This window comes from Corvus hawaiiensis, chromosome 14 (assembly GCF_020740725.1).
Source record: "Corvus hawaiiensis isolate bCorHaw1 chromosome 14, bCorHaw1.pri.cur, whole genome shotgun sequence".
Taxonomy (NCBI): Eukaryota; Metazoa; Chordata; class Aves; order Passeriformes; family Corvidae; genus Corvus; species Corvus hawaiiensis.
In genome coordinates, this window is record NC_063226.1 from 17501 (window position 1) to 128546 (window position 111046).

Consider the following 111046-nt stretch of genomic DNA (forward strand, 5'->3'; position numbering starts at 1 on the left):
GGCGGGAAGGGGCGGGGGGTACCCTGAGGGGAGCCGCAATGGCGGGAAGGGGTGCCGTGAGGCGGCGGGGGCTGCCCTGAGGGGACCCGCGGGCTGCAAGGGGTGGGGGGGTACCCTGAGGGGAGCCGCAATGGCGGGAAGGGGTGCCGTGAGGCGGCGGGGGCTGCCCTGAGGGGACCCGCGGGCTGCAAGGGGTGGGGGGGTACCCTGAGGGGAGCCGCAATGGCGGGAAGGGGTGCCGTGAGGCGGCGGGGGCTGCCCTGAGGGGACCCGCGGGCGGCAAGGGGTGGGGGTACCCTGAGGGGAGCCGCAAAGGCGGGAAGGGGTGCCGTGAGGCGGTGGGGGCTGCCCTGAGGGGACCCGCGGGCGGCACGGGGCGGGGGATACCTTGAGGGGACCCACAATGGCGGGAGGGGGGAGCGGCGGGCGGCGGGGAGGTGCGGTGGGGCGGTTTGAGGCGGCGGAGCGGTGCGGGACCGGCGGGGGGGGGCGGGTGGCGGCTCACGGGGGGCTGGCGGGTGGCTGCAGGCGGCGGCGGGTGGCTGTAGGCGGCGGCGGGTGCCGGACCGGTGGGCTCCGGGTGGCGGCAGGTGCAGGAGCGGCGCGGGACTGACGGGGGAGTGGTGCCGGGGGCGGGAAGCGCTGTGAGGGGAGAGGGGCGGGGCTGGGGGCGGAGCGAGGGGCGGGGCTACATTACGCGCGCGCGCGCGAGGGAAGGGGCGGAGCGTCATGACGCGCGCGACGGGGGCGGTGCCGGGGGCGGAGCGTCGTGACGCGCGCGACGGGGGGCGGTGCCGGGGGCGGAGCGGCGTGACGCGCGCGACGGGGGCGGGTCCCGGGGGCGGAGCGGCGTGACGCGCGCGACGGGGGCGGTCCCGGGGGCGGAGCGGCGTGACGCGCGCGACGGGGGCGGTCCCGGGGGCGGAGCGTCGTGACGCGCGAGGCGGGGGCGGTCCCGGGGGCGGAGCGTCGTGACGCGCGAGGCGGGGGGCGGTCCCGGGGGCGGAGCGGCGTGACGCGCGAGGCGGGGGGCCGTCCCGGGGGCGGTGCGGCGTGACGCGCGAGGCGGGGGGCGGTCCCGGGGGCGGAGCGGCGTGACGCGCGAGGCGGGGGGCGGTCCCGGGGGCGGAGCGCCGTGACGCGCGCGGCGGGGGCGGTCCCGGGGGCGGAGCGGCGTGACGCGCGAGGCGGGGGGCGGTCCCGGGGGCGGTGCGGCGTGACGCGCGAGGCGGGGGGCGGTCCCGGGGGCGGAGCGTCGTGACGCGCGAGGCGGGGGCGGTCCCGGGGGCGGTGCGGCGTGACGCGCGCGGCGGGGGGCGGTCCCGGGGCGGAGCGGCGTGACGCGCGCGGCGGGGGCGGTGACCGGGGCCGGGACCGTGTGACGCAAGCCAGGGGGGCGGTGACCGGGTGCGGGGGGGCGTGACACGGGCCGGGGGGGCGTGACGCATGTGTGTGGGGTGGGAGCCTGTGATGAATGGGGGGTAGAGCTTAGGATGAGTGAAAGGTGTGGGTGGTGTGTGTGCGCACCGAAAAATTAGCTAATTAACTAATTATCCAATTATCTAATTCAATTAATGCTCCAGCTGGGATATATTAGATTTGACAAGGAAGTTCAACTCATTTCCTTGACAGAGAATAGTCAAAAACAGCAGTGAGCAATGGCTACAAGAGCCTACAAGAAAGATGAGGAGAGACAAAGATGAGTAAGAGTGGAGTGACAGTGACCCACAAAGACCGTGCTGTACCCGGGCCCGTGCGTGGTCCTGGCACTTTTCCTGCATTCTGATTTTCTGTTCAGAAGTCACTATGTGGCCAAATCTCTGGGTCTGGCTAAACGGTGTTTAGTGCAGAACTGATGTGATGGTCACTCGGAATCGCCCAGAGCAGAAGCCAACTTGCAACTCTGGTGAAACTCAAGTGACACCAGCTGAGGCACACGCTCCAGATAACACACTGTGGGTGTGCCAGGGTCAGGGGCAAATGGTCAGGGCTTACCTTCTCCTAGTTTGAGGCCTGGTTTGGCAGCAACACAACATTCCAGTGCAGGATCAGTGCCAAAGGGAAGGGCTGCACAGATGCCCTGAGCCCCAGTCTCGGCATCAGCAGCAGTGGGTGGGTGGACCTCACCTACTTCCAGATTCAAATCCCTTTGTTTGTCACTCCTGCTAGTTTCTAGGCTCTGAAAGCTCATTTCAGCTGTTGAGTGACAGCACTAGCTGGTCCATGGATTTAAGGAAGCAGACAGTCTTTGGGAATGTGTGTTGCCATTTGAGACTTGTCCAACAAAAGGGGCACAGGAGGAGGACAGGTGTTAGGGACCGAGTCCGGAGAGCTGGCCGCATAAACGACACGTACACCGATACGATTAAGCATCCTTCTCCCTTTATTGTTCAACTATGCCGACTTATATCTACTTTTGCAAAGATTCATGCCCAGTCCCTCTAGATGGCCTCTAATCATAGGGGGAGCCAGGCAGCTGTATACCTTGCCAAGGACTCTCAGGGCTGCCTGCAGTCAGGGGCCTGTTCAGGGGCTTTTCCTCAGCAACCCTGGTTTGTCCAATCTTTCCAGGGGTATCATATGCCCTTGTTCCATAAGGAATCCCTCTACAGACAGGGAGTTATCACCGGCCCCGTGCTCATGGGCTGCAGGGGACACCTGCACTGAGGAGGAAATGGAAACGGGAAAGAGGGAAATGCAACCGGATGGGACGCACCTCTGGCACCACACCTCCTCTTGTTCCTGCTGTCCTGGAAAGCCCCAAGTAAATCCAGTGCCTCAGACCTTGCATCCCTGAATGCCAGGAGAGCTGGTGTTTTACCCAGATCCCAGTGCCCTGCACGGCTGCGCTGACACGAGCGCAGGCCGATCGCTCCGCCCAGCACCATCCCTCATTTTCCTCCCACGGCTCCCCAAGCGGCCCCAAACCACCCCAGCGTGTCTGTGCCGGGGCCAGGGCCTGCCCCGAGCCCGACCAGAGGCTGTCACCCAGCCCTGCACCAGCTCCCACCCCCGGGTGAGCTGGGAATGCACTGAGAGCTCGGCTCCCCGGGCTCCCCAGCACCCAAACCGGTCCTCGGACACACAGAAATGCCCAACCTGCCCCTCTGGGCACAGCCAAACACCACAATTCCATCATCCCCAAGGAACTCTGGCACTTGCCTCTTCACCTCTGCCCATTTCCAGTAGCCGGGGCTAGGACCGGCCTGTCAGAAAGAGCATTCCCTAGGCAGTTCATCCCAGCCCAGAGGAGAAGAGGAGCCTGTCCCTGACCCACACCATGGGCAGGACAAGGGGGGCCCTAGCTGGCTTTGCCTACTCCCAACACCAAAGCTCTTGGTCCCAAAGATGGGGCGAGTTCAGTGGTTTTTCCTGTCCTGAAAGAGAGCAGAAAAGGGAAGTTAATCCCACTGTGGAATCCAAGACTCCTGCATTTCCTATTTCTGCTCTGATTGCTCACCGTGCAGTTTTATCCATGGGGAAAAAAAAGGAGAATGACACCATATCAAATAAAAAGTTGATTAATCCATGTAGGGGCTGTGGAGAGAAGGATACAAAGGAACTTTTCCATGATTTTGGGGCTTGAAGAGGGAGTGAATTTCCCTCAAAGATGGGAAGGGCCTGAGGATGATAAAGCAAAGGAGCAGCTTCATCTCTCCCTGGCAGAGAGCTCTGGGCTCCATTATGGATACAAATCAATCCCAGCAGGATTTCAAAGGGTTTCTTTAGGATGTCAGGTCCCTCTTTATCAGATCCCTGCTGGGATTCAGGGCCTGCCTGGTCACGGGGTGCTTTGATAAGGGCTGGATTTAAATCCCAGATCTGAGAGCAGACATGAAAGTTCCCTGGGTTTCTAAGGGTTGAAAAGCTCGAGCTGGATTCGCTGCAGAGCTGAAAAGTCAGGATAAGAGAGAGCAAGGAGTGGCCAGCAGGCTCAGGCTCCTGATCACGCCCCTGGGATCCATGGCATCCATAGGATCCGTGGCCTCTGGCACGCTGCTCCAGCACCCTGCAGGGTGACTGACAGCCGGGCAGGGGAAGGAGCCACCAGCAGCTCTGCGATGTGCACCATCATTCACCTTGCACGTGGCCTAAACAGCCACCAAGCACTGATGGACTGACTGAGCCAAAAATATTGGAGAGATCTCAGTTTGCACTCCAAATTCCCTGCAGCCTGTTCCCTTCCTGATCCACCCCTTGAAGCAGCAAGAGTGGAATTCCTTCCGTGGTTGCTCTTTCCCTCCTGTTTTCCACTCAACAAGAAAAAGCAGTCACTTGAACAGGAGTAAAAGCCCCAAACCCACAAAAAAGCACACATTCTCAGCATCACTAATCCCTGCCAAATTGCCAGGAACCTTCCAAAACTACATCCAAGCTTGGAAACAGGGAGCCAGTTGTTTGTTTAAGCAGCTATTGATCCAGTCTCTTCCAGCTAATTAAACTATTCACTATTTAAACTCATTAAACTGCTCATCCTGCTCCTGGCAGCCAGAGGCAAAGAAGAAATCGTGTCTAGATTAAATGGTGATGGTGAATGTGCCCATCCCAGTCCTTGGAGAGTTTGGAATTGCATCCCTGTTCCTCTGCTCTCTTTTCCTTCCTTTTTCCTGCACTGATTCCCACCCGGATTCCTCAGCTCCAGCTCTCTGAGCAGCCTCACGGGGAGCATTTCATCCCCTTGGAGCCAACTCCATTTGTTGCATCCTTCATGCCTCAACCACTCCTAAAAGCAGGGAAGTGCTGATGGGCAGTGCAGCTGCTTCCACTCGGGAATGTTTCCAGTGGAACAGGGAGGGAATTCTGAGAAGCTTCCACCCACTGCACGTTATTGCTGGATAAAAGGTGAGGCAGCAAAGGATCAACAAAGGGAGATTTCAGCAAGACAAAGTCCAGACAGAGAGGCTGCAAGTGTTGCTGGGGCTGCTAAGCTGGGAAAACTGCAAGGTCAGGCTGTGGGAACATGGATTATACTGAGGTCTGGAACCGGTGTTGGGAAGAGAGGGAGAAGGAGAAGGAGGAGAAGGAGAAGGAGAAGGAGAAGGAGAAGGAGAAGGAGAAGGAGAAGGAGAAGGAGAAGGAGAAGGAGAAGGAGAAGGAGGAGAAAGGGCCCAAAGTAACTGCACAGCGAATTTCCTTACCATGAGCCAGGCTCATTCCCTGAGCTGACCAATATCTCTGAGCTCCCCTTCATGGCACAGCCCTGCCAGTAAAGAACAGAAGTTCCTGCTGCTCCCACTGGAATTCTGTAGCATGCCTGGCATTCCATACGTTCTGCTGCCTGAGAATTCCTGCAGCCGTCCTTGGGAAGAGCAGTTCACTGCCACAGGAGGAACAAGAGGAAAGCAGTTGCCACTCTCGGGTTCTGTGCTCTGTAAAAAGTAAAACCAGATCAAGATCAAAGCTCCATAAAGCTGGAACCATCTCCAACCTCGGGACAGCCCTTCTGTGGGAAAAGCATGGATGGGCAATTAGGAAGGAGATCATCATGCACATGGGCAAGGGGGGGGGAATTAAATTCTGTTGCTTTCTGATTGAGGCCTGCTTCAATTTGCAGCCTTTATAATATCAGTTTAATGGGACTTTTTGTGCTTTAAAGAGGTTTTTATTAGCTGGGGGTTGTCCCTGCCTGGACTGAGGCACAGCACAATGAGTCTCCTGCCTCCTGAAGCCGTGTCGTTATCCCAGCATCTGAAATTAAAAACCAGCACTCTGGGAAACCTCTCTACTCTGAGGAGAAGTGTGAGGAGTGCTTGGGTCTGTGGAGAGCCTGGAACAGCTCTGAGAGACACCAAACATCCTGTGGATCCCAATGAACAGCAAAACATTCCAGCAGCTCCTTCCAACACCGCCCTTGTAGGGAACTCTGTCACCCCAGTGGGTATTTGTGGGAGTAAGGAAGAAATCCCACTGATGACCTCAGTGTGATCACCTCTGGTTCGTCTGGGGATAAATCTCCTTTATCCTTCTGGGAGAATAAAGGAATCCACTGCTGCCTTAATCCCCTGCTCCTCGGAGTCTGGATTTCCAGAATCCATCTCCTGGCCCAGCATGGGAAGGGTTGTCCAGCGCTGGAACAGCTGCCCAGGGCAGTGGTGGAGTCACCAACCCTGGAAGTGCTCATAAAATACATGGATATGGCACTTGAGTGTTCATAAAATACATGGGGAAATACATGGGGAAATATAGGGATAAATACAGGGGGAAATACGTGGATAAATATATGGATAAATGTATATGGATAAACATAGATGGATAATCCATGGATAAACATATGGATAAATATAGGGATAAATATGTATGGATAAATACAGACCTTGCCTCCCTGAACACCAGGAGAGCCGGTGTTTTACCCAGATCCCAGTGCCCTGCACGGCTGCGCTGACACGAGCGCAGGCCGATCGCTCCGCCCAGCACCATCCCTCATTTTCCTCCCACGGCTCCCCAAGCGGCCCCAAACCACCCCAGCGTGTCTGTGCCGGGGCCAGGGCCTGCCCCGAGCCCGACCAGAGGCTGTCACCCAGCCCTGCACCAGCTCCCACCCCCGGGTGAGCTGGGAATGCACTGAGAGCTCGGCTCCCCGGGCTCCCCAGCACCCAAACCGGTCCTCGGGACACACAGAAATGCCCAACCTGCCCCTCTGGGCACAGCCAAACACCACAATTCCATCATCCCCAAGGAACTCTGGCACTTGCCTCTTCACCTCTGCCCATTTCCAGTAGCCGGGGCTAGGACCGGCCTGTCAGAAAGAGCATTCCCTAGGCAGTTCATCCCAGCCCAGAGGAGAAGAGGAGCCTGTCCCTGACCCACACCATGGGCAGGACAAGGGGGGCCCTAGCTGGCTTTGCCTACTCCAACACCAAAGCTCTTGGTCCCAAAGATGGGGCGAGTTCAGTGGTTTTTCCTGTCCTGAAAAGAGAGCAGAAAAGGGAAGTTAATCCCACTGTGGAATCCAAGACTCCTGTATTTCCTATTTCTGCTCTGATTGCTCACCGTGCAGTTTCATCCATGGGAAAAAAAAGGAGAATGACACCATATCAAATAAAAAGTGCCCTTTTCCAGCATTTTTATTCCAGGCCTTAAAAGGATGCTCATTTCTCTTCTAGCATTGTTTCCCTCATTTTAGGAGAACCGTTTTCATCCCAGACCCCACTCTCGTCAGTTGTTCGATCCTCTGGCACTGGATTTGGACAAAGGAAGGGACGCACCCGGATCGCAGGAAATCACTGAGAGAAAACCCTTCCAAAACCTGACAGAGAAAAACAACAGGACATGCAGGAAGACACATCCCTCATTTGCACGTCCGGAGTGCTTTTCTAAAGACTTCTCTGCATCTGGATGCTCTTTGCTCTTGGCTTTCTTCACAAGAATGCATTTGCTGCTAAACACGTCTCAGACCCTTACTTGATCGGGATAAGGTGGGATGGAGATGAAGACTCACACAGGGAATAGCCAGGGAGATGCAGGGCCTGGGAACATCAAGGACAGAGAAGAGATGGAACAGGGATTGTTTTTCTTGTTTAGAGCCAGAAGTGCTGTGAGCTTGGAGAACACATGGCACCGCAGGGATCCAGGGCAGGAGCGGGATAACTCCGGGATAAGGGGAATCTGCTCCCACTCCAGGGCTGTGCCAGTGAAGGAGGGGAATTTTTTAGTGCCTTCATTGCACACAAAAAACAAACCCAGCACCTCCGAGCTGGACTTCCGTGAGCTGCAACACAAAGCGGCCCCTGGCCTTTGGGGGAACACAACCTCCCCGAGTCACGGAGCCAGGGGATGACACTTGGGAATGATCCTTGCTGCCTGCAGGCAAATCAGATGAGGGAGCCACAGGAACTCTGGGGTTTCCTGCTCTTCCTGCAACGCCATCGGTCCAGACCAGGAGACCTTTCCTGGAACAGATCTTCCCTGTAAAGGGAGCTGCACCAAAGCTCAAGCCCTCATTTAGAGACCCTTGGAAAAGCAAAGGTGAGAGGGGATTACCTGGAGCCCCAGGGGACCGAGGTGAAGGCGATGAAGAAGCACACAGCAAAGTGCTTCCACTGCTTCTCACTCCAGCAAGGGGAACATCCCTGGAATTTCATGTCCAGCGTCTCTCCCAAACCCCACAGGTGAACCCACACGTACTCCAGGACTGATCTCCTTCAAACTTCCAGCAGCACAGACCCACCGGGAGGAACTGCAATCCAAGGACACACATCAGCAACCGTCTTCCCGCTTGCCGCTCTCTCCACATTTTCCCTTTCCAGTGGGATGCAGGTGCCACCCCCCGGAGGCAGGAGAACTGCCTTGCAATCCGCTACAAAACCTGCCTGGAAAGCCCAGGATGCCCGGAGCCAGCAGCCGTTTCTCATGGAGTGCCTGCTGACAGGCATTTGAAGCCTGCTGTGCCTCACAGCTGCTTTTCTGCCAAGGGCATTCCCATCTTTTCTTTTTTAGCCCAAATAAAGGTTTGCAAAGCTGAGTTTTGTGAGAAGTGCTTCATATTTGGATTATTCTTAACTTGGAGTTTCCCTCGGCACCAAAATCAGGGGGTAAACCCAACATGGCCTCAAAGGGCCATAAGATCCCAGATATCCAATCCCCGGTTCCCTCAGGATTGGTTCATTAAAGCTTTTCAGGGGTAATTTGGCAAACTTCAGGGTTTGCTGATTTCACCATCAAAGCCACATGAAACCTGTGCAAAAGGAACTTAACTAAAGCTGGCTAAAAGTGGTCCCTGCTGATGACTCATTAAAACACCCCCTTAAAAAGGAGCTAGGATTGATTCCATACTCACAAACCCCCCTTGCCACGATCGGCGCTCTCTGCCCGCCAAGGACACGGCACCGGGCAGGGACATTTCTCCCACTCCCCGGCACAGACCTCCTCCTGCCACATCCAGGGAACCGCAGCCGCTCAGGGAACACCAACTTTGTCCTGGGCTGGGAACAGGACAGGGACAAGGAACACTTTGAAGTCATTCCCACCTCGGTGCTGTCCAGACCTGGCAGAAAGCGCTTCCCCCACCTCTCCTGGAATTCTCTTCCCCGGCCCTTCCAGCTTCGGAAGGCTTCTGGGGGAGCCTCAACTTTCGGTGCAGCTCAGAAGCTGCACGCGCCTAAAGCATCCCCACGGGAACACGAAGCTTCCCTCGGGCATTTCGTTTCTTTATCCCAAATATTCTCCCCACTCAGCCACAATCTAGAAAGAACAAAAGGGAAAAGAAGGAAGACCAATTAATTCTGACGTAAGGAGTCTTGACTATCCCGACACACTGCCACGTGAAAAAACATCCCTGCCCCTCTAACAAATCCCTCTGATACTGGCTCCATTCGGGATCAATTATTTAAACGCTGTATTAAGGAGCGTAAGGACACAACGCATGGAATTCTCAACAACGGCTCAGCTCGGCTACTCCAAGCACTTTCCCACCCGGGGAGCTGAGCTGTCCCAGATTTAAATGCCACGTTTGATCCAAATCCGATAGAAATCTGATCTTGTTTGGCTACTGAGCTTTCCCAAAAGCTGTGCAGTCAAGCCTGGAAATCCTCACTGAAGCTTTGCCATGTCACATTGGGATTTACCCTTGGGAAAACCCCACTCTGAGCACTTGGGTTTCAAAAGGTTGCACCCGATGTTACAGACACAGAATTCCTGTGGGGTTTGGCATTTCCTGCACCTCCAAACATGTGAAAAGAATGAAGTGCAGAGTCCCAAGGCTCCATTATTGCCGTTCTCCTCACATCCCTCTCCTCAGCTGCACGTGGCTTTGTGCCTCCTCTGAAGGGCTGGAAAGGAATTTGGGAACCCCCCCCTCAGCTCCTTCGGTTTTCAGCCTTTTCTCTGAGGCGGCCCAAAAGGCAAACAGGAAAAAAACCCCCAGAAGTGCACAAAATCCCAGCCCCTCCCAAGATGCAGCTCCTCACACCAAACCTTGGGAGAATCCCTGGTGCTTCCAACACCGCTGCAATCCCACCTGGAGCTGAGCTTACAGGGTGCTCTGCCTAATCCACATGCAAGCCTGGATAGCCCAAAGCCTGCAAGAAAAGAGGAGGCAAAGTGAAGGGGAGAGGGGAAAAAACGGAGTTTTGGGTTTTCCCCGTGTTTGCAACAGGATTGAAGGGCAGGACGGAGAGGTTTTGTGGAAAAGAAGTACCAAAGGCTGCTTCATTGCCAGCAATTAGCGCTGCTCAGGTTGAATCCAAGAGGACAAATGCACCGGGATCAAACAGGAGCGGCCGACAGGATGGGTTATGACACAGATCTGTGAAGCTGGAGCCTTCTTTCTTCTCCCAGGCTCTCCCAGAAATTCTCCATGGCCGGACGTGCTCCCGCTCTCCCCGCTGGGGAGGATGGACTTGGATAGCCCGGCTGACTGGTGAGCCTAAAACAAGAAAGTGATGCAGTGATCCAAGTGTTTTTCCAAGGAAATGACATATTCTCTGGACCTGGCATAACCCATATCCCATGGCCTTCTCCAGGAAGGGTCCCAGCTGGATATGGTCTCCCAGAAAGGATTCCATAGGGGCTCACCTTTTGCCTGGAGCTCGGCTGAAGTCCTCAGCAATGCCAGGGAATGTGGCCATTGGAGGCTTTGGGCAGGATTTGGCTCATTTGCCTTTTTAGGCTTTGCTTCCTTCTCTCAGCCTTCCCACTGGATTGTGGTCTCCGAGGAATACGTAAAATCCCATTGGATTCCTGCTCTTTTGGACATTTTTTTGTACCGTTCCTGTACAAAACGAGGCCCCCTGTTCGATGCTTTTCCCCACCGTTCCCTGGCAGTTTTATCTGCCACTGCATTCCCTGCGTTGCTTGGGCTCTTCCCAGGTCTCTGAGCTCCTTCACAAGGCAGGAGATCGATTTGGCCCAGGAACTAAACCCTCCCAAGGAATTGTCTGATGCCATCTCCACATTTGACAGCTGATCCTTGTGCTCAAAGGATCCCTCTTTCTTCCCTTCAGCCAATTCCAAGGCTCATGCCCCCAGCTGGGATCAGTCCCCAGTCTGATCCCAGCAGTCTTCCCTGCCAGGATCCTGCTCAGGAATCCATGGGCTACGAATGTAAGAATTAATTCTTCCCACCCCTGCCCACTTCTAATTCCAAAGGATTTGGTGTCTGCCTTACCCCGCTGGAGCCTGCTTCCAACTCTGTTCTTGCTGCTTCTGCTGCTTTCCATTTCCCAGGAATTCCACCAATGGAGCGACAGCGTTTTCCACCTCCTCCAGGATTCCCTCTGTTGCGTTTGGGTGCTGGAAGGATATCAAAACTTTATTCCTAATGCTGGGCTCTGCATATGGCCGAGAAAATCCCGGCCTCCACACAGACCCAGATTCCAAACTTTTTGATACATTTCAGCAAACCGAGAAATTCACCTTCCCTGCTCCTTCTTAAGGGCATCCTTCTCTTCCCTTACCCGGCGTGCTCTCTCCCACTGGGGGTGGGTTTTCCCCTTCCCGTGCTAATTAGTCCCTACTTCTAGGAGGTTTAGGTACCTTTCTTCCCTGCGAGGGATTTCTTAACACAGCTACCGAGGCTTTGGGAGCCTTCTTTTTCTCCTACTTTCTGCAAAAACACCCTGTGATCCACAAATGCCACAATCCAGACGCCCAACTTCAACAAGACATCCTTTTTACCTAAAAACACTCACTCTCAACTCTTAGATCTTTGGAAGTTTTACCCCCGCAAAATTCCCCTATCTTTCCACCACTGAATTCCTCAGTCCTGCTTCCAAGGATTTCTTGAATACCACGGGGCTTTTCTCAGCATTTACCCCCACGACCTTCCCTACGTGCCCACTGCTCATCACTTCGTTTTTCCCTCAATGTGTTCGTTCTCCACCCCAGAGAGTTTGTCAAGTGTTGCCTCCAAAATGTTCCCCATCTGTCCACTACTCAGTTCCCCATTTTGCCTCCAAAATATTCCTTCTCTCCCCTCCAGATTGCATCCACTTTTACCCCCAACATTTTACTTCCTCTACAATATTGATCAAACCTTTTCCATCCCAAAAATGTGCACTCTCTCCCTTAAACAGCACCTCAGCTTTTCCCTCAAAAACGCCCCAGAGAGAAACTCAGATTCAGCCCCCAAACTCCCATTTTCCTGCACAAACAGTTCTTGTGGCCCCTCTCAATTCCCCCAGGCTTTCAGCTAAAGGAAGAACTGGAAGCCTATTCCCTCATCTCCGCCCCTGTTTTGCTTTCCTGCAAAACCTTGCGATCCCACACTTCCTCCAAGAGATCTGCTGGGAGTACTGCAAGGTTTGCTCTGTCAAGAGCACATGGGGGGTTTACAGCACTTGTTCCTCTGCATCTTTATCCTTTCATCAAGTTTCCCCTGGAACGGTGTTGTGGGAGAAGCTTGGAATTACCAGAAATGGATCAGGTTCACATTTTTGCCCCACCAGTTTTTATCTGGTTTGAAATTCCTGGAATTACCCTCAAATTTGCCCTAGAACACTGCTGTGAAAGGATCAATCAGAAGAACAGCCTGAAAGCAGAAAACCACCTCCAGCAGCAGCCGGAATGATCCCATTTCTGTTCTTACCTGGTCCTGCCAGAGCTCCCAACAGCCATTCCCATTCCGAAACAAGAGCTGTGGAAGACATTCCTGCTGTCCGTGAGGGTGAGGTGGCAGTTCTGGATGTTCTTTGCTGTGGAACCAGACAACAAACAGAGTGTAAATGATCTTGGTGTGGCCCCTTCCAAGCCAAACCACCCCGTGATTCCATGCGTGGATCAGCACCTGTCCCAACTCCATTCCAGAAACCTCCTCCCATTAACCCAGAACTTTCCTTTTGCTGCTCAATATCAGGGATTTGCTGCCGAGTGCCCCGGGCAGGGGACGCCTCAGCCTTCCCTGGGACCGCAGCATTCCCTGCGCTGCCTCAGCACTCCCTGCGCTGCTGTTCCACGCCGATCCCGTGGTCCAGCGCCTGTGCGGGCTGCAGTGCCGGGCTCTCCCCACAAGGCGGCAGCACCGGGAGCGAGCAGCCCCGGCCGGTCCCGCTGGCTCGGGGCAGCTGCGCCTTGAACCCGCCCTGAGCCGGCGGGGCCGTGAACACAGCGGGCACAAACCCCACCGGTGCCCTTTATTTCACCCTCAGAGGCACAGGATCGCAGCATTTCCTGGGCTGGAAGGGACCTGCAGGGAGCATCGAGTCCAAATCCTGGCCCTGCACCCCAAGAATCCCACCCTGTGCCCGAGAGCCTTGTCCAGACCCAAACTCTTCCCCCAAGATCCTGAAAACACAGAGGGGATGGAAGAAGGATGACCATGGAGGATTTCTTAGATAGATCTCCTTGTACGATCGTTATATAATATTATTAGATAGTCCAGGAACCCATGCCTGTGCCGGGACACCCATCCCTGGGCCGGAATACCGATCCCCCGCGGCCCCCACCGTCCGCTCGGGGCTGTCCCCGTTCCCCGCTCACCTCCGAGCCCGGAGCACCCGCGCCGGTGCCCCCGGCCCGGCCGCGCTGCTCCCCGGGCTCCCCGCCATTGTCGCTCCTGGCGAAGAAGGGCGGAAGTCACCGGGACCGCACCAATGTGGCGACTGGGTCAGTGGCTATTCGACCTTCTCAAGATGGCGGCCGGAAGGACCCCGCTCCGTCTATTTGGCTGCCTGAATGCTCCCGCCTGCCCCAGGCGCCGCTGACCCCACAGGCGGTGTCCGCATAGCGGGAAACGCCTCAGAAAATTGCGTGCAAGCGCTGGGCTGGCGTCGGCGTCGGCGCCGCGTTCAGGCAGCCGAATAGACGCAGCTGTGGGGGCCTTCCCTGCCGCCATATTGAGAAGGTCAGAAAACAGCGTACACGGCCGCCATCTTTAGTGTGGCGGTGACGCGACTTCCGCCCTTCGCCGCCATCTTGGGTGCTGGCAGAAGCCACTTCCGGTCGAGCCGCCATCTTTAGTGTGGTACACTTAAGGGCCCCCGCCGCTCCTCACAAGGGCGTCTATTCGGCTGCCTGAATCCGGCCCGGACTCCGACGCCGGCCCCGCGCTTTCCGCGCGATTTTCCGCGGTGCTTCCCGGCGCGAGGACACGGCTGCTGGGGTCAGCGGCACCGGAGGCGGGCGACTGCTCCGCGACCGGCGGCAGGCATCGGCAGGGACACCTCTCAAAGGGGCCTAGTGCGTCCGCCATCTTGAGTGTGGCGGAAGTGTAAACCACCCTCTACAAGGTCCTGGCAGGTTCTAATAAAAACGTCACTTAACGCCGTCCCGAGAGCGCGGAACTGCGCCTTCCTTTCCGAGCCGCCTCCTTGAGAGCGACACGCGGGCGGCTCCATTCCGACCGTGCCCGCCCGGTGCCCCCCGCCCGGGTCGCGCTGCGACCGCGCCTCTGCTGCCCGGCAAAACCGGCCCCGCCCCCCGCGCTGTCATTCCTCGCCCCGCACGGCGCCCACTCCTTTCCCCACTCATGGGGCCCCACTCATGCACGGCCGTGTCCCTCGGCGCTCCGAACCGTCCTTCGCCCCTCCCCTCCGCTGACAGACCCAGCCCCGCTCGCTCCCGCTCCTTGCCCTTGCCACGCTCAGCAGCCACCGAGGCCGCCCGCCCTCTCGGCTCAGCCGGCACCGGGCGGCAGCAGCGCCGGGGCGCCGTGTCGGGGGCGGCAGTGCCGCGCTCTCGCCACCAGGCGGCAGCAGCGCCGCCCAGCTCAGCCCGGGGGCAGGGACAGAGCAGAGGGAAAAGCCGCCTCTGGGCGCTCTGCAGCTCCTGCAGCCCGAGCGTCTCGGCTCCTGGGGCCAGGCACTTGCTTCTTTCCTTCCTACAGAAAAACGCCGGCTCGTTATTCGCAAAACTTGCTGATCTCTATTCCCAGCTTCTTATATTCCTGTATGCGACAGAGTAGAGAGAGAGGGCTGGCGCATTTCAAAATGAATTTACATCTAAATCAGTAGCATTTGCCTAGAGATGTAAAAATGAAGAACTTAACAGGTTTTAGTATTCTGCACACATCCCTCGCTGGGAGGAATGGAAAAAAGTTAAAAAACAAATTAAATGTAAAAAGTAGAAAGTTAGAAACAAAGTTACAATGGCAGAAATTTAGAAACAAACAAAGAGGTAAAATACAAGAAACGAACAAATTTCTAAAGGTAGAAAGTTAAAAACAAACCAAGTTAGAAACAAAAAAAAAATTAGAAACAAAATCAGAAAGGTAGAAATTTAGAAACAAAGTCAGAAAGGCAAGTGTTGAGCCTTTGACAGGGTACCACCCTTCCTTCTCGGACCAGGGTGAAAGAGCAGAGGAGGCTGCTGTTCTGCTAAGTTCTTTATTTCACGGTCTCACAGCTGTCTTGAAGGCAGAGTTCGAATGGGGTTACATGATAAAGCCAAGCAGCAGCAGCAGGCAAAACCAGCTTCTTCTATATGCTCCATACACTGTATTTTTTCTTACAGAAGTGTGGATTCTATTTGTTAATTGACCAGTAAGATTAACACACCATTCTAGTTTTCTTTTTCTTAACCCATCCTGGTCTAATTCTAACAGCTGTAAGCCTCACACAAGTGTTACATCTGTATTACACAGATTTGCACATACAGTTCCTATCAGCTCTTACTGTTTATGTGAACACTCCATCTAAAAAATGTGAACAGTGTAATTCTATCTAGATTTTGTCTAAAGTAAAGAATTCTGTGAAAAGGTAACACTGCTGCAGCGAGAGCTGTGTTTAAGATCTCTGCTACAGCTTTTTCATGTTTAAGGCACTTAGCATCTATTTCTACTAAAAGTTAAAAATCTGTATTTCTATTTCATTTTGGTGTGGCTTCATGGATGTCAGCTTGTCCAAAGGTGTTAATTCAAACCTAGTGCTTTGGCTTCCCTCTGGGCCTGAGGGAACTTCTCTAACAAGAAGGTTAGAAACAAAGTTAGAAAGGTAAAAGTTAGAAAGTAAAAAACAAATTTAGAAAGGCACAAAGTTAGAAGTGTAGAGTGTTAGAAACAAACAAAGTTAGAAAGGTAAAAATGGGGAGAAAAACAAAGGTATAAAGTTTCAAAGTTACAAACAAAGGCAGAAAGTTAGAAACAAATAAAGGTAGAAAGTTAGAAAGGTAGCAACAAAAACGGTAGGAATGTAGAAAGGTAGAAACAAGCAAAAGTAGAGAGTTAAAAATGTAGAAAGTCAGAAAAGTAGAAACAAAGTCAGAGATGTAGAAAGTTAGAAACTACCAAAGGTAAAAATGAACAAAGGTAAAGAGAGAGAAAACTTAGAAAAGTGGTACAAAATCATAAAAGTAGAAATGAAAAAGGTAGAAAGGCAGAAGTTCAGAATGGTAGAAATGAACAAATGTAGAAAGGTAGAAAGGTAGAAACGTAGAAATGAACAAAGGTAGAAATGTAGAAAGTTAGAAATGAAGAAAGATGGAAAGATAGAAAGTTCAAATGGTAGAAACAAACAAACATGTCAAGTTAGAAATTTAGAAAGGTAGAAAGCAACAAAGGTAGAAAGATAGAAAGGTAGCGACTCAGAACCAAACAAAGGTAGAAAGTTAAAAAGGTAGAAATGAACAAAGGGAGGAAGTTGGAGAGGCAGAAAGTGCAGAGGCTGGCAGCAGCCATTCCAGCCTTAACGAGAGCCCTGAGTGGGAGAGCAACTTGTTCCATTGATCTTCACTTTGCTAAGGGCCTTCTGCTCTCTTGGGAAAGATGCAGAGCAGGCAAATGACTACAGGTAGAAGCACCAGGTGTGACTGTTCTTCCTTCACCTTCCAGAAAGCCAGGGGGTTTCATGTCTGTGGCCTAGAAGGGGCAGAAAGTCTGCCCTGACAAGTGTGTGGGCATGGATCTGTTCTGTCTTTCCCTGTGCCCATTCCCAAAACTCTCTTAAAACTTTCCCAAAATAGAAACACAGAAATACTGGGGCTTGTGTAATAAAGAGAGATCCTGCCTGAAGAAACAGTGGTCTCTGTTTGTTTTTTTCCAAGCTGCTACAGAAACAAACAAAGGTAGAAAGGTAAAAATGAACAAAGGAAGGAAGGTGAAAAAGGTAGTTCAAAATCTGTTTATGGCCCCATGGAAAAGAAACTTGCTTTGAGCTGAAAACCTAAGGAGGCTTTAGGCCCCTCCCTGCAGGCACAAATTCCCTCTCTCTGCTTCTTCTTTTTCTGGGGCTGCATTTTGGAGCAGCCCAAGCTCAGGGATCAATCAGGGAATAAAGAGGATTTTTTCCCTTCACCTCTGCTTCCCCAATCTCCTGTGGCCAGGGACATTTAACAGCCCCAATTTAAAGAGCTCTGGCCTGCAGACAGCAGGAAAAAGCTGCTTTTTCCTCTGCTGATCCGCAGATGTGTTTTCAGTCCCTGCTAGGCGACTCCCTAATTCCAGCCCTGTAACAAAAGGCCCATTTTAAACCCAATATTCCTATTTCAGGCACAGCCTGGGGGATTTTTGCTGAGTTTGAAGTTCCTGGAAGCCTTTGGCACTTTGCTTTCAGTGATCCTGGATCCAGCCCAGCAAGAGCTGCCCCAGATCTGGGGCAAGGTGGAAAAAAGGGAGCAGATTAAGATCCTAATCTTGATTCCATCATGGATTTTTTCACCAGTCCTGGTGAATCACTTTCACTTTTATTACTCCTCCTGTCCCATTCTCCATCTGGGAGATAAGATCTTCTTCCCTGGGCTTTTTTTTAAATTTAAGGTAGATTGCACTGACACCTTCTGAGGGAGGATGGATTGACAGCTGAATGGATTTTAGTAGAGGAAACAGCTTTAAAAAGCCAGAAAAAATCTGTTTATGGCCCCATGAAAAAGAAAGTTGCTTTGAGCTGAAAACCTAAGGAGGCTTTAGGCTCTGTACAGTCCTGAATTAATGCGAGTTTCTGTTCTATTCCTAATTTTCAAAGCTTTTGCTTTTAAAGACAAAGTCCATATTAATGTTTTGTTCCAGCCATTACCTGGCCTCGAAATCTGGGACCTCAGCCGTGCTGTTCCCTAATCCCAGGGATTACCCAGCCCTTCTTTCCCTTGTATCCTAAATACCGCACAAAAAAAGGGCCGAAGGGCTCATTTCAATTTTCTCTGCAGTGGTTTTATCTCAAAACTTCCTTGAGTGTTTCTCCATTTCTCTTTGAATCCGGGGGCGAGGGGAGCAGCTCCTTTGGAGCTGTGATTTTCCCAGATTTCCCAGGCTTTACAGGAAGGGGAGGAACCCAAGGTTGTTTCCCTCAGTCAGGAATTTTGCTGTGGGAATTCAGCTGCTCTCCAGGCAGTTCTTCTGTCAAACCATTAATCAGCTCGGAAAAGTTGATTAATCCACGTAGGGGCTGTGGAGAGAAGGATACAAAGGAACTTTTCCATGATTTTGGGGCTTGAAGAGGGAGTGAATTTCCCTCGAAGCTGGGAAGGGCCTGAGTGGGAGCAGGTTGGGAAGTAAATGTCCAAAAGGGGAAAGATGGATTTGGTTCACATCTATTGTTGGGAATAAAGTCTCAAGCTCAGTAAAAGAACAACTAGTAAATAAAGAGGCAAAGACAGCACAACAATCTAACTCTGTATCGACCCCAATTCAAGACATGTACGTGAAACTCAACAATTTCATCCCCATCTCTGGTCTACCCTGAATTTCAGTGAATATCGATATAGTTTATAAATACTGCCTTTGCCTGCTACTCAGTCTTTCCCTGTCCATCCAGCGAGCAGATTACTCCATCCTTTGCTCCCGACTGCAGCTCTCCTGCCCAAATGCTGGTTCTCACAGACACTAACTAAGCAGAAAAGTACTACAATTGTTCACTTTTAAAGTAAAATTCTTATTACATCTGGCTAAATGATCAAAATAAATAAAAGTATTGATGGTCATGGGGGCAAAGCTTTTTTGGAAGAGAAAATATCCATTTTGGTAGCACAGATCCCATTTTGACAGTAATGCACTCTTTTGGGTTTGGGAATCTTGCACGTCTAAGACAGCTGAAAATTGGTATTTTGGAAGCTGATACTTGAAATTGGGCCATTTTGATATTTTTGGAACTTAATATTCTGATATTTTGAAATGGAATTATTTTGGTATTTTGGAACCTGGTATTCTGGTATTTTGAAACTAGGTTACTTTGCTATTTTGAAACTTGGTTTTCTGGTATTATAAAACTGGACTACTTCGGTAATTTGGGATTTGGTATTCTACTATTTTGAAAATGAGTTACTTTGGTATTTCTGAACTTTGTATATTGAAACTAGGGTACTTTTGTGTTTTCGAACTTGGTTTTCTGGTATTTGGTATTTTGAAACTGGGATTTTGAAACCTGGTTTTCTGGTATTTTTTAACTTGGTTTTCTATTATTTTGGAACTAGGTTATTCTGGTATCTTGGAATCTGATTTTTTTTTTTTTTGGTAGGCTGTTTTTTTGGTATTTCTGTAGGCAGGGGGAGGGTGGTATTTTGTGACATGGGCTTTCAGTTTAGTATTTTTGTAACCTGGGGGGTTGGTATTTTTGTAACCTGTGCTCGGCAGGGACCTGTGGCATCCTAGTCCAGGCTCTTGGCTTCATTTGCCTTCTTCCAGTGCAATTATCCTCTCATGGGAACTGTTAAATCCCAGACTGCACAATGAGACACGCTTCTCAAAACAGAAGTAAATTCCAGCTATGGAAAATATCACTGCCACATTTAGAAGCACTTCAGCAAAGACCTCGGAAAAAGCAAAGGTGACGTGTGATTACCTGGGGCCCCAGGAAACCGAGGTAAGGGTGGGGAACAAACACATAGCAAACAGCTTCCACTGCTTCTTGCTCCAGCCACTACTGCAAGTGCAGCTTCCCTGGAATTTCATGTCCAGTATGTGTCTTCCAAGCTCAACAGGTGAACAAACAGGTACTCCAGGATTTACTTCGTTGGTACTTCAGGCAGCACAGACCCTCCATGAGGAACTGGAATCCAAGGGCAGGTCTAAAACTGGTCCTTCCTCCCACTTGCTGCTCCACACTTTCTCCTTCTGGTAGGATGCAGGTGCCTTGCAGAGGCAAGAACACTGCCTTTCAATTCAATAGAAAACCTGCCTGAAAAAACCAGGACACCGGGAGCCAGCAGCAATTCCTTAGTGTTTCTGTTCAACGCTGTTCTCCTGCTGCCTTTCTTCACGGGGCCTTTTCTGCCAAGGTCATTCCTGTATGGCTTTATCTTGACAAATGTTTCAGAAGGTTGAGTTTCTTGAGAACCATTTCATCCTGACTTTGTCAGTGCCACGCTTGCCATGATCCTTTGGACGCCCTAACTCCGCAACCAATTCAGGGAACACCAACTTAGCCCTGGGCCGGGAAATAAAAGACAACAAACATTTTTAAATCATCCCTGCCTTGAGGGTGTTCAGGCCTGAGAGAAAGCCCTTCCCATCACCCTCTTGGCCTCTTCCCAGTCCGTGTAACTCTGGAAATGTGCATCCAAACCCGAGTTAGACGGATCGGGGTGTGTTCTGCACACCAAAGACCACAGCCCAAAGCACCGGGAGCCTGAAGATGCTCTGGATTACAATTCACAGCCTCGGTGAACCCTGCAGAGTAAAGCCAAGCGGTTTCTCCTTCTCTGAGGGAGGAAAACGCATGACAGCGAGGACTGTCCCAGCTGACCCGGCCCTCGTGGGCAGCTGCGTCACTGAAAGGATAATCCATTGGGTCTCGCTCTGCTGTTGTAAAATACTACAAACTCCGTGGCTCTGGGATTCAAAAGCTACTTTTAGGTCAGCAAAAAAGCCTCTGGCTGGGACAATTCACTGAATTCACTGGCAGATCCCAAAATCTGTTTCCAAGTGCATAAAAATCTACACCTACAAAAAGCTGCCAAGCACAGTGGAGTTAAAGGTGCTTTGAGCACGGGTTCCTTGAACTGCAGGAAAATGATCCCAAGTCTGGCTTTGGGGTGCTCCCCCCTGCACTCTGCATTCTCCACACCAGCTATCCTGACTGGGAAGGCCAGGGGTTTTGGAGCCCCTCTGGGAACCCCCAGCCCCTCTGCCAGTGAGCAGTGGTGCTGTCAGTGCCTGCAGCCCTCATCTCAATTTGTGTCAGTGGGTGGTTCTTGATGCGGCACTTGGGGACATGGGTAAGGGGTGGCCCTGGCAGTGCTAGGGACCTGATGGTCTCAAAGGGCTTTTCCAGCCTCAGGGATTCTATGGGACACCCACTGACTGACCCAGCTGCACAGACAGGCACGGGAAGCTGTTACACACAGATTATATTGCCAGGAGCCAGAGCACTTCAGGACATCCTTGAGAGAGTGCAGAGAGCAGGAAAAAAGTACACAGTTATGCCACTTATCCTGCTCTGTGGTTTGCAAGTGGAGCATGAACACCATTTTGTTCTGATCTTGATAGCTCCAAGGAAAATAACTACTGAGCTGCCAGTGAAGATGCCGCTTTCCTGATATTCCTGGCCCAGAACCATGGCCCAGCAGGTTTCTGTGGCAATCTGAATTATTTGTGCAGTTCAGAAGCTGCACATCCCTAAACCAATCCCTTGGGAGCGTGAAGCTTTCCCCCAGGCATTTTGTACTTCAGTGTGTACTTTCAGCACACTGGGACAGTTTAAATCAGAATGAGGTCACTTGGTGACAGCACAGCATTAGATCAGAGATATCAAGAGACTCACCGGACAGAATTCACTATGGACTGTCCATTCCCACTGTTCCAGCTGCAGTGTCCTCATTTCTTACAGGTCTGTTTCAAGGACTCCTCTCAGAAAATGGATCGCTGGTCCCAGTAGCAAATCCCCGAGGGCATTTTTACTCCCTGAAAACCGCAGGAATGACCAAGGATAGGTTCTATCATAGGAAACGCAGAGGACTGAGATGATTAGACAGCTTTCCCTGTGAGGACTTCAGTTTCTACCTGCCATCCCTGAGCAGCTCTGCCTTGGTCCCACCTGCCTGCTCTGAAATGCCTCCGTGGGGTTTAACTCCAGCTCTTTGGATCTGCCCATCTCCACTGCTCTGACAGGCAGCACCGACAGCACAGCAGGGGAACACCTGAACAGGTACAGCCAGGGGCACACCAAGGCCATCAGGTCCTGCAGCACAGCTTCTTGGTGCTTCAGGGCTTCTGGTTTTTGATACAGATTCACTGGAATTTAACATCGTAAAAATCATCTGGCAAGTGATACACAGAACTCCTTTAACATAAGCACTTTAGTATAAAGTATAGATTAATAAAAGTTGGGTGTTGGCTGCTATGCTTGACCGCAACTGCTTCTGCAAGACAAGAAGCCTAGCCCTGGAAGGGGCTACGATGATAATGGAATAGGAGATGCTATGCCTAATGCTAACTGCTCTTGGAAAAAAAAAAAAACCACCCGAGTGGACTAGGATGATAAGGGAATGGAATGTGAGCTAATGGGTTTGGCTAACCACTTGTCTGCAAAACAAGGGCCTAACCCTAACAGGCTAAGCAATAAGGAGGAAGATGTGTGCTAACTGCCATTTTAATGACAAATAGAAGAACTGCCACAAAAGGGTAGAAAAATGTAATAAGAGAATAGGAATATAATCAAAACACAGTTATAAATGAAGTGTAGCTAATATAGCAACAAAGTGTGTAATAGTAGAATTAAGTGTGTATTAGCAAAATAGATGTGGTAAATGTATTAAGAATAGCGTGAATAGATGTGGTAAATGTATTAAGAATAATGTGCTGTGTTTGTAACCCTAAGCTAAGGAAACCGCAAGTCATGTAAGCCCCTTAGGGCTGTAACTTTAGATAAATGACCAAAACAAGGGCGGATGATGAACTTGCAAGCATACAAAAAACCTCTGCAAGATGACCACGGTGGACACACACATGGAAGTGTTAACCTCTGTGTGCTCCCAGCCGGGCCACTAAAGGTGTGCTTTACTTTACAGTACCTTGCTGTGGAGTAGATTCCTTTGAATCACAAGACAACATTAACTCAGAAATTCCAGTGCATCACTGCACCACTGGGATTCCAGCTACTGTAGAAGCTGTGAGAAGCAGTGAACAAACCAGGATCTTACAAGTAAATCAGGTGCCAATCTGTTCAGCCAACAGTAGCTGCAAGAAAGGTACTGAGCCAGCACCTCAACAAAACTACATTAAAAGAAATGCCAACACCTTGAGAATCACTTCAGTTTTGAATTCCTAAAGCAAAACCAAAAGCAACTTTCAGATGCTTGGCAAAAGTCCATCCCATTTTAACCAATTTCTGGGACTTGTTCCCAGACTCTTGATGTTCATTTCCCAGCTCACACGTGGCTGCCAGCATTAGAGCTGGTTCTAGACACAGACACATGAGGCTGCTGCGACTTGTCATTTCGGCAGTTCCTGGGAACGTCATTACGACCCACATCTCCCACCTGCTCAGCACGGAGTACATGCAGCACTCACAGAGCTGCTAGGAACTGAAATTCTCCCTGCTCCCCCTGTCCGGGAAACCCTGCCTCTAGCTCCGGCCCGCCCCAGCTCTCACCTCCTGGGAAAGAGGAGCTGCATCCTTGCTGTGTACTCCCGTCTCTGCACAGCTACTGCCCTTATGGGGAGCAGGGGGATGGCAAAGGCAGCTCTAGTAACTATTATTTTCTGACCATTTTGAGTCTTGATGGATTTCCCCGGGCCGGGGGTGGGGTGTGGCCAGGAGCACGGTCTGGCACCGCGCAGCGTCGCGGGGTCCTCGTCAGGCGCGGCGCGGCACGACCAGAACAGAGACGTCCCCGCCGCTGCCTGCCACCGCACGCGCAGCTCCTGCCCGGCGCTGCTGACCCTGCCGCTTGTGTCCCTACACCGGGAAACGCCACGGAAAATCGCGCTGAAAGCGCCGGGTCAGCGTCGAAATAGGCGTCGGCTTCAGGCCACCGAAAAAACGCCTTTCTGAGAAGTGGAGTCCTTCTGAGCACCCTGTTTGGTCCTTACACCCAAAGGTGCGTGTGCATGATGCCACCATCTTTAGAAAGACAAAATCAGCGCGCTGAGCTGCCGTCTTTTGTGTGGTACGGCAAAAGGGTCCCGCTCCTCAGAAAAGCGTTTGTTCTGTTGCCTGAACCCAACCCCGACTCCGGCGCCGACTCTGCTCTCGGACCATCCGCGTCCCCACACGGCAAAGCGCCGCGCAGGATCGTGCTGCAAGCGCGGAGTCGGGGTTGGGGTCGGGCTCAGGCAGGGGGGGACGACGCCTTTGTGAGGAGACAGCTCCTGCCAATGGGCCATTTTGTCCTTCCCCAAAGCGCATGCGTGACCAACCCCCATCTTGGGAAGGATGGCGTCACCCGTGCCAAAGCCGTGGGTTTGAGTGTGGCATAGCCTCACCGAGTGGCTGCAGTACGTCGTTCTTATCATCAGGTGGCAGCAGCGATTTAAATACCAGCCACAATCTCAGGCTGTGTTAAACTGAGAGAGAAAAAAACTCTAAATACACTAAGCTATTTCTATTGCCTCCATAAATACCATCTTTTCTTCCATTTCCAAGCCCTTTATTGTTCAATTTATATACACAAAAGTTGTATTTCCATTTTTAAACCCTGTATGTTCATATTAAGAATTTCTTATCCTCCAAGATCCTGCATATAATACAGTAGATATGGGGTTGTATTTTGAAATAAATTTTAATAAAAACATAGTAATTTTTTATATATATAAAGATGAGAAAAGCTATAGTTATAATATTTGCTGCACAAACACACCCTCTGAACTTCCAAGCATTTTTGGGCTGTAACCTTCCTTTTTTTGGGAGGACACCACCTAATCCCTCTGAAACCCTACTCTCCTTCTCCTCCACTGCATTTTCACTCTCCGAGTGACAATGGGATACCCGAAATGACATCACTACTTTGCATACTCCAATTCCCTCCCTTTTTGCTCGACCCCAAAGAAGGCAAAAAATAATCAAACCAGCGCAGACAGCAGTATGTGGCTTTAATAATGCTATTTACATGCGTGCATCCCCCCTCCAAAACGGGCATCTTCTAGAAAAATAAAGGGAGGGCAGTCCCCCAAATGATTGAAGTCCCTCCCCAGCTCCTGTCTTGCAGGCTGGCAATTGTCCCACAGCAAAGGGGCAGTGTGTCCGAGGATGGTGCCTTGTCTACCGCTCAGGGTCTTCTCTGCCTCGTTCCTCCCCTGTCCCCGCATGGCGTCCGACACTCCAAGGGCAGCCAGAGTCCTAGTTGCTGGCAGCTTTGGTCTGGGAGAAATCCTTCCTAACCCTAACCCGCAACCCTAACCCTACCCTAATGCCTAACCCTAACGCAAGCAAACCCTAACCTGGAAACTCCTGAAAAACCCTAAAAATGCCCTAAAAATCCCTTAAAAACCAAAAAAAACCTGAAAAGGCCCAAAAAACCCCCCAGAATATTGCTTAAAAACCCTAAAAACACCTTAAAAATACCCTAACCCTAAAAAGGCCTAAAAATACCCTGAAGGAGGCCTAAAGACACCCTAAAGAACCCTAAAAATACCCACAACTCCTTAAAAAGCCATGAAAATATCTTAAAAAGCCCTAAAGATTCCCTGAAATACCCTAAAAATTCTGTTAAAAGCCCTAGTCCCAAAAAATCCCTAAAAATACCCTTAAAATCCTGAGAAAAACCTTAAAAGTACCCTAAGAAATCCTAAATATTCATTTTAAAGCCCTAAAAATACCATAAAAATCCCAAAGAAGGCCTGAAGACACCCTAAAAATTCCCTAAAAAACTCTAAAAGTACTCTAGTCCTGAAAAAGCCCTGAAGAAAACCTAAAAATCTCCTAAATATACCTTAAATAGTCCTAGAAAAGTCCTAATTTTAAATAGTCCTAAAAAAGCCTTAAAGATACCCAAAAGAGCCCCCCAAAAATTCTAAATAGTCCTGAAGAAGCCCTAAAAAGGCCCTAGAAAAATTCTGAATAGTAGTAAAAAAGCCCTAAAAGTATGCTAAAGAATCAAAAAATGCCCTGAAAAAGTCCTAAAAATACCCTAAAAAATTCAAGAAAGGCCTAAAACCCCCTGAAATATCCTTAAAAAGTCCTGAAAAAAAAGTAAAAAACCCTAAAAACCCCTAAAAAAACTGCTCCGCTCCAATCTCTACCTGTTGCTCTCTAGTCCACAGATCTCATCCCTATCTTTTTGCAGTGGGTCTTGTTTCCCTCTGAGGGTTCCGGCATGGTCCAGGTGTTAGGTGTTAGGGTTGCTGTGTTGTGCTGCTCCTGCCAGGAAAAGAGTGTTGTTAGGGGTGCTGTTTAAGGTTAGGGTTAGGGGTGGAGGGAGGGCTGGTGCACCTGTACCCTAACTTGTATCCCAACTTGTATCTTATACCCCTTATCTCCACTGTGTTCTCTGTCTCGCAAAGTAGCGCGAAGCGGGACCGGCGCAAAGTGGCGCGACACAGGGCGGCATGAGTTGGGGTCGGTGCAAAGTGGTGCGAGTCAGAGGTGGGGCGGAGGGAGGTGTGCGGTCCCCAGTGGGCTCCCCCAGGATATTATGATACCTGCTTGGGATATTTTGACAGAACCAAACATATGTCATTCTAGAATCAGCCTGGAGTAAAGGACGTGAGCAAATCTGGAAGTGCGGTTGTGTTCTTTAAGGTGTATTTCTTGAACACCTACAGCTTCATATGAATTTTACCCAGGTTTCTAAAATACTTCAGGATTCAGTGACTCATGGTCAAAAAGATTTTCTCCTAGCTGTGAAATTAAAAAAAAAAAAAAAAAAAAAAAAAATTAAAACGATGATTTTGAACTTAAACCAATTCGTAATCTAGAAGTTTGTACGGACTAGCTGTCAGGTCTCAGAAAATACTCCCTAGTATTTGCATTTTTCGGGGTTGTTGAAAGAGAAGATGAACACCCTGCTGTCTTTTCCTGCCCTTGTGTAGTGAAGTAGTCTAATATTTTACAATAAAATTTACTGGCTTGTGGTTTATGATCCATAAATGGTATTTGTTACGATTTTATGATGCTATTTACAGGTCCGTGTCCTGAGTGTAGTTCCAGCCCTCCCTCCCTTGGCCAGCTGCCCTGTGGAACCAGGTCCCTGTGCTGTGTGGCTGTGCAAGGCATCTGAAGCATCTGTTTTTGAACAAAAAGAGTGATAATTGTGTGTTGAAACTTAGTACTGGTTCCCTGTGCTGTTCAGTATTTCACACTGTTTATTTTGAACAACAGCATTCTGATCATTTCTGATTCAAAGGATATGTATTTTGGGCCTTAATTCTTTTTTAATGGTGTGTTATCTCAGGGGAGCTGTGGAGGGCTGGGTAAGTCTGTTGACTAGAGTGTGGATAATATTTGCACAGCCTCTGTGTTTTCAGTGCTCGGTCAGTGACAACTGAAGTAAATAACAAAAGCTGAGGAAATGCAAAAATACTGCCATCATTGTGCACTTTTTAGTTTAGGGACCAAATTGAAATGTGCAGTGACATGAAGAAAGCTAAGCCCAACTGGAGCTAAACATCCTTTAATTAACCTTTGCAGGATGGAGGTGTTCTGAAAAGGGAGCCTCTCAGTTAAAAATTATTCAAGAAGGTCTTGGAGCATGGCAAGCCAGAAATGCCTGAAGGGTTCATAGAAACTGTAAACACCTGTTAAAGGCACAAGTATATGAATCTTTTTGGTTTAGACTAAAAATGGCTGGTTAACAAACATCTTGAAGAGTCAGCCACCCACATTCTTCCTCCAGAGAATCACAGATTCCTAGCTCCCAGGCTCTGAGATGTAATTACAGTATGAGGAGGTTTGGGAGAGCTGAAAAGTCACCATAGCAACCTCCTGGCAAAAATCTTCGCTCATCCAATGTAAAGCAAAATTTCTTTTTATCTGAATGGCCCTAGTAAGCCTGAATGTGTTCTGTCTCTGCTTCTCTTCATTTCATTGTACTCCTCAATCACAGTCTTTTCCTGCTCTGAGTCCTAAGGGTCATCTTCTAAATCTTCCCGTGAAAGTTCTGACTAGAAATGGATGCAGGATGCTGGCTATTCGAGCAGGCTCTGCTTCTGCGTTAAAGAAGAGATGCCCTCTCGTGGCGTTACAGACCCTTTGCAATCATCTCCAGTGAAGCTGATAAACAGCTTGTGCTGAATAGTTACAAGCACTGAAGTAAACTGAAAAACATGGAAACAGATAAAAGAAGATGAAGGAAATGGAAATCATTGAAAATTCCTGTGCAGTCCCTGTTCAGAAGAAAGGCTCTCCACGTAAGAGTTGATGTGAATGATAGAAGCTGTGCAGCTTCTGCTGAGACGCAGTGCATGCCAAGCAATTTCCATGGATGTGAGCTGCCTGTAATAGAAGGAGACCGAGACCTGCTGGTTGAGGCTGGTGGATGGCAGGAGGGTGCTTGGCTGTGGCTACTTGTTTGTGAGAGGGTCTGTGCTGGTGCACAGGGAGAAGGCACAGGGAGAGGAGCTCCTGAGATATAAAGCAGTTTGGCTAAGGGGTGCTCTCAGTTTTTTGAGGAAAAACTTGACGTCTGGGATGTTTAATGGGGGTAACCAAGAGGAGGTGTGAGGAATAAGGTGATGATGGATGAGTAGGTTATGTAGGAAAGCAGAAGTGAGGGACACTTCTATTCTAGTCTGGAGACTAGAGTGCCTGGAGGAGCAGGGTGCAGTGTTCAGCAGCCTTGGGAGGTCCAGGCTTTCTCCGGTTCCTCTTACATCCCTCTCAGATCCAGTAAGGGAAATGAACTACTGGGAGCTGCTCCCAAAACATTTAAGATCACACTCCTGCAGGAGACAGCCACCAGTCCTCCAGGGCCCATTTTGTCCCTCTGGAGCTAACTCACAAAATTCAGGAGTTGATGTCTGGCTGGCCAAAGTGACAGGCACACAGGGCTGTCCTTTTTTCAGGGGCCACTCTCTCTGAGACCTCACTCATGAAGTCTTTCTCAGCATCAAGCAATAGTTAGTGTTTTTTGAACTTGGCAATGACTAATTAATATCTTGCAGGAGGGAAGAAAGATACCGGTGTTGGTCTTTACACTATAGTGTTACATACTATAAACAGAGGCTAGACAGCTGTTGTGGGGAATTTACAACTAGTGTTCTTTAGCGCGGTCACTTTTGAAACAGAAATGAGAGGAACTCTTCAGTTGTTTCTTTCTAATTTGTGTTTTACAGTGCTCCATATTCTGGACTTTGCTCTGGACAAAACCTGCGTGACCCTGTGACGTACCATAGGCTGAGAGTGTAATGATTTGTTTCTTAAATATTATTGCAAAAGTCAACAAATCGTTTCTGGAGTAATAAAAGGGAAGGTTGGGAGCAGAGATTTGTTATCACAGCAGATTTTCCAGGACCTAAGAAATGTGGTTTCAGAACAGAAATAACTTGCTCTTCATTTCCTGACCGACTGAAAACATCACAACGTCCCATCTGATTTTCTCTTCGTATCTCCTTCACCGGTCTTTTGGCATCTGACAGAAGAAGCAGTGTGGAGCAAAAATCTGCCTGAATTTCTGTGCTACACAGGGAGGTGAGTTTTTGAGCAGAGCCTTTAAATAATGATGGTGTTTTTAGAAGAAAGTATGTAAATATATAGGAAGTCCTATTTAGGTACCACAGACTGGGAGCATAATGTTTTATTCCTTAAATGTTACTGCAAAAGTCAACAAAAAATTGCTGGAGTAATAACAGAAAAAGCTGGGAAAAGAGATTTGTTGTCACAGCAGTAAATGGAAAACTGGATGGTATTTCCTAACATTGTAAGTTTTGTAAAGTGCAATTTTTAAAGGAAATGGAGATAGTTGTTACTAGCTCAGAGATTTTTATAATTTTCTAATGTTCATTTTACATGTCTGAACACAAAGGGACAAATTCCATTTTGCCAGTGGGCAGGGTGCTGTAACCCTTTGTGGGGAGCCCCAGGCAAGGGCTGTGTCTGATGTGAAGACAGGTGACTCTGCTGAATGGAGTTTGACCGTCTTAGACCAGCTGGGGATCTAGTTCATCCCCCACAGTCATTTTATGTAGCTCACTAATAGGTGAAGATTTAGCCCAGTGTGGTCCTAAACCAAGATTAAGTCCTTCCTTTGGTGCCTGGTGAAGTGAGTAGAGGAAGCAGAGCAGCACAGGGGAGCTGCAGGGCGCAGGGAGCGAGTCTGGGGCTCTCGGACATCGAGGCTGCCTGTCCACTTCATTGCTCTGGTTTAACTGTAGTCATTTTGGAAGCAACTTTAGTCAAACTGAAGCACAAAACAATAAAATCCTTCCAGTTTAGACCAGAGTATTCGGATTGTAAGTGTTCAGTGTATGCTTATACCCTGGAATTAGCCCTTTCTCAATTATAAGCATGTTCCCAGGGCTCAATTACACTCATGAAAATTTGCTCGTAGACAGAGCCCAGGGGTGAGAACAAATACTTTTATTGGCCATGCTGTCCATGAGCAGCTTTGTGTCCCGTGTCTCCCTATGCCCTTTGCCCTGTCTGCTGCTGTGTGGTTTACCGTCTCACCAGAGTCTGTAGTATATAACAGTGGGTCAGCACACCCAGCTCAGAGGCACTTGGCAGGGCTTTCTCGTCTCCTTTTCCCTATGTTTTTAGGAACTTCACCACTTTGTCAAAGCAGATTGGAAGTTGTTAACAGGTTTGCAGAGTTGTGACAGATGAACAAAACACATACAGTGTCATTGTATAAACTTCATCTCTTTTAGAAACCAGCAGAATCCAGAGGGTTTGTGTAGCTGTGACCTTTACAGAGATGACTGATCTAGTGACTCAGACCAGTCACAGAGAGCAAGGACTTCTGGGCTCCTGTGCTGTCAATGCCATTCCAGCAGATTACAGGAGCAGTTTGAATTTCTCAGCCAAGTGAGTGGGAAGGGGGTGCTCACCAAAATCTCTTTTTCAGAACATGCCTAGAAAATGAAGAGGTTCTTCTGTGGCCCTGAACAGCACTCTGCTGACAAGGTTCTTTGCATCTTGATGGCTGTTGCTCATCTTTTTCTCCTGACAGGTACAGTAATCCCACTCAGGATTAATCACATGGATGCCAGCAGGCTCTGGGCATTCCCCAGCCCAGAGAGTGTCTGATGGTGTCCTGGTGTGTGCACACATAGTTTATCCCTACAGGAGCCCACTTTCCTCATGTTATGCCCCAGAGCAGCAGTTGTTCTTGTTCTGGACCATTCCCTTCAGCCGATACTGGCGTCCCTGAAGCATGCTGGCCAGAGACCTACAAGTCTGGACGTGATGCTTACCCTCTTGTGGGATGCTGATTCAGTCTGGGCTGCAGATGAGCCAGTACAAATGAGAAAATACATCAAGGAGTGAAATGTCAGGTTTTGGTTTTGTCCACGTTTGGAGGTGAAAAGGATCATAGTTTTGTCATTATTCACTTCTTTCCCTCCTGGGTGTCTTCCTGCATTTCTATATGGGTTTTTTTTAGTTTAACTTTGGTCACTGTAAAACAAGAGCTGTGCAATTGCTCCATGGTGTCCTGGGACAAGCACCAAGCTACTGACCAAGTTCTGCAGTAATAATTCAGGCCCCGAGTCAAGCACAGTAAGCTGTGCATCATGAATGCACTCAGCATCCTTTCACTCCACCATAAATCCCAGCAAAACAATAACTTGTTCTATGCCGGGTTTTGTATTTCTTTCTTTGACTTCTCCTCAAGAACAATGCAGGGCACAGAGATAATTCATGCTTCTAAAATGCACCCTGTAGGACTGGGGTCACTTCCAGCACACAGGGAAGTGAGGAAAAACTCAAGCTCTTTCCAAAGAAAGCCTTCATAATAAAAAGACTGAATTAACGTCTAGCTCCTGCCAAATCTATCAACTTTCTCTCAGCTTTGGATGAGAAAATTGGACACCCCCAAACTGATACTGGACCATGTGGACCCTAGAGCTGAACTATGTGTTGACTCCTATTTAACATGTCTTAAAGACTTTCTTTTCTTTGGCAGAGTTAAACTTGTCTTTTTACTGGTAGTGCGGGTGGTCTCAAATTTCAAAAGCAGAAGAAATGAGAAATAGAATAAACTTTAAATTTTTTAAATCATAATGCAGGGAGGTACTCAAGTGAGGACATAGGGCAGCTTCTTCTTTGGCAACAACACTTTATCTCCCTTCTTTATGATCTGTCCCAATGCTGTTTGCTTACAGAAACGCGCTATCTGCATGGAGAACGCCTGGATTTACTGGGAAGGAATGACAAATATGTGTCCCTGGTCAACTTCAGTATCCCTCAGCTCTGTCAGTTCACGGTGTGCATTGACCTCAAACGGAGTGCCAACGTCAGCTCGTGGGCAGTGTTTTCCTATGACATTGACACCACCTCCACAGATGTAAATGACCTAGAACTTGGGCTCTCTGGAGAAAACAAGCACTTGAGACTTTACCTTTTTGGCACCAGACGAGATATTGAGATTGACCTGGCCCTTTTTGGGTGGTACACTGTGTGCTGCTTGTGGGACAGCAGGAGGCAGCTGCTGCAGGTCTACTGCAGCGGTGACCTCGTGCACAGCGAGGCCGTTGGCAGCACGGAGTGCCTGAAGCCCAACGGCAGCCTTGTGCTGGGCCATCTGCACAAGAGGAGGGGTGGCTTTATTGGAAGGGTCAGCAACAGCTTCATTGGCAGCTTGTACTACTTCCAGCTGTGGGACCGTGTGCTGGGCCAGCAGGAGCTGCTGGACTGCGCCATGGGCAATGCTGTCAGCTGGAAGGAGGCATTCTGGAACTTCAGCACCATCCACCCTGTAGGGGACCATCACCTGCGCTGCGGTGAGTCTGAGTTGCTTCATCTTCCCGACGCTTGCAAGTTCCTGGGGATCACACACAGAGATGGGAATCCTCCACTGCTTGGGATTGTCTCATGGCCCCCGGGTCACTGCTGCTATGATTGATACTAGGGGTGGGCAGAGCTGTGGCCATGCTTGTGACATTGCCTGTTCTCCCCACACAGGCTCCTCTTTACAGGGATACAGAGGTTGTGGATGAGGGAAAGCTGACAGGGGCAGGCTCCACCACTGAAATCCTCTGGAGGTGGCATCTTTTGGGTGAACCTTCTAGTGGCTTATCCTTCTGCTGGGGCACCAACCCGCTGCTGAGCTGGCCTGGCATTGAGTGAGGTAGACTGGACTCAGATGTTTTCTTCTAAAATGTTTAAAAATATTTAATGCCATTACTTAGATGATAGACTCATAGAATCACAGAATGATTTGGGTTGCAAGGGACCTTAAAGATCATCCAGTTCTACCCGCTCCTGCCATGGGCAGGGACACCTTCCACTAGACCAGCTTGCTCCAAGCTGTGTCCAACCTGGCCTTGATCACTTCTGGGGATGGGGCATCCACAAGTTCTCTGGGCAACCTGGAATGATAGTAATCACTTTTCTGCAAGGCTTCTGTCTGTTGTGTGCCTCAGATGGATGTTACTTCCTTGACAAGCAGTCTTATCAGTGTTTTGGGTTATCTTATCATTCAGCCCTGATATCTCTATGTACTACATGGTATTTAAATTACGCAGAGAACCAAGATTGACTAATTGACTGATTGACTGACTGATTTATGTAAAACTAATGACACATTTAGGTGCTCCACAATAACAGTGAATGTTTCTCTGCTAGTTGTCTGTAAGCTGATGGCTTCACAGGGAAAGCAGAGTCACAGCATGAAGTAATTGGTCATTTCTGGTGTCCCCTTTGAGAATCCAAAGAGCATGCCAAGAGATGGCATATCTCCATCACGTGCAGCACCCACTGACTTCACCTCAGTTCCCACTACACTTCCCCATCTCCTGCTCCAGGTTTTACCAAATCTGGGCCCAAGGCAATGAGATCATCACAAAATTTCTGACTGCCAATGAAACCTGTGCTCAGAGGGATTCCCCCTCCCCGGTGGCACCCTCCCTTGCTCTGCACCAAAGGACACAAGCACTAATAACAATTGCTGTAAATTACAACCTTCCCATCTGTCTCCTGGCTGCCTGCCGCACTGCCTCTATCCAAGCACCCCTCCTCCTGCACTACCTGCTGCCAGAGGTATTTCCCCACTTGTGTCCCTGGCTGGGAGGACATGATCTGATGAGGAGGGAGGAGGGTCGGTTTCCCTTTTCCAATTAACCTTTGCCCTTGGGCCCATTTGATCTGTGAGAAAAGTGTGTGCTTGGCTTGGCAAGAAGTCGAAAGAAGCTTAGTCATGTTTGAGGATGAAAATCTTAGCACCTCTGATCAAAGCCTTCACTCGGTGTTCCTGGACTTTAATTTTTCAAACAGAAATAACCTGGATGAATTGGAGCATATTTTTAGTGAGGCAAAGCATGTTAGAGAGAGGCTTTCAGTGGTCAAAGCATTCTTTCCTTGTAAAGCAGTCCCCACAAACCAGGTGATTTCTTCTAGTTAGGATTCTCCAGAGCAGCCTGAATTGGACATTCAGTCAGTAAAACGTTGGCCCAAATATTCAGAAGATATCAGCAAGGAGAGACAGCAGCACGTCTCACAAGCGAGGAACTACACTGACAGGCACCAAGGCTACCCTTGCCTACGGAACCACTGGATCGACTTTATGATCCACACTGGGAGGAGGGTTACTGGAGTCTGACATCTTCCCAAGAGCAATAACTAAGATGACTGTTGTGAAATTACAGAGATGTTCTTAGAATTTAATCATGTTTGAGGATCTGTCATGTGTCAGATCTTAGCAAGACCTTAGCAAGTACCGCTTTAAATCTACTCTTCAATTAACTGGATTTCATGAGCCAGCAGTAGCACAGAGCCAGACTGATGGTACATGAGGTGGGGATAACAGTGAGCAGTGTAAACACGTATTGACATTTGTGTCCCATCTGTCAGGCAGGGGAAGCTGCACCTGGCTGTGGTTCATGTGGATTGTCCATATGAGATCATGCATGTTCCATCTGTGTGAGAAAATCTGAAGCGGGCATGTAAGAAGTTGTGCCAAAGCATTGCTGTGGAATGAAGTGCCGTGGGGAAGTGCCATGTCAATGCAAATGTCCCATCTCAAATTGTTGCTTATGCCCTGTAACAATTTCTAGCTGCAAGGCTTGCCTCTTGCGTTTGTAGGTGTTGTTTGTAGATGTTTTAAGTTAATGTTGCTTGGTTCTCTTTGACAGTAGACAGGTTATGCAATTGTGCTGGGAAGTTAGGCAGCCTGCTTTGTTTTGGAAATCTTACGTTGCTTTTGGAAAGCCAGGGCTCATTTAGGCAAAGTGAGGGAAACTTCTCATACGAATGTAGCCAGAAGCAGCCTCAAAAAGGTGTGTTGGCATTTTAGAAGTGCTGTAATTATTGTAGTGATTGCATTGGTTTTGCTTGATGTAGCAGGAGTAAAATTATTGTTCTGCCTTCACTTTTTTCCCAGAGATCTTGAAGATGATCCTTTGCTTTTGCAGCTCAGCTGGGCCTTTACTGAAAGTGTGGAAGTAAAAGTGTGTGTTCTCATCCTTTCACTGACAGTCTTCATGTCTTCCTCCCCCTACCACACCCACACACTGCTTTCTGGTTTTTTTCTTAATTTTAAATACTCTGGGAGAGGGATGAATATTCAATATCTGAACACGACTGCTGATAATATAGAAATGTATTTATTGCAGTTCTCTTATTGGCTAGTCTCATTTTTTCTGCTCATCTGTTGGAAACCGTACATATTTACAGGATGCCAAATAAACCATTTATTAAATTACTAAATTGAAATCCTCGAGTAGGACTTTAAAAAGTCAGTGGTACAGTACTCTCGTAGCTTCAGACCTCATCTGTCATCACGGCTTAGTCCTCTTTTTGCGAGCAGGACTACATACATGTTAATTAAAGCAAATGAGGTTACAGGATGAAGATCGCCAGTCCCACACCTGCCTGCTGGTAATGTTCCTTGACATGTGAGAATAAACAGATTTTTTTTTTCTTCTGGTGATAACGAGAGAGAAGGAAATAAATTAATATCTGTGAAGTTGTAACCATGCTTTAATTTGTCAGGAGATGGAAATAGAATTCCGAGTGACATCCCTGATCAGAATGGATTTGGGCTTTGTTTGGCAATTTCTCTGTTGGTTTTTTTTCCCTAGCAGATTTTTCTGATCCATCCTGCCTGACGCAGGGTAATATCATACATCACCCCCGAGGAAATTCTTTTCAAAAAATTACACTGATAACAACAGGAACAGAGTGGAGCCTGTAATTGTTCTGTGCAGTGATTGATAGATTCAATCCTACATGGAGAGGATCTGCAGCACTGGAACATGCAGGGAGACAAGTTAAACCCCAGGTGTTCTAATAGTCTGGAATGTGGCTTGATGGATCATATCCTAATCTTGTGTCTATATTTCTGTAGGAAAGAAAAAAATATTTATTCCGGTGATAGGACATACCTGGCCCTTCTGCATTCTCATCTCACTCCCTCTATGGCAGCAGTTCTTAAAAAGGCTCATAAAGAGACACTAATTTTCTGTCAGTTTGAAACCAGGGACTCATTATCTGCAGCATCCCACTGGGGCTCACAGAACCATCTCTGCAGCTTCGCACCACAGGAAGGCATACAGGTTTTCACTACAAGTTTAAGCTGTGGAATGGAAGTCTGTGGAGATGCTAGAATTTCTGCACTGCCAGGGCCCAGGACCTTTGTATCCTCACTGCAGTATATTGTGAGGATGGGGGAGGGCTTGGTGCGCACAGGTGCTGGAGGAAAAACCGCAACCCCTTAGTTCTGGATCCTTCTGTTTTCTTTTGAGGAGTCAGTTTCCTTTGTCTCTTTAATTTATTAGATACTTCTGGCTTCTTGTTTTCTGTGTATTCCTGAGTCTGTCAAACAGCATTAGTGTTGGTAGGAGCTCTGTGGATGGAACATCCAGGTCTGTCGTGCAGCTCAATGAGCTAAGGCCTGCGGATCTTTTTCCAAATAAAGAGTCAGCAAACACCCGTCATGCCAGGTCATGTTTCTGACCTACTGCAGGCAATGGGTTTGAAATGGCGATGTGGCAGCTTGCTCCTGGACTTGCCAGTGTTTTGGTGGAAGAGTAAAGCAGACTGGATTAGTTCTCTGATTTCCAAAGTGTACTGCTATCTCAGACACAAAAGGCCTGAGTAAAGAGGAGAGATATCCAAATGGAAATCTAAGATTCATTAAGCATGGGAAAAGCAGGCTTGCTGTTTTTACAGCTTTCCGTGCATCCCAGGAACAACAGGGACTGTACTCTATCAAAGCAGGTTCTGGACAGTTTGATCTTTGGAACAGCTGGTCCATCTTCCTTGCTCCCCATCCTACTCCCGCCAGGTGTGTGGGAGCCTCCTGGCTCAGCTCTCCATCAGCCCTGAGCACTCTGCCTCTGCTGAGGAGTCACAACCATTTCCTAGATCATGAGGTAACACCAAAACAACTCCGAGGAATATTCAGAGGCTGGAGGTCTGAGCTGAAGACTGGAGGTTCTGAGCTTAGTCTGCAAGAGCCAAACCTGGAGAGACAGCTCAGAGCTGGATTTTGGTCGCTTTGTTGTCCACTTGCTCCAGTCTGACTCTGTGCTGAGTTCACAGCCTGTGGCTTAGTGCAAAAGGGAAAATCAGTTCTTTGTATAGGAAGTAGGAGCTTAGGTACTGTAGCATGCCTGCTCAGAAGGGGCTTTTGACTTCAGCTGTCCTTTGAACTTCACAAGACAATTTGAAGTAATTTAGGATAGAAATAGGAGACTTCGAGTTGTTAACAGCCCCTGTTTCTGTTATTGCCATGGATTTGAGTGAGTCAGAGATGGATTGTTGTGCTGTAAGCATGGGTGAGTCTCCTTACCTTGAACTACAGTAGAGAAAACAATGTTTTATGTATGAAGCATGGTCTTATCCTGCTTCTTTCTGGCCACACTCCTTATTCATAGACATTTGGCTTTGTATTCATATGTTGAATTTATTTCTCTTAGTCGGAGCTGGAATGTCAAGTCTCTGACAGTCATGTCAGAGTGTGAAGTAAAAAACGCCAATTACCAGCCTCGAAAGGAAATGGTGCTTCAGGGGCAAAGTGTTGTGATCCTGCTTTTCTTTGAGCACCCAGACCTGTAATGTTACAGGGTGATTCAGTTCACTGCAATTTTCTGTTGTACATGTGTGCGGAAAAATTCACACCACCAGAGGTTTATGTCCAAAAAGGAGACAGAGGAGTCCTGTAACTTTATTCAAATAGAGGGAGAGGCCATGGGGCATTTCCTCTGGGGTCTCTCAAATTGTTGGAGGATGCAACCTCCTTTTAATACTGTTTTCCTGGCCACATCATCCTCTCTCTTTCCCCACTGGCCGAGGTACTTGAGAGGTACAGACTTCCCGAATCACCTACTACATGACCCCCCTAATATGCGACACACCCACTCCCTGCTTTTGTATCTCTGTTCTTCTTTAAATTCAGGAATTTTACATGGCTTTGATTACGCAACACTCCTTGTCAATTAGTACCATTCCTCTGAATTTTATGGTTCCTCTCTGTTACTGTCTTATCTTTCAACCTCCGGTTTTATCTACAAGCAGGATCACACAGTCTATTTGTAAAGACACACTCATTCCTTTCACACATGACAAACATCATCCATTTTCTCCCTGTCTGCCTGGTGATGTGGCAGATTGCATGTGAAATGCAAAAGTCATATCTGCTTTGACAAGGTGATTCACTTTGAGGAAAATTAGCTATGAATGAATGCCTGGAATTCTTTACTTTGAAAACAACAGGCAGGATGGTCAACATTTAAAATGGGAATCTTTATGCCAGAGACCATGAATATCAATGTTCCTCTCACAGGCATTACAAATGCCTTTTCCCGAAGGCTGGCCCAACTTACACAGGCAAGAAGGGAACATGGGTAACTGTCCTCCAACACAAGAAATGAAAAAGGATAAAGGTGCATAAGCTCTGATTTTCCCTGTGATCTAAATTCCATTTTCTCTCTTGTTATGTTGTGTTTACCTCTCTATAAAGAAGAAAACCCTGTGTGGTTGTATTTTCCCCTTTGCCTTCACCCTGCTGAGGTCTGTGGAACCACGGCAGCTCCTTGTAATGATGACCTTTGCAGAAGGACTCAAACCTTTCTCTCACCTGAACTGTGCTCTTCCTCGCACTTTTGCCAGTGTGGATTCTCAGGCCTTTTATGGTTCTTTCCAGCAGATTTCAGTGAAGCATCCTCAACAAGGGCCTCCACGCTGCCCCCGGTACCTCCAGCCAGTACCAATGGTACCGTTCCACGTAAGTGCTCAGGGGGCCATTTTAAATGTTGTCATGATCGTCAATGACACTGACTGACACTGTAGATGTGACAATTTAAGACTTAGTCACATGTTTAAACCTTTGCTGCTTAGCAAGGTGACCTGTGTCAGCAGATCCTCCTGTCTCTGCCTGTGCATTCTCAGCAGGCAGTAAAGGCCAAGACAGTGCACCCCAGCTACGAACCACAACTTGGTTGTTAAGGTGTGATAATGTGACCGTGTGTTTGGGCTCTTGAGGTCTTTAATAAAATTCCTATCAATGCAGCAGTAACATAGACTTGGACACTGCAGTCTGGGGTTTCCCAAAGAGCCTCAGTGCCATGGGAATGGGAACACAACTATGGTTCTACAGGGGAGTGAGCAGATGGGGAGCAGGCACCTTCTGTGCAAGCTGCAGGATATATCTCACCTCTATCCTCTCCTTACAGTCAGATTCTTTAATGTTCACATGAACTTTTCTCTTCTCTACAAAATGGAGAGAGCTCCTGATTGCTATGATGCAAGGAGGCTTCTTGAACACTGGGTGAGTAGCTTGCTTTTCTCATTCTCATGTGTTTCTAGCAAGTATCACATGAAGACAGCTGGTAGGATCACAGAATAGTTTGGATTGGAATAGAAAGGGTTGGAAGGGACCTCTATAGGTCATCTAGTCCCATGCCCAATGTGCAGAATGCAAACTGCTGGGACAACACAGAAATGAGCATCCATGTAACAATTGTGGTGTTTCAGAGTCATGTTATCCAATATATAACAGGACAAAATGAAATTCTGAAGGAAGGGAAAAGTGTTAAAATTTTGCAAAAATTCTTGGCCACTTTCATTGGCATTTAGAATTCTGATGACAATTCTAAATTTACAAGCAGGTCTAGGAAAAGTATTGATAAATAGTCTTAAAAAAAATGTTACTGTTTTTTTCCAGTTTAATATCATGTTTACTGGAGAAGGATTTGTTGTGACAAACTTTAAAGTGAGGTAAGGTTCTGGCTGTGTGGTGGTGTCACCTTGGCCCTCTGTCCTTTGCACAGTCAGGTTCCAGATACCCATTTCACAACTGACCAGTCTGGGGGGTCACAGAGGAGAACGAGGCCTACAGACCCCTGGAGGCTGGCTAGGATCACACTGGCTCTTGTGTGGTATTGTCTAATGAAAGAATGTAATAGTTTGAAAACGCTGCTAGGAACAATGGTTTCTTGAACCAGATTCCCCTATTTCATTCCTTTTAGCCCACTCCACCTGTATTCATATTCAAACTGTGAGCAGCAGAGAGGGATATTTTAGCAATTTGTAAACATGTCACTAACACAGACAGTTTTGTCATTTTACATCTATTTCGACTTCCTAATTTCTTCTCTGACTTCCACGGGTACTTCTTGTTTCATAGATGACGACAGAGTAACATGTTGCACTGTTCACATGGGATGAATCCAATTCATAAAACATTAAGGGAAGGTTCTTCCCATTTTGGAAGAAACATTTTTTGTGAGAATGCATATGAATTATAGCACTTGGTCCTGGTAACTTCTGTAGATATATCTATGCTGAATTCAAGATGACTTCTAAGTTGTAACATCTGTGGTCACGAGATTTTTTTTTTAGGTGATAGCAGAATGGGGCATGTTACAGTTATATGCTACTGTGAAATAATTGTTCTGTTCTCTTTTGTTTTCAGGGATAATTATCCACATCACAGTGCCTATAAGAGGACTCACGTATGTAGTTTGTTATTTTCTGATACCTCTTACAGATAGGTATATTTTCTTACCTCTTATAAAGAGGATATAGTAGTTGAAGGGTCTAAATGTTGATGCTATTGTGTTTTGTTGAAATTACTTAATTATCCTGATGAACCTCTGGCAGTACTGTGAAACAAGGGCTCCTCCCAGGTGTCAGGTCCCAGTAACACTTAAAGCAACAGGCTCTGTTTTAATGAGCACACTGAGTTTCTGCTGATTGTTTTCCTTAAAAACCAAATTGTGCCTGTTGATTCTAACCAGTTTCTAACTTTCTGTGTCCTTCCATGCGAACTGAAGGGGAAGGTAAAGCAGATGTCACGAAGGTAAGACCCAGGGTTATGAACTGGGTTTCCATGCTTTGTACTGATTTCATTTTTAGAGGGAGGAGGAATTGTATCCCTCCATGGCTCTTTGAGTTTCAGAGTGACCGGAAAAGCGCACATGGAGGTCAGAACCACAGGAATACTTGACCTGGGGAAACATGTTTGGGCATCCAAGGTTCCCCTCTCATACCTCAGATCTTGGTGCTTCCATGGCAAGCTGTGAGGTTTGCGCTGCCCTGTAAGAGCTGGCCCTGAGCAGGGTCCTTCACTGGGGCCAGAACCGTGAGTGGACAGTGCCCAAGAAGGATACCAGGATGAATCCTGCGCCTCTTCTGTAAATCTAATTCTGAAATCCTAATCGCCTTCTGACCCCAGGCCAGGAGGAAGAGGAGCTGAATTCCCATCACCTCCAAAGGGCCGTGAATGGTTTAGAAAGACCATGATGAGTGGTGGACAACTGTGTGAATTGAAAAAGCTTGAAATATCCCAGCCCTAAGGAACTCTCACTCATTAACCCTCAGTTAATTTAGAGGCCCATGAGGCATCTGCCCAAGGCTTCTTGCATATTTCTGCCATGTCTGAAGCCACTCAAAGAGACATAAAGTCTTTCCAAACCTTCCAGAGTCAGCAAGGGTAATTACTTAGAGCAATAGCTGTTCTGAGGAGAAGAAGTGGAATCCACCAGAGATACTGAAAGTGGTTAGTTAAATCCCAGTTTTCCAGGGAGCCGTGGAGTCACAGGGTGCTCAAGCACATCGCTATTTTATGACTGGCTCTCTCCAAACTTTAAATGTTGAAAAACCCTTACTTGTGACAGGGATGTTCCTTTGCCAAGATAATGTCATTAAGAAACCTTTAGAGTCATTTACCATGAAACTATAGAGATATTCTTGTACCTGTATTCCCAATATTTTCTACTTTAGAAAGCATTTCCAGAGATAAGGTGCTAGTGTACATTAGAAGTGGCATCCGGTGATGTTCACCATAGGACTGCACTTATGGTGAGCAAAATACATACATTATCCAATTCAGTGTAATTATCTGGGCTACTCCTTAATTTTGTAGCCATTTATATTTGTGAAATGCTACTAATATGGCAGTCTTGTTTGTGTATTCTATTTGTAGCTATGTCTGTAAGGCCATTGTAAAGACCACATTCCTGGAAACACAAGAAGTCTTGAGTCTCAAGATCAAAGAGTTGTTGAATGACTCTTACAAAGAGGGACCATTTTCCCTGTATGTGAAACCTGAAGATGTGGCTGTGAAGTCCATAGGTAAAAATTTACTGAAACCTCACTGCAAATCAACATGCTTTGCAATTCTGTCTCTAAGTGCTTTTTATCAAATTTATATTCTGTGGAGAGGTTAGGCTAGAAAACATCCTTACAAGTGACCAGACTGACTTCACGTGATGTACAATCTGTAGAGCATCATGCAATGACAGCGATATCAAAAATTTGGGTTCCAGGCAAATGGAGACATGAATCCTGGTGCCCACGCTGGTCTGAGCACCTTTGCAACGAAGGCAAAGTAAAGCTGATGCAGCTACAAATCCAGGAGCTCCTGCTGGTAGCCAGTACCCCGGGGGAACTGAAACAAAACATCCCCTGCCAGCATTTTCCTAATGCCTGTGCATATTGGATCGATCCTCAGATGGCAAATAAGTATTTTGTTAGTTTGGTTACTGTCTCTGTTCTTCCCTAAAATACAGGAGTAAGCCAGAGATAAGAGCTAATAGATCATCCCTGGGATTCAAAACCACATTTTGCAGCAATAACTTACAAAATATCAGTTTCAGATGATAAAACAACAAGCCTGGAGGAAAGACATTGATGGGTTAATGAGGGGCAACGTGAAGCACTTTCTGATAGATTAGAGAAGCCTGGAGGGTGTGCTGTCATTGAATCTGGTTTGTGATGCTGGAAACCCTCTACCTGAGAACTGGCCTTATCAAACAAAAGAGAAAAAAATGTAGAAGAAGAGATGAAATATTTAAACAAAATGTTTCCTTACAGACAGTAAACCTGTAAAATGCTCCTGTCCAGTCTGCAAATTAGAACTCATTCCCATCAGGAAACCAGGTCCACAGAACAGATGGGTGCTTGGGTGTTGGGGGAGTGGGCGGGGGGGTCTTCTTTTTGACTATTGAGTCTTTTTAAAGAACTTTTATTTATTTCCTCCTCAGCACTAATGGGTTGTCCAGAAAGCTTTTCCCACACGCGGTACAAGGGAAATTATTCCTGGCCTCTAACAAGTCCAGCCTCCAAGACAGAGGTCAGCTGCAGGAAAAACCCTCTGCAGTCTGCTCAGAGGAGCTGGTGAGTGACAAGACATCTTGTTCTGGTTCTTCCATGGAAAACAGGAGGGAGCAGCAGGTTTTGTGATGGCAAATCAGATGGCAGTCTGCCACGGCACACAGCAGTGCCATGCCAAGGAAGATGCAAAGAAATTTGGGGCTAATCCTTCATGGGCTGCAGGAAAAGGGTGTGGCATCATTCCCATCACCTGCAGGGAGAACCTGCTGGCACTGCAGGGACCTGACTTTCTGCTTGGGCAGGAAGGGAAAACCTTGCCCTGTTGCATTTTGTGCCTTCTCTCAATTGCTCCTGCCCTCGAATACCTCAAGGTGCATTTCACATGGCTCTGGCATCTGGGTTCTGCCCCCACTCTGCTGGGTGAGTGGTAAGTCAGATCTGACTTGAAAATCCATTTAAAGTTGGGTTAATAAATTACCTTCTTAGCTACCTGAGTGGGAAATATGAGGAACATCATTATTATATATTTTTTCTTGTAACAATGTATATTCTTTTCATTTTTCAGTGAAATTAGTATTGAACTTGAGCAAGCTTTTTGGAAAAAACCAAACATGACTAAATGCAAATTACTGGAAAAACTTCCAAATAATACTCTAGGCCTCCAAAATATCAAGATAACAGAAGGTAAGGCACCAGATACTTCAGTGACACAGTGAATCACAGTAAAAATAGTTGCAGTTAGATAATGCTCACGTTGGACATCTGAAGAAGCGTTAAGGTTGTTTTTGTGCATCCTGTTCATCTGGTCATCTTGAAGGTTTTTTATTGCTGATGAATTTTGAAGGTGCTTCCAAGTTCTCTATCAAATCATCTATTCTCAAAACCTACACTTAGATTTATAATTAAGTAAGTATATGTGAATAATGTGGCAGGTTTTGCCTGTCTATACACTCTGTTACCACATCAAAGCAATTCACAGTATCTCATAGAAAGAAGCACAAATCAGTGTCTGGAGTAGAAAATTTGTGCTGTAATTCATGTAAGTTATGAGATGACCTCTACCACCTGTTTATACTTTTTTAAGCTATGCCAAACAGTGTAAGTAGTTTGAATGGTGAACAAACCAAATACCAGAGGGCTTATCCTCATCCTCAGGAGTGTATCAAATAATAGATCATGGAAAGATATCTGCAGTTGCACACAGTCCATCTGACTCCCAGGTTGTAGAATCTGCTTCTATAAGAAAATTATAGAAGGATGATGAGATGATGAATGGCAGATACAAAATACCATTCAGAATTTGCTTTTGCTGCTGTACCAGGTAAGCAGCATTAGGGACAGGGGCAGATCTTGTGTAATTTGGGACTCACAAATTCTTGTAAACACAACCAAAGTTAAAACTAAATATTATTTGCAGATAGTATTTATAAATCCAAAAGCAGGTGACAGTATTCTTATGAAAAGTACATTATTTTTTTCCTTTAAAATACAATCTGAGATATGCAGATTTTACTTGGAAGTTTTTGCTGGTTTAATTGACATGTTGAGGGCTTACTGACTTATTCTTAGGACATAATTTTGTAAGAGATCAGGAGCATTAAGACCATCTGGAAAGAACTGAGAAGCAGATTAACTCCTGGATTTAACAGAGACGTGTAGCTGTATGGCCAGACAGATAGCTATGTCACATAAATCATCTGTACTTCCTTTTTTTTCAGAGAATGCACAAGATGTTGTACAGCATATTTTATACCTCTTGCCTGATGCAACACTGCATGTGGAAGAACTGGAAATCATTGCAAGTAAAATTTCTGATATTGTAGAGCTTGCAGATGTGAGTGTGACACTTGCAGAGACTGTATTGTCTATACTAGACTATATTGTGCTGCAAGAAATAGAAGATGAGAACTTTAGAAAAATAACCAATAGGTAAGTAAGATAACTTGCCCAGAAGAGGCTTCCTAAGCTGAAATGGCACCATGGTGTAATTTATTCAGTCTATTAAAATATCGTCACTGGAGCTACCAATTTCTGAACTTTGATCTTAAACATATTTGAGGTTCTTAACAGCAGAAATTGATTATTGTGTTGTCAAAGGTGCTTTTAGCAGAACCAGTTCTGCAGAAGTCCCCATTCCAATGTTGTTCCCTGTGGGCATCCCAGCCTGGAGGCAGCCCAGCTGCTGTCTCCTCTCACAAGGATCACAAGGATATTTGTGGCTCAGCAGTGAGGGCTGTGGGCAGGTCAGCCTGGAGAAACAACTCTCTTCCACTCTCTACCTGTGCTGATAAAGACTTTTTAAAAACAGCTATTCAACGTTAGTCTTCAAAATCTGTATTTAGGATCATGCATCCATGATGTGATTCTCACACATGCTAAAATAGAGGTTCTTAGCTTTAAGAACGCCTCTCTTCTTTGAGGTCTTGAAGGGAACTCAGCTACCTGGTTTTGAATGTCTTAGCAGAGCACTGTCCAGAGCAGTGCAGCCAGCCTTGACAAGGGCAAATGAAAGGACACGGAGTTTACCCATTCAGAGCTTTGCTGGACAAGCCCCTGAGCAGCAGCTCTGCCTTTAGAGCCTATCCTGCCTGAGGTGGTGAGGAGATGGAGGATGGACTTCCAGAGGTTCCTACCAGACTAAATTGTTCTGGCTCCAATATTTCGTCTCCTGGTACAATTAGATGACTGAAAATAATCAGATTAGCAGATTTTACAAGTTACTGCCTTCCAGATGAAGTGCAGTTTTTGACTGGGTGTGGATTTTGGTTCAGTTCTTCTCAGAACCTCCTTCTGTGGTCCCTGCAGGAGAGTATCTTCCACCTGCCAGAGTCCACTGAATCATGCCAACTCAGCTGTTCGCCATCACCTGAGCCTGTGCAGACAAAGTGCCATCTACCCCCAAATGGACCCGTTCTGCTCAAGTGCTTGCTCTTTGTGATCATAAATCAGAGCAAAGGGTTTTAGTCACTTGGGTGTGTGTTATGAAACCAGCAGAATATTTCAAGAGTTGTATTTTTTTTTCTTTCTGTTGCTCTTGTTGAAGTATCCTGAAGATGGCTGAGGAGATGGGCTATAAGGTTACCTACACAGACAGAAATATGTCAGTCATAACCACGTCCTTGGCCCTGTTGGTGCTGCGTCCAGATCCCGGACTGTTTGGAGGACTGGCCTTTGGCATTACCTCCTACAACAGAAGTGTGGATCTCAAGGTGAGAGCAAAGTATCACCTCAGGGACCACTGACTAAACCGGACTATCCTCCCGCTCTTTTGTCTCATTTTGAATTTGACCGGATGATGGCACCCCTGAGCATGTCATCTCTCTCCTGCAGATCAGTGTGCAAGAAAACCCTTTCAAAAAGGCTTTGGCCTCGGTGTTTTTGCCAAAATCCCTGAAGAACTTCCTGGGGATCGAGTACTCTGACCCAGACAAGCATTCAAAGATCCAGTTCAAGTTTTTTGGCACTACTTCACTTTTTGTGGTAACTACGACTCCCAGCAAACCCTAACACAGCAGGAATGGGCTCAGCTGTTCTCAGTGCCTACAAAAGAAATCCCAACAGCATCATCTGTTCTGGGCACATTTAGCATCAGACTGATGGAGGGATGTGCAGGCAAAATGTACTCAGGCAGCAAAACCTTCTCCGTAGCAAGGTGTCTGTAGACCTTAGACTTTTTTTTCATTTTCTGTAGCTGATGTTATTCTAGTCCTTCTGTTCTGCAGAAAAAAACCATACCCTAACCTTCCTCTGATAGTAAGGATGGTGCATAGCATACGCCAAACATCACAAAAATAATTTCAAGATTGATGTCTCCATTGAAATAATATAGCAGCATCATATGCAGGATTTATGACTATTCTAATACTTATTCTATTTCCTTAAGGGGGGGTGTGTATAATTTAGAAAGGGAGACATTTCTTTGAAATGATGGCTCATACAGTGTGCTAAACAATGCTTTTCACAATGAGGGAGCATTTACAGTTGTGTCCACTGTCTAATGACCTTAATGATGTACAACCAAATGTTTAAATGTACTGAAAAAATTACACAGCTTTCTCAATCCAGCTGGTGCATCTGAAACTCAGTTCTGCTTCAGCTGATGTGGAGACTGTCCCTGAGCTGCAGCTAAATATGTTTTTAATGACGTAGCAAGTAGCTAAATTACATCAGGCATCCCATGGAGTTTAGCTGATCACTATTTCCAAGGAATACAGTTTAAAAAAAATGAGAGCAGGGAAGAGCTTGGATTCTTTTTGCATGTGTGTGTTTTTCCCCTGCAGGATGACAGTTTAACGATGGAGAGGTTGAACACTTACGTTGTGAGTGCCAGCATTGAAAATGCATCAATTCAGAATCTTAATGAGCCCGTGACTGTCACTCTCCACCACATAGACCAGAACAGGGTAGGATGTGTTCATTTCATGAGGAACGGGGTGAGGCAGAGCTGACTTCACTTACCCTTTCAATAAACTGGGAACAGGACAAATAAGCTTAAAACACTTTGCTGCCTGACCTCCCCATGATACATGGACCCAAACATTGACTGACCACACAGATCTCAGTGTTTAATAATTCCTTTAGCTGGTCACTAAAGCTTGTGTCTCCACTCTAAATCCATGCTTAGTAACAAGGGACATTCTTATTGTTTCCTTGTTCTGATCTAGACAATTTTTTTTCAAGGAATAGTTTTATTTGCTAAAAACCAGTGGGTTTTGGATTGGACTGAAATGATTTATCCTTGATCTGAATTTGGAAAATAGGTTAAGTCACCAAAAGAGAGAAACTTTAAAAAACCCAAAACCTTGCAAAGATGTTTTCAAAATCAAATTGCTTTATTTTGTTTCAAAATGGTGTTTCAAAAAGTCTGTTTTATTTTTAAATGGGCATGGGTCAAATTTGTTGACTGAATTCCTCCTTAGCATTTTTGTGCTGCCAATGTTTATGGTCCAGCCTCCACATGAATATATTACAAACCCAGGGCAGAAGAAAATTATTCAATGAGATGAACTTGATTAAAGTTCAAGTTAATGAGGACTTGTAATTGCTGCTTTTATGGCAAAATGCTCTTTCCATTCGGTTCTAGCAAATATATACCCAGAAATTTCACCTAGATATCCCCTCTCTTCTGTCATTTTTACTCCACCAGGCCATCTGGCACCTTTCAGATATTTTCCTTGACCTTTTAAAATTATCTTAATTAAATATTTAATGAGTTGTCATCCAAACCTACATCTTTGGCTCTCTGCCTAATTATATTTGACAGTCTACAAATGACACATCTTAACAGCTTATCTGTTAGGCTGGCTTCCTGTAAGCTCTGTGCATTATTAAACTTTATTAATGATATAATGATAATAAAAGAAAATTATTCTGTGCCTTGGAAAATTTTGCTGCAGCATTATGAGTAATTAACTAGAATGTCCCCACGAGAAAACATTGCATTGAATATCCATTTACCTCTGTTCAGCTCTTGCTTGTCTTCCCTGCCTGATTTCAGAGAGGGCAATTGCTGAAATTCTAAAATAAAGGTTTCTTGTAGGGGTTCTTTTGTTTTGGTTTTTTGTTGGTTTGGGTTTCTTTTGGTTTTTTTTTTTCCATAAAATCTCAGGTTGTTATTCCAGGTCTTAGTCATAACTTTTGTATTTCACCAGTAATTTGGTGTGACATCTCAGGTACCACATGAACCGAATGAGATTAGACACAGGAATTTCCCTAAGGTGAACCATTTGTCAGATTTGCTGCTGTCCTTAAAAGACTACAAGGTATTGAAAGATACAGGTAAAACTGGGAAAATCACTGACTCAGGATTTCCCTTGGTGAAGGGGAAGGCAAAACTTGGGACTCTGCTGGTTTAGTGCCATGGGTGAGATGGCCAATATCCTGGCTGTGTGCCCAAGCCAAGTGTCCAGCCTCTGACCTCGTGGCATCTCCACTCACCCACAGACCCCCTGCAGCACCACCACACAAACAATCACAGATGCGAGTGGGCTTTGCTGCCAAGTGGTGCAGGGGAAATCAAATCCAAGTGCCTTGGTTATACACCCCAATTAGAGGCGAGATGCACTGTCTGCAAGTGCAGACGGAGTGCAGATGTCCTGAATAAATGTCACAGCCTCCTTTCCTCTGCTTCCAGGGCAATGCAGCAGTGCACTGCGTCTTTTGGGACTTTGGGAAGAACAGTAAGTGTTACTTGCTGAGCTGGCTCTGTCCCCAGCATCACAGAGGCTTTGGCTTCTTGACAATGTACCTTGAAACTAGAGTATGTGTTGCTGCTTTGTGTTGATGACGATACCTCAGTATTCAGTGTTATCCCCAGGGATACGGATATGGCATTGTGCAGTGCTGCATCTACACGATTAAGAAGACTTTGCCTAAGAAAAAGACAGAAATGCAATGAAATGTCAGATGAATTCTTACAATGACTTCAGGGAATACAGTAGGGGCTTTGCTGGGGTCAGGTCTTTAAAGTGGCTCAGACAGTCACCAGACAGAGAGGGATGACTGTGAATTGGGTTAACTCAGAGCATGTGAGAGAGGTTTCCTCTGCAATTACTAGGATTAGAAATTTTTTTTTTTTTTTAATCAGAATCTTAGCTTCTGGGTATGTGATGCACAATACATAAATAGGGTCATAACTTCAGTCTTACCAGGGAAGATCTGGCTACTTCAGTGCTGCACTCTGCCTAAACAAATCCTCTGCCCTGGACATGTTTTTTCTTTTCTTTTTTCTTTTTTCTTTTTTCTTTTTTCTTTTTTCTCTTTTCTCTTTTCTCTTTTCTCTTTTCTCTTTTCTCTTTTCTCTTTTCTCTTTCCTTTCCTTTCCTTTCCTTTCCTTTCCTTTCCTTTCCTTTCCTTTCCTTTCCTTTCCTTTCCTTTCCTTTCCTTTCCTTTCCTTTCCTTTCCTTTCCTTTCCTTTCCTTTCCTTTCCTTTCCTTTCCTTTCCTTTCCTTTCCTTTCCTTTCCTTTCCTTTCCTTTCCTTTCCTTTCCTTTCCTTTCCTTTCCTTTCCTTTCCTTTCCTTTCCTTTCTCTCCAGCACAATCTAGCCCAGCACTAGGTTCTTTATCTTCCTTCTTTCTGTGTGTGCAGGCATTCATTCCACCAAAAGCTTTGAGGTTCTCAGGCAACTACAGAAGATGTGTTTTGGTGTGAAATCTCACTTGTGTGCTGCTAAATGACCCTGCAATCTGTACTAACTTGAGCTCATCTTCACACACCCTGCACGCTACAGAGCTATAAATGACGGAGCGTGACTACCTCTGCTTAAAAATCCTTTTTCTGTATTACACAGATGGACTGGGTGGTTGGAATACATCAGGGTGTGAAATGGAATATACAGATATGAATTACACAATCTGTTTTTGTAACCATCTTACCCATTTTGGAGTCCTACTGGTAAGTACTCTAATGAATCATCTCCCAGAAAATCCCATGGCTCTAAACAAAGTCATCACTAGTTTTGGAGAAGAGATGGGAGATTCATATCTATACAAGCTGTTAGATATCTGCAATTTTGCCAAAATCAGCAATAACAAAAAAGCCAGTTATAATAATTTAACGGCGTAAAGTCCTTTAAATATCACTTGTTTCAAGGCAATTTTGTTTTACAGATGTAGTTTGTACTTCTTTGCAGTGTAACTTAATCAACCTTAATGGGTTATTTACTGTGTTGGAAGTACTGTGTTAAATTTATTAACTGCCAGCAGCAACTAACAACATTACATCTTTTTGAAAGCTTTATCTATGCTCCATCAGAAAGTGAAGTTTAGTATAAATATGGGAGATGTCATTATCTATCACCTCTTATTTCTCCAGAAATAAATAATTAGAGATAATTGTGGATACAAATATTGCTGTTAGCAAGAATTTTTCTTGCTTCTTTCCAGTCCCGTGAGATAATTTCTCTCACAGAAGATATTAGCAGAGTTCTATAAACTATGAACACCTGCGACATTGTAAAGCTTTGTTTATGGTACAGTAGAAAAATATTTTGACACTGGATGTTTTAGGATTTTAGTCAATCACCCCAAGGGGTGGCTGATCCTTTGACCAATTAGACTATGAAGAAAAAAGTCTATAAAAGAGTTTGTAAAATAATTAAATAAATCAATCTTACTGCACAATTCCTGCCTGTTGGATCTCTCTTCTCCTCCCTGCCACTGCGGGATACTGTAATAGATAATTATTATATTATATAATAATTATTATTATAGAGGTAATACAGAGAAAACTGCCTCTAAAAGCAAAATATCAAAAGCTCGGATGACTACCTGAGAATGGGCTGCAACAAAGGCAAAGAGACAGGGGAGTTCTAAGCAAACTAAATAGGGTAAATTGTCTATTCCCAGTAGGACACCACCCACAGGATGGGATGCAGCCCTAACTTTGCCTTTGGATGATTCCCCTAGAGGTCGGCATGACCCTGCTCCAGAGGCAAAAGCCCTCCTGGGAGTAAAATTGTGGCTTTTCAGAAAGGAATTGAGATGGTTCAGATTTCACACACTTGCTCAAGTTTCCATTCAAGCAAGGAGAATTCAACCTGATTTTCAGATCACACCTCTCACTGCCACTTTGGTAATCGGCACAGCTACAGGTATTCAACAGCATCGTCCATGGTACATCAGAGATGTAGGTTACTACTCTGAGGTTCAAAGTTTCACAAAATAGCGGAGAAGCTGTGTCAGGGAGCAACAAAATCCTCTCGATATTCCTCCTGGCAGCAGCCGTGGAGAAGCAGGGTTCCTGTCTGGTCTTGCAGTGGTGCTTTCTGGACAGGTAGGGCCTACCATGCTCCAAGACATTTAGCAGGTTTGTGCAGTTGCCAAGCATGGCAGCTGACACTGAAACAAAGCAGTTTCTCCTACAAAGCGAGCTCCCAGTGGAATAATTTTTATAAGATCCTGGAATCCATGTTGAATTTGCAGTTTTTGAAGAACAGCTTTTCTAGCTTCACAACTTATTGCTGGATACTTTAAATACTGCTGGTTAATTTACCGTTTACTAGTTTGGATATTCTGTGGGACTATACAATAAGAAACACATAAAAATATTAATGGAAAACCTCCAAAAGTAGCAGTAAGCAGAACAGGAATTTCACAATGTGAAAATGTGGAAAGGAATTTTCTAAATCTGTCTTGGCAAACAACTGTGTTTCTCTATCTTGTAACACAGGACTTGGCTCGGACAGAAATAGATGTCACACACGATCATATATTAACTCTGATAAGCTATGCAGGATGTGGTGCTTCTTCCCTTTTTTTGGGAATAACACTCATGGCATACCTAACCCTTGAGTAAGTCTGATCCTTTTTCTTACACTGATTTAAATATTTTGGCAATAATGAATTTGCAGCAGTTATCAGAATGTTTGCTAATATTTGATTCTCTGATGCATAAGAGGGAAGACTGAGAGCTGACAGTATAAATATTGTTTTATTTTGATGTCTGACTGTTGCAAAATTAGAGGGATTTGAATACTCATACTTCAATACAAGCACCTGTCTGAACTGTCCAGCAATTTTTATGTTCCTAAATTTCACAAAATCATGGAATGGTTTGGATTGGAAGGGATCTAAAAGGTCCTTTAATTCTGATACCCTGCCATGGACAGGAACACTTTCCACTAGACCACATTGCTCCAAGCCCCATCCAAACTGGCCTGGAACACTTCCAGGGATGGGGCAGCCACAGGTTCTCTGGGCAACCTGTGCCAGGGCCTCACCACCCTCACAGTAAAATGTCTGTAAAGAGTAAAAACTTTTCTCATTTCAAAAATTTACCCCTGGACATGGGTGAGATATTACGTCAAGAATCTGGAATATTACTGTGTATAGGCTGTACATTGGATGATGCAGTGATAACCTTGTGGACTTCCCCCTTCTTGTTAGGAAGGTGCGGAGAGACAACCCCTCAAAAATCCTGCTCAACCTTTGTGCTGCACTGCTGATGCTGAACATGGTCTTCCTCACAAATTCCTGGCTGACCTCGTTCAACCAGCCAGGCCTCTGCATCATCATGGCCATGCTCCTCCACTATTTCCTTCTTGCAGCATTCACATGGATGTCCCTGGAGTCTGTTCACTTTTATTTGGCTCTTGTCAAAGTTTTCAATGTTTATGTCCCAAAGTACATTCTAAAATGCTGCATTGCTGGCTGGGGTAAGTAGACAGATTTCCCCTCCACTTCTGTGTTTGTCAGCTTCTCTAAGATTGGGGCGTATTTACAGAGGTAAGTGAAGACACTGAGCTAGCAGAAATGCGATGCACACCCTGCACTACAAGGATGGATCTCTTCCCCCAGGCTGTTCAGCTTAGATTTCTTCCATCCGGGGAGACATTAGCAGAGAGTGCTTGTTGGTTCCTGCACAGTCATATGCAACTGAAAGTGGGTGTAAGACTCTGCTTTCCTACCCCTCTTCTCTTTACAGGATGATTTATCGTGGTACCTCACATCAGTGGGTGTGACTGGGGCAGTAACGTTGTCCACAGCCTTCACCCGTGTGGTGATCCTCAGAGGTGATTTTAACTCCCTCTTCAGGCCTCGTGTCCATTCCTGGCATTCTCTTCCTGATTCCCATGCACAGAGTGGATCTGGCTTTCATTCACTGTTCTCCCAAGGACTTCCCTTGACATGTATCAGCGATTTGTTTGGGAGAAACATGCCAAAAAGAACCCAAATTCTGGTTCACCTGTTAGAAAAGGTGTTATCAGAAGCACTGACCTAGAGCAGAATTTGGGCTGTATTGTCTGGGTCACCATTAGATGCTGTTTCAGAGCACTCTTGAATAGTGTGCAGCATATTATCATCCCTATCCTCAGATCTGATGTCCCACGCAATTGTTCTCAGGGGCAGCCATCCTTGATGGTGCTGCCAGCAGTTCTCTAGGGAAAAGCTAGAACTGAAAAAAATATGGGAAATGTGTGGAAGGGAAGACTGATAAGCACTGCCTGGGAAATGTCTGTCTCTATAAGCTCTTAAAACAAATTGCTGTGGTCTGCTTGTCCTTGGACACTCAGCTTTTGTAATAATCAGTTGGTTTTATTTTACCAGATTGGATCCCTTCTGGAGATGTTTGAAGACTCACAAACATTTTGCAAACACAGATATTTTTATGACTACTCATTTGTAATTTGCATAAATAAGGAGATTAAACCTGCTATGCTACACATCTAATTGCACTTATTTCAGAAGGAGCTTTGGGGGTAGAGTTTGATCCAAAGATGCACACATCTGCTGTAATTACGTATCAAAGATTATCTGACATCTTTCCAAATTCTCAATTTTTTCTTTTGAATCAAACTATTTATTTTTCTTTTGCTTTCCACGTTAGGAATACCAGCTATTGTAATTACTCTTGTGCTCATTATAAATAAAGACTTCTATGGCAATGGGTCACTGTCTGAGAGCCATCCTTACAGCAATTTGTAAGTATAATATTTTAAGCTTTTTTATGGTCACCAGAATATCTGAAAAATACAAGAAATAACCAGAAAGAACTCACTTTTGTCTCTTCTCCCCCATCTTTACCCTCTCCTTTTGGAGGTTCTGGTTCATAGGAACATTTTGAATGCATGGCTACTACATGGAGTAACTTTCACATTGGTAAACTGGGCTCGAGGACAGGGAAGGCTTCTGCCAGTCAACTCCACTTTTATTTTTTGTGAAATTTCTTTCTTTGGATTAACCCAGTCTAATGGGATATTTGTATATGCTTCTGCATGTTCTGGATTTCTGGTAAAATCTAAAGGCACAATAATTGCTCCAGGATTTTCCACATTTCCTTCTGTTGTTTTTTTTTTTTTAAATGTCAATTCACATCACTGTCTCATCATAATTTCAAGTAGTTTAATTTAAATCGTCTCAACCTCCTCTCTTTTCCAGTGGGAAAACACTGCATTCTTTCACCCTTTTTAAAAATGCTTTTATAGCAAAGAACGATTCCACCTCCTTCTTGTTTAGCACAATCTGATCACTTGTTGGTGAAGATTACCTGGAATATTTGAATTTTCTCCCATCACAGAGGCAACACACACCCATGACACCTCAGAGGGAAAATTGTTCCCCATATTTAACAAAAAGATGTTAAGAAAAAAAAAAGTAAAATTCACTAATTTGTGTCTAAGGAAAAGCTAACCAGTGGCATGCTATTATTTAGACCCCTAATTAAGTTGTATTTAACTTGGTTTTTCTAAGGCAGTGTGTCTTTGTGTTTATACATTATTAAGTTGTGAAACAATCATCAGGTTTATCTGAATCTGGCAGAAATATCAATGTCTTAAAGTTACAGAATTTCCATAACATCCATAAAAAAAAGATAAGTGCAGGGATTCTATTAATGTCCTCATTGGGGGAAAATAGCAGGTGCTAGGGAATGCCCCTAACTAGGTGTTGGAGAACCATACAGAATACTTACTTTGGGAACCAGGCTTCCTGAGTTTCCCCCTCACAAAACTCCTTATTGAATACACACCTCCCTTTCTTGCAGTTGCTGGATCCAGGACAACACAGTGTTCTACATCTCCGTTGTGGCCTATTTCTTCTTAATATTTTTGATTAATACAGCCATGTTCATCACTGTTCTCCTTCAAATCCACTCTGTAAAAACAAGGACACAAAAGACATCCAGATTCTGGAAACAGGGTGTTCTCCAAGACCTCAAAAGTGCTTTCAGCCTGATGTTTCTTTTGGGCTTAACTTGGGGTTTTGCCTTTTTTGCCTGGGGAGCAGTGAGGATATTTTTCTTGTATCTCTTCAGCATTTTTAACACCTTGCAAGGTAATTTCTGAATGGAGTAGTGCAATAAGCACAATGGTTTAGGGATGGGAAATAGAAATAAATCTGTATTATCATGTAACTCAAGCATGGTCGAAGAGGAGACCTGATACAGCTTTTGTATTACAGGCTTTAGCTACTTTAAAAGGAATGTTCTGTTGCGAAGTGAGATGACAGTGTTGTTTAGATAGTATTGCTATGATAGAAAGACTATTAAAGACATGAATTCATGCCTTGGAAACACAGGTCCCAATAAATGCACCTTTTCAGGAGCTGGCATGATCCTTTTCATCTGGGCATAAAAATGGCTGATAGAATCCACATTGACTTGCAGATTGTTCTTAAACCAAATCTGCAGAAAACTCTTCCTGTCACCCTTTCATATGCATGAAGAAGTCAGTGCAACTCTGGGCGAACACGATTATAAAATCATAGTATGGCTTGGATTGGAAGGGACCTTAAAGATCCTAATGCTGGCCCAGGGACACTTTGCCCACACAGAACTCACTGGTGTCAGTGGCATGACGAAAGTTTAGAAAATGGGCAGCAGGTTGGAGAATACGCATGAAAACCCATGAATCTCTCCTTTCTTCTTTAGGGTTCTTTATCTTTGTGTTTCACTGCCTGATGAAGGATGAAGTAGTGAAGCAGTGCCGAGTACACTTCTGCTGGGGAAGATTTCGTCTGAGTGATTATTCTGGTAAGCTCTGAAGGGATTTGTTTAGTTGACTCATAAATCTTCGTCTGCTACTGGTGTCACATTTGTTCTGCATTAAGAAATATGGCTCCTCTCAACAGCCCTTCTGCATTGCATTGGATAATTGTTCTTTAATAGGTCTTTATCCTCTTGCATTAACTGCTTGTATGATATGATAATGGGGTGACAGCATGCAGTAAAAACTGCAGATTTCCAAAACAGATTTCAGCTCTCTCTTAATTCTGTTCTCACATGCCATTCAGGGTTCCCTTAGGTGAGCCATGGTTTTGGTGGCTTTCCAGTCACCATAAAGCTGAGATTCTGAAATTTATGCAGAATATTGGGTATACTAGTTGCTATTTTTTATGTGTGGGAGCTGGATTTGCTCAGCCTGGGAAGGAGAAGGGAGATGTCTTGCTGTCTTCAGCTATCTGAGGGGTAGTTACAGAAAAGAGGCGGATTTTCAGAGCTGCACATCAAGAGGACCAGAGGCAATGAACACAAGCCACAGTGATGGAAATTCACATTATTTATAAGGAAATACATTTTTTTCACGATGTGGGTAGTTGGGTGTCAGTGGCCCAGAAAGATGGTGCGGGGAGTCCCTCTCCTTGGAGAGTAAAAATTCAGCTAGACACATGCCAGACCAACTCGATCCAGCTCTGGGCAGGAGGTTGGAGTGAAGACCTCCAAAGGTCCCTTCCAATCTGAATTATTCTAATATTCTTCTATCTGTCAGCTCAGCAAGAAGTAGCATGTGCCGTGGCTTATTCTGGGCTACTCCAGTGATGTTGATTTTTTACAGAAATGTGGAAGAATTTAATAACTCTGTGTGTCTATCAAAATGAGTTGATGTTATGAATGGTTATAACAAAGGAGAAGCTTAGCCCGTTGGTTTTCAGGAAACCAGACTAAAAATCCTGTGTTAACACCTGTGTCTTGTGCACAGCATCCTGTGCACCCTGTGCTGTTGAAGAAGAGGCAGCTTTCCGTTTGCAGAGGGGGAGTTCAGCACAAGTGCTCTCAGTAGCACACAGTGTTCTCCCTTGAGCAGAAGCCAGGTCAGTGTTGTATGACAGAATAAAGATGAGGCTGCAATTCCTACCCTTTGTGTGACTCCTGCCTTCTTCTTTGTGACCTTATCAAATTAGTATTACTAGATTGGGTCCTCAAGGGGAAATAGAAGACTGAATTGCTGGTATCCAGCCCCACCTGCACAAGTGTGATAGAACTAATGTAAAAATTAATATCAGGAATTGTGCACTGTGTGGCACAGAGACCCCTGGCCTCCGGGCAGGAATAAGGATGACACAAGGATGGCACAGGAAGCAAGCACAGACCATTCCCCTCTCTGCTCTCTGGTAGCTTGAGATGTACAGAATTTTATTTCTGCACCTTCCACTCTCTGATTTCAGACTGGAGTGGGTCAGGTGCAACTGCTGGATTTAAACCAAAGCATTTAAACCACAGATCACTCTCCCAGGCTTTGTGGAGTCTACATTCTAATGGAACAAGTTCAACTTTCAATGCAGATTTCCTTCCCAGGACTTCTCCAGATACAGATTTTAAGACTGGTAAGAAAAACAGTGTGCACTGCATAGACTATAATAGATATATACTATAATAAATTCCATATGGTGGCAGTCAAATCCTAATCAATGGAAATAAATAAGAAACCTTTCGCTGCTTTGTCTGTGCCAGACTTCCATTTGGGGGTTAACATAACAGATGGCTTTTGCTGTACTAGGGAAAATAAGAAAGCTCTTAAAATCCTGGGATGGCTCTTCTCCAAAAGGACAGGAACTCCCTGCTCAGCTGCCACCCTAGGTACCTAAGGAATATTCTACCCTCTGCCAGCTGACTGCCACTCTCATGGGACCTATTCCCAATTAGGGAGCACCGTAGTCTTGAGACAGACTATGGTGCTCTCTAACTGGAATTGCATTCCCAAAAGAGCAAGGATCTTGGGGTTTACAGAAAGTTAAACAGGACATGCTCTGAGCCTTTTTAAACCAGGAGAATCCTAGCAGAAGGTTTTGCCTTTCAAGATGGAGAAATTGTTGCAGAGACATATTCTGAAAAAGGAATAGCACCAAACATTCCTGGTTGGTCTTGGAAAAATGCTGATTTCTGTTATTTCCTCAAAGACATACATTAAAGCTGCATAGGCAGGTTCTTTCTAAATACAATAAACCAAGTTATTATAATGGAAAAATGTTCCCAGTTCTTTCCCACAGCTGAAGTCCATTACAACCCCGCTGCTGTATCTCCAGAAGATGGTGAGACCAGCCATCCTTGTCCACGAAGAATACTATCTATGGATACAGGGTTGCAGTATCCACAGAAAGTAGGAGTTTTACACCGATACTGAATTTGTTTTCCTCTGCTTATCTAATGATGGTTCTCTTTTGAGGCATGTAGAAACACAGTTCTAAAGAATTACTTCTGATGTACAGATATCACTCTGGACACAATTATAGAGCTAAAACATCCCATGACTCAACTTTAGGCTTCATTAGGAGTAGCAGTACTGACCACAAAAGGATATGGTCCCACTGTGTTTCCAAGATTAGTCCTCATGTTAAACAGAGACTGGAAACATTCCTCATCCTGAGCCCCGTTCATAGTTCATCCTCCTTTTTTTCCCTTTCCACTGTCCTGATAGCCCTCTGTTTCCTTCTTCATCTGATACTTATCTTGATGCCTTAGGTTTCACTTCAGGCATCAATCTCAGAATCTAATACTGGTAATATTGAGTTACAAGTGATATTTTTGAGCCTGTTGGCTGACTGTCTCAAGCATGGATATCTAGGATCCTTGATCAGTATCTTTCCTTACTTTTCTGAAATGGTCTTTGACCAACTCATACATGAAAAAGTTGTACTCAGATTTCCACGACGTTCCTCTCAGTTGTATGTTTTTATTTTCAGACATGCTGTCAATGATGACTTGCTTAGATCCCTAAAGAGATGTAGATGCATGTCTAAGTGTTTGAAAATTTTGCCCAGTACCTTCCAATGGAACGTGGAAACATTAAAAACTGAAATTCCCGCCTTCAAGGGGTATCCACAGGTATGGTATAGGTTTCAGATTATCTGTCCTAAAAAAACCCCAAAACTAAACCCAAACAGAACAATAAAGCCCTACTATCGCTGGAGCTGGAAATAAGGAAGTTTTCCCTTTAGTGTTGCTTTGCTGTGAATACAGCAGGATGTGAACTCTATTTCATAACATCGCAAGAGAGACTTAACTTTCCTCATCTGCTGAGCAGGGGCTTTTTTTCAGCAAATGTGTTTGAATCAGTAATTTGCCTGCTCAACCATCCTAGTTTTTTGAATGCCCTTCTCTGTATCATTCAAGTAAAGATTTTTAAATTATTGTTAATATAGTGGAACACTAACCTGTACCCATGATAGAGGAGTAAAATAATATAATGGAGTGATGTCTTAGAACTGGTATGTATGATACAGAAGACAAAAGGTTCTTTCAGTCTGTGAATAACTCCCACATAGCAATTAGTGGAAGAAGATGAATATTTTAATGTACAGTAGCTACAGCCAACCTACTTGAAATCAGACAGATCACCTTCAGTTCCTTGGTTCTATGGGAGAAATCTTGGCACTAAAAACATGCAACCAAGGTCCAGCTTGTACTTGTTTCTAACTTGAAATTGCTTTCAAGGGGAATGAAATTTAACATAAATGGCAGTTCATTATGTTGGACATGAACTATTGTATTTTTTATTTTCTTTAGTAAACTCTTTGTTCCACAATCTGCTGCTGTTTTCCCTGCTTTCCAATGTGAAGCACAACACACTGTGCTGTAGTGCTAAAGCTGTGCCTAACCTCCCCTGCACCCCTAACCTGGCTGCTGCACACCCCACTCTCAGGGATCCTGAGAGACTAAGGAAAGAGACTATGTAGTTCTTTGGGAGAACTGGAGTTTTAGTCCTCCCCCAGGCCCCTTTGAGACCAGTTTCTCTCCACCACATCAATAAGACCAGGTGGGTGGACAGTCTGATGTGTCTCTATCACCTTGCTTTGACCTGCACTTTCTCCTTCATGCAGTAATTCTTTCTGCATCCACTTCAGAGGACAGAAAATAATAGGCTTACATTACAAATAGACGTTCGGTAACAATTTCTATTTTTAAGGAATAAGAGGTCTGGAGAGCACATGGAATTGCCGTCACTGCAGGTCTTAAAAAACACTCAGGGTGATGAGACAAATATCTGCCAGAATTGGTATTGGTTGATTTTTGCCTTAGGGCAAGTCCTTCCAAGAGTATTTTCTGTGACTCTAATTTAAAATAAAAAGACATCAGAAGGGGGAAAAACATGAGAGCAACATAAGACTGGCCTTGTCTCCTGCATCCTGTAATTGCTTTTTTTATATTCCTGATAAAAGCTGAAACGTACCTTGATTTTCTAAAGTTTTTGCTAGATGCCCTCATAAAGGATTAGGAGAAACAAAGATTCAGGTAAAAGCTGGACAAGCAGTGAGAAAAGTGCTGGAATACGGAAGATTTCTCAGGCTGCCGAGAAATGTCTGGAAATGCCATTTCTTGGGCATATCCATCAGCATGCTTCCCACTTTGGAGGTGTACCAGTGGGAAGAAGGGCTAGCTGCACAGAGGGGAGGTCTTCATTCTTCCTACTGATTTTTTTTTTTTTTTTTTTTTTTTAAATCTGGAAGTCAATTTTTAAAAACCTGTCAAGTTGTTTATGTAAAATGCAAAGCGCTATTTGTTCTGGGAAGGTGGTTAGCTCACTTCCACTCTCCATCACATGCCTAATGCCTTTTCCAGCTAAACAGTGTATCATTTATGTTTCAAGCATGGCATTGTGTAGGTTGTCAGCTGGAATGAAGATGTGTAATTTTCCTTGGGCTGAAATAACATCTTCCGCACCAGCACTGTTGCATTTGCTCTTCTCCAACATATCTGTGCTGACATTCTGTCACAGAACTGTGCATTGATGGTTTTCACAGGGAGAGGACACGCACAAAGACAAATCTAATAGAATTTTCTATGCGCTTGTGTTTCACATCCTAATAATTTTAAATGATGGGAGCAGCTTCTGCAGCTCTGGCTGGAACATGAGCGGTGTGTGACCTATACAAGAACATCCTCCTTCTCCCCGTTTGGATTCTATCAGTTGACTTCTACCCATGGCAGGGTGCTGGAACGAGATGATCTTAAGGTCCCTTTCAATCCAAACCACTCCATGATTCTATGACTCAATGTAAAAGCTGCTTTGATTTCTAAGTTACTCTCAATTTACTCCTAGATTGCTTATTTTTAGTGATACATACACCAGGAAATGTGTGCTCTATTTTAAAGCAATAAAAGGATTTCAGAAGGTATATTTATCTATGAAGACAATTATTTGATGTCAGATCTCAGTGGGTTGTTAACAATAGGTTAGATGATACAAGAGAAATAAAAAATGATAGTAAAATCACAGCAGCAGTTGTGGTAAATTGAACAAAACACTCCCCCCTCCGACTTTACTATTTAGACTGGCACAAAACTCCACCACTCTTCATCCTAGCTAAGTCATGGGATGCAGATCCAAGGTGTAGGCAGCTCACTCATGCGTTCCTGGAGACTTTTTAAGTCTCCTCATGGACAAGTAGCTAAAGCTGCTTTCTAGTTCAGCATACGTACAGTGGCTTGGTAACCCTGGGATAGATAAATATTACATAGGATGACAGCTAAGGGTCAGTATGGCTTGTTTAAGCTTCCTCCTGACTGTGTGAATCTGCAGTAGTGGTTAGCAGTACACCCAAGATGTATAATTCTTTCTAAATTTAGCAGACAGTTATTGGGACAATGAAAGAAATGTCATATGGGGAAATGATTTGAGACTAAAAATCAAAATACTGGGAAGATAATTGCCTATTGCATAAGATGATTGTTGAGTCTTAATGCACAATTCTCTGTGCTTTTTGGTATCAGAAAGTATTTAGCATGTAATGGCACTTTAATGGTTCCAAATTAAATGTATCGTGGAGAGTTTCAAAGATGCCCAAAAGAATTATCCTTGCTATATTACTTCATTGCCTGATTGCTCCTGTAACTAGAGAAGCGTGAGGACACGTTCCAGTGTTTATTTTTCTCTCTTTTCTAAGAAATTACGCCAATATTTCACTGGCCATTCCCATACTGACACTGGCTGAGGAAACTCCTGGAGAAGGGGGCTGGAAGGGATGCAAGAATGGAAAAACAGGATAAAAGGTATTTGGAGCCATAGATTAATGACAGCATCTGAGATCCTGTTGCAGCCAAATTGCAGCACACTAAGTCCACTGAACAGGCTGGATTTGGGCATCGTAACAAAATCAGAAACTTTTTTCTTATATTTTTAACCAAAAAGATACTCCATCTTGTTGCTGCATCACTGAATGCTGCTCCGGACAGCTCCTCTGAACTGACCTTCCATCTCACTTTTGTAACAGTGCCGGCTGGGATGGCATTATTTTTGCTTCTAGACATGCTGATAAGTCTTGTGGTATTTGAAAGTTTAATTGGGTAGCTCGTCTTCAGTTTCAAAAAACAGGGACACTGTTCCAATTAAGCATTGCAACAGGATTTTATGCCCTGAGTCTCAGTACCTGCACAGCTCCCTCAGCCCTTGGTGTAAAATCAACTCCACACAGATAAACCCAAAAATAAACCAATGTATTTTTCTCCTAAATAGGTAGTCTTTGACAATAAATGGTTACACTCTGCTATGAATGTGACACAGATGAGGAAATTGTCATTGAAGTGTACTAAAAAATATTTTCCATTTTCATTGCTCAGTAGTTGTTTAGTCTCCAGCTGCTGAGGAGACTGGGCAATAGTAAAAAAATCAAAATACAGGGTAGAGAAGATGTTCCCACTTAGTGGTGAAAACCTTCAGATTGACAGACACTGAAATCAAGCTCTTGTCATCATAAGTGAAGGAATCCAGCGTGGGCAGTGCCCTCTGCAACATTCCTCCCCTTTGCCTGAGACTTGTAGCTCTGAAATAGATGCCTGGCAAGATGAGGAGGTGATGTTCTCTCTGTTCCAGGAGGCACTCGGTGTGGTCCGTGGAAATTACTTACTCCCATTCTCCCAGTAGGACAGAACAGAACAGAACACAACCCCGAATATGTTGGTAATCTTCTCTGAACATGGACTGCTCTCTCTGACGTGGATGCTTACTCCAGCATGCATTCAGGCTTCTCCACTTAACACTTGCCTTCCTGAAAACTAGAAAAAGGATTGGGAACAGTCACACAGCCATGACATGGCTTTTTGTCCCCTCATCTTGCCATCATTTGTCATGCCATTGACAATATCAGTTTAAAGAGAAGACATTAAAGCTCTAACACATTCTGACTGCTGTAAGTCAGAAACATGGTAATCGCACACACCCATCCCTGAGAATATGGTTTCTAGAGCAGGGACTCCTCTTCCCAACACAGAGGTGCCAAAGCCAGTTCAGAAAACACTAGGAAGAAAAATACATTTCAGAAGTTCTAGTTACAAATGCAAACTCTGGTTTATAAATTGGAGTTGTTAAAGGACTCCAGGTCAGGACTTCTTGATGAAGGAGCAAAAAGCTTTCCTGCATGTCAGAAAAACATGACCTAAAAGGAAGGCTACTGGGACTTGCTGAAAGGGAAAGATTTACATTGATCTGGGAAGACTTCTAGACTTAAATCAGTTTTCCTCATCCTGGGAGGAGTAGGAGGAATGTGCCTGTGGTGTCCCAGCAGCAGAGTCCCACTTTGCACTAAAGAGTTTGGGCACATGGAGAGCAACCAGGCTCACTTGCAGGAGAGATCCTAACCTGAGAACAGCCTTTTATAAAAGAAGATGCCACAACGGAGTCTACCCAATTCAGAACTAGGATAGACAAGCTGTTCAGAACCTCTCTACTGTAAACACCCGACAAACATAAATGTCAGTTCACTCAGGGGAGAGACAGAAGGATACGTCAGCCAACAATAAACAGATGGTGAAACTGCTAGGAGAGACAATCGAAGGGTCTAAAATGAGTTTGAGACATAAAAGAAGAATTAAGACAACTAAATAGTTCTATTCAGAAGTGATACCAATAACAACCGAAAAAAAGTGAGCTAAAATTACCCTAAAAACACCAGGCTGGCTAATATAGCTGCAGTTCAGTGTGTATCAGTTTTGTGTTCCCAGCACTTCAGCTACAAAGCATTCTGACATATTTGTATAAATAACGATCAATGCAGAATGACCAACGTACCTTGAAATAACAAAAATAAGCAACACACAACAATTACTATTTTGGAAAATAATTTTCTTTAATGTGAGTTAAGGCTTTGGCTGTTTTCTTCTATTTTGGCTTGGTGCAGAGTAAATGGTTCTGAAAGATTTTTCTGAGTGGGTGACACTATGCAGCGCATGGCAATGATTTCAGTCAGTTGGCACACTGCATTAAAACAGAAAATTTGCATTAAAAATGCAGCTAAATGATATACTCTTGAGTATTTTACTCTTCTTTTTTTTGCAGCATAGAGTTCAAAAGGAGCATTTATTTTCTGTGAAGCTGGAACTTGAAAAAGTAGCCAGAATTACTCAAATTGCTTTTCACACCAGGAGGCAAAGCTCTAAAATAATGCCTTAGAGTACTTTACTGTTTGGAATAACAATGCCATTCTCTTCCTTTTCAGCTGGATTTGTACAACAGAAAGCTATCAGAAATAGCTAAAATTCTACTATCATAAATTGCAGATGTGGTTTGCTGTCTGTCCTTCAGATTTTCATTGGTCCTAAACAATGTTATTTTGTGTGCTTTTTGAAAATAGTGTTTTTCACCTCCTACTGATCCACTAAGACAGTATCTTAGGCTCCATAAAGAGAGAACCTGGGCAACTACCTAAAACTTCCAGTAATATAAGGACTGAAGAAAGAATTGTGAGAAATGATGAAACTTCCTTCTGCCACATTCCCACTGGGAGGCAGAAAGATGGGGGAAAAAGCAGTTTCTCAGTGGAAAGAGAAAACCAAGTAGAATTTCATGTTGCTCTGAGCAGGATTAGACATATGTACTGTGCTCTGTTAGAGAGAGAGAGCAGGGAAAATGTGTCTGTGTTTCCAGACTGGGGGGGATTCTAAAGCATGAAGCATCAGAACGGGCATTCAGGTCCAGGTACATGAACTCAGATCCAGTTCAGGATGAACAGCACATGAAGTACCAGGAGTAATGAGAATTTTAAGCTTTTGCCACTTTCTGGAGTTGCTTGCATCTGTGACACGTGTTGATGTCCTCAAGAGGCTTTAATATGGGTCGGGAGGTCTGTCTGCTTTCCCTTCATATCTGAATCATCCCCCAAACTAACTGGTGGGAGCAACTCACAGCTCAAGAGCCCAGTCCTGTGGATTATGAGTTACACAGAGGGGTATCAGTTTAGGTCTTCCATCCCAACATACAAAATGCTCAAGTGACAGAACTACCAGGCTTCAGAGTTCACACTGCCAGCCCGAATCTCTCAGATGGCTCTGGAAATTCAGGGACTGTAAGCATTGGTTGGGATCTCTGCTGCTGGCTGAGCTTTGGTGCATTAATCAACCTGTGGTGTAATTCAAGGCAAGCAACAAGCTTCTTTCAGCTCAATTCCAGTTTCAGCTAAACACCCAAGGCTTCATTCAGATGCCACCCTTGAGTACTCAACACCTGGTGGAGTGCAATTAGTTCCAATGTTTGGTGACACCCTGCTTCTCCCATACAGGAAAATGAAACATTTTATGTAAGTATCTGACATTAAGCTGTCACAATCTGCTACAGTTACTGAACTCTGTATTAAATTTAATGCATGGTACTACGCCAGTGTGGGTGGACAACATAATCAGGATCCTCAAAGGTACCTAAATCTGTGAGCAACCTACATAGTGTGCCTGCATGAAAGGACATATTGTGGTTGATGATGACAAGAGCTTCTCTTCTAAAAGCACTTTCAAAAAGCATAATTGGAATTTTTAACCCATGAATCCTCTTTCCATCAGTGACTCCTTCTCCCACCATGCCACAGTACAGATCTTCCATTTGATGTACAATCTACCACCTGGTCTTTCACCACCTGATATCTATGGCATGGTTATATTTGAAAGGACTGGGGTTGGGAGAGGACAAATTAGGCCTCTCATGCATAGTACTTAGAGAAGTTTTTTTTGAGTAAATGAAACAAGCTTGATTTTGTGTGTCTGCGTGTGTGCAGCTAAAGGGACTCTGCTATAAGGTTGCTTTTGTGATTTGAGCAGGGTACCTTCCCCACTCCAATGTCACAGCTCAAGAACAATCCAAAGCAAAAATACTCCAGCACCTGATCTAAATTTTCGAGGCATAAGGCTTTGATCCCTTTTCCACTCCCACTATTTAGAAATTAGATCTTGGCTTTCTTAATTTTAAGAGATTTAACTAAATGCACCACATTTCTTGTATCTTAGTTTACACAAAAGTTAGTCAGGAGTTCATCAAATTAAGATGATTTGAGCACATAATGAGATGATGTGAGATTTGACTGTTGACTAATCTAAAGATAAGAAAACCCATACTACTACTAACATGACTGTTTGAGAAAGCATCAGGAAAAGTTTTTTTCTCTCAGAAGATTTAAATCATCAGTTGTACAGCCAATACATACATGGGTTATTGCAAGATAACAGGCATCTATCCAGCAGCTACATATGAAGTTGTTCAAACTTTAGCGTAAGGCGTGGTTTTAATGTCAGTGGGGCTGCTTCAAGGGAAAAAACCTAAGTGTTACCAGGACTGTGGCCATGAATTTTGATTTTATATTGCCTTTTGGAAGGTCACTGCATTTCTGTGATAGAAAGACTAATCAGAGCATAGTCTGTCTCTATAGCTTTTTCCGCAAATACTAACTATATTCTGATATCTTTTATCTGTCATTAATGTATACTGAAGAGTTTTGTGTTAAATTAGTATGTTCTCTGCTTACCTGTACTACTGAGAAAACTATTTCAGGTTTTCATTTTATTTCCATTTTAGAAAATTTTGAACAACGGTAACAAAGGTTTGCTACGTAATATACAAACCCTAACATTACAGTTTTGATACAATATGATATTTACTTGCCAGACATCTCCAGGAAAAAACACACCTTATTTCAGCTAATGTCTTTAAAGAAACTTCCTTTCCCTTTTCCCCCTCCCTCTCTGTTCCAGTAGCTGAAAAGCCAATAAAAATATTCTCCTCCTCCCCAGTTCAGAACAAGATCTATGTGCATTTCTCCTAGGCATTTTTTGAGATCCAGAAGGGGATGAAAGTAGTCAATGTGCAACAGGAATCTGAATTTCAGACGCAAACCTGTACCTTTCCCCTGACCCTGCTGATATGCTGCAAGCTAAATATTAAACATTTTTTTGATTAATTGAAGTCCAGCCTGGGGAGAAGAAACAGTTAAAGAAATGTCTCAATTATACTTGCAATCAGCTAATCAGACTTTGTGTGCATCTACAGATGGTACAGAACTGAAATCAAGCTCTGATAATGAAACCACGAATGAAAAATGGACTGAAGACTCCTTTCCAGGATTAAAAATACTGTGCATAATTTATGTTACGTATGCTGTGATCATTTCAGTGGGTCTCCTTGGAAATGCAATACTCATCAAAGTCTTTTTCAAGATTAAATCAATGCAGACGGTTCCCAACATCTTCATCACCAGCCTGGCATTCGGAGACCTGCTGCTTTTGTTAACGTGTGTGCCTATAGATGCAACACGTTACATTGTGGATACCTGGCTCTTCGGAAGAATTGGGTGCAAGCTGCTGTCTTTTATCCAGTTAACATCAGTTGGAGTATCAGTGTTTACCCTGACTGTTCTCAGTGCTGACAGGTGGGTCTGTGCAACTGATTTACCAGGAGATGCTGCAGGTTTGAAGTTAGAAATGGATAAAATAGCAGGTATTATCATTTTGCACAGTCTTAAACGGCACACTGTAATAGACTAAAAATCCCAAACTACCAGTCTCCCATGTAATTTAAAAATGCGTGTTAGTAAAATCGTAGCACTTCTTTTTAAGGTAGTGAAGTGAGAAAAACTCTTTAACTCTTCTGACCTTTTATTAGTTTGAAGTACAGTACAAGGGTTAGTCTCAATTGCACAAAAAAGGAAAATGGCTTAAGTTGAGAAAAAAAGACAGTATATTGGTGCTATCTAGTGGTACAGTGAAGTAGTCGAGGAACATGAAAAATAAAACTGAATATGAGTGAAAATTCTTTGATCTATGCACTCAGGGAGGATTTAAAATCCTAGAACAGAAAAGACTGACATGGGATAAAACGCCAAAAGAAAACACAGAACAGACTTACGGACAAATGAATTACTCTCATGATGTGATGGCTAATATACTTTTCAGCTTGAAAAGTGCATATCTATTATTTTTTTTTCTCTTGTAGTTCTTCTGTCTTTTACAGAAATATTATAGCCCAGGGGTCCTGAAGTTAAACTCAGGTGGTAAGGACAGCATTGCTAGGAGGGATCAGTATTCTGACTGCTGTCAGGAAGTGCTGAATCTTTTTTCCGTGTACTTCTTTCTTGAATGAATAAAACTAAGATGATATTTCAGTTCTGATAATCAGCAGGAGCAGGAGCATTGAGGAGTAGAAAAACAAAAAAATAAAATTTACTATTAAGAGGGAAAAATATCTTCATCTTGTCCGCCAGCAATTTTAGATTGTATGTAATAGTGAATTGTTCATGTGTCCAGAATTTTACCAATGGTACTGTTACTGTACTCTAAAATAATCAGCCAGCACAGGAATGGCCACATAGGGTCAGATCAAGGATCCATGTAGACCAATACCAGCCTCCAGCAGTGGTAGTATAAGAACAAGAAAAGACAAGTAGGAAGAATAAAAACCTCTATCCAACTACATTTTTGACCCTATGCCTTCAGATGACACTGAACAGATGTGGTTTCTGTCTATTTAATAACCTCAGAGGATTTCTCTTCTGGATACTTGTTCAGCCTCTTCTTGAACTTGTTTAACAATGACTTTCACTGCCTGTACCGAACAACTCCTTTTACTTCTGCACTGCACATGGCTTCATTTAGGGTGCTGGCTCTTGTGTCATAAGAGACAGTGATCCCTGTTTATGTCTCCAGGATATTCATGTCATAATCTCTCCTTAGGTTGTTTGTGTTTCTTTTAGTTAAGGTGTTCAGAGCAACACATGGTATTCAAAGGTTGCATGAATCAGGGATACAGGTAATTGCACAATTGTCTCTTTTGCTCTCCATTATTTTCCTAATACTACCTAACATTTTGCTTTTTTGTTGTTGTTTTGGTTTGGGTTTATTTTAGGGTTTTTTAACTACTGCTAAAGATAATGCTAATGTTTACACTGAACTATCTATTGTAGCTCCAAGGTCTTGGTCCTGTATGACATCAATTCAGAATTCACCATGACTAGATGACCTTTAAAGATCCCTTCCAACCCCAGCTCTTCTCTGATTCTATGGTTTAGACACTTGCTTCTGTATTCAATTCTTCACGGTAGCTGCTACATAAATACTCTGCACTACATTCTCACAGAGTCACTACATGGTAAACTTGCAGAGAAAGCTCAGGTCATGTGCTCAACACCAGACTGTTGTGTTCCACTGTGCTAGAAGAGCTCAAAGTCAATAAAAATGGTATTTATTTGATAAATAGCAAGCCAGCTTCCAGCTTGCTATTTAAATTTGCCTAGAGGAGAAAAAGACCAGATCCTCAGCTTGCGCAAAATGGTACAACTAAGCTGTCTTATCCTCTGGGTCCTTTTTCACCACCTTTCTTTTCATGCCAGCCTTGTGCCCCCCTGGAGGGGTTGCTTCTTTCTGCGTTATCAAGACTCCCTGGTCCTTTAGGAACAGGGTATAATGTTTCCTGCTCTTCATCTGCCTTCATGGAAGTTGGTCTTTTTCCATGTGCCACTTCCACACAGATTATCATACATCTATAGATTAATCCAGATTTTTCTCGTATTCCTGACTCAGTCCACATGCTGCAGAATCACAGGCATGAATCAACAGCAGTGCCCTCTCCTGCTTTATAAATATGAATGAATCCTGGAGCATTATTTTGAGTCAGATCACTGCACTCAGCTGTGGTCTTAGGAAGATGGAAGAAAGGAGGGGTGAACATGCTTGGTTTCATGTATTTATGAAATATTTAACCTGTTTCATCCCTTCATCAGTTTTGCATACTAATTCCCTCATTTATCTTTCAAGGCAGTGTCATAAAATTAGGAGTGATGATCGCCCTTAGTGATCCCAATTCAAACTGTAGAAGTCATCTTTACATAGGAAGGTTTCAATGGCAAGTCCTGCCTGCCAATCCATTAAAATACATGCTTGAAGTTAATTTTTACATTTCCATTTTAATTCCAAAGAGCTAGTGTCTGTTTTCATTTCCAAGAGAATTCCAGCACCCTTAGTTTAGCAAGAAGAGTAATGGCTTTAGCCTTAAGAATTTTGCAGTGTCAGAGCTCGCATTATTTCTGTGTTTATTCTAATAGTGATGTTGGTCATTCTAGGTACAGAGCCATCGTTAAACCCTTGGAACTGCAGACTTCAGATGCACTCCTGAAGACCTGCTGTAAAGCTGGCTGTGTTTGGATTGTCTCCATGATATTTGCTATCCCAGAGGCTGTTTTTTCAGATTTGTATTCTTTCAGCAATCCTGAGAAAAATGTAACTTTTGAGGCATGTGCCCCCTATCCTGTATCTGAGAAGATCCTGCAGGAAGCTCACTCCCTGGTTTGCTTCTTAGTGTTCTATATTGTGCCCTTAGCTGTCATTTCTGTCTACTACTTTCTTATCGCCAGAACTTTATACAAAAGTACATCCAACATGCCAGCAGAAGAACATGGTCATGCCCATAAGCAGGTAAGCTCTGATCAAGCACTAAACTCTCCAATTTTCCAAAGTGTATTGTGCTGATTAAATCTGAATTCTTGAGTACAAAACCTGACAATGGAGTAAAAATCTCCACAAACTCAGCCCATACCAAACTCAAATCCAAACTCAGCTGTGCACTTAGGCATGACACATGCTCATGACTCATCACTTGTGAGTGTCCACACTGCCCTAAAGAGGGACGAGTCTGTCATGCTTTATCATGACCCTGTTAAAAAGAGGAGTAGCCTGTCTGTACTTAGTCACTAGTTACTGCCTTCATTTAATATAACAAAGCAGCTTAAGAAAAGAGTGTTTACCTAATTAAGGATTAGCTAGCAAATTGCTGGTTCCCCTCTTATAGGGAGCAAAACATTTCAGAAAAACCTGAATTTTAAACACTGGGACCTCATCCATGTGAGCTGACACATTAATTACTGTACTTTTAAATGCAAGTCTAGATGAGAGTGCCATATGATTTATAATAGAAAGGAAATGTGATCTGCACTGGGAATACTTTGTTAAAAAATTATGAAATAGATTTACTTTCCTGTTTAATTCTTCTGGTTTAGGATTTTTGTTTGTTTTTTCATTTTCTTTTTACTTTTTGCTTTTTTGATTACTCATGCATTTAGACTTTTACACTGCTTTGCAAATCAGCACCAACAACACAAACATTTTATTAATTGGTATTAATACCAGCTATGCATTAATTTCTTGTAGATTGAATCCCGCAAGAGAGTTGCCAAGACAGTGCTGGTGCTTGTGGCTCTGTTTGCCTTGTGCTGGCTGCCCAACCACATCCTCTACCTGTACCGCTCTTTCACATACCATACGTCTGTTGATGCTTCCACCTTTCATCTTATAGCAACTATTTTTTCCCGCGCCTTGGCCTTCAGCAATTCTTGCGTCAATCCTTTTGCTCTTTATTGGCTGAGTAAAAGTTTCCGGCAACATTTTAAAAAGCAAGTCTCATGCTGCAAGGCAGCATTCTGTGCAAAGCCTCCCAGTGCTCCCCAGAGCAGTTCTCCTACCAGAGCCCTGTCGGTCACAGGCAGCATGCATGGCTCAGAAATCAGTGTTACACTGCTAACAGATTACAGCATCACGAAAGAAGAGGAAAGTGTTTAGTCCATGTGGGATGAAGAAGGACAGAAACTGAGTCTTTGCTATCAAGTCACTGCTACTGGGATCCTGGAAAGAGGTGCCATGGCTTGCCCTGTCTGTGAAAGTGTGTTCATCAGGAGTTCCTCATTTTTCAAAATATAGAATAAAGAAATCAAACTGGGGGGGGGGGGGGGGGGGGGGGGAGAAGCTGAAACTTTCCAGCATAAGCTCAAAGGGATTGCTCATGTTCCCAGGCATGAACATAGATTCCTAGCTGGAATTCCTGGACTGGAAAGGAAAGGACTTAGCAGAGTTGGTGCAAGAATTGGCTGTAAGGATGGTTTTGTTCTTGGTGACTTGCTCTTTGAGTCATGCCTGAGAGCTCCCTCTGACAGCTACTTGCTTCTACAGCAAGCAAGAAAAGCCACTTGGTCGTAACACAACCAACCAGGCACATTTATTTTCTTGTCCTAAATGTTAATAATTGGTAAACACATGAGAAAGAATGCTAAAATGAAAGAAGGCTAAGGTTTGTAGCACTGTGAAGTAAAAAAAGAGAAAGCATTATGGGCCAGATCCACAGTAGCTGTTTCTCTGTCAGTGACTTAGAAATTCTGTGTAAGAGCTGACTGCTGTGAGATGGATGTTCCTAAGGAAGTCAAGGGAACCAGCAGGTGATAATCTCTCCAAGAAAGCTATAATCATCTTTAACCACACTTGTAAAATTCTTTGTGCTATATGGGTAAAACATCTCGATAGTGCAGAGTTTCTTTATTGTTACAGTAATTTAATATCAGGAAATTGGGGTGGATCTGTATCAAGAGTTCTAGTTGGAATTTATGGTGCACTTCTGAAGTGCTTAAAACATCCTCTCCTGCCTTACTTTATATCCCAAAGTAGTCTTGAGTGCACAACCTGGACTTCTCTCAGATGTGGAACTGTATGTCCAATCCACCAAACCAGACTAGAGCGAATTTGAAGTGAAAAATGTACAGTGTGAAGAGTCAGACTGACCCTTTAGCTGCAGAGATCCACTCCTGCTGTAGTGTACATGATTGTATCTAAGTGGTCTGCACACATTCAAGCACACTGGGAGAGCTGGATTTTTCTATTATACTAATTTTCTATTCTTCAAGTCGTATCCCTTTTTAATATTAGGATAGGCTGTCTTAATGCCATAGGCCTTCTAATCTCAGTTCCACTGATTTTATGACTGGGCTTGCAGAGGCAAATCAGGTCAGGCTGTCCACGCTCAGCAGCACTGCTGGCAGGGACTGCCTTCCCATCAGGAAGTACAGGAGGCAAGTCTTCCTACCTCATGGTACAAAATAGTTGAGTGGCACTTATTTTTATGAATTTTGTCTTTCCCTGAACCAAAATTTTGTTCTGTGGAAGCTGGTGATAGAAAACACAATAGATTTTCCATTGTTTAAACTAAGGGACTTCTATTCCAAAAAAGAATTTGTGCGTTAAAGTATAGAACAGAAGTTGCAACATATGCATTAAAATAAGTCTGTCAGTCACACAAGCTTCAATTTTAACTAATCCTTGAAGGTATAGCCCCCCTTCAACTGCACAGAGCCCCTTAGCAACACATGGCTAGAAATCCATCCACTGATGCACTATTATCTGATGAACAGACTCTTTCTGTTGCCTGTTCTAATCAGAAAAGTAAAACCAAACTATAAATCCCAGGGGCATTGCAATACAATGTCGTCATTGTAAACCAGTTAATGACAGACCGGTTTAATCCCATCAGGCCCGGCCTTATTTTACTACAGTCCTTGTACTACAAGCTGCAACGCTACAAGCACTAATTTTCAAATGGATTCCTCCTTTTATTGTACCAATTGTATACCAGGATAGGATCACTGAAATAAATGGAAATCCAACAGCACAGAAATACAATTTATGGCACAGCAGACTCCAGAGACCTTATTTTGCTCTCTTTGTCTGGTAGAGAGCTATGTACAAATACAACAAACATGCTGCACTGCTATTTTCTTCTTCTCCCTTTCCTTCATGGAGCTTCAGGGTGAGACTGAAATAAGTAGATATGCCTACACACTTATGAACCTACATTTATCTTTCTGGATCTTACTATAGGGAATTCTAAACAAAAGAAAAATCCACCAACATTACCATTCCTTACATCGTTCTTTATTCTAGCTTAGTAACGCCTTTGGGAAACAGATCTCCTACATGTTTCTGGACTTCACAATTTGTCTCTGTCAGAGACCAAATTTCCCACTGCAAAATCTTTGACTACACCTCACAGTAGCCCTTAAAACCCAGTTTCCTAGTTCACCATTTTTCTTTCTTTGCATGCAGCTACTTTTCACTTATGTAACTACTCCTCTAACTGGATTGTCTATCTACTGCTAATATATCCTGTTACAAAACTGATGGTTTTGCTATATTCTGCACATGTTCTGGTTAAAGACTGGCAATATTTCAAGCCACAATTTAATTATTCTGTGTACTTTATGCTTTGGCAATTCTGTACTTTCAAATCTTCATGGCATGATGTATTGGAGTGATATATGGGTCAACGCATCTTTTTATCCAGCCAATCTGATATTATTAATTCCATCTACTCCCCACAGTATCATTATCCATAAAAAGTCTCCACATTACCATAACTGGATTTAGGGGGAAAGAGTTGTTGCCTTTGCAATCTTTTCTCGGTGTTCCAAAACCAGTTTCTTTGACTGTTAAGTAATACAAGTGTAATTCTATAAGAGCATGTGGGAATACCATCTATTTGCATGAATATTGAGTGTTATCTAGCAAATAAATAGGATGAATAATTAGGGGTTCACTATTTATGTCCACAGTGTATGAATAGGTAGAAAAAAAGGCACAGAATACTGAAAGGCAGACTCCCTCAAAGCTCATGTCCATCTGGAGTCATAATGAGAAAGTAAATACAATTTCTAGGAAGTACTTTTTTTATTGTTTGTTTTGTGAATGAGATGTACACATTTCATCTTCACATTAGCAACAGTTTTAATGTCTGTGTATCACTATGAGTTGCTGGTTTAGTTAATCCCCTCCAAAATCCACAAAAATTAAGAAACCTATGTCAAAGCACTGCTAAGGTGCAAATGACTGGGGTATTAAAGTCAGTTACACAATTATAGCCATTTTAAAGCTCCCGCTCCTGTTCCCATAGAAATTGTTTCATTTTACATAGGCTGCCTGTTGACACTCCCATGTTTCTGCTGAGAATATTACAATTAAAGAATAACCCAAAGCTACACGCAGCTACAGCACTTACACTTTTCAATCAGTGTTATTTAAAAATGTAATATGGGCTTTAATCAGCATTTAGTTGTTGGCTCTGCCATAGATGGTCCCCTCAGTGTGAGGTGAACTGTGAGGTGGAATTTCTATGCATACAACAGGATATTGAATTTTTAGTACATCTGTACAGGTTCTTTAATTTTTCCCACCATGAAAACTTCTCATCACTGTCAGTAATCTGTGTAACAGCTACAGTCTCCAGGCCCCTGAAAAGCTCAAAGAGGAGTAGCCTGTCTGTACTTAGTCACTAGTTACTGCCTTCATTTAACGTAACTAAGCAGCTTAAGAAAAGAGTGTTTACCTAATTAAGGATTAGCTAGCAAATTGCTGGTTCCCCTCTTATAGGGAGCAAAACATTTCAGGAAAACCTGTGTATCTGTATTTTTAGTAGGTGGCACCTCTCGAACAACGTTCAGGTGATATCTTCAGACCATCAGTCAGTTTTGATGAGCCAAAATTGCCTTGTATCACACAGACACAGATACAGAATCATCATGCTAATGCCTTCTTTTCATATTTACTTTGAGACATTTTGCCAGGATTTAAAACACCCTTTCTTGACAGCTTGGACTGATCGAGCTGTGGAACGCTTGAGCTCTTTGCACCCTCCTCAGAAGACGCAGCTTGCTGCAGCAGTGCTTATGCAGCCATGATCTGTATCATTTCAAGAGTGAGATTGAGAGGAAAGTTGTCTCGACCCCACAAAATGATGAGTTTCCAGCTGAGTCGGCTCCCGGGGCTGTTCACTGTGTCTTTATCAAGGAGGAGGGGAACAGATGGCTGTGGAGCCGTTGTAGGCTACGCCGCAGCAGCTGCGGTCACACGTTCTGTTATGTGAAGGAAGTGTGAGGGAACTCGAGGCAGTTTATCCTCATAACTACATTACAGTGTACAGAGCAGATTTACTGAGCATTAACCCGGCTGCACACAAGCACTCTCCAACTCCCATTGGATTGAGAGTAAATTTGGATCTCCTACTCCCCAGGATAGTGTCCCAGTGCCTCACTGTAGGCAGATCCGCACAGTAGGGAAAGCTGTACAGACCTCACTGCAATCACTCAGGTAATAAACATTTAAAACCCTGCAAAAATAAAACAAGCAGTTTAAGACTTAAATTGTATTTCTCTTACAAAGTTTAAGGCTATAATTATCTGATTTCCAAACATATACCCAATTCCAAATTTTATAAGCAAGTGCAGTTTATGTCAAGCCCCTCATGCTTCTCTCCAAAATCCAACAACTGTTTGAAAGTGAAGACAAATGTCCCTTAGGCAGTAAGTTTATAAGTGATCACAAAACAATCTTTGGACAACTACCGTAGTAGACCTGCCAAGAGAAAATTCTTGAAGAATCAGAGATGCCATTAACTAGGCTGGATGTTCTTTGTGCAACAGCCAAAGGTTACTAGAACTCTATATTCTCAGAAATTTTGTCTGACAGCTTGGTGCCCAGGCAGGGAGCTGATGTTTGTCTCTCCCTGCAGAGACAAACACATCTTTGATTTTATTATCATTCCAGTCTGTATATTTGTTCCTGGTACACTAATTTCTCGAAAACTTCTGTTTATAATTTTTATTTCTGAGTGGAAATATTGTTTTGCCCCTGGCAACCAGCCACTGCCAGCTTTGCTGGGGCTGTTCAGCTCAATTTCCATTTATAACATGTACACTGATACACGGGGCTTTATAGCTCTAGGTTAAGGTTTGCTAAAGAAAACATGAAGAGTGTGCTGGTTTATCCTCTAAATAGAAATACTTTAAAATACGTTGGCAATTAAAATTCGGTTTTGATGTAATGCTGTCTGGGCTACACTGTAAAAACCACTAGATGGCACTAGATGAAGGGCATTTAAAAGAACTGATTTGAGAGAAAATTATAATTAAAATATTTAAGTATCCACGGACAGAGTACTAATTGCAGCTTCATTAATGCAAAAGGAATTAAGTGTTTTGAAGCCAAGCTTCATCCCACTAATACAACGTACTAACCCTTTCCTAAGGGAGTACAACCGCTGGACACCCTCAGCCAAGAGACCAAAGACAAGCAATGTGATTTCTTGACACTTAAGAGTGCCATTTCAACCTCATTTATCTATTTTTGCTTCTATCTTTTCCTCTAGCAGGACATGAGTACACTTCCAGTGCCAGACAGCAGCCAATCTTGCACAGCACCGCTGACAACAAGCCGTTTCACTGTCCAGTGTTGTCCTAGGCGCAATAGGGAAAAACATTGCAGCAGGGAGGACTTTCCGTGCCCCAAACTTTTATCTATCATGTAAGAAAACCTGCAGTAGTCCCCATGCAAAGCCCATCAAGGTACAGCTTCTCGCCCAAAGCAGTCTGGTGCGCCAGGGGCAGCTGCCCTCCTGCAGAACTCCCGCCTGTGGTGAGACAGCGCTGGAGCCTAAGGCTGAAGGGAAAGAAAAAAAACGAGAAAGAGAAAAAAGGGCAAGGCCACTGTGCCGACTGCCCCCGTCCCAGAGCGGACCCACCGCCCCCAGGGCCCGCCCAGAGGCGGGAAAACACGACCCACTCCCCGCGCCCTGAGTGCGCGTGCGCCCGCACCCTGAGTGCCCCCGCTCCGCCCTCCCCAGGAAAGGCTCCCCTCCCTCCCTCCCTGCTCCCCATTGGCTTCGCCGTTCCCCGCGTGACCCACCAGCGCTCGTCTCATTGGCTACATCGCGAGGTAAAGGGGCGGGACGGGCGGAAGGTACGGCAGCGAGGGGGGTGGTTGTTTCCGGTGTTGTGTGCGTGCGCGCTGGGGCCCGGGACGGTCACGGCGGCCGCGTGAGGTACGGGGTTGTCCGCGCGCGCTCTTGCCACCGAGAGGGGCGGGGTGGGCGTGCCTCAGGCGGCGGCGGCGGAAAGAGCGCGGGTGCCCAGGCCCAGTGAACGGGGCAGGATGAGCGGCAAGGACGGAAACGAGGAGTTCTACCGGCAGCTGCAGCTCCAGCAGCAGTACGAAGCCAAGCCAACCGAGGGCGAAGGCGAGGGCGAGTCCGACCCCTTTACCTACGTGGACCCGGCGGACGGGGCTGCTTACGAGTGGGACCTGGAGAAGAAGGCCTGGTTCCCCAAGGTGGGTGTGGGAGAGCCCCGAGGAAGGGGGAGAAGGAGGAGCAGTTGATGCCGGAACTCGTCGGTACAGAAGTGTCCGCGTTCAGCCACATCGTGTCTGCTGCGAGGTCTCAGTAGCACCAAAACACTCATTTTTACAGGCAAAACCACGGTGTTGTCTCCGTCTTTGACTGGCTGCGCTGTTGTGAGGAGCTGTGTGTTGCGTGTTAGCGGAGAATCCGTAGAGTTGCTCGGGCCTGGGATGAAGTCACGGTTATATTTGTGAATGTTGCTCGGGGGTGCCTGGGATGTGTTTAGGTCTCTGTCATAGTAGCTGTGATCTCTTTGTGGGCAGTCTAGAAATGAATTAGTATTTTACGAGGTCTAGATGAAAATAGAGTAGTATTATCCGTCTTTTACTATTATCTGAAAATTATGTCAGGTAAGCGATGTGTTGTTCTATCTCCTTCAGTCTTAGAAATGCACTTGAAAAATAAGTGTTTGTCTTAGTGGCACTCCACAGCATGGAAATATGTTACACCTTTTTTTTTTTCTTTTTTTTTTTTTTTTTAATTTAGTAAATATTTTAAGTATAAAATATGATCTTGCTGTGATAATATGGCTCTTCAAGGGGAGAATGAACATAGATTTAATATGTTGAGCCAATCTACTGATATGCAAGTGAAATAGTAGTTTTGTTATCATATAGCAATGAGTGAGGGCAATTACTTAATTTAATATTAAGACATTTTATGGTATTTACTTGATGGATGTAACGTGCCAGTTCTAGCTTGTGACTGTGAATTCATTGCAATTCAGAGAATCTGAGTGAGAGTGAAGCCTGTAGTGCCAAGTTTGTGTGTAAACCTAGGAAGGTGTCTATGGAGCAGATGGCTTATGGAGGGGTAAAAATGTGAAAAATCCAGACTCACAAAGTGGAGCAGTGGAGAAGTGAGTATTCCTGGCTCCGTATGGGTGCTATATCCAGTAAGCACAGTAACCTATAAGAGGGTTCTTCCTGTTTTGATCCCATTTCTTCCCCTTCTCACCTCTTTTGAAATGTGTCTCTTCTCAGTAGCATTTGTCTTTCCTAAGTGCTTTTCTTATCTCTTCTGTCTTGAGGAGGAGATAACATTAAGGGTTGGACAGATTAAATAGAAGCAGCAAAGTTCATTAGTAAATATGATGTATAGTAGAAGTTGGTGACCTATGCATGACCCATAGTGCTGCACAAAGATTCTTTACCCAGCTGGATGTCATAGTGTTTTATAGTGTTTTTCAGGTTACTTCTTTTGGTTGATGATTATTAACAGAATGTTTTATCCAGGTAAACTGAGGAGACTGTTGTAACCAGAAGCTGTACTTCTTTCTCCACGAGCAGTAATAAAACTTTTAATCTGTTTCTTGACAAAAGATGAAAATATTCTGACTGCTCTAAGTGATCGTTATCTACAGACTGGGATTGCACTGCTGCTCTGCTTTGGGAATACAGTGTCTGCTGAACTTGCGCTAAAGCATATTTCACAGCAGTGCAAAAAGTGAATGATACTAATTGCCAGCATTCCCCAGAAAAATTTGGAGACAATCAAATATTTTACAGAAGCAATTTTAACCTCGTTTATTACTTAATTTTTTTTCTTTCAATGGTACTGTATTAATGAATACCAACGTTTTTAGTGCTTCACAGACATAGCACAAAATAACGTGTGGAATTCATCTGCTGCTTGCGTCATTTGCTGTGAAAATACAGACATTGGCTGTCATCTGCAAGCACAGGGTATCTGTTCTTCATTTGGTTAATCTATTCCTTTCCATTTCAGTGGGACCAGCAGTTAACTACATGCTCACATGTCCTGTAGTATTGTGTTTCTTTTCCTATAAGCTTAATCACCCCAAACTGCTTGACTGTGTGGGTGTGCAGGTAGGACTGATTTCTCTGTGATGTTCTCCACCAGAATGGGATTGAAGCCCCCAGTAACCAGTTTTGTGAGTGCTTGTTTCTCATAGTCATGGTATGATAGAAGTTCCAATAAAAGCTGCTATACGTGTATAAGCTTCTCTGTGCTTGCAAAAAAAACATTTTAAAGTGAAGTAGTGGTAATGGTTATATGGTAGGATGATAGCATGTTATGCAAAAAACATCTTTGTTACTGAGTGGCAAAATTTGATAGTCCATGGTAGGTAATTTGCTAATAATAAATGGAGGTTTACACAGAATGCAGTTCCCCCAGAAACTGCAAAATAATCCTGTTGCAGGTTTAATCACTAATTTACCAGTAGGTTCTCTGATGAAAATTAATAATGCTGTTCACCAGAAAGTATAGAAGCTTCTTAATTCTCTGGATCTCATCAACTGTGACATTAAGGATTTGCTAAGATTGCTAATGTCAAGTATAGTGAACCTGATTAGAGCACAGAGTCTTCTTTTCTTCAGTAAACTTAGTTGTACTTTTTCTTTCTCATGACGTTCTGTTATGTCATACCTGTAAGAGCAGCCATTTACATTCTTTATTGAGGTGTGTGGCAAATCTTGTTTAGCCTAAGAGCTATTTTGTGTTAACCTTTAAAGTTATGAGGCTCCATGGCATCTTGCATTATTCCTGACAAGCCTGTTACCGTCAATTTTGCATTTCTGATCTGTCATAATGAAATTTTAGAGTTGAAACATCAAGTTTCAAATCACTATGGAAGATAAGAGATTACATTTTCATCACTGACACTTGAAATTGCTCTCTTACAATAGCTTAATGGCATTAAGTTTTGTTCCCTTTTGAATACAGATGAAGCAAGTGCAGCACAGATCAGAGTCAGATAAAATTTTCAAAGGTCAAGGCTCAGTTTTGAGAAAAAATATTTCAGAGTGTGTAACTTCAGAAAATACTTCATAATGCAGGGATGCTGACAAATGCAGCTATGATGTACCTCTTTGTGTGTGATTGCTAGTGGCTGGAAGTACTGGATGTAATTTATGGGGGGGGGGGGGGGGGGGTTGACTGCTAAAACATAGGCATTGGCCAGTCTTATATTTTATCCAAATATAGTCTCTCTCTGGAAAAGAGCAAACTAATTCTTTATCTATTAGTAGGATATAAAGTAAAGCCCGTTGCCTTAGAAGCAGTGTGTTAAGATACATCTCTGGTTAAGTGCAATATTTACTGCCTGTCAGCATAAATATAAGTCGTTTCTTGAAGTGATTCCATGAAAAGGCAGATGCCTGCAAATGTCAGCCATTCATCATCTGTGGATAAGTTGTTGGCTTACCATCAGTGTTGCTTTATCTCTTCACCATGGCCAGGAGCACTTGGTTTCTGTCCCTCAGGCAGATCCAATTCCCATGAAAAGCAGAAAGCTTGGTTTGAAAAATGTCAGAACTTGTGAAATGTTTGTGTAAAAATTTCTTGTGCTGTATGGGATTTATCTTCATCTAGTTCAGGTAATGCATGAACTGATTGTTCTTGTTGTGTGTATGGCTTTGCAAAGATCATTTAAATAGTTTTAAAATATTGTTATTTTCTATGTTGACAGATTAGAAAATAACCATCACCTAATTAACGTTAAAATACAAACCTGAATTTATAGTTCTTTGAAATTTTATATTACTCTTCCTAATTTCTTTTCAGATAACAGAAGATTTCCTGGCAACCTATCATGCCAACTATGGCTTCCATGCAGATGAGACAGACACATCATCTGCTTCTGGTACAGCCGTTGAAAGTAAGCAACCAGTAAGTTCTAAGACATCAGGAACACAACCATCAGCAAATGAAACAGGACGAAAACAAACGGATCCAAAACAAAAATCAGAAAAAAGGAAGCTAGAGCCAGGTAAGTGACAAAGCACTTCCCTCTGTGTAGGCTGTGACCTGTATTGTGCTGAGGGAAAACTGGCAGTTGATTGTTGTTATCTGGTACAGCAAAGATAAGGTTGTGCTGGAAATTTCCAGAATGGTTCTAAAATTGTATGGTGCTTCATAGGTATTCTCCTGAATTTGTATACAAGGGGGGAAAAGCAAATTAAGGCATGTTCAAAGTTTCCCTGTGCGCAAGCAAAAAGTCTTACATATCTGATGGAATATAAATGTGTATGCTCCCATGTTTAATATATTACCGTAACTGAATTAAACTCTTGTGTTTAGGGTGGTTTCATGTTGAAGAAGACAGAAACACAAATGTTTATGTGACAGGTAAGTAATAGTGTTTGTTTATCTACTTTGAGCTAAAGATGGTAAAAGGGACTCATATGTGTCTCTAATATTATCTATTCAGTCTGTCACTTGCAGGCTACTTAATGTTGTGTTCCTGACTGCATAATGTCTTTGTGACCTTTAAATTGCAGAAAGAAGTAGAAGGGACGTATTTCATGCTTTTATCTGTTACATGAGGTATTCTGTGAGCTGTGTCAGCCAAGTCACTAATTTATTCTTTTATTAGAAAAATAATTTCTGCAGGCTTTTAAGGGATAGGATAATGACAAGTTTATAATGAGATAGGGCCTCAACTATACGCATTGCTTAATCTATAATTTTCATTTGCTCTAACAAATAATTATTAGGTAAGAAGTAATAATTATTACTGTAAGAACAGTAAAAAAGAGTTTGCAACAGTGAGAAAGTAATGTGAAAACTCAAGATGAAATTATCTGTGCACTTATTATGGTGTTTCTCTACCTGTTTTGGATGGTGGGGTGCTATCTCTAGATGTATATACTTAGGTACACTTGGTGGTTGTGAGCAGTCACAGGAGCGCACATACTTGCATTTTCAAAAAATCTTCAGACAGGCCAAATTAGGATGGGACATCCACGTAGTTTTCTCATCCATTTTGGTTTTTTACTTATCCTCAATTCAGAGTTCAGGTCTTAAAATCTCTGTGCATAATCAGTTACTCTTTTTATTGGATTTGTGAGTGGAGAAAACAGTTGTCTGTCTGTTTATAGGTTGTGTTCTTATGAGGGTTTTTTTTGTCTCTGATACCTAGAGGTGCAGTAGAACTTGAAGCTTGGGCAGGAGAGTTACATTTGCAGAGGCCTTTGTGTCCACTGCAGTGTTGATGACATACGTGACAGTAAAGCTCTAGGTGTCCATATCAGGGAGCACAGAGATGTTTCTGTGCATTACACCTATTATAAGGTACAAGGATTTTCAAAATACTGGTATGAAGTAATGTGTAGAAGGTAAAGCCCAAGGGCAGTGGTTTCATGCAGTGTATGTAGAATGTCCTTTATTTTGATATCTTTCATTTAAAGAAACACTATGGGAAGATTTGTTCCACAGAGGTTTTTTTTAAGAATCGATCATACTCAAGCCTTCTGTTTGAATTTATTTTGCAGGTTTGCCTCCAGATATTACAAAAGATGAATTTGTACAAGTCATGTCAAAATGTGGTATCATCATGCGAGATCCTCAGACAGAAGAACACAAGATCAAACTGTACAAAGATAAGGAAGGAAATCTTAAAGGAGATGGCCTCTGTTGTTATCTGAAGGTCAGTGGTGCACTGAAATGCAGTTTTCCTTACCAGTGAGGCCACATATGGCCACTGTTTCAGAATCACATTCAGAAGATTCTTGAAATCTAAAGCATGATTTGGAATATAGGTGTCTGTTTTAAAGATTTACTCTGGAAATGCCCACTTACCTCATTTGTTTCCTCTTATCCAACCCCACCCTCTGCCTGGAAATGGCCATAATACCTGCTGAACATGTCTCTGCATGCTCCTGTCTTGGGTGCCAGAGATTATGGGCTGAAGTGGGGGGCTCCTCACCTTTTACTTTGAAAGTATACCACTGTGTAATCAAGAATACAAAAACAACGATCCAGGAAGGAACATACTGTAGTCCTGTATTTAGAGCTTTTAGTCGAGAACTGGTTTGGTTCAGAACTGTGCTTTCATTCTTTATTAAGCTATAAAAGTTTAGGCTGCAGTACTATTTCTTTGTGTTTCACTTGTGAATCATTTGGAAAGTTGGTGATTGCAAGTGCAGCCTGCTTTAGTTCTGCAAGAAGCACCAGGCAGTACTAAATGAAATGGCATGTAGCTTGTGCTATTTTTGTAATTGTAGTAGTTAGGGCTGTGGAGTGCACAAGCATAAATACAGTCTTCACTCTAAAGGACTTTTAGGAAAACATTAAAAATTACTTCAGAGTCTAAACATCTGCCATTCGTGCAAAAGTGATACAAGTTTTACAGGGAATCAGTCCCCTGAAATCTTTTTATTCTTGCTTTTAAGTTCATCTGCTTGCTTGGATATTGCAATTTAGTGTCTGTGACATATTTGAATGAAATGTATGCAGCTGCTTTTGGAAGTATTAATCAATTACAACAGGAGTGAAGAAATACTATGTTTTGATCAGGAAAGCGTTGCCAGCTATGTGTCAGAGGACATCAGTATGTTTTTCAGTGACAGGGACTTGATTCTTAGCACAGTATACTTAATGACATGTTATTGCAATACAGTTCGACTTTGCCATGTGCTTTAAAGTTTGTGCTGTTTATCTTCAAATAGAGAGAATCAGTTCAACTTGCTTTGAGGCTTCTGGATGAAGCAGAAATCCGAGGCTATAAATTGCATGTGGAAGTTGCAAAGTTCCAACTGAAGGGGGAGTATGATGCAAGCAAAAAGAAGAAGAAATGTAAAGACTACAAGAAGAAGTTGTCTCAACAGCAGAAGTTTGTATTTTTTATTTCAGTAGAATATTGCTTGAGTTCTAAGTGCTATTAGTAAAGTGATGCTTTCTTTCAAATGCAATGCTAAGTTATGCCAAAATTAAAGTATTTCCTGACAGTGCAATAACTTAACTATTGCACGTTTAAAGGGGATGAACTCCTAGATTAAGTGTTGATATAATGAACTTCTTTGTGATTCACACATTGAAATAATATGTAGGGAGCAGTGGTGCCTTCAGATGTAGAAGAAAGTACTATGGCTCTGGGGAAATAAAAGACTCTCTTCCTCAGTGGATAAGAGCATGCAAGTCCTGTCACAATATCTGGGCTTACTGCTGGAAGGTCATAATACTCTGGCTGCTCACATCTATTTAGTGCCATACTGCAGTAGTTGCAAAGGGCAAGAAATGCTGGCTGCCACAGGAGCAAATACTAAAATACCTCTGTAGATTCCCCCAGACATCTCTCTCTGCTGTAAAATATACTGGGGTTTGAGTTCATTGCTTTTGTCAATTTAAAAATGTTTTTCTTCCTTTTGGAACCAAGAAGATGCAGATTAAAGAGGAAAAAAGTTCGAATATAAGACTTTTGATATTTTAATGAAAGCAACATTCCACTTAACATTGTAAATAGTAATGCAGAAATGTTTTCCCATAGTTAAAGGGAGCAAAAGCTACTTGATATCTTATCAATTAAAGCCAGAAGTAACTTGAAATGTATCTGCCCCAAAGATACACTGACAGTTCTTGCTGTAAGAAGTCTTCAGTGTGTAGGCAGGTGTATGAAAATTATGAAATTGCATTTGATAGCAATTAGTGTGAATAAAAGGACTGTGTTCCTTTTGAGTTGAAGAGCATAAGTTACTTGTAGAACTACTCTCATTGGAAATCCAAGTTTTCTTCAGCTAAAGTAGCAGGTATAAGGAGAAACTTAAGATTCCCTTCCCCCCCCCCCCACCCCCCCTCCATGTATGATCTTGAGATTTGAAAGTGTAAGTAAACGTGTGGGGGTTTTTGTAATAGGATATGAAGTAGGCATTTCTCTGAGAAGTAAGATTTGATGTAGGAAGGCAAAGTCTTAGAACAGATGTGCTGGGTTACATGACTAGTTTATGTTAGTGGCTCTACACTGGGGAACAAAATACATCTTGTAGTAATGCCTGTGTAAGAGTCAAGGTGTTCTTGCATGTTCTTTTAAATAAAAGCAGTTAAATTTTACCAAGGGGAATAGTGGATCTCCTTTTTTACAGAATAAGTTAGGAACAAATGGTAAAACACTGACACTTTAGTTGTAGTTGAAAACAGCTGGTTCCTTTATCTGAGTTGATATTAGGAAGGAATTAATACTTCACAAATATTTTCTCAGTATTTTAAAAAATACTTTACTTTGAAAAATTATTTATATTCTCTCTATGAGCCTTTAAGTACCTTAAAACCTCAAATGCTTTGTAGGAGTAGTAAACCTGGCTAATTACTGCATTTTTTAGAAGAATAACTTAAGTCTTTGTGTCAAAATATATGGTAATATATTGCAAGAAATGCCAAATTAACGATTTTTTTTCAACAAATACTTGTAGAAACTGAAGAGAGCCGCAACAATATCTTCTTACTGTTGCTTCATTTCATTAGACAGCTGGATTGGAGGCCGGAGAAGAAAGATGGGGCAACTCGAATGCGGCATGAACGCATCGTTATTATCAGGAATATGTTTCACCCCAAGGACTTTGAGGTAGGAAGATGCAGTTTGCTTCTGTAGATTGTGCTGTTAAAAGTTATCATTGTCTGAACTTTCTGCTGTACAAATTGTAGCAAAATTCTAAGCAGATGAAAATAAAATTAAACTTGCTGTTTGGGAAGGATGTTCTCCTGTGCCAAACATCTGCTTTAAATTCATTCATCTCTCTGCAAAAGCAAGAAAAAAATGTTGGTAAGAATGTATTTTTCAAATCAGGGTTTTTCACTGCCTGAAAAACGTATATATCTGACAATATTCCTTTCTGGGATCAAAAGAGGAGTAAACAACAGTAATTGTTAAAATGGAGAAATGAGCACAAAAAAGCCTTATTAACATGTAGTATTTATTAAATTCAAATAAGAGCTGTCTGCCAACTCCCAGGTGGCTTTGAAAATGCTGCTTAACAGCACTTAATTTATGGACTTTTAACAGACTGGCAGATGTGTACCACTGATTATGGAGCAAAAATAAAGCTGAAAGAAGTGAGTGCTTGTGTTTAATTAAAGCTGTGTAATTGCTTTGTAGGAGGACCCTTTAGTGCTAAATGAGATAAGAGAAGATCTGCGGACAGAGTGTGAAAAGTTTGGTCAAGTAAAGAAGGTTCTCATATTTGATGTAGGTATTTTTACATGTTGTGTTGGCAGAATTGATGTAATGTGCAAAGGTGCAAAACATTTAGGCTGCTTTTAATATGAGTGGAGCATTTATTTGGGTGTGTTTATTTCATGGAAACTTGACTTAATCTTTCAGTACTTTAAAACTTTTGGAACTTAATGTCTAAGCGCCTGTCTACTTCAGCATATGTGAAGGCAAGCTAACTCTTCCCAGGAGCTTGGATACATGTCACAAGTTTGAAAGTGTATGGATACATTATTTGTAGCTAAGCTAGCTGAAATATTTTTTGTTTTCCGTGTTCAAAAATTGTGTTCTGTGTGCCAGTAGAAAAACATATGGAAACTTGAAAACTTAACTTTTAAAATACAATTACGTATGATCAAAATGGAGCTATGTCCTGATTGATTTTATAAGACAATCTAAAGGGTATTGGAATAAATACATTAGTTAGAATATTATTAAATGCAAGTTGCCTGTCCTTACAGAGGCACCCTGATGGCGTCGCTTCTGTGTCATTTAAAGAAGCAACAGAAGCTGATCTGTGCAAGCTGACTCTAAATGGAAGGTGGTTTGGTGGCCGTCAGCTCAGTGCTGAAACATGGGATGGTGTAACGGATTATCAGGTAGCCTTTCATGGTTCTGTTTTATCAAGTATGTCTTCCAAACAGTAAATCTGCTTGAATTCTAGGAGTGATTGGCATTCTTGTCCCCATACCCTTCCCCTGCTCATCCCTGCATTATCTTGCTTCTCTTCAAAAGCTGTAGAATGTCTCCAAAAATCATTCTCAATTATTCAACTTAGCAGAAAATTGGAAGACCTGTTTGAGTACTTAGAGGATTAGCCACTGGATGTACAGATCATTAGCTCACAGTCAGCATTGAGATATTTCTGTAATACAAATATTTGTTTAATTTTATCTTGTAAATACTCATTTTGACAAGTATGACTCTGTAATGATGTGTATAAACGCTTCTTTAACAGGTGGAGGAGACTGCAAGAGAAAGGGAAGAAAGGCTCAAGGTGTGGGAGTCATTTTTAGGGGATCCTGATGCAAAGGAGCAACAGACTACATCTGATTCGGATTCTGCGTCAAATGATGTTAAACTGCCCGAAGGGAAACAACCTCCAGAGGTTAATGACACACCTAAGGAGGATGCAAATGATGAAGCTCATAAGAGGGAGAATAGTGATGAGGGTATTAATGAAGATGGAGCTCCATCCACAGACAGCAGCCTTGCAGGCAGTGATGGTGAAGCTGATACATAACACCTTTAATACTTTATGAAAGCATGATTTTTAGGGTGATGTTTGAGTGTATCACTTTCTTCAGGGTGACTGTTGACAATGTTCATGTGAATATAGGCATATTAGAATGTCATCAACTGTGTGCTTTGAAGTTTTCATTAAAAGCAGTATTTAATGAGGTTCTAAAAGTTTGTATTAATTGGCTGTTCAGGTAAAGAAACTCAAGTTGCCAAGAACGCAGTAAAACTCATCAGGCTTCTTTTGTTCTAGCTATGCTTGTCAGTGTTTCATCATGTGTGTGAGAAATATGTTCCAACCCTTAAGTTTATGTAACTATGTGTAGCTTCAGTAATGCAAAGCTTTTACAAGATTTGTGGATTGTACTGTTTATTTTCCTGTACCCCTTGGAACTCAGTATTTCAATAATGTGTGTCCTGATATGTTGGATCATTTTATGGAACAGGTGCTGTGATACATATAGGGTGAATGCATTGGATGCATTGCTATGTATTAGATGGCAGATGATGAATAGTATCAGGTCACAAGCTTAAAGAAAGTGGCAGACAGTGTTCACATAGCAACCCTAGGGCAAACTGAGTGAAGATAGGTTATTAAATCACAGCATTCAGCAAATTGTTTTTATCCTTTCCCTGTTTAGATCTTCTGTTGATGTTGGATAGAGGCTGGAATTATGTCAAGGAGACTAGAAATGCATGAACACTCATATTCTAGGCAGATTGGTCTTAAACTCTCATGGTCTGTGTGCAGTAGGTATCAAAATAGGCTTTGGATTTTTGTGGTGGCTTTATTAGTTCTTGCTTTTATATTGGAGTAAAGAGTTTTGTTTAAATTTGTTAGCATGATGAATGTGAGTTCTCAACATTTTAGTTTAGCTCTGTGTACTCTTCACAGTGGGGAGGATCTTCCATACTTCATAAAATTTAAATGGCAGCTCAAACTACAAAAGTTAGTATATTTTAAAATACGCTTTCAACTAATGCTCTTATATGGAAAAAGCAAATGCTAATCCTCTTCAAAATATTTCTGAAAGCAAGGACTTAAGAGATAATCTAACTTTAGATATCTTAATAAGTGGCAGGCTTTCAAAAATAACTGGTTGGAGCTGTTTTGGACATAGTCATTCTTAATTTAGAATTCCATTATTTTGATAAGTAAGGATAGAAGAACATGGGTTTAGGCACTAAACAATTAAAAATTGATAGCATGCTGTCCATATGGATCGTTACCAGTACACATTTGCAAGGATGATCTTTTGAATTTTTTAAATTCATATTGGATTACAAGAAACTATAGATGTTAATTCCTGTATTTCCATCACGAGGTAATCAGAATACTCTGAAAATGTTATTTTCAAACTTTGTGCTCCGAGATTACCATACAGATTTTTTCCTGAAGTCTGTATGGTTCTCTAAGTTTATTTTGTTGGGTTTTTTTAATATATGTAGTCAATATGTGTGGGTGACTATGCCAACCAGAGCATCTCAGTTGTCAGTTGCCACTGTGGTTATAAATTACATCTTTTTGTGACAGAAATAGGTGTCATATTTGAATTCAGAGGTTAAAAGTCTGGGGGCTCATAATACGCTAATATGACAAATTTCCCATTTTGAGTTGCATTATAAAGAAGAGATACAGCTCTTGACAGCTAAAATAAGTCCATTTTCTCATCTTTCCAAGTGTGTGGACCGTATGTTTCAGCAAAGCAGGTGTTTGAAGAATTCAGGGAATCTGGAACACTGCCTGGTTAGTAGCTGCACATAGTGGTATATTCAGATACGTTTCTGGGTTGTGTTGATTCTGCCTTAGTTATTTTTATTGGTAATAAGCACCACAGACCTTTGAGAGCTGGAAGCGTTTGCATATGAGGAGTGTAATTCAGTGTGGTATTTCTTTCAGTGCTTCTTTTTTCTTCCAGCTTTTAGACTCCAGTCTTTAGATCTCTTACTCTTGTGTTTTGTTTGCTTTTTTTTTTTAAGGGAGCCCATTTGTGTAACACTACACAGTTAAATCACCTGTTTTACAGTAGAATGACAACTGATATAGGGAAACTTGTGGACAAATATATAAAACTTGTAAAGTTCTGTGAAGCCTTATCATGGTATCAGATATGGAAAACAAGGTTAGTGTTAATGTTTGAAATAAGACTTTGAAAAATAAGGAATTATTGTATGTGCAGTAAACCTTCCTCTCTCCAATTAATGTGCAAATTTGACTGGCTTGCTGCAGAAGTCCTTTCTTAGTCCTTTCACCTTCTCCTTTAGATTTCACACTAAGGTAGAGTACCAACAAAGACTGAGACCAAATGCTTTACTGGCTTTCCTATTAACTAGGATTATTAAAAAATAAAAGCTCTTTTTCCATGCAAATACAGTGTTCTCAAGTGTGGCATTATACTCAAACTCGTATTTTCCTTTTGTCTACCTCCGTTTTCTCCCGAGTAAAATGTAAAAAATATATTTTTATAATCTATTAATTGAGTTACTGAGGCATTTAGTAGTCCAGAGAGAGGTTAATGCAGCTGTGACTCTTTTCAGCAGATTTTCATTGAAACCAGATTCTTCAGATGTTTTCCTTTTTGAAATTATTTATGAAATTACTTTGAATTTATGAAATTTTTATAAATCAATCTGAACAAAAATCAAAAATTTTCACAGGAGTTAAAATTGCTGTTTTGAAGTATGATTATGAAATTCTTATAGTATAGAGCAGTAATGTTTAATTAAGAAATTTTAACAAATCTGAACTAACAGAGTTGCTTTTTAAATGCACACATTTTTCTTACTGATCAGCATCATACGTAAAGTGGTAAGAAATTAAAACCTTAAAGGAATTTTCACTTTATTTGTTCTATAATTAAAAGGGTTTTCAAATTACTTTTCTTGCTCATTAGAAGTGACAAAAACAACCTTCTTGCTCAATTTCTAAGGGTTTTTTAAGTCCTGTTCCAGTATACTGCATGTTCCTCCATCCCTCTGCTTTTGGTGGGAGGTTCATTTTAAGAGAATCTGTCTCCTTTCCTCTGTATACGATGAAAACAGTAACTAGCAGCAGGCTGAAACAATTTGTGGATAACTATTTTTGCTCAGTTTTGAACTAGAGAAATAGTTGTTTCTACCAATTCTCAGTGTAACAAAATGGATGTGAAGCCACTTAAATACAATACGACAGAGTATTAACTGACCCTTTAATATAATTTCACAGAATCACTTTCTGAACTGTCCAAAATCATTGCTTAGCTTCAGGATAAATTGGTAGTTTGCTTCAGAATCAAATGCCATTCAGTGGTTTGCTGAGAAGGAATTTTTATGGGGTTACAGGTATTCACCAGAGATGATGTGGTTTGAGGCGCATGGCCTTAGAGGTAGACACCTGGAAACAAAAAGCCTCAAAATAAAAGGCTTTCTAGAAGGCTTTCTCTTTTTTTGCAGGTTCTCGAATGTTCATATACAGGTGTAAAGAGAGAATTAGTTTCATTTTGCATCAAAATGTTTATCTGTTTCTCCTACTGACTTTTAAAATTTTTTTTAATTGAATTTCAGTCCCTTGTACAGCTTAGGTTTTGTATAAGGATTGCAATTCACTTAAAATCTTTAGTATGTTAAATGCAGTGCATTTTAGCTAAAACATATCCTAGACATTATTCAGTTAAGGTTAACCTATTAACAATTACAAATAATTAATTAGCTTAATTCACTTAATAAAACTTGAAGGTGTTGGATGCTTCATAGAAACCCAAACTTGCCTTTCTTCAGTATTCATACCTTGAATTCTTGAACCTAAACCAAACCAAATTTAGAAAAAAAAAATTTAAAATGCATTCCTATAGATTTTAATTGGATTTTAACTTCTTGTTTTTATTTCTGCATTTGAGGAAACATACTGCAGTATGGTAAATGAATGCTGTGAGTTGTGTATTTGTGTTGATTTGACTTGTGTGTATTTCAGAGCTCATTATAGTTTGACATCTTACTGTCAGGATACTCTGAAAGTTCTGTAAAATATTTATAGAATTATGAAACCTTTTGCAGCAAACTGGTTTTTTGCTCATTCTGTAATATGAAAGTATATTGTTAGATTAAGCTTTTCAGTAAGTAGACTTGGAATTTTTTCTGACAGGTGATTTTTTTTCAATAAATTAACTGTTTTCATTTATCCCTTAGAAAAGAAACATTAAAAAGCAAATGGTATTTGAATAATATCTAAACTTGTGATAGCATCTGAGAATACCCTTCGTTTGTCTTCAATTTGTTTCTTAAAGGGGTTGTGTTTTATACTACCTTTTTAATAAACAAACTCATGAACAGAACAAGTCTTTGCTGATTAGTTTTAAGATAATGTATTTGTCTTTTTTTCCTCAGTAAAAGATACCATAACATTTGGTGCACAGGGGCTTCAGTTTATAAAGCACATGTGTTAACATGCCAGAGCTTCCAGCTGGACCCAATAGAGACACTGCTGGAACTGTAAGTGGGATATGGTATTTGTTTCCTGTTTATGGGTTTGGTCTCAGCCTTCTTCCTGGCTTGGGTGTTAGTGGACCTGCATGGAGAGAAAAGGAGCAGGAGGGACCACTGCAGACACTGTAGTTAAAATTGAGGTTGTGAAGATGTTTTTAGTAAGTACAAGTAATTAATAAGGACAATTTTAATTTTTAGTATCAAAGTATTTTCAAATTTTTTTTTCGTCAAAGCTTTGACAGTTTGAATACTTCAAAAGCACTGGAAATCAGTCATTCAATTCCTGTACTGAAGAATAGGGATTATAATCCCATTTTACCCTGTAGTATTTTCTAGGAGCTTTAAACTGGTGCCATCTTAACCTGAGGAGAGCTTTAACTGCCAGCATGAGAGGAAGATCTCAAATAAGGTCTTGAAAAGCTTTAGCAGAGGAAATGTCTGCCATGTGAGACAGTTTTGAAAAGGGGGTCAGAGAAAGAGCCATGGAGATGTTGAGGGCACTTGCCCTGCTGGTGGACTGAAATCCAGTCTGTCTCACAATGAAAATGTGTTTATGCAAACAGTGTGTCAATAAAAGACTAAGCACCGTCACGAGAACTCTCCCAGCCTGGTAGTTAAGTTGTTCTGGGAAGGGTAGAGGGTGGATTCATATGTATTTAGGCAGAGGGAATTGGATTGTGCTCTCCAGCTTTCTGGGTGAGTAAAAAAACTCCTAAGGTACTTTATAAAAGACATAATGCAAACTCTTTCCTGCTACAGCCCTTACAGAACAAGAATTTTTTTTTTCCTGTGGTTATTAAAACAGATCCAGCAAAGAAAAGAGAGAAAATTGGTTATCCAGTTTATCTGGGTTGGAAACAGGTCATCTTTTTCTCACAGGTGTTTGTAGTTACCAACTTAATAGTAAATATTCTGTAACATGGCATAGGAAAAGTCCTTTATCATCCTGGCCAAGTTTGGTTCTCTGCCATAACTTGTTTATCATCTTACTCCAAACTTTTCCGAAGTCCACACTGTCTTCTTTATTGTGTACACATTGTCATAAAAAAAAAAAGCCAAACAAACCTAAACCTACTTACAGTCCTATTTTCCTCATTCCTGAAACCTCCTAACCTGGTTGACTTGTTGGAGTGCATTTCATGCATTCTTAGCAGATAGGCTGAAGGAAACGCCTCGTTCTGCGCAGCTAGAGGCTAGAAAGTGTGGGGAGTTCATGAATGTGGCTTGTCTTCTGCTGCAGTCACTGCAGTGCACTCAGAGCTGGCCGGGCCCAGAAAGAATCCCGACCTGCTGGACACAACATGAGTGTCCCACATCTGGAAAATCTGACTGGTGTGACACCGCTGCTGACAGTGAGTTAAGGTAGGAGAACTCACCAACTTCTTCAAATGTTCCCTTATTTGAGGAATAACTTGATGAGAGGGAATGCCTGCTTGTTAAATTGTGGCTTAATACTAGGGAGGTGGGAATTTTTTTTGTTTTTACACTGGTTTGAGCTACATGAAATCCAGAATGAAGAGTTCCCTGTCAGATGCTCCAGTGATGGGAAATCAATACTGCTGGCAAGGGTGGGGAATGTGAAAAACATTGTAAAGTATTAGCTCTTGTGGTGAGCTGTCAACAGCCACCACTCTTAAGCCTGTGTTGACCATGGGTCCTTGTCCACCTGAGGGAGAAATAACTTGGACAAATATTTGCACTATTTTGCCACTATTAACCCATTCTGAGAGTAGTGTGATATGAGCTGGGTCCATTTCATCCTGAGCTCCACTTCTACTCTATTTTGACAATGGTTTGTGGCAGACACAAGTTGGAAGGATTTCTGCCTTTTGCAGACTTTGTGCTGGATGATGGAATAATGGGAAGTTCAGGTAAAGAAGACTACAGTGCTCCAAATTTAGGTCCTGTCTCCTGGGACATTTAGAATCTTTATGTGCATATGATCACTGAGAGGACTGAGGTGTAACCTAGGTTATACCCAGCCTACTTTTGGCTACTTGTTGGAAAGCACAAGAGGTTTTTAAGGGAAACAGTGGAAAAGAGATATAGGGCCTTTTTTTGTTTAAAATATATTATTTTTCCAGCGTTGTAATTGGTCATAGTCATACAAGCTGCTGCACATGAATAAACTATGCTAAAGGAGCCCAGAATTAATGTCAGGAGCCAGTTATGCATGTTAAAGTGGTACAAAGACACAATGGCTTGTACTGAGTGAAGAACAGGAAAAGTGATCCTCTAGGCCAGCGCTAATGCTTTCTAAATTGTATGTTGATGTGTAGTGCTGGAGCAGAGTAGGAAGAGCTGCTTTGCTTCTTGCTGTCAATATGACTCCTTGTCCTTTCTCAGGCCGTCTGCTTGCTCATGTCTTTGCCAAGCTTTCACTCCTTGGGTTGGAATTTTCAATGGCAAGTGTTGGCCCCCAGCTGAGCAACCATAAAGTTCCTTAACCTCAACAGCAGGATGCTTTCTAAAGCAATACTGGGAAAATCCAGTGTTTCTTCCCATGCTCAAAGTCTTTCCAGTTGGGTGGCTGGGTTGTGCTAGTTCCTGCTTCCCCTCATGGGCCTTGGGAAGGTGGCTGTAAATTGGGAAGAAGTGTTTTTTGGTTTTAAGTTTTCCGTGTCTGGGAAAGCTGGGTCAGTTTTAAAGTTGTGAAAGACTGTCTTCTGAATCAGATGACTCTGAGAGTGTGGCCTTGCAGTCCTATTCCCACTGCTGTGTTTAGGTGAATCTAGGAGGATGGAACTGGAGCAAAGCAATAGAAATCCTGAGATAAGGACTAAGGACCTCTCGAGTTTGGACATGAGTTGGCAGGAGTAACTCTTGGTGGCAGGAGATATGGGTTGGCTGAGCAAGTAACCATGAAGCAGGGAGAAATGAACAGAGAACATGGAGGGAGATGGAGGTAACAAGCAAAGCTAGACATGGAAGCAAGTAATAAACATGGACAAGAAGTTTGTAGGTGAAGGCTTAAGCATTAAAATGGGGATAGATTATGGCTTGATAACCTTCATCCTCATATTTCTTAATATCTGGATACTTGTTTTACAGCCTGAACAGTTTTTTTCATGTGTAAGAAAATTCTGAGAAACCATTTGAAGGCACTCTTCACAGGCACTTCAGAGTATCCTTTGAGACAAAAATTAGTGCAATGCTAATTGGAAAGCTTCTGAGGACTGAGGGATTTATGACTAGGAAAGAAGTCAGATAAATGTGTTGAACTAGGTTAAGCAGTGCTGTGTATTGCAGGGTTAGTTGGATGGAAATACATACCTAATGATTCATGAGGTTTTGTGCAGTACAACTGGCTATTGGCTAAAGGTTTCCCTGATGTCTGAAAAGTAACAGCTTTCCTTTTGCTACCAAGGTAAATCAATTATGCTGTGCAGTGTCATGAGCTGACAATGAGACTGGAAAATTGAATAGAAACAGCAGGCACTTCACTGCATTTGTAACCTGAGCCTTGCTAAATATGATTTTGATTAGAGCAGGACTTGTGAGCTCTGGCTGGGAACTTGCTCCCTTGCAGCCAGAAGCTGTACAAACACATGAAAACAATGCTTCTCCAGGGCAAGCAGTGACATTCCTTGTCTTACTCTTACCATATCTGGCAGCAGAGATTTTTAAAGAGAACAAAAAGGAGTCTTATAGTCTTCTGTTGACTTCCTGCAAACTATTTTAGTGGAGTTCCTGCCTTGAACCTGTAAGTTCTGGTTGACCCAGAGTGTGTGTTTTAGTCTTGCTCCAAAGTTTTAAGCAGCTGGCAGACCCACCATGTTCCTACTAACTTGTTTCAAACAAGAAAAGGTTATTTCTTTTGTTGTTTGGTTTTTGGGTGTTTGTTTTTTTTTTACTTGAATTTGCCATGATTTAAATTTCCAATAATTTAATCTGAATGTCTTTTTCTAACAGGTTAAGCAACTAATTACTCTTAGAAGTCTTTTTGTTTTGGAGATCTGTGCTGACAGTGGTCAAGGTACTTCAGACTTTACCTTATCTAAAATTATTATTTTCAGTTTTAATGTAGTATAGTGAGGTTTGGGGGTTTTGTTGGTCTTGTTTTATTTGTTTTGGGGTTTTTTTCACTCTATCATTATGTTTTTTGAGCAATACAAAAATCAGAATTGGACAAAACATCTTGATAAGTTCACCCTGAACTTCATTCAGGGATTGTGCCACCTCTGAATTATTTTTTTAAGTGTTTCAGTTCTTCCAGCACAATTCCATCATGAGGGTACATTTGCACAGTACTTGGTCCTTAGCCCAAAATTATAAAGTCAGGGTGAGAAATGACAGCTGGTGGATAGATGTGCCCATTATGCCCAAGTATTTCATTTTAGAAGTATCTCATAAGGAAATCAGGAAAGAAGAGGTGCATGGAAAAAGCAGAAACACAGAGAATCTAATCCTACTAGTAAGTGTTCTTCTGGCCCCTACCATTTTTGGGATGAAGCTGGGCTCACCACTCACTAGGCACTTGAAGTTGAATATTGTCTCTTTGACCTGTCTGGTTTTTTTGGTTTTGGTTTTTTGGTGGGTTTTTTTTTTTTTTTTTTTTTTTTTTTTTTTTGCAGGGACTGTTGGCCATAGAAAATGGAAGAAACAAGGAAGCTCTCCCCAAAGCTGAGTAAAAGCAAAGAGCCTGTGAAAACAGAATGGGGATCTCAGAGCGTCGTGTTCACCTATTTCCAAGGGGACATTAACAGCATGGTAGACGAACATTTTTCTAGAGCTCTCAGCAATGCCAAGAACCCCCAAGATCTGAGCACAAAGCACAAGGATGAGACCGTTGTCCTGAAAAATGGTGAGCTCCTTTCCATATATGAGCCTGGTGTTGGATGAGGGTGACTGGCTTTCATTAAGGAATTTAAGATCCATTGAGCTTAAATTTGGAATTGTGTGCAAACAGAAGGCAAGAAAATCATGCTTGTAAAGCCCTAGGTTATGTAGCTGGGACTTCCTGGGTAAATCCCTGTGATTGCTGGAGTGATTCCCAAGCTTCCCACGGGCCTGTTGGCAGGACTAGGTCATTGTTTTCCAGCATCATTTTCCAGCCAAGTTTCTCCATCACTGCTGGAAGCAATAAGTGCATTATGACTTAACTTATCATCTTCACGAAAATATATTTGTCCAAGCTTGCAACTGTCAAAAACCTGCTGAAGTTGGTGGTTGTGTAGTACACATTTAATACTTAGTAGAAACTTTGGTGGTAGTTTAATCTGCTTTTACTATGAATTTGTGGTTGATGTTTAAGATAAGCAGCACTAAAGTGATTATATATTTCTGTAAAAATGAATATGCCATCTGGTAGCATTCCCTTAGAAGTCCACTGGAATTTGCCTTGGGAAAAAAAGTAAGAATTGATGAGACTTCAGATACTTTTTTTCTCTTTTTAAGTAGACAGCATGTCTCCCCATCAGTGGAATTTCTCTTCACATTGCTACAGACCATATCCGTCATCTTCTGCAACAAGCATGGCAAATTCTGCTCTGAATTTTTCTGCTGCTGGTGTGGTAGGCCAGTGCCAGCCATCATCTCTGCAGAGTCGTCCAGCTCAACCTGCAGATTTATGGCCCTTCCCTCCAATTGGAACTCCCAGTGTCACCAGTTCAGTGTATCCTCACACCCTCCCTGACCTGCATGTGGCTGATGAGCCGATCTCTGACAGGAAATACAGTTCTCTTCTTGGCCTTCTGCAACAGGAAAGATGCTTAGCATCCATGCAAGAATGCACCATGAAGCAACACTCAAGTTCTGCTTGTTTGACTGGACCTGCCAGGTTACAAAATATGAGTCAAAGTTCAGCTCCTGGGGGAGGTAAGAAAATAACTTACTATCACTTTATTCTTTCATGGCATCTGATGTAAAGTGACATCTCTTCCTAAGCTTCTCAAGCTGGATCCAACTTCAGACAAACCCACAGAAATCTTTTACAGTAGATAACCCTGATATGTACTGTGGTACTTGAGATCAATTAGCCGTATAGTATGGGTTAATCAAAAAACGTGCGTTGCCTACTCACACAGTATTTTACCTTCTGGCTTACACTGGGGAGATATTTTAAGTGAATATAAGCTTTATTCAGTGCTATCACAATCTCTAATACCCATGGGTATTAGGTGTGGTGTGTACCACACATCCCCTCATTGGGACCAGAAAGGGGTGGCCAGGAAAGATCCCTGAGCAGCCTCTCTCACTGTGCAGGCTGTTAATTATGTTCTGAATACAGGATGGGAAACTGCAGCCCTTACCAGCATGGCCTGGGGTTTTTCTCCCTCCCAGTCTGTCTGTAGCTGGAATGATGAGGGTACAGGGGCTGGTGGACCAGCCTTGCCTTGCGTCCTGGCTAAGAGCTCCCTGCCATGAGGCACTGCTGCCCTGCCTGCCAAAGGCTGTGTCTGCTCCCTGCAGATTTCTCAGAGCTAATGAAATTCATAGAGTGATGATCGTTGCTTGTTTATTATCCACAATTACTAGGAATCCCAATACTAGGTACTACCAGCACACAGCAGAAAGATACCTGAAGTTCATTTATATCCCCACAGTGTCTAGATCTGCTGGATAAAATTGCTCCCTTGTGAGTAATTCTGCCTTTGAGAAGCTCTCTGGGGTCAGACTTCCTGGCCAAAGCACTGATGCATGTTGGGTACATCTGCATTGCTGTTCCTGGGCGTTCCCCAGTCAGGCAGCTTGACACTGGTTTCCAAGAAAAAGGGTTGCGGAATTGCTTAGGGAATCTGCTGAAAAAATACAGTGCATCCTACCTGGTGCTTCTAGACAAAAAAGATCAGGCATGTGAAGAAGCAATCCTGAGGCTTAGGTTTCAAAAAATAAGCAGCTGTGAAATATCTCCTGGTTACCCAGTTTTGAAACTGCATCAGCAGGACTTTGGCAGAATGTGGGCTAAAGACTGCCTGCAGATACAAACAGGAGTTTATCTACGGTTTATCTATTTTGAGGATACAACGGAGCTATGTTGTTATGAGGACCCTGACTGTAGGTGTTTTGTTAACTTATTACTGCTAGAATGTCTAATGCCTGTCTGTGTCTGTGCATGGTAAAGGGAGAATGTCTGTATCTTCAGCTGGAATGCAAACTTTCTGCTCATGGTATATGAGCAGAGGTTTTGTGTATGTGTCGCACAGGCACTCACCCTAGACTTTGTGTAGCTAATGAATGTGAGTTTAATTAAAGACACTCTCTGAACTGGGATTTCATTGAAGAACAAGGTAAGGTGCCCTCTTCCCCCAAGGGGGCAATGTGAGCCTATCAACACTTGGGAGCCCCAGGAACTGACTCATTCAGAAAAAGAGATATTTCATGAAATTAGTTTTGTGTTGAAAACAGGGAAACACTGCTAAAAACAGTGGACTTTTTTTCCCAAAAATTCAGGAAGAAAATGAGTGAGGGAAAAAATTGAAAAGGAAATTAAAGAGCTCAGTATTCCCCAGCCATTACCAATTAAAGTCTTTGCTTTCAGGATGTATACAGGGCTTTTCTGAATATTCGGGAGCCTCTAAACACCACACATGTAACACTATCCTTGTGATTATCAAACAACCCAACAAGGATCAATAAGAAGTGGCTGGTCCATGTTCACAGGAAGTCTTTGGCAAATCCCTAGGATGTGTGCATTTAGTTTGGCTGTAGGAGTCCCTGTTTCTTGGCTCTATCTGTTAAATATACTTCTTGCTCTGTGTCATGTTTAAGAACAGCTGATATTTATATTTCTGGAAGTGTATGTTGCTGTGCCAGACCAGCACAGAGCTCCTCAGCACCTGTGCTACAGGCTGGGCTGCAAAAGCGCAAGGTTTCTTTAGTAACTACTGTCTACTTTTAGCTCTGTGCTGAATCTCTGCTCATTGCTGGTATTTTTAATTTTTTTTTAAGAGAGGAAAGCAAGCTCTTACCAAGGCTCAGAAAATCCCAGTGTAAGTCATGCCACTGCAGGTGAGTAAAGAAACCAGCAGGTTTGGAACAAATCAGACAGCAGCCTTGCTTATGCATGCGGCATTAAAGATGCTTCCTTGTTTGCTTCCAGACTGTATTTCAAAAGCTTGTTTTTCCCCCAGATAGAACCACCACCCCCCATAACTACATTAACAAAGAAGAAGAAAAACATTATATTAAAATGAGATACATTTTTTTTTTTTAACCCCGTCTACCTTAGTTTCTGTGCTTATACCATCAGGCTGCCATTTCACAAAGCGTGTTTTGCCCTCACTGTCCAAGTTTCAGATCCCAGAAAGATAGAACAGCCCTTGCATTGTACCTCAAGCACTCATGTGGTAACACCGCTGCAGTTTGCACCAACAAACCCACCATACTGCTGGGTGAGTTGTTCTAAGAAATTATTCCCAAAGCATTCAGGCTTCCATATTTTTATTGGTCTCTTGAGAGTGGTCATACCCCATGTCGGTTCTTTGATGCGCAGTGTTTTGCGGATACTTTGAATGGGTCATTCTGGTTATTCTAGTAAGGGCTCTTTTGCACCAGACCCAAAGGTGCAATTTTGTTTGCGTGACATCTTAAGAGATTGTGAGGACTGTGCTTGCTGTTTGACTGTCCTGATGCTGCTGTATCTTTCAGGTATTCAGATTCATGACAGAAGACGAGATTTGTACTTCTAGCAACTGAATGTTTCTACTTTGGTGGGAAAGAGAAAGTTATTTCTGTGGACTTTTATTATTTGCAACTGTGAATCAAGATGAAATGAACTGCAGCTATCTATCCTGTGTTTTTCTCTCAGCTGGAAGAATACATGTACTATTTACTGTTTGGGGAATGACAAAATAATCCTTTTCTATACAGTAAATAATTTCTAATGTTTGTGGTATTAACCTGACAGTATGTTTGTTGTGGTGATATATTGTCTATTTAAGGCTTTTCATGTAGCCCTCTTGAAAGGATTCCTGCACTTTTTAATCTTTCTGGGTTTATTCATTTACCATCTCCTGATATGAAGCACAATTCTTATCAATGCAGCTGATAACCGATAAGTGCAGGGATGCAGTTAGCATAAATTCAATGCTGCAGCTTCTTAGCTTGATTTGATATCTCAGTATTGTTTAAAATAGTCTTAGACCACTTGCGAGAGACTTCAACCACAGGCTAGTAAAGCACATTATTTTATTTATGTTTTGAAAGTGCAGCAATTTGTAACCGTACTTGCCTTCAGGGATCCCAGGGATACTCTTCAGAAGTTATATAATATGCCTGTGCCTGAAGGCTCTGTTTTGCCGTCTCACTAATGTATAATCATCCTCTAGAAAGCAGTGAATTCACAGTAGCTCTGAGAGGAAACCTGGATTCTCACTGAGTACAATTAAAATACCATTCAGCAAAAAGCTGTAGGTAGGACTCTTCTATTTTCCCAGCCTCTCTGCAGGCGTAAATAAACTCTTTGGGTTTATTTTTTCCTTCTCCATTTGTTATACATTAATATAATATAATGGAGCATGATTAGCATTTTCTGACAGCTCTATGCAGTTGCGTAAGGCAATTTGACCTCTGAGATCACAGAGCTTGTGATTTTATAGAACAAATCCTGAGCTGGTGTAAGTGTTTGTGACTGTTGCACCAGATATCTCTGCTGCCACTGCTCCAGTTGTAACACCTTGTGTAATTTTATAAATAATGTGAGTTTAGCAACATCAGGTACTAATTTACAAACTGAGATTTTAAAAATATTTTTTTTTATTTTACTAGTCTGCTCTAGAAGTTACCTGCTCTAGATCAATCTGAGATCACAAGATTTAGTTAAAATTCTGTTTTAACTAAATTAATAAAAGATATACCAGTATCCTGTCTCCCTATAGATGAGCACTGAAAAAAACACCCACTCTTTTTTAATATTTCTACAAAAATACCTTTCTTCTCTTTTAAGAATACTTTTCCAAGTAGTTTTCTTTTGTTATCCCAAATCACTTGATTCCCTGATTTTTAAGGCTACATTGTAATATAATCTGACTTCCTCTGTGGGCCAAAGCCAAGATTTCCAAGCTGTGCTCTGTACATCTGTCTTACTGGCATGCGCTATAAGTCTAGCAAATTATAATTCTATTGCTTCAAAATATTGAAGTATTTTTTTTTTCTTCTTCTATCCCTTCCAAAGGAAAATGCTTATGTAACTTCTGTGCAAGGTCTGAGAAGACAGTAGATTTAAATGCTCTTAAATGTAGTGCTTCCTTGAACAATTTGGTTCTGGGCATGTTACAGCTGGGAAATATTCAAGACGGCTTATAGAGTCCTTGGTGCTGGTGAATCAGCCAAGTGGGTTTGGACAGTGTGGGGGGAAAAAACAATTTTTTAAATGCCTGTCCCTTATTGCAAGAACATGAGGCATCTGCCTTGACAGGGTAACGCTGTGAGCCGTTGCTGCAAGGTTTGTGTCCTCAGTGTCCAGCTGTCTGGCAGACCTGGAGAAAGGGAGCAAGTGTCCAAGTAGCCCAAAGGTCCCTGGACCCCTTGGCAGTGCAGGCTCCACACCAGGCACACAGATACTTGCTCTCTTCCCTGGCTTTTAGAGGAATGAGGATGGAATATAAAGCTGCGGCACAGAGGCTCTGCTACTTTGGCATTTTGTCTTACACCACCACAGCACTATGCACCAGAGTGTGCCTGCATTTATGGCGTCTCACTGCTCTTCTGCAATAACCATAGTTAACCCATTGCTCCAATTTGCCTCTAATGTTTTAGTATAATAGAGTTTTGAACATTTCACGGAAGTTCTCTACATCAGATAGGCTTTTATTTATATGTGTATGGATTAAAACAATATAGATACACATATATGCTCCTCTAAAATATTGTTTGTCCAGAGTGGAGTGTTTCTTGCTCTCCAGCCCAGGCTGTTGCTGTGTTCCTGTGCTGTCCTGCTGTCGTCATGTTCCAGTGACTGTGTCTTCATTCCCATTCAGTGTGTACTCTCCTTCCTGGGAAGGACTTGGCAGCTGGGACACTGCATCCAGCAGCTGCCATCTGGTACTTCCCACAGTTATTTTTCCATCCCTCCTCTGAATGCAGCAGTCCTGGAGGTGATGGGAGAAGGGATACTGGATGTTCCATTTTCAACAGCTTCTGACTCCCTGAATGCTAATGGGCCTCTGCAGTGACCATTCTGAAGGATAGAAAGGGGCCAGGTGTTACATCCCTGGAAGTGTTCAAAAAGTGTGTGGATGTGGCTCTTGGGGATGTGGTTTAATGGTGAAACACAGTGATGCTGGGTTAATGATTGGACTTGATGCTCTGGGGGATCTTTCCAACCGTAATGATTTCATGATTTTCTATTAATTTACTAACCCTGTGAGAAACCACTACTTGGCTTTGATTGGGTGTCCTCTAGTCCAGGAATAACTTGTTTGCACAGATGGCTTTTGTCCTGTCTTTTTCTGATGGGCAGATGCGATGCCAACTCCATGCTCTATGAGCTCTGGTCGGAGATTAATGCATCTCTGAGACGCATTAGTCTCAGAGATTTATGTCAAGCATTGGACATGCCTGCCCTGTGTGGAGTCTGGGCCTTTTTTCACTCAGCTGCAGGAACGAACTGGTGTGCATTTTTTCCACCATGTGTGACCCAGGACACAGACACTTTGCAGGCGTCTTGCAAACTCTGACTCCTCACATGAGCTGGCCCTGGTCCAGGTCTTCCTCTGAGGGTCAGATAAACCTTGTGGGTGGCTGGGAGCAGCGAGCTGGTTTAGCTACTCCACCCTGCTTTAGTCACTCATTAGAGTTAAAAATAGTCCCAGACTGCAGTGACAAACAAGAGAGATTCTTTTGCTATGAAAGAAAAACCTAAAGTGTTTTATATATAAAAAAGGCAGCAATGTTCATCCCTTTCAAAGAAGGGAACACAAGTTTTCATTTGCTTTCATTTTTGTTTGGGTGTCAATTAATTTGTCCCCTCCCAGGTGAGCAAGGGACACCTCATGTACCCATGTGGCATGTTGTAGCCTTTGGTAAACACTCAGTCATCACTGGAATTTTCAACCAGCTTGTGGGTTTTAGTTCTCTTTTCTGGCAGGCTGTACCAAGCACAGCAATCCTGGTCCAGGGAAGAAGTGTTGCGACACTTTGTTCTGTGTTGTTTTCATGCAGTGTCTGGTTTAAAACACTGCATGTTTTGGGCTCAGGGCTCTATTCCACTTAGCTGCTGACCCACTGAGAGTTTGGTACTCCTCTGAGCTAGCATATATCATTACACTTGGAGGATTTCAGCAGAAAACTGGTGCAAACTGCTGGTTTTGGTGCCTTAGTATCTGGGAGGGGTTTCAGTATCATGGGCCATGTCAGAGGGTTACTGCTCTGACAATATTGCTGCACAAGCAGCCGCTGTAGGTCACATCCTACAGATCACAATTTACTGAGGAGGTGCAAGGGTAGCTGAGAGGTGGGCAGGCAGCAGCTGGGCTCTCCAGAACAGCACAGAGGATGTTTTCAGGTGACTGGAGCTGTAATGGAGCTGGCTGAGCCAATGTGAGCCAACTCAGATGCGGTGTTCCGCAGGACCAGGGTTCAGCAGGAGTGCCCAGGGTCCCCTGTGAGCCACCATGAACCTGGCTGAGCCTAGTGCCAGGAATTCACTGCTGTGATTCGTGCTCTCCCCAAGCCTGGTTTCTAGGTGGGGGTTAAGTTGGGTGCAGCAAAGCCCTCAGAAAGGTGGCTGCGTCCGTGACCTTCATCCTCACCTCTGTACCCCCATCTCATTCCATTGCCCCAACCTGGGATTTGCAAGCTCTGGATTTGTGTCTGAGCAGGGACATTTGTGTTTTCCCCACCTCTCTTTCTCCAAAAGGCTAATGCTGGAATCGGCGCAGGCTTATAAAACTACTATCAAACAGCATTTCATTCTGGAATACAGCAGTATTACAGCTCCTGATTATGACCTTTCTACCTGAGATAGGGATAAAATAACAGCTCTTTCCCCCACAAAAATAAAAAGTTTCTAAACTCAGAATTATAAAGCACTCAATTAGCTCCCAATACTGTGTTTTCCCAGAGCGCGATGTCACTTTAGATAGATCCCTCTGCCAAACAGAAAAACAAATTGAGTGGATGGAAGGAAACTGAATGTACTGAACACCCGTCGGGCATCGCTGGTGACTGAATACAGCCTAAAATAATCCTGCACCAGCTGTCTGTTGGGTACTGTCATCCTGTGCCTGGAGAGTAGTGGAGATGCACCCACACTCCAGGGGCTTCATGTGAAATGCCCAAATATCATCAAGTCTCAAGCATGTGCTGGATAAATGATATATAAGAGAAGTTGCCATATGCTGCTCCCCAGCCAAGGTACAATGTGTGTAGTCTGGGTACTGTGCTCAACCCCCTCCAGGAGAAAAACACATCAGCCAATTAAAAATGATGGGCAATAAGGAAAGTTCTCCAGCTGGACTTTTTAATGCATAAAGTTGTTTGGTTTTTCTTTTCTAAGGTAGACTAAGTAGATCTTAAGGTAAACTTCCTGGCTTTAGTCAAGCTGTCACATAACCAAGACATTTGAGGCATGTGATACTGTCACAGTTCCACTTACCCCACATTGTTCGTTGGTGCTGGATTTGTGCCACGTTTTAGGAAAAGATTAGCATGAAAACTCTCTTTTTTTCCCCTTCCCAAGGTTGCACTAATGACTGCTGACTGGAAGTGTGCAAAGAACAGTCAGGCATTATTGTGCTTGCAAATGACAAAGGGACTTTGCTAGAAAAACAGCAGTTAAGGACTGTGCCACTTCTGGATGCCCGACAACCAAATTTGCTGTGTAGCACAAAGGTGATTTACTCTGACTAAAAGAGCAGGGGCAGGAGAGGCTGGGCCTGTTTCCACTCTGCTCCATGGAGGATTTAAGCACCCTCTTGCTGACCTCTACATTTGCAAACGGAGCATGAAATGATTGCCCAACACCTGCCCTGGATGATTGGGACTGTTTTTCTGTGTTTGTTCAAATATGTAGGAGCAAGATCATGGTTGCACTACTGTCTCCTGCAAAAAAATTATTACAGAGAATTTGGTTTATTAGATGGATTTAAGGCATAAAATCCACATGTAACACCTCTAAGGTGGTACATTGAACAGAGGTGGTCAGTGGGGCTCCTTCCCCATCAAGTTGGGGCTGAGCTGCTGACAGGGCATGAGTCAGGACAGGGCTGGAGGATGAGCTGGGTCTGATGAGGAGGCTTCTAGGTCTGCCCTTAAAAACACGCTGTTGTGGGGCTCGTCTCACAGGAACACCCGTGGGATGGTGGGACAATGGGGAAGATCAGGAAGCAAAGTCACAGTGGAGCTCACAGACCTGGGCAGACAGAAAGTCAGGGATGTGCCTCATCCCTGCAAGGCATCCTGGGCAGCATTCTCCTGGCACAGGCACAAGGAAGGATGCCCCTGCCTGCACAGAAACCTGTTGTCTGCCCACAGGCTGGGTAGAGATATCCCAAAAAGGAATTGGGTTTATTTGGGGTTTGGGTTTTTTTTCTTGCTTCACAGGAAAGCAGCCTGAAAATACTGGTGAGAAATGACAGTTTGGGAAGCAGCTCTGGGATTATCCTGCAGAGCTGGTGCTGCAGCAGACTGCCAGGCTGCTCTGATTCCAGGCGGTTTTCCCACACTGACAGGCTGCAGGGCACAAAACAACTGTGTAACAGTGACTAATGAGAACGGCTGCCTGTCTCTATGAAGAAGCTTGGGAAGGGAGGGGTTTCAGGAAAATAAGAGCCTTCTCTATTGCTCCTCCTTGCCTGGGAAAAATGCTTTCTGTGGTTTTGCAACTGGGGAGCACGAGAACCCAGAGCCAGGTTTATACCCCTGTGCAAATCCACGCCCTGGTCTCTAATACACACAGCTGCAGCAGGCACAGAAACCTGCTTTAATGCAGACTGAAAAGCCCAGGATTTCCTGGCCTGATTCTGCCTGTTATGCTTATGAAGGCAGACACAGGCTCCCTCAGATGCAGAGGAACATCAGGAGCTGCAGCTGTGGCAGTCCTTCCCATGCCTCTGAGTTTGTTTATGTCAATAAGAGCAGGAATGTTGCACATGTCTGTAGGCACGACCAAAGGAAGAAATTAGTGTCTCTAGTCTCTCTGGCTCAGTTTGTGCAGTTCTGGGATTGTGTTCATCTTTTTAAGCAATCCTGAAAGGAGGAAGAGAAATCTGCAATTAAATCGATACATATGTAAATGAGCATCTGCTGCAAAACCAGTTTTACTTCTTTGTGTTAAACATGTATTTCTGTTGATGCATTATTTGTGACATATTCTTTGTCTACAAGGGTGTCATTAAATTGGATTTTGGCTTCATTTAAGCAATTAAATGAGTCAAATCATTCTAAGCATTTGCAGGATTTTTTAAGCTGTTACGTTGGCTCTTGATGCATGTTCTTGAGGCTGTCTCGGCTGACAGCTACTTTGATTATTTATGATTATTCAGAAGTAGGTTTGGATAAATTATTCAGGTAATAACCAGTTTTTGGGTTTTCATGATTAAATGTGGTTGGATGTGAAACTAAGAGCCCTTCTTGCAAGCCTGCATTTAGATCTGGTTTGTTTCTGGACTTCTCTAAGAACCCTTCAGAAGCAATGGCTTCAATCACTTCAGTCTAATTCCTTGGTGGCTCTAAAATCAAGTAGCTCTATTTCATTCATCTAGCATACAGGAAAAATACTGAGAGCCTATAGTCTTTATGGCATGAAAGAAGATACTGTTTCTGTCCATGGAGGAAATTAGTCTGGTCTTACATTTTTCCTGAATGCTCAGTGTAACTGAATATCCGGGGACAAATGTGATCCACTATTTTTTTGTTTGTTTTCTGAGCTTGGATCTCCCTAAATCTCTCTTCAAAAAATTTAATGTATTCCTAGCTGATCTCTTTGGAAAAATAATAGTATTAGTGATTATGATGTGATCGTTCATTCTGCAGTGATGCTCCAGGGGTTGCTGGGCTTCTATGTTGTGCTTGGGTGCTGCTGGTGTGTGGGTGGCAGGGTCAGAGGATGAGCATCTCCTCTTAACTTGGGAAGTCTAGCTGTGTCAGTATGGCTCAGTCAGGAAGGTTGCTTGATCTCACCCTGTTATATATGTATTTTTTTGCAACAGGTCTTCACACATGTGCAATAGTCTCCTGTGTCATTGGATCAAACAAATACTGCATCTCTCTTTGCTTTCCAGGGTTTTTCTCTTTATTTCCTGGTTTGTGTTACTTCCACCACTACAATGCAAGGAGAGTGAGAACAGTCAAAACAGCAAATCCAAATGTCTGGCTGCTTCTGCACATTCCAGCACCTGGCAATTATCACTCTGTGTGCCTGAAGGTGTGCAATGTATTTGCACATGTGCCATGAAGTTTGCCTCTGGTTTGTGAGTGCACTCATGGTGCTGCTGGGGCTTGTGAGAGATACATGGTGCAGCTCCTGGGTGACAGATGCCACGTCATGATGCTGGCATGGTAATTACAAGAGGCTCCATCAGTACAAGGCTCATCTGGAGATGTTCAGATTACAAACATGCTCAGTAAACACAAGGACTTTGACATTCGTCACACTCTGCTACTGCTGCAGTCTTTGAACAGTATATTGGCTGTATAAACAGCAAAAGGCCCAAGAATAAGTAATGGTTTAGGGCAAGGAACACAAATACTACCTTTTTGCCTTTTGATAAAAGAGAAAGATACTTGGTAAAGCCGCCTGCATTGCCCAGTGGAAGAGGGATAATGCAAAGTTCATGCCTGCTCCAGGCACAGTGCTTTGCATATGCCTTAGTCCTCAAAAGGTGACAGTAACAGACTGCTGGCAAGCCAGATCTTCTTCCTAAGGTCCAGGCTCTGACAGCTACCACTGCTTCCTAGGGAGCCATGCTATGTCCCAGAGCTGCTGTCAAACAGTGCAGTGTGGGAAGCAAACTTTCCATCAGGTTTAGCTTGGAAAAGTGCCACATTACTGCACTGCATCAGTAAAACCAGTGAATTCTCAAGGCTAAGGAAGTGGAAGCTATAGAGCAGCTTGGCAAGAATCAGACAAGGTGAAGCAAGGAGAAAGAACTGTTTCTGTTGCAGTGTGTGACCAAACTGTGGTGCTCCCA

At 43.5% G+C, this 111046-nt stretch overlaps 5 protein-coding genes and 1 long non-coding RNA gene across 12 annotated transcripts; 5 read left to right on the plus strand and 1 right to left on the minus strand.

The window, feature by feature from the left end:
- Positions 1–12590: 12590 nt before the first annotated feature.
- On the minus strand, positions 12591–23914 carry LOC125333464. Of its 2 annotated transcripts, none has more exons than XR_007206868.1 (4): positions 23391–23914; positions 21561–21732; positions 19641–20225; positions 12591–12629 (listed from the first exon to the last, which is right to left on the minus strand). It is a non-coding gene; the product is annotated as an uncharacterized LOC125333464 (long non-coding RNA). The 2 variants fall into 2 exon arrangements; XR_007206867.1 differs by lacking the exon at positions 12591–12629 and adding an exon at positions 17527–18248 and having other exon boundaries at positions 23391–23913.
- A 5111-nt stretch (positions 23915–29025) lies between these two features.
- On the plus strand, positions 29026–46630 carry ADGRG4 (adhesion G protein-coupled receptor G4). Its single transcript, XM_048318713.1, has 13 exons — positions 29026–29363; positions 30739–30843; positions 31997–32614; positions 38980–39057; positions 39506–39600; positions 39997–40049; positions 40747–40786; positions 41108–41133; positions 42259–42407; positions 43319–43451; positions 43954–44072; positions 45107–45317; positions 46432–46630. The coding sequence occupies exons 2-13, from the start codon at positions 30753–30755 to the stop codon at positions 46628–46630; spliced, it is 1812 nt and encodes a 603-aa protein (XP_048174670.1). The 5' UTR covers positions 29026–29363; positions 30739–30752.
- Positions 46631–46695: 65 nt separating this feature from the next.
- Positions 46696–53638, plus strand: LOC125333489 (adhesion G-protein coupled receptor G4-like). Its single transcript, XM_048319394.1, has 6 exons — positions 46696–46868; positions 47669–47791; positions 49522–49567; positions 50678–50781; positions 52558–52679; positions 53274–53638. Exons 2-6 carry the CDS (start codon positions 47684–47686, stop codon positions 53548–53550), a joined length of 657 nt encoding a protein of 218 aa, XP_048175351.1. The 5' UTR covers positions 46696–46868; positions 47669–47683; the 3' UTR covers positions 53551–53638.
- A 14444-nt stretch (positions 53639–68082) lies between these two features.
- Positions 68083–73063, plus strand: BRS3 (bombesin receptor subtype 3). The gene is made up of 3 exons (XM_048318594.1): positions 68083–68720; positions 71406–71757; positions 72490–73063. The coding sequence occupies exons 1-3, from the start codon at positions 68290–68292 to the stop codon at positions 72895–72897; spliced, it is 1191 nt and encodes a 396-aa protein (XP_048174551.1). The 5' UTR covers positions 68083–68289; the 3' UTR covers positions 72898–73063.
- Positions 73064–78927: 5864 nt separating this feature from the next.
- Positions 78928–93823, plus strand: HTATSF1 (HIV-1 Tat specific factor 1). The gene is made up of 9 exons (XM_048318593.1): positions 78928–79257; positions 82856–83060; positions 83372–83419; positions 84565–84719; positions 85741–85904; positions 87530–87629; positions 88161–88250; positions 88736–88873; positions 89233–93823. Exons 1-9 carry the CDS (start codon positions 79081–79083, stop codon positions 89515–89517), a joined length of 1362 nt encoding a protein of 453 aa, XP_048174550.1. The 5' UTR covers positions 78928–79080; the 3' UTR covers positions 89518–93823.
- Positions 93824–93918: 95 nt separating this feature from the next.
- On the plus strand, positions 93919–104049 carry VGLL1 (vestigial like family member 1). 6 transcript variants are annotated; one of them, XM_048318598.1, is made up of 6 exons: positions 93919–95336; positions 97026–97950; positions 98549–98778; positions 99372–99791; positions 101865–101924; positions 102207–104049. In XM_048318598.1, exons 3-6 carry the CDS (start codon positions 98568–98570, stop codon positions 102425–102427), a joined length of 912 nt encoding a protein of 303 aa, XP_048174555.1. In that variant the 5' UTR covers positions 93919–95336; positions 97026–97950; positions 98549–98567; the 3' UTR covers positions 102428–104049. The 6 variants fall into 6 exon arrangements, with proteins under 6 accessions (XP_048174555.1, XP_048174553.1, XP_048174557.1 ...); XM_048318596.1 differs by having other exon boundaries at positions 97887–98388; XM_048318600.1 differs by having other exon boundaries at positions 97887–98388; positions 102564–104049.
- Positions 104050–111046: the final 6997 nt, after the last annotated feature.

Excerpts from the sequence above, each read along its gene's own strand:
- BRS3 (XM_048318594.1), top strand. The coding sequence starts at position 68,290 with ATGTCTCAATTATACTTGCAATCAGCTAATCAGACTTTGTGTGCATCT. Across the intron at positions 68,721-71,405 it reads ACTGTTCTCAGTGCTGACAG|GTACAGAGCCATCGTTAAAC; the intron begins GTGGGTCTGTGC and ends TGGTCATTCTAG. Across the intron at positions 71,758-72,489 it reads ATGGTCATGCCCATAAGCAG|ATTGAATCCCGCAAGAGAGT; the intron begins GTAAGCTCTGAT and ends AATTTCTTGTAG.
- ADGRG4 (XM_048318713.1), top strand. The coding sequence starts at position 30,753 with ATGAAGAGGTTCTTCTGTGGCCCTGAACAGCACTCTGCTGACAAGGTT. Across the intron at positions 39,601-39,996 it reads GGAGGCTTCTTGAACACTGG|TTTAATATCATGTTTACTGG; the intron begins GTGAGTAGCTTG and ends GTTTTTTTCCAG. Across the intron at positions 45,318-46,431 it reads TTTAGAAAAATAACCAATAG|TATCCTGAAGATGGCTGAGG; the intron begins GTAAGTAAGATA and ends CTCTTGTTGAAG.
- HTATSF1 (XM_048318593.1), top strand. The coding sequence starts at position 79,081 with ATGAGCGGCAAGGACGGAAACGAGGAGTTCTACCGGCAGCTGCAGCTC. Across the intron at positions 83,061-83,371 it reads AAAAAGGAAGCTAGAGCCAG|GGTGGTTTCATGTTGAAGAA; the intron begins GTAAGTGACAAA and ends TCTTGTGTTTAG. Across the intron at positions 84,720-85,740 it reads GCCTCTGTTGTTATCTGAAG|AGAGAATCAGTTCAACTTGC; the intron begins GTCAGTGGTGCA and ends ATCTTCAAATAG.
- LOC125333489 (XM_048319394.1), top strand. The coding sequence starts at position 47,684 with ATGGAGAGGTTGAACACTTACGTTGTGAGTGCCAGCATTGAAAATGCA. Across the intron at positions 47,792-49,521 it reads ACCACATAGACCAGAACAGG|GGCAATGCAGCAGTGCACTG; the intron begins GTAGGATGTGTT and ends CTCTGCTTCCAG. Across the intron at positions 50,782-52,557 it reads CCCATTTTGGAGTCCTACTG|GACTTGGCTCGGACAGAAAT; the intron begins GTAAGTACTCTA and ends CTTGTAACACAG.
- VGLL1 (XM_048318598.1), top strand. The coding sequence starts at position 98,568 with ATGGAAGAAACAAGGAAGCTCTCCCCAAAGCTGAGTAAAAGCAAAGAG. Across the intron at positions 98,779-99,371 it reads GACCGTTGTCCTGAAAAATG|TAGACAGCATGTCTCCCCAT; the intron begins GTGAGCTCCTTT and ends TCTCTTTTTAAG. Across the intron at positions 101,925-102,206 it reads TGTAAGTCATGCCACTGCAG|TTTCAGATCCCAGAAAGATA; the intron begins GTGAGTAAAGAA and ends TCACTGTCCAAG.